At 44.3% G+C, this 120372-nt stretch overlaps 2 protein-coding genes across 6 annotated transcripts; one reads left to right on the top strand and one right to left on the bottom strand.

Annotated features, from left to right (window-relative positions):
• Nucleotides 1–24137: 24137 nt before the first annotated feature.
• On the bottom strand, nt 24138–58681 carry slc71a1-2 (solute carrier family 71 member 1-2). The gene is made up of 12 exons (XM_078423740.1): nt 58416–58681; nt 40894–40989; nt 37729–37791; nt 36440–36567; nt 35719–35833; nt 33724–33942; nt 33120–33233; nt 30499–30570; nt 30181–30293; nt 28027–28124; nt 26594–26760; nt 24138–25331 (listed from the first exon to the last, which is right to left on the bottom strand). The coding sequence occupies exons 1-12, from the start codon at nt 58494–58496 to the stop codon at nt 25119–25121; spliced, it is 1479 nt and encodes a 492-aa protein (XP_078279866.1). The 5' UTR covers nt 58497–58681; the 3' UTR covers nt 24138–25118.
• A 315-nt stretch (nt 58682–58996) lies between these two features.
• On the top strand, nt 58997–114958 carry pgpep1 (pyroglutamyl-peptidase I). Of its 5 annotated transcripts, XM_078423745.1 has the most exons (6): nt 59000–59063; nt 82643–82695; nt 83668–83833; nt 100405–100521; nt 101801–102033; nt 103218–104166. In XM_078423745.1, exons 5-6 carry the CDS (start codon nt 101828–101830, stop codon nt 103408–103410), a joined length of 399 nt encoding a protein of 132 aa, XP_078279871.1. In that variant the 5' UTR covers nt 59000–59063; nt 82643–82695; nt 83668–83833; nt 100405–100521; nt 101801–101827; the 3' UTR covers nt 103411–104166. The 5 variants fall into 5 exon arrangements, with proteins under 5 accessions (XP_078279869.1, XP_078279871.1, XP_078279868.1 ...); XM_078423743.1 differs by lacking the exon at nt 83668–83833 and having other exon boundaries at nt 58997–59063; XM_078423742.1 differs by lacking the exons at nt 59000–59063; nt 83668–83833; nt 103218–104166 and adding exons at nt 69717–69840; nt 114847–114958.
• Nucleotides 114959–120372: the final 5414 nt, after the last annotated feature.

Here is a 120372-nt window from a genome sequence, read left to right as displayed (position 1 = left end):
CCTGGGTTTTCTCCGAGATCCTCGGTTTCCTCCCACACTCTCCACAGACGTACAGGTTTGTAGGTTAATTGGCTTGGTATAGGTTTAAATGGTCCCTAGTGTGTGTAAGATAGTGTTAGTGTGCAGGGATCGCTGGTCGGCGCGGACTCGGTGGGTTGAAGGGGCTGTTTCCGCGCTATATCTCTAAACTAAACTAAACATTCAACAACATAATGCCTATAGCAGAGAGTAACACATGCATACACGCATGCACACATGCATGCACACAAACATAATGCGTATAGCAGAGAGTAACACACACACACACGCATGCACACAAACATAATGCCTATAGCAGAGAGTAACACACACACACACGCGCATGCACACATGCATGCACACAAACATATTGCGTATAGCAGAGAGTAACACACACACGCATGCACACAAACATAATGCGTATAGCAGAGAGTAACACACACACACACACACACACACACAGAGGAACATACTCACACACGCATGCACACATGCATGCACACAAACATAATGGACATAAACAAACACAAACAATAGATCCCAAAACACACAATAGAGGCCTATATATACACACACAACTGACCAGAATATACTTACAACAGTCACAAAACATTTAGGCCTGATAGAAACACTGACATAAGACCCAAATATATTCAGCATACCAAAAGCAGACAGCAGACATTAACATTCATGTACTCAAGCATACATCAGTTGGAAGTAAAGAACAAGCACACACACACACACACACACACAGATCCAGGCAGATGGGTAGGGTGTTCATCGTAGAAGATAGACACTGGGCACTGGAGTAACTCAGCGGGACAGGCAGCATCTCTGCGGAGAAGCAATAGGATGGTGTTTCGGGTCGAGACCCTTTTTCAGACTGAGTCAGGGGAGGGGGAGTCCATCCGGCCTAGGCCCCCTCCACTGTCAGAGCAAGGCCAAACGCAAATTGGAGGAACAGCACCTCCACCACTTTAATGGTTAATAGCAGAACAGGTGATAACAATGAACATAAGTTACACCCTGCGTTAGAAACAGAATAACAAATCAGAAAATATAGAGAGGGACCTTCGTCAAAAAGGGAAAACTGATGGAATGAAAAGATGAACTGTGTTGATGCAATAACGATGAAATTATGAACATTATGAACTATGAGCATCAACTTCTCTAACTTCAAGTAGCCCTTGCTTTCCCTCTCTCTCCATCCCCTCCCCCTTCCCAGTTCTCTGACCAGTCTTGCCGTCTCCGACTACATTTTATCTCTGTTTGCTTTGTTGTGACCTTCTCCCAACTAACAATGATCTATTGTACATATTCCTTGATCTCCATTCCCTTGGCCCTGTTTTTGCACCTTGTGCTTCCTTATCTCCGCACCGCCCACTCCCCTGACATCAGTCTGAAGAAGGGTCTCAACCTGAAACGTCACCCATTCCTTCTCTCCGGAGATGCTGCTGCCTGTCCCACTGAGTTACTCCAGCATTTTGTGCCTAACTATGAAGCAAGCTTTACAAAATCACCACTGTGGAATGTTAATTGTGGGACTGCTTGCCCTGAATGTGAATGCCATTGAGGGGATGGGTATGTGTTTTGGCTCAAGACCAGTGGCCATCTGCCGTGCACATGTGACAAGAGGCATTGACATGCAGGGCACACAGTAGGAGAAACTGTACTAACTGGAGACATCACCTAAAAACATCACCTAAAAACATCACAGAACACAAAGCACAACCCTCTCAGTGAAACCCAGCTGTGTACGTGGGTGTGACTATGCCCAGGAAGGAACTGCAGATGCTGGTTTACCCCGAAGATAGACACAAAATGCTGGAGTAACTCGGCGGGACAGGCAGCATCTCCGGACAGAAGGGATGGGTGAGAGTTGGGGTCGAGACCCTTCTTCAGACAGAAGTCTGCAGAAGGGTCTCAACCTGAAACGTCACCCATTCCTTCCATCCGGAGATGCTGCCTGTCCCGCTGAGTTACTCCAGCATTTTGTGTGTGTGTGTGTGTTTGTATGTGTGTATATGTGTATATATACACACACCAAACTTTTTTTCTCATTTATTATATTGTTTACAGAGTACTATATTTACATATTCTGTTATACTGCTGCAAGTAAGAATGTTATTGATACCTGACACCTTACCCTACCAAATCTCTTGTCTCCCCCTCCCATGACTCTCAGTCTGAAGAAGGGCCTCGACCCAAAACGTCACCCATTCCTTCTATCCGGAGATGCTGCCTGTCCCGCTGAGTTACTCCAGCATTTTGTGTCCATCCGTGAGTATGTCGATATGTACGGTTGTGCATAGCTGTTTGTATCCGTGTTCTTATAGATTTCAGATGTCTAGATCATATTTGATAACCATGTAGAAAGAGGCCATTCGGCCCATCACATCTATCTGCTCTCAGAGCGTTTCCATCATCAGTTCCCCCATTTATCTTTCTGTATCTAACTATCTTCCAGATGGCCAACTACTCCCTGATCCTCCTGCATTAGGAGTCATTTAGTGTATTCTTAGTGTGGGTGGTGAAAGGAATACAATGACATCAGAGGAAACCCGTGCAGTCACAGGAAGCACATGCACACTCCACATAGACAGTATCCAATTGAGACAGAGTTGCTGCAGCTGTCCAGTAGCACTAACTGCTGCATCCCAATGCTGCCCTGTTTCTGCATGTTCAACTATATCTATTAATGGCATACATGTTTATATATACATGCCTCTGTGAGTGTGTATGTGTCTGTCTCTCTCTCTCTCTCTGTCTCTGTCTCTCTCTCTGTCTCTCTATGTCTGCCTATGTCTCTCTCTCTCCATCTCCCCCTCCATGTGTGTGTGTGTGTGTATCTCTGTCTCCCTCTCTCTCTGTGTGTCTCTCTCTGTCTCTCCCTCTGTCTCTCTCTGTCTGCCTCTCTCTGTCTGCCTCTGTCTCTCTCTCTTCTCTCCGTCTCTCCCTCCGTGTGTGTGTGTGTGTGTGTGTCTGTATCTCTCTGTCTCTCTCTCTCTGTCTCTCTCTCTCTGTCTCTCTCCCTCTGTCTGCCTCTCTCTATCTGCCTGTCTCTCTCTCCGTCTCTCCCTCCCTCTGTGTCTTTGTGTGTGTGTGTGTGTCTCTGTAACTCTCTGTCTCCCTCTCTGTGTGTCTCTGTCTGCCTCTCTCTGTCTGCCTCTCTCTGTCTGTCTCTGTCTGTCTGCCTCTGTCTGCCTCTGTCTCTTTCTCTCTCTCTCTGTCTGTCTCTCCCTCCCTCTGTGTCTTCATGTGTGTGTGTGTGTGTGTGTGTGTGTGTGTGTGTCCCTCTCTGTCTGCCTCTCTCTCCCTCTGTGTCTCCGCGCGTGTGTGTGTGTGTCTCTCTCTCTCTCTGTCTCTCCCTCCCTCTGTGTTTCCGTGTGTGTGTGTGTGTGTACGCACATAAGCTTGGGAATAATTATTATTATAATTGTATCTATTCAATGAGCTATTGTGGGAACTTTTATTCAAGGCAAGCAGCACGTTTTTTGTTGTTGCCTCCTTTGAAAGTCTGCTTGCTGATTGACAAAGAGCAGGTCTCGACGTCTCTGATGTTCAACAGGTAAATTCAGGTGCTTGTTCCGCTGCTACTTTGGACGTCAGCCAGTGTTGCCCAAGGTGACATTGGAATATTCACACACCACACATCAGAATGGCTGCAATATGACAAATGATATTCTCCTGCACTCCCTCCGAACCATCAGCGTTCCTCTTATGGAAGCCCACAAGGTCAGCAGAAGGAAGATGCTGCTGTTGTTTCAGACAACAGCCTTGGGATTTCACAGAGATGGCAATCTTAATGTTACTGCACCAGCCTCTCGCGCACTCACCACAATGACTGAAGCCATTTGTCTGTCCGTTAGCTACCTTACTTGCATTTCCCCCTGGAATTTCTTGCCCTTTCATTACGGTTTCCTTCAGTCATCTGATCAGAAGGAATCAGCGGGTCAGTCGGCATCTCTGGAGAAAAGGAATGACCCCTATTCATTCTCGCCAGAGATGCTGCCTGGCCCGCTGAGTTACTCCAGCTTTTTGTGTCTTTCTTTGGTTTAAACCAGCACCTGCAGTTCCTTCTGACACCTCAACGGAACGACTTAGGTTGAAAAAGCTGGAGTAGCTCAGCGGGACAGGCCGCATCCCTGGAGAGAAGGAACGGGTGACGTTTCGGGTGGACACCCTTCTTTGGATTGAAAGTCACGGGAAAGGCAAACGAGAGATAGAGACGACGATGTAGAGAGATAAAGAACAATGAATGAAAGATATGTAACGATGATAAAGGAGACAGGCTGTTGTTAGCTGTGTGTTGGGTCAAAACGAGAAGCTGGTGGGACGTGGGGGGTCAAAGTGAGAAGCTGGTGGGACTTGGGGGGTCAAAACGAGAAGCTGGTGGGACTTGGGTGGGGGAGGGATGGAGAGAGAGGGAATGCCGGGGTTACTTGAAGTTAGAGTAATCAATATTCGACCCACTGGGTTGTAATGTGCAGGAAATAACTGCAGATGCTGGTTTAAATGGAAGGTAGACACAAAATGCTGGAGTAACTCAGCGGGTCAGGCAGCATCTCTGGAGAGAAGGAATGGGTGACGTTTCGGGTCAAGACCTTTCATCAGGTGCTGTTGTACCTGTAACTCAGGTGGCGTTGCTGGGAAGGCAGGAGGGGGGGGGGGGGGGGGGGGGATTGAAGTGGAGATGGAGCGGCTGGTTTCATCTCACAATTTATGCTCCAGGAATCCCAGGAATTTCCACAGTCATGCTGATGAAACCCGGAGAATTTCCAGGAACTGAGTCTCTCTCCAGAGAGCGGATCGTTTCTCACGTTGTGGGCAATAGCAGCAGACAGATTTAGTTTTTAGTTTTAGTTTAGAGATACAGCGTGGAAACAGGTCCTTCGGCCCACCGAGTCCGCGCCGACCAGGGATCCCCGCACACTAACACTGCCCGACACACACCAGGGACGATTTACACTCCAAGTAACCGACAAGCCGTCTTTGGAACGCGGAAGGAACCCGGAGAAAACCCACGCGATCACAGGGAGGACGTACAAACAACGTACGGACAGCACCCGTGGTCAGGATCGAACCCGGGGCTGTGACCTTACCGCTGCGCCACCGTGACACAGATCTGTTAATACCTTGGCAAGCAGACCAGCAATGGTCGGAGTATTCACCACAAGCATTTATACTTCAACAGATGAATGAAAGCACAACATAAGAATGTGTTCATTCAGTTGCGCCTGCTGTCTGTGGGTATTTATTCACAAAATGCTGGGGTAACTCAGCAGGTCAGGCAGCATCTCTGGAGAGAAGGAATGGGCGAAGTTTCGGGTCGAGGCCCTTCTTCAGACTGTCTGTGGAAATCATTTGCAACGTGGTTTGCTTTGCATTGCTTTAATGCAGAGACCAGAGGGCTTCCTGAGTAGAGGCTGCTGCTCTATACGTGTTAATGAGACCACAAGTTTAAACCATTTCCTGCAGATAGACACAAAATGCTGGAGTAACTCAGCGGGACAGGCAGCATCTCTGGAGAGAAGGAATGGGTGACGTTTCGGGTCGAGACCCTTCTTCAGACCCGAAGCGTCACGCTTTCCTTCCACCCAGAGATGCTGCCTGTCCCGCTGCGTTACTCCTGCATTTTTGTGTGTCTGTCTTCGGTGTAAACCAGCGTCTGCAGTGCCTTCCGACACATTTCCTGCAGCTCGCAGCCTCGCTGTATGTAGTCAGTAACACTACGAGTCAAAGTGAAACTCAGGAGACCAAGTCACACTGTTTGATAAAAAAAACGGTTCAAAGTGGAATCTGTCTCTTTACTTTGCTCTCAATAAGAATTGTTGATAATCACACAATTCTGACAAAAGTAGGGCACAGCTGTTGAACATCATTTTAAACAAAGAGTAGTTTGGCATTCAGTTCTCTTTTTACAGTTTAGTTTAGTTTAGTTTAGTTTAGAGGCACTGCGGCCCACTGTGTCCACGCCGACCAGCGAACCCCCATCAGACTGAAGAAGGGTCTCGGCCCGAAACGTCGCCCATTCCTTCTCTCCAGAGATGCTGCCTGTCCCGCTGAGTGTTTTGTGTCTATCTATGTGATGTATTTAGATTTTCCAAGGCATTTGATCTGGTGTCACATGCAATGTTACAAACAGAGGCTCATGGGTTTGGGGAATAGAAGAAAATTGCAGTCTGGGTGGTTTGGTTAACAACAGAAATAGAAATAGTTTAGTTTAGGTCAGAGATACAGCGCGGAAACAGGCCCTTCGGCCCATCGAGTCCGCACCAACCAACGATCCCTATCCTACACACATTAGGGACAGTTTACACTTATATGAAGCAATCAACCGTCAAACCTGCACGTCTTTGGAGTGTGGGAGGAAACCAAAGATCTTGGAGAAAACCCAGAGAGCGTACAAACTCCGTACAGACAGCACCCGCAGTCGGGATCGAACCCGGGTCTCCGGCACTGCATTCGCTGTAAGGCGGCAACTCTACCGCTGGGCCGCTCTTTATGTAATTAAAAATATGATTTTCTGGTTGCAGTTTGTAATAATTAACAGTTTTTTACAATCTCATAACGAGCTCTCAGGATCTCCGCCTGTGTGATAAATACTAAAAGCAGGAAATTGCTGACAATGAGCTAGTTCTGACTATAGTTTCTGAGAAGAGGTAGGTTCTTGAATGACCAAAAGCACTTAGCTTTGCAGAATGGGAGACTAGTCTTGTCATTGTTTGAAAGAAACAATTTCCTTTCCCACATAATTTTAAAGCGCCTGGGAATTCTTTCGATGAGGAAAATACAAGTTGTGTCAATGGAATGACTCTTGTACCGCCTCGGTGAGCTCTGCCGTAGGATTTTACCGGGTTGTACGCAAAACAAAGCATTTCACTGTACCTACCGAGGTGACATGTGACAACAACGTGTCATTGAATCATTGAGAAACAGCGTTAACTTTTCACGCGAAGGACTGAATTGGGAACGGTCCCTGCATTTAAAAAGCTTCTGCAGTTCTTTTTTTTTTCCTGATTTTTAATCTAAATGAGAAGTATCAAAAAGATGTCTGAAGAAGGGTCTCGACCTGAAACGTCGCCCATTCCTTCTCTCCCTGGAGCTCAGACCCTCTAGTCCCGGCAACATCCTCGTTAATCTTCTCGGTATCCGTCCCAGCATGACAAATCTCTGGAGAAATGGGATGACAGCATCTCTGGAGAAATGGGATAGGTGATGTGGGAGTGCATGTCTGCTGAAGGTCACCTATTTCTTTTACATAGAAACATAGAAAATAGGTGCAGGAGTAGGCCATTCGGCCATTCTTCTTTTAGCTAGTCAGTATTAATTTAAACAACCCAATGAAACAAATTGTAACAGTTTTAAAACAGAATAAAGTGCAAGTAGATCTGTGCCGGTTCACTGTGCGATGTGACCATCCGGCTCAGCAGGACCGGTTCATAGCAGCTATGGCCCTGGGGATGCAGCTGTTCCTGAGTCTGGAGGTGCAGGCGTAGAAGGCCTTGTATCGTCTGCCCGATGGAAGGAGTTCGAACAGACTGTTGCAGGGGTGTGAAGAGTCTTTGTGGATGCTGGTGGCTTTTCTGAGGCATCGTGTGTTGTAGATGCCCTCCAAGGCTGGTAGCTGTGTTCCGATGGTCCTCTGAGCTCTATGGACTACCCGCTGCTCCTATCACTTATGACCTTCTGGGTGAAGGCTGAGGGAAGCGTGAGAAGGAAGGGGCAGAGACTGAGACTTTGTCTTCACTGTTGTTCTCTGGTGAAAGCGCATATCTACAGGAGACGGATGATGCCTGTTTATTGACTCTAAACAATGAACCACTTGATTGCATCCCGACTCTTGGGAGAAATGGGCCTCTGTGCAAATAGTGCAGAATTGTTTGGTATAAAGTAAACTCAATTCATAATTTCCCCCCTTCCTTTGCTGTCAAACTTTATCCTGCTCCCAGCTGCTCAAAGGGTCAGAGTACTTGCACACCATTACCAGCCTAAGTCCTGCTGGAACCTTTTGCAGAGAGCTGCTGTGTAAGTATAGCCCACTTTAATCCACACGAGCTGCCTGCTGCAGTTGTTCACTGAAGTAGCCCTGGGCACAGATCTAGCAGCTTGCTGCTACCCAATGACCCCTGCTGGAGGTTGGCAGGAGTGTATGCCTGCTGAAGGCAAGTTCTCTGCAGACGCTGGTTTAAACCGAAGACAGGCACAAAAAGCTGGAGCAACTCAGCGTCTCTGGAGAAAAAGAAATTGAAGAAGGGTCTCGACCCGAAACGTGACCCGTTTCTTTTCTCCAGAGATGCTGTTCGACCCAGCTGAGTTACTCCAGCATTTTGTGTCTATCTTTTGAAGGAATAGTCAATACCGACTATCCAGCCTTATAGATTAATAGAAAGGGAATTCAAGTGGGGTACCACAGCAGGGAGGACGTAGGGGGGCACAGCCCCTGTGGAATATGTTCCCCAGCCAAAACCCACAGCTACAGGAAGAGAAGAAATGCAACAAGCCAAAACACAAAGTGCTGAAGTAACTCAGAGGGTCAGGCAGCATCTCTGGAGAACGTGGATAGATGACGATTCGGGTCAGGAAGCTATTTCAGTCTGCAGAGGAGTCCCGACCTGAAACTTCACCGATCCATGTTCTCCAGAGATGTTGCCTGACCCGTTGAGTTACTCTAGCAATTCGTCTCTTTTTTTTTTGTAAACCAGCATCCATTTCCTTCTTTCACCAATTAAAACATATTTAGATATGTTTTGTTTTGTTTGCAAACCAGCTTCTGCAGTTCCCTTTGTCTCCATTGTTAGATATAATTCAGATCCAGCAGATTGTATGCTGAACATGGTGAACAAACATATCTACCAGCCACGTTGGTTGGTTAAACACAACCCTGAGTGGCTAGAAGCAAACTTTGTGGTAGTAAGTGGTGTATAGAAACATTGAAACACTCCTGGTGCAGGAGTAGGCCATTCTGCCCTTCAAGCCAGCACCGCCTTTCAATATGAGCATGGCTGTTCATCCAAAATCAGTACCCCGTTCCTGCTTTTTCCCCCATATCCCTTGATTCCGTTAGCCCTAAGAGCTAAATCTAACTCTCTCTTGAAAACATCCAGTGAATTGGCCTCCACTGCAGAGAATTCCACAGATTCACAACTCTCTGGGTGAAAAAGCTTTTCCTCATCTCAGTCCTAAATGACCTACCCCTTTTTCTTAAACTGTGACCCCTGGTTCTGGACTCCCCCAACACGGGGAACATTTTTTCTGCATCTAGCCTGTCCAATCCTTTAAGAATTTTATATGTTTCTATAAGATACCCTCTCATCCTTCTAAATTCCAGTGAATATAAGCCCAGTCGTCCCATTCTTTCATCGTATGTCAGTCCCGCCATCCCGGGAATTAACCTGGTATAAAACATTATTTGAATTATCATCCCTGTAGCTTTCACTGAACTTGATTATTATCAGATTCCACAAACACTGTGTAACAGAGTGGGAAACAGGAGAGCATTAGGGTTTTTATTTTCTAAACTCAGCACATATTAAACTTTGTCCTATAAAAACAATTAGGAGAAATCTGAGCTAAATGTCCATTCGGATCGTTCCCAGGGTGTCTTGACAGCCGGGGGCGGGGGTCACTGAAGGTCACTGAGCGTCTGGGGAACAGGGGACCAATATCATCAACTCAGGATGTAGCCTGCCTCAGTCAGCGCACAATACTCTTCTGATTCAATACGCAGTCGCTCGAATGTGCAGGAAGGAACTGCTGGTGCTGGCTTAAACCGAAGATAGGCAGGCACAAAAAGCTGGAGAAGGGTCTCGACCCGAAGCATCACCCGTTCCCTTTCTCCAGAGATTCTGTCTGATCCGCTGTCTTACTTAGTGGGTGCCAACTACCTCACTCCTAAACACGGGACACGATGACGCGTCCCCCTCACCCAGCCAGCGGCCACGTGTTCTCACTCCACCAATGGCGGTCGCCCAGGCCGGGAGGCGGGTTGTCAAGCAACCTCCGTTAGAGGAGAACACACTCCGTTAGCCGACACTGTCCCGGCCGACAGCGGCCCGGGGGCCTAATACGAGACAAGGGCGGTCCCTTACGGGACAAATCAATTTAGCCCGGAATACGGGATGTCCCGGCTAATACGGGACAGTTGGCAACCCTAGACTTACTCCAGCTTTTTGTGTCCGTCTCCAGTGGCTTGAGGTTCAGTGTGACAAACTGCCAGGCTGCAGCTCCAACTCATTGTGACCTTTGGCGGAGTAAAATCTCTGGATAGAATGGAATGCAGGACAAGTAATATTCAGAAGGAAAGAATGTGAGTCGGATCTCCTGGGAACGTGATTGAGGTTTCCAGAGCACAGAAACGGGGATGGGTGTGTGAGTGGGAATAGAGGAGATTGAAAAGACTCGTGACCACTTACATTGTTCACGTTATAGGAGTAGAATTAGGCCATTCGGCCCATCGAGTCTACTCCGCCATTCAATCATGGCTGACCTCTGCCTCCTAATCCCATTCTCCCGCCTTCTCCCCATAAGCCTTGACACCCGTTCTAATCGAATTTGTCTATCTCTGCCTTAAAAATATCCACTGACTTGGCCTCCACAGCCCTCTGTGGCAATGAGTTGCACAGATTAACTACCCTCTGACTAAAGAAGTTCCTCCTCACCTCCTTTCTGAAAGAGTGCCCTTTAATTCTGGTCCTATACTCCCCCACCAGTGGAAGCATCCTTTCCACGTCCACTCTATCTGTGCCTTTCATTATTCTGTAAGTTTCAATGAGGTCTCCAACTTTTTGAGATTTTCTGAATTAATATGTATCAAAAAGACAACCCTGGGATAATGCTGAGAAGCCGTATTTCATAATTGCCTGGATCAAACATCCCTACGGTGGTACTTTGCACTCTCGTGGCACGATTAGTAAGCATACAATATTGTTATAGTGGACAGTGAAGGAGGTTATTGAAGGGTTCAGATCAATTGGGAAGGTAGGTTAAGGAATGAAACTGAGGCAAGTGTGAAGTGATGTATTTTGGCAACACACTGACCTTTCTGTCCTGGGCCTCCTCCATTGTCAGAGTGAGGCCCAACGCAAATCGGAGGAACAGCACCTCATATTTCGCTATTGTACCTTGCACCTAGGGTTGCCAACTGTCCCGTATTAGCCGGGACATCCCGTGTATTGGGCTAAATTGGTTTGTCCCGTACGGGACTGCCCTTGTCCCGTATTAGGCCCGGGGGGGTGCTGTAGGCCCGGACACTGTAGGCCCGGGGCCGCTGTAGGCCCTGAGGCCGCCTAACAGAGGTTGCTTAGTAACCCGCCTCCCGGCCCGGGCAGCCGCCATTGGTGGAGCGGGAGCACATGGCAGCTGGCAGGGTGAGCTCACGTGGGGCGCGGGGCAGTGACATCACCTGTTGTCCCTTATTTGGGAGTGAGGAAGTTGGCAACCCTACTTGCACCCCAGCGATATGAACATTGACTTCTCTAACTTCAAGTAGCTCTTGCTTTCCCTCTCTCTCCAACCCCTCTCCCCTTCCCAGTTCTCACACCAGTCTGACTGTCTCCGACAACATTTTATCTCTGTACCGCCCACTCCCCTGACATCAGTCTGAAGAAGGGCCTCGACCCGAAACATCACCCATTCCTTCTCTCCAGAGATGCTGCTGAGTTACTCCAGCATTTTGTGTCTACCTTCAATTTAAACCAGCATCTGCAGTTCTTTCCTACACCAACCCATGCTGTACCGTTGTTCAAGTGTTCAAAGATGCACTCAGTGCATGGCAGGGCCCAGAGGAGTGTTGCAGAACAGAAAGACCATGGGTTACAGGTATATACTTCCCTGAAAGTGGTGCCATGGCTAGATAGGTCAAAGTGCTACCACCTGGTGGGGAAACACAGTAAGCGCGACAGACTGCGAGCAAGGCTAAAACCACCAGGATTTAAGATCAAAGATAGACCCAAAAAGCTGGAGTAACTCAGCGGGTCAGGCAGCATCTCTGGAGCAACAGAATGGTGACAGTTCGGGTCGAGACCCTTCTTCAGACCGAGAATCACAGAAACAACCTTTCTCACAATGTCAGAAAGAATAAGGAGACAGACGGTGATCGACTTCAGGAAGTGATGTGCCGAAGTAGAGATGGTTGAAAACTTCACATTCCTGAGTCAATATCACCAACAACTTCCCCTGAACCACCCATATTGAAGCAACAACCAAGAAAGCTCACCAACGCCTCTACTTCCGTAGCAGGCTCAGGAAGTTCGGTTGCAGGCTCAGGAAGTTTGAGGTCTTCACAAAAATCTTCAACCTGTCCCTTTTAAAATCCACCATCCCTCCCTGCCTGAAGTCCGCCATAATCATCCCACTGCCGAAAAAGTCTGTCATCAGCGGTCTTAACGACTACCGTCCGGTAGCACTCACACCGGTCATCACAAAGTGCTTCGAGAGACTGGTCCTGCAGCACATCAAAGCCAGCCTCCCACCCACCTTCGACCCACACCAGTTTGCCTACAGAGCAAATAGGTCTACAGGGGATGCCATTGACACTGCTCTTCACACTGCACTGACCCACCTTGAACACCAGGGGAGCTATGTGAGGATGCTCTTCCTCGACTTCAGCTCTGCCTTTAACACGGTCATCCCGAGCAGACTGGTCACCAAACTTTCCGACCTTGGATTTTCCCAAACCATCTGCCAATGGATCAAGGACTTCCTGACCAACCGCCCCCAGACCGTCAAAATAGGCCCTCACCTCTCCTCCACCATTACACTGAGCACCGGCTCACCACAGGGCTGTGTGTTGAGCCCCATCCTTTACTCCCTCTACACTCACGACTGCGCCCCCACCCATCCCACCAACACCATCATCAAGTTCGCGGATGACACGACTGTGGTTGGACTCATCTCAGAAGGAGATGAGACAGCCTATAGGGATGAAATCCAAAGGCTGGCAGCATGGTGTTCAGTGAACAATCTGGTCCTGAACTCCTCCAAAACAAAGGAACTTATAATTGACTTTAGAAAAACCAGTGGAGATTACGACCCACTCTACATCAATGGGGTCTGTGTGGAAAGGGTACCAGCTTTCAGGTTCCTGGGTACGCACATCGCAGATCTTACCTGGTCTACCAACACCATCACCACAGTAAAGAAGGCACAGCAGAGACTCCACTTCCTGAGGATCCTCAGGAAAACCAACCTGCAGGAGAAGCTCATGTTGTCCTTCTATCGCTGCTCCATCGAGAGTGTGCTGGCATACTGTATAACCACATGGTATGCCAGCTGCTCAGAAAAGGACAGGAAGGCCCTTCAGAGGGTCATCACGACGGCCCAGAAGATCATCGGCTGCTCACTGCCCTCCCTGGAGCACCTGTTCAGCCTACGCTGCCTCAGTAGAGCAGGCAAAATAATAAAAGATCCATCCCACCCCGGCCACCGTCTGTTTGTTCATCTGCCCTCTGGTCGACGTTTCAGGTCGATCAAATCCTGAACAAACAGACTTAAGAACAGTTTTTACCCCAGGGCCATACGAGAACTGAACACTACCTTTGCACTAGGCAACATCGTTAAAAAATCTTGTACTTAATATAATTGTATTTAATTGTATTTATGTATTTATTTGTTTTTGCATTTATTGCATATATGTTTGTACGCACCGTCAGGATTGGCTATTTTTAAATTTCGTTGTACTCGTTGCAATGACAATAAATGAATATTATTATTATTATTATTATACTATATGACCCCATCATCCCTCACCAACTTCTACAGATGCAAGACCGCAAGAAATTTCAGCGAATTGTGGACGCAGCCCAGATCATCACACAAAACAACCTACCTTCTATTGCCATAGTGAGGCCCACCGGAAATTGGAGGAACAGCACCTCATATTTCGCTTGGGCAACTTACAGGCCAGCGGTATGAACATTGACTTCTCTAACTTTAGATAGTTTCTCTGTCCCTCACTTCCCCTCCACCTTCCCAGTTCTTCCACTGCCTTCCTGTCTCCACCTATATCCTTTCTTTGTCCCGCCCTCCTGACATCAGTCTGAAGAAGGGTCTCGACCCGAAACGTCACCCATTCCCTCTCACCTAGATGCTGCCTGACCTGCTGAGTTACTCCAGCATTTTGTGATACCTTCTATTGACTCCATTTATGCCTCACGCTGCCTCGGCAAGACCAGCAGCATCATCGAGGACGAGTCGCACCCTGGCCACTCCGTCTTCTCAACTCTATCGGGCAAAAGGTATGGAAGTGTGAAAACGCACACCTCCAGATTCAGGTACAGTTTCTTCGCAGCTGTTATCAGGCAACTGAATCATCCTACCACAACCGGAATAGTATTTATACTCCACCCAAACCAAATATTTTACATTTCTATTCATTCATTCCACAACTTCCCCTTTCCAAAAAAAAAAAACTGCCAAGATATAATTAATAAACAGTCGTAAGCATTCAAACCAGTTTCATGTACATTTTTAATAAATATTTTTCTTTGACAATTCCTATTTACAATTTGTACAGTTTTGGTAGGCACATTTGTAGGAGGCAACAAGCTTTAAACAAAACCTCCAGAGACAAATTAAAATGTTACACCATTTAATCTTTGCAGATGCTGTACTGAGCTCAGTGTCTGAAAAGGTTAGCCAGCACACCTTTTAAGCTGCATTTTAGAACAGGGCTTCCCACTCGGCAAGTTACGCTTCATAAAGTCTCAGGTAACAAAGCTGCAGGTGTGCCGTTATTTGAAAATACCATTGACTATGGCTCACTGTTTGCTGAGTGAAGCTGCTTATTTTAGGTCAATTCAAAATAAAAAAACATTACAGCCATTTTAGAAGTTGAGCCATTGCCGTAGTGTCAGGGACACGTGGCTGATTTGCACGCAGCAAAGGGCAACCAGGCAAGTGAGCAAATAATTTCTCTTGCTAGCTGAGGACACAGAAAGAAAACTTCACTCCCCTCGTGGAACACTTTCCCTCAGCCCGTGGAAGAGGAGGCGGCTTTTGTTCAGTATCTTAGTGCGGTTTGTTGATTAATACAACATCTCACCTGCCCCAATGCCTTGGCACGATGACAAGCATTTCTCATTCATTAACTGGAGGCAAACTTTTAGGGGAAGGAATGTGACAACAAAAGCACCTGAATAATTACTAATCATAACTCTCACCCTGAAGGCAAGCAAATTCAAAACCTGACCAGTTGAATTGCCTTCTCTCAAAATACTTGATATCAGCACCTCCCTCGATCACCTCAAACACCCATTGCTCCCCCTTCCAGGTTTTATTTTCTGGGATATAGTTCTACAGATTCTACCACTTTACACTCCACCCTAGCCCCAGAATCTCAAAGTGGTTATGGATAGCACACAGGTTGAGCCTGTTTCTAGGCAAGCCAGATTCTTACCCACAACCAAGAACACCACTTTTTTTTGTTTAAAGATACAACGCAGAAACAGGCCCTTCAGCCCACCGAGTCCACGCCGACCAGTGATCCCCACGCACTAACACTACTCTACATGCACTGGGATCAATTTACATTTATACAAAGCCAATTAACCTACAAGCCTGTACGTCTTTGGAATGTGGGAGGAGACCGAAGATCTCAGAGAAGACCCACGCAGGGCACAGGGAGAACGTAGAAACTCCGTACAGACAGTATCTGTAGTCAAGATCGAACTGGGTCTCTGGCGCTGTAAAGCAGTAGCTCTACCCCTACGCCGCCATTTTGACAATGGAGTAACCGCAGAGACAGTGGAGAGAATACTTTCTGAGCAAATCCACATCTCTAATTCAAACCAAAAATATGCTATATAATGCAATAATGTTGGTCAGATCAATGTTAAGACAAACCGTTCTTCTGCAACAAGTGTTTAATCTAACTGCAGAGGGTTGCAGGCTGTGATCAAGTGCATCAGGGCTAAGGGGATGAGAAATGCAGACAACTTGCTCACCATTTGGAGAGTAACAAGAGACTTACTGGACTGCATGTGAACTCGGGTCTATCCAGCACTGTATACACGATTCATGGAAAAGGAGGGTCCAAATATCCTGCACATCCTTAGCGGTGGTAGGGGTGGGAAGGTGACATAGAGGACAATTTTGGAATATTATTTGAGGGACAATGTACCCAGGAGAACAAATACAAAACTAATGACTGTGCAGAAAAATGTGATACATTAGAACCAAAGATACTAGAGGAACAAGATAGACCACACGACCCTAAAAACCGTAGTAGTCATGACGCCATTTTAGTAGGCAGAAACTTGCAGATACATTTTAAAGGAAAAATAACAAAAATCTGCGAGTTGATAAGGAGATATTTTCTGCAATTTAATGGTATCATCACATATACTGTTCCCCCAAAACACTGATTACACTGCGAGAGGCACAACGAACGGTGGGGTTTGCCTACTAAAATGGCTCCTTTGCATACTACACTTCAGTACAAGGTATCACAAAATGCTGGAGTAACTCAGCAGGTCAGGCAGCATCTTGGAGAGAAGGAATGGGTGACGTTTCGGGTCGAGACCCTTCTTCAGACTGATGTCGGGGGTGCAGGACAAAGAAAATTTATAGGTAGAGACAGGCAGTGGGACAACTGGGAAGGGGAAGAGAGGGACAGAGGAACTATCTAAAGTTAGAGAAGTCAAACTTCTCTAACTTTAGATAGTTCCTCTGTCCCTCTCTTCCCCTCCCCAGTTCTCCCACTGTCTTCCTGTCTCTTCGATTTGTACCAGCATCTGCAGTTATTTTTCTACACTTCAGTATAGGCGATTTCAATGGAGTGGTCCATCTTGTTCCTCTAGTATCTTTGATTAGAACTGCAGACACCACCATCCAATTTGCTGGATATGGAAACACACTGTGAAAGCAGAAGAATAACCAAACAAGAGAGGTACAGGAAAAAAAAAATGGGACCCGTTACTGTAGTCAGTGATCTGTGAAATCAAACAAGTGCCGAATACTGTAAAAATTAACTAAACCTGGTGCTTACTCCCAGAATTTGCCCATCTGAAAAATAACCAGCATTCACCTCAATCCTCATTCCGCATTTTTACATGGGGACAGAGTAGAAATACTCCATTCAGCCACCTATAACAATACTTTTCACATGCTTTTTTTTTTTTGTAGACTGCTTTTCACCGTCAGTGTTATAGCTGTTTATTCTCCCTGTCCCGAAAAGCAGTCGGTCATTACAACAAAAAAAATTAGTAAAATTAAGTTGACAGAAATGTGAAGTCCAGACATGAAATTCTACTGCTCTACCTGTAGCTCAATCTAAAGAATAATCAGAGCATTAAAACATAGTGGTTAATTATGGCTGCAATTAACCCACTTTGTACATTTGCAAAGCTTACAAGAATTAGACCGTAAATAAGAGAACTCAGACTGATATTGTTAAGCTGATCATTGTGTTCGTCCTTCATCAATGTCAGAAACTGAAGGCTGCCCATTTTTAGAGACTAAACTCAAACTCCCCCTGGTCAATTTCCCCAGAGTTGTTTATTATTAGACACTGTGACCACTTTGTAAAGAACAATTGCCATAATACTTGGCTTGCTTGCCCCAAAGCATACAAAATATCTGCCTCCCCCACCAAGCCAATACCTGGATCTGACTTTTTTTTGTTGTAAAGGCAGGCCACAGATCTCTGCCAAACCAAAATGGTTCCCTCAATACAATATTTCCTGTTGTCCCAAGAGTTAATTAAAAATAAAACTCTGTTCCCAATGCACAATTTAAGTGGAGAATAGACTTCTCAGTGAAGGTCTGAGATCCAGGAAACTTTCAAAAGGGCCTCTGAAGCTTTGTATGAGTTCATGTTTTGATGAAGCCTCACGGCATTCCCCAAGAAGCTGTCTGCAACAAACGGAAATTCATTGGTTCTAATGTGACACAGTGCACATGCATTATATTAGTTATGCCTTGGCTTAGCTCAGGAATTTCAGATGCATTTCTTTTCTTTTTGAGGAATTGTCTGCACTCAACATAGAACTGCAGGATTGTCCTTCTTGTCCCATTGACACCCAACCTCTCCAATTATAGAACACATGCAGCACTTGTGTAGTGTAGTATAATGAGCGTGGATGTTTCTCCAGTATTTAAAAGCTCAGTAACATTTTTTTTTTTAACACTGATCACAAGCTTGCACAAGATGGACTGCATGTAGTATGGATGTGACTGCAAAGAACTAGCGAGGGGCAATGCACTTCACGGAGGTGCATGCAAACTACAACCTGGGGAGATTGAGAAGCCTCGAATTGCAGTCTACCCAAGACTGTCAAATCAATTAAGTCAATTAGTTGTGCTTCTCAGTATGACAAACATGATGGCGGCTGGCTAACGCCCATTATTGGCCCTCATAATGCTGCACTAGGGTCTTACAAGGTACTTGCATGACCAATGCGTGAATGGACTTCACAGCCACATAGATTCCCAATGGTCTGTACCACAGCCTGTCATTCTGGCATCATCAGACAGAAGCACTTAAAAAAGAACAGTACTTGTTCCATTACACTTACTAATTGGGAATATCCTGAAGATTGACGATTTTGGATTCCGAGACAAGTCGACACTGACACTGTTATCATTCTCTTTTGTTAAAGATAGGTCACAAAAGCCAGGGGTACTGTTACAGATAAATGATGCAGATAGATTTAGTTCAGTGTGCAAGGTGACAGACAGGAAGGCTATGGTTTATCACTATTTACCTCGCATGCTCAAGGATAGAAGCAGATCAGCCCGCAGTTAGGTGGCAGATAGATTCATGCAACCACAAACCAGAAAAGATAGGGCAGAGAAAGGAATGAAAATTGGGCCTGGTAAAGGTCACGTGCATCTTCGTGAGGACAACCTTTCAGCATTGTAAGTTTTATTTCTAATGAAAACATTTTGTATCAGTTTTAAGAAGCCAAGACCACAAAAATGAAAGAAGATTAAAATCTGCAGATCCTTTTGAATCCATCTGCATGGCAGCTTGAATCAATGCACTGCGAGAGCAGAGACCCAGAGTTTGGAATCCCTACCCGGCTTCCAACTGATCTGTGCCAACTGGAGCACTGGAGCCTTCACTCAATCTGCATTGGTCGTATGCAGTGGGCGTTACCCATGTGCTGAAAGAGGAAGGAAGCTAGCCTGAGCCAGTTGCCTAGATGGAGCATTGCTGCTGAATGAGCAACACTTTTAATAAGGTAGACACAAAATACTTCTTCAGTCTGAAGGGTCTTCACCCGAAACGTCACCCATTCCTTCTCTCCCGAGATGCTGCCTGACCCGCTGAGTTACTCCAGCATTTTGTGTCTACCTTCGAGTTAAACCAGCATCTGCAGTATTTTTTCCCCAACACTTTTAATAAGACAGATATCACAGAAGTAATGGAATATACAGGAGGACGAGAGGAGTACTATAATTTTACCATAGAGAAATGAAATGAAAAGACTTGCTTTTCTGCAGTGTCTATGGAGGCCTCAAAATGTCCCAAAGAAAAGTACCTACGAAGTGTATTGACTATTTGCATTGTAAAAGCAGCCAAAGCTTTGGATGCTACTGTTCAGTCAGTGAAGTGTCCCTGCCTAGATAATGCATTTTATTTTTTATGCCGAGATAAACATTGGATCACAACAACTGGAACATGTCACAGTCCTTCTTTGGCCTAAGCCAAGGAATCTTTTACACCTACCCACAAGGCAGACAGGGTCTCACTTTAACATCTACTACGACAGGTGACACCTCCAACGGTGCAGGGTCACCTAGGAGGTGTTGGTCACTATTTATATGCTCAGTGATACCAAGCCATGATAAGAGCAGGACAAAAGCTCAAGGCATGAATGCCGCAGCCTAAGGGCTTAAAACATGACATTCACTGTGACTGCGCTAACAACTATGCTTGTTAAAACTTCTAAATCAGCAAAGCTTCAAACAAGAAATATTTCTAATAAATGCATGATTAAATTATTCTACTTAGTGACACTGCTTAAATGCTTCCTCCACATCTGCAGATGGGCAAAAACTGAAACATGAACAATCAAAGTGAGGATTAATTAATCCAATAGATATTCTTCCTTGAAAACAAGATTAACCTCTCCAGAAGCTTCAAGCAAACATAAAACTAGCTTTAATATAACAATTATAAAAAGACAAACTCTAGAGGTAGTTGGGATAGATAAAAGTGGTGATCACCGAGTGCTCTTCACGCATCACGCAAAGTCCATGTACGAACCTTGCTCTCTCAGCTGATGGGGATGGGAATTTCCTTTGATGGGATAGCTTAGTATTGGAGCAGAAGGTAGTCTCTTGTTATGGGTTCGCACTAACGATGAGGTAACTCACTATAGCATGCCCCAGGGACAATGCTGCAAGAGACTGGAAATGATTTAACACTTGTATTATCTCATTACCCTCCGCTCAATGCACTTTACTTGAGAAATAATCCTACGAGAAGTTTCTGTATTCTCAGTCATACGTTTTGTTCCTCTAATTTGTAGACTTTAAGTAGATTTTGAAATAGACTTCTGAAATAGACTGCCTGCAGGTCAGTGAAAAATAGATGGAATAGTTTGCTCAACATTCTATATGCCACAACTCACTGCTTGTCAACATGTGCCCAGCTTAGCCGAGTTACAGGTTACAAAGCTGAAGTGGACTGTTGCATTCTTCTACCACATGAAATATATTCTAACCAAGGGTTCAAATTTCTTATTAACCATTAGCACCAGCTCCCACAATGAAATTCAACTATGTTGTCCATGCAAGTGGGAACCATACTTTCAAACCGAGAGCAAAACAAACATTTGGCAGAGCTACGTTAGAACTTTCCACCAAGCCTTGAATCCAGAGGATCCAAAGGGACGTTCGCTTACAGTCCCACGCGCCTTCTGTTACAGTAATTCATCACATAAAAGTCAACGCAGGTCAGTAAGTGTCTAACCAGAATGATTATGTCCTCATTCAAAAGCCAACACAATGCCATCCAACAGGAGTTAGGGGGTCTGAACAACAGATGATTGTCTATGTCCATGTTCACCCTGTAATCTATTAACTTCAGGCCTATCGTCTTAAGTTGACTGTAGACCGAGTACAGGTGCTGACATTTTCTGGCCTCCATGATCACCTTTCTTTCATCAATTAAAAAGACACCATGATGATGCTGTTCTACTACCATTAAGTACCCACAATTATCTTTCTGCTTCTAATGTAAAGACCAACCACACTCACTTGGCCACTGCCCAAACCGTTACTGGGCAGAGTATGAAGGCCAGCTGGAAACATTTAGACAAATGAGAAAATTACTCAGATTAACCAAAAGGAAAAAAAAAAATGCCACCCCAGACTAGGTCTAAAATAGTACACACATTAAGGCTAACTGGACCGGTGCTCAAGAAAAATCTAGAGAAGGTAATCTGAAATATTGTTTGGCATATGTAGATATAATATATAATTCTATAATTTCACAAATATTTACAGTAAATGTTACACCATCTGTTGAATTTTAGTGTACTCTGTTACAAGTACAACTAGACTATAATAACCTAAATGCCCACATTGGAGCATCAACATAGCTTATTATCCCATCAGATTTGACTCATCATACGGGTAATTGAATACTAATCAAAAGTCATAATTTGTCAATTTAAAGTGGCTTTTTTGTTGAATATGTCAATTTTACATCCTGGTGCTCTGGAACTTTGTGGCAGGCAGCTTTGGACTTTTGTTGGATGTTCTTTCATTGCTTCTTTCTCTTGCCACATGCACCATCCAAAAAAAAAAAACAACTTCCAGCTTGTGGATATTCAACGGGGGACAATTTTTAAGCTTCTCTTGGGTATGGGACGGGTTTATGTCATCAGAAAAATTAGTTGACACCTGTTTAGTCATCAAGGGTTTGGTGTTGTGATCGAGTCATGAGGAGTCACTGGGATATTGCACATCAGACCTCATTTAAAACCAGTGAAGACTAGAGCATTATGGGAGTGCGAGAACAATTGTGCTGCCAAAAGATGCTTCATGACAGGACATTGTTCGGTTTGATAGGGACTCCTCGTAAATTCCCATATCCTACTGATAACTTTTATACAGTATGTCTACAAGGCAAGAGCACATAAACGATGACCAACCATATCATAGAGTCAGTGATTCCTCCCCATTTCCCATAGACATACACCAACTAGCCCTTCACAGAGAAAATACATACATCGCTAGTTTACACAAATGTACTCTCAATGTCCGCAATTCCTTCATCCCTCCAATTCACTTTAAAAAAGCACAAAGAGAAAAAAACCAAGTATAGTTGCCATTTAAAAAAAGGCACATTAATAGAAGAACCAGATGCTGGAGAAGGTGCATGACAAAGAGCATTGGATTGGAAGTGAGAAAATTGCTATTCTGGAAATGGTTAGAGCATTTCCAAAAAGGAAACCTCAATGATTACTGAATCAGCCCAATTCCGTTGCCATGCTGGCAATACCAGGCATCTTGTTTTATTTGCAAGGAGTTCACAAATGCACATGGCATCCCTGGTAATTCTGAATTGTCAGTAATCTGGTTGACCAGTGGATCGAGTAGCTTACATTTTATAAGCCATGCACACCTGCTCACAGCTCACTAAAACGGCAATGTTCATCACGAGAGGCAACATATTTGAGCAACATAAAAATCGAGGTGAATGTTTGTCCTTACCCAACAGCTACCTTGCAGCAGGGTTATGTTGGTAACCAGAAAGACACGCAGGCTGGATTTTCCACTCCACCGAAACTCTAATATGAACAACTTTGATGATTAACCCAACAGTGTGAAACACTCCCAGAGACTTGTGTAACACAGTTCACAGGAGTATGCCAAAGATGGCTCACAAGAAAAAGGTTGAAACTAGACTAAAGCTGACTCACAAAACTATCATCCAACTTTTGTCCTTAGACCAAGATATCTTGGCTGTGAAAACCCAAATCCTATTAGAATGAAGCAAGTATCATGACGGATTGTTCTTAGAATACAATTAGGGACAGCACATGGTTAACCAATTCCAAATCTTCCTCGAAATACTGCCCACTGGGATAATGTTCCTGCCTCACCTATGACCTACAAATGTGATGGGCTGTGAATGAGATCAGGGTAGAGAGTGAGTGAGTGCAGGACTGGGAGAAACCATAACCATGAGATGTTGTTCCATCCATGGTCTGTCAGCCACTTTAATGCCCAAGGGTTGTCATTCAAAAATGGCAAACCGGTGAGCCCGAGTAAACAAATCACCCAGTTCAGAGTCAACTCATACTGACATTCACTGCAGTCTCCTGTTCTTGCCTTTCAGAAATTGATCAGGTTTATCGTCAGGTACTAGACCTCATTTCCATTTCTGCAAATACCTATGAAATAGGCAAATAGTGGTGACCAGCTTCACCTGGCTTCTATCTCATCCTCTCCAGTTCTCAACTCTATGAATGGAAACAGTACATAACCACAAGAGAAAACTCACCAGGCCCAGGCCTGGAAGGATGGTCGAGGTTTTGGGTAGGAATGATGTGTAGTATATATGCATGCTGATACTTAGCTTTATGATCTTGTGCTTAAGCAACACACTAGGTTGGAAAGTGTGTCAAGGTATTGGTCTCAGTTCCAACATTAATTCAAATTGAATGAGTACCAATAACCAAAGAAGTGGCGGAAGAGGAGGAGATGAACACAGGAGTCCATTGAACCATCCAAATAAGAGGTAGTGACTAGAGACAATGGTTCACATAGAAAAGGTATAAAGTGCTGAGTTACTCTTGCACTTTGTACATATTTTTTGTAAACCAGCATCTGCAGTTCCTTGAAACTTAGAATGGTTCACACCAGTTTGTTGCTTTAAAACAATTATTTGTTTAAGCACTAGACCATAAAGCCAAGTATCAACAAACACATCAAAAGCACATCAATCTTCCCTGTCCCGCCTGCAACTGGTCCAAAACGCCGCAGCGAGACTCGACGGGTACCCGTAAAAGGGACCACATCACCCCGATTCTGGCCTCTCTCCACTGGCTCCCTGTACGGTACAGAATCAACTTCAAGCTCCTCCTATTCACGTATAAAGCCCTAAATGGACATTCTCCCCCCCCCCCCCCCCCACACATCAAAAATCTTCTAACCCCCCTCTCTAACTCCAGGTCCCTCAGGTCGGCCGACTTGGGGCTACTCACTATCCCGCGGTCTAGGCTTAAGCTCAGGGGTGACCGCGCTTTTGCGGTTGCAGCTCCTAGCATCCCTCTCCCCATCAGAACTGCCCCCTCCATCGATTCCTTTAAGTCCAGGCTCAAAACCTATTTCTACTCCCTAGCGTTTGAGGCTCATTGAGGAGGCGCTGTGAACTGTTTGCGTGCTACTGTATGTTTCATTTTCTTCCTTAGTACCTAATCAGATGTACAGCACTTTGGTCAACGTGGGTTGTTTTTAAATGTGCTATACAAATAAAATTGACTTGACTTGACACGATTCCCATCCAAAACCTCTCCCCCTCCCACTTCCCCCACCACCCCATTTGTCTGCCTTTACACTGCTCCAAACCTGCAGCACACTGCTACAGATATAGTAGTCATCTAAAATTTGAATTGAGAATCACAATGACTTGCCTAATCTTGTCCAGTTAGAAGACTAAATTTTTAATTGATCCTGTCGCTGATCTCTGTAAATTCCAGTGGCATTACAACCAGCTCGCAGCCACCTACAAGATAATGGTGTTTTCAGGAAGCCCCAACAACAGCACTAATTTAAAAAAAACATTGTGTCGAAGTAACATAGCAATTTTCCAGGCTACTGTAACAGACGTCTGGTGTCTTGCACAAGGTACCAACAAAGGGTGGAGCAAAATCCTGTACCCAAGTGATTTGGAGATCATACCAACTGATGTAAACAACCCGAGAGATTCCATACTCTAATGAGCTAAACAGGTGGAGAACCAGAAAGTGTTATGAAAAGAATTGTTGTTTTAAAAAGAAACATTGAATTAAAAGACAGAACTTTCAACTGGAAAAACTCGTAGGAAGTATTAGGATGTCCAAAACGAAAACCTTGGGTGGGCAGCCACATCTGATCTCCACGTCCATCTTGAGCTGTACTAGCTGGGCAGCTCTTTGCCATTATACACAACTGTCTTGTAATAAAGGCTCTTTTCCATCAGGGCTTGTGCTCTGTGGGCTGTGGGGGTGACCCTGGGACCCATTACTGTGTTTCTTCCAGCTGCCGGAACGCGGAGGGAGGCCACTATGTTCAGGGATGAACAAGGCAACCAGCAGAGAAAGCAATACTGAACATGCTCCAAAGAGAAAAGGAGGTCCTGGGATTATGGCGCTCTGAAAAGAACAAAGAGGGATTATTAGCAATAGAAAATGCTGGCTGATTAAAAATGAACACAAGGACAGGTTATCTTTGAAATATTTTTAGAATTTCACTCAAAGTCAATATTGTTTAAACATTTCATTTCAATGGAGTCAGTGCAGGAATAACTCTGGGTCATGCAGCATCTCTGGAGAACATGGATGTAACGACTGTATATTTTTATTTCAATGCTCTCGTTATTTCACGTGTTTATCAGTGTGGTGCTTAATGAGTAAGCAAATTATAACCTTCCACATTTATAACAACTCATTATAATTAAGAGATCATGGTTTGAACTACTGGAAACTACAGTAACTTTTTTACAATGCAAAATATGCTAGCAACTTAAACAAATGATCTATTTCTCACAGTTACTATGCAAATTATCTGATCTGACAGTGGTGATGGTTGAGCAAGAAATAGAAGACAAAACACTTGAACCTCTTGCGTTCAAACTGTTTAGGCCCCAAGCTTCTCAATTACTCCCACAAACTCCTCTACTTCTTTAGAAGGCTTTTGAAACACTTTTGACATCATTTTCAGTCACTCGTCCCAATTTGGTGATAAAAACTTGATTTATGTGTATATGTGAAAAGATCCTATAAAAATGCAAATAGTTGTTGCACCTCCCCCATTTGTGACCAGTCGAACATCATATCAAAAGATGGCAAGACCAACATTATGCAAGTCTTTGGCTTCCCACGATCAGACAAGGATCTTTCTAAAGCTCTCTACGTGGAACCTTTACATTTCTCCCCTTCTCAACTATTTAACCAATTCTCTTTCAAAGCTCTTGTTGAATCTGCTGCGCAATTTCCGATCATAACAGCCCAATAAATAAAAAAAGTACTGGTTGACAGCACAGTGGTACAGCAGTAGATTATGCTTCAGAGCGCAAAAGACCTGGGTTCGACCCTAACTAGGGGTGCTGTTTGTACAGAGTTCACACGTTCTCCCTGTGACTGCGTGGGTTTTCTCCGGGTGCTCTGGTTTCCTCCCACACTCCAAAGACAGAGGTTTGTAGGTTAATTGACTTCTGTAAATTTTAAATTGTCCCTAATGTGTAGGATATTGCTAGTACATGAGATGGTGATCACTGGTTGGCGTGGACTCGGTGGGCCGAAGGGCCCGTTTCCATGCTGTATCTCTAAAGTCAGCATGATTTATGTGATAAATCAAGTGTGGCTCAGGGTGTTATCTGACACTCATGCATACAACAAAAATTTGCTTTCCTTACCTCATCAGTAGGATTCTGCATGTTTCCTTTTGGAACTTTACCAGGGTTATCAACATCTCCCATTTCATTTAGTTCCACGTGGAAAAGGTAGAATACAAATCCGTACAGTGCTGGACCAAGACCATTGCAGAGCCCACGGATCCCAGTAATCATTCCTTGTACAACTCCTGCAGAAACAGGGAAAGAACAATTCATACTGGTGCGATCGCTTTCTCCTGAAGGAATGAAAATGCACTTAGTTAAATAAAATTAATGTAACCTTGTAGTCTTTGCAATTGATACTGTCCTAACAATTCCCCAAATTTATATTTTTGGTTCTTCTACTCATTCCCCTGGATACATACTAGCACAGGTACAGATAGGGCGGCATAGTGGTGTAGCAGTAGAGTTGCTGCCTTACAACGTACAATCCTTACCATGGGTGCTGTCTGCACGGAGGGGGACCACATGGGTTTACCTTGTGCTCTGGTTTCCTCCCACTTCCAAAGATGTGCGGGTTTGTGGGTTAATTGGGTTTTGTAAATTGTCCCTAGTGTGTAGGATAGAACTAGTATCTGGGTGACTGCTGGTCGGCATGGATTCAGTGAACCGAAGGGCCTGTTTCCAAACACTAAATTAAGGTTATTTAGCCTCTCTAGCCTATTCTCCCGTTCAATATGATTATGAATGCTTAACCTACCTCCTTAATACTAGTGCCCAACAAAATCCACAATCCCATATTCCAAACAAGTACAGGTTTGTAGGTTAATTGGCTTGGTATAAATGTAAATTGTCCCTAGTGTGTGTAGGATAGTGTTAATGTGCAGGGATCACTGGTCGGTGCGGATTTGGTGAGCTGAAGGGCCCATTTCCGCACTGCATCTCTGAACTAAACCAAAGAATGCTGCCTGACACTTAGAGTTCCCCTGGCAGTTTTGTTTTTAAATCCAAAATATCCAGGATACAACTTAGCATTATGTAAAATTCAGGTCACTACGTTACAAACAAAGATGCGACTGCATTAGTGACGGTGCAAAGGATAGTTAAGAGGTTACTTCAATGATTCAATTATAATTTATTGTCACATGTACCTAGGTACATTGGAATTCTGTGTTTTTGCATACAATCTGGTAAAATCATACAGCAGACTTCACCTAGGCAGTACACAAAGGATTCTAGCACCAACAAAGTTTCAAAAGTTAGACTTGTAAATTGTTATGAGAAAAGATTCTAAAAGCTCAGTGTAGGAAGGAATTGCAGATGCTGGTTTATACCAAAGATAGACATAAAATGCTGGAGTAACTCAGTGGCAGCATCTCTGGAGAAATAAAAGATGGGTGACATTTCAGGTCAAGACCCTTCTTCAGACTGATAGTCCTGAGATGCTGCCTGACCCACTGAGTTGCTCCAGCACTTTGTCTATCATGGTTCAGAGGCAATTGGAATATCCCTACCTTGCTGATCTGGGTCAGCGTTCCGAGAAACAAGGGCACTGACTGCTGGGAAGGTGATGCTGGACATGGCAGCCACAGCTCCTGCTGCCCACATCATCCTGCAAGAACAACACACAAGCATTTAGTGTATGAATGGCAAACTCAGGGACAACTAGCCAGTGCAGTTTTAGTCCCCATTGCTCAGAGAGCTGTCGATAACATGACCCAAGCAAGCACTTGTATCAACACTTGACTTATTGCACATTCTTTCAGTCATGTAATAAAACCTACTCGCACTTCAAAAAACATTTCAACCCAGATTATGCCTATAAAACTATCATGCTCCACCAACCACTACCGAAAATATCACACTTATAACACATTAGTCTAGAAATCGTTCAGAAGAAAGTAATCATTAATAAAAGCTCCATTTATTTGGAGGTTTATGTCTTTGGAAAAATTCTCACTGCTGTAATTATAACTTCTAACTTCTCCAATACTCTGCATGTAGTAATGGAGTACGTTAGAATATATTTAAGCAAGCTAATTGTTGTGCTTACACGGTTCAACTAGCAGTAGTTCACCAGACTAAATTTACAACCTGTCAGCTGTGAATTAAACTTAATAACACCTCAAGGTTTTTAGTTGCCATGGAAAATGCGAGTAAGTAGCTTCGCTCGGTTCTTTGACCTTAGGAGAGAGGGTTAGGAACAGGTGGTTCTGGCACCAAGAAGAAATCAGATGTGAAAGGAGAAGGAACAGAGTGGGCAGCCTGAGGAGGAGAGAGCAAGTTGCACATTGAGCAGACTGCAAGAAATCAGCATTATTCTGACATTAAAGTTGTGGTGGAGAAGCGTTTAGTCCATGGGAACATAGAGAATAACAGTTATTTGGCACCGCTCCTTTATTCAATACAATTATAGGTAATCATCTACATCAGACAGTGGCACAGCAGTAGAGTTACTGCCTTACAGCACCAGAGACCTGGGTTCAATCCTGACTACGGGTGCCATCCGTACGTTCTCCTTGTGACCGTGTGGGTTTTCTCTTGGTTCCTTCCACACTCCAAAAAAGCACAGCTTTGTAGGTTAATTGACTTTGGTAAAACTGTAAAACATTCCTAGTGTGTAGGATAGCGCCTATGTACAGGGTGATCACTGGTCGGCACAGACTCAGGGGGCTGAAGGGCCTGTTTACGCGCTGCATCTCTAAAGTCTAAAATCTTTCCCTCTGAAATACTTCAGTCGTGCAACATTCGTAGATCTCAGCACTCCTCGATCGCACATCTTTAATCAACTTTACATTTAATCGATTCGCCACCAGTCGTTCCTTCAGCGACAAATGCACGGACCTTAGAAATAAAATCTCTTCTAAACTTCGCTTTCTGGCTTTGAGATGGCCCATAAAATCTAGTTCTTTGACCAACCTTTCGGCCTTCAACTTTGACATATCCTAAACATTTTGGCATTTTAAAGTCCCTACATTTTAAACATTACAACTGAAAAAAAATAATCAAACATCTCTTCCATTGAGAAGAAATCTCAGCTTTTCCAGTATCTTCACCTAATTGATATCGTGATTTTGATATTGTTCCAGTCAATACATTTTTACAACTCTAAAGTAAATACAATTTTACAATGCAGCTCATTTGTCCTGTCGAAACTGCGAAACTGAAGAGCTATCCCATTAACTTAATTTAGTTTAATGGAGATGTGCTGAGCAAGTTTTATTTAAAAAACACAGAGGGTGGAGGGGAGCCTGGAATGCATTGCCAGGGATGGTGGTCGAGGCACATATGACAGCGATGTGCGCGAAACTTGCGTATAAGCACATGGAAATACAGGGAATAGGGGGATATGGATCATATGCAGGCAAATTAGATCAGTTCAACTAGGCATTGTGTTCTTCGCACACAGTGTGGGCCGCAGGGCCCATTCCCATGCTGTACTGTTTTATGTTCGAATTTTACATCTCTGCTCTTTACTGACCTGTAATCTCCTCTAAGCCATCTCTACAAATTCCAATAATTTTATCTCAAATATATAATATACATTTTAATTATTTCCATTTACTATAGTGATCTTGGAGGTAAAACTGATCATACTTTGCACCCACTGCTTTGTTGTAAAGGAAATGCTGGCTAAGCTTCAGTGAAAACGGAAAAAAACAACTTACCAGGGCTGGGACCCAAAACCATACCAAGCCAGCTGAAGAATTTGGAAACCAAGTCCCAGGAGAATAGTGTTCTTATGACCAATTGACCTCATAAGGACGCCAAGCACCACAGTCTACAATTCCAATGCAAGAATAATGAACATTTTAGCAATAAAAGACAAACATTAGTTTGATAGAAAATTAATCAGTTTCAATGTAATTCCCCACTGCCTTAAGAATAATATTATCTTGTTCACCACTGGATTTAAATATTCAAGTAAATGGATCACGTTAAGCACAATGCATTAAAATATTCTTTTATGAGCAACATATACTTACTTGAGCTAAAATGGAAAGGATTCCCACAACTGCAATAAAAGCAGCTACAGTTTCCGAAGAAAATCCAATTACCTAGCAATAAAAGAAAAACACAATAGAATGTCTGTGTGCTTAAGAAAATAACATAGCTTCACCATACTGGTAGCAATAAAATGACCTTTGCATGCAGCACGGATGCCTTACCATTAATCATCTAGATCCATAAGCAATTTATTCAATTTTCTCTTACATTATAGCTACATTTCCTTAAATGCACACATGATTCAGCTCATCCACTCCATACAATTAAATTCCACATTTTAATCAATTTCCTATACAGGCATTACAGGAAGTCCCACTACAATCAAGACTCCTGTTAGTAAAATTAAACAGGAAATCAGAAGATGCACCAGAAGATGTTTAGAAGCCAAATAATGAAAGTAACACTACTTTTACTACCTTGCTATTAAATACAATCCACATTAGACATTGTTTTCCCCTCAAGCAGCTGCTCCCAAGAGCCCTGCTTTACACTTCTGAAATCTGCATTCCCAGTTTCGAGAAAGCTAACCTCAAGTTTTTGCATAACTACTTGAAGTTTACAGCACTAGGGTCACTTTTCCCAAATGGTTTCTGTGTAGACACTTCTAGCACTTGTCCATGCTTGTTTAGTTTAGCTTAGTTTAGTTATCAGATACAGCACAGAAATAGGCCTTTCGGCCCACTGAAATTGGAGCCAACTAGCGATTCCCAAACACTAACAACTATCGAACACACACTGGAGACAATTTACAATTTTACCAAAGCTAGTCAACCTACAGATCTGTACGTCTTTGGAGCGTGGGAGGAAACTGGAGATCCCGGAGAAAACCCATGCAGGTCACATGGAGAACGTACAAATTCCGTACGGACAGCACCCATAGTCAGGATTGAACCTGGGTCTCTGTGCCATTGTGCGGCCAAAAAGTCTCAAAGGTCTAGTATGTCCCCCTCTACATACTTCGTCATCAAAATAAAACACTTTTGGATGCATTTTACAAATCCCACCCCATCTAAGCACCTTGCACTAAGGCCATCCATGTCAATATTAAGAAAACTAAAATTTCCTATTGCTACAACACAACTACTTTTCACCTTCCTGTAAACCACCTATACATTTTTTCTTCCAATTCCACACAATTACTGGGAAGCCTTTAGTATTAACCTCAATGCGATTGTCCCTTTTCATTCCCAAGCTCTACCCACAAAGCCATCCAGGATATTCTCCGAGTACTACTGCATTGCTCCCTTTAAGTAACTTACAACTTCCTCAAGAAAAGGGTAAATTGTGCAAGACCTTTCATGATTTCAGGACCTGTCAAAACATGTTATTTTCAAAGACAGTTGATCAAATGCTGGTCAGCAAAGGGTTAAAGTTATAGGGATGTTTGATCAGTCGATCGGTTTTTGCTGAGGCAGGAAAATAAGTTGGAGCTGGGAATGTGGGTCGCTAATCTCCTTCAGGGCTATCAGCCATTTTACATTAAAAACTAAACAAACAGACCATGTTTCATTGAAAATTGCCACCTATCATTCCCTCGGCCCTCCAAATTGAAAATTAAGCCTGGATTTGAAGCTGTGAGACTTGGTCCTCAAACCTTTTTTAGTGAAGCTACTAGCTTGTGCTCTGCTAATGCAATTTTAAAAAGACCAGAGTTAAATTGACTGGAAACAGTGCACACACCAGTGATTATTGCAGTACAGGTTCAATACACAGCAAAACTAGCAAGACTAAACACTAATAGAACATTTAACAAAACAATTATTGATTACATAGTTGAGGCCACATTTTGTAAATATTTCTTCAAATTCAATGCGCACAATTCTCTCGTGTCCCCTGAAGGAAAGGTCAACAAGCTGAAATACTACTTCTGTTTCTCTCCATGGTTAAAGTTTGACTTAGTGATTATTTCCAATATGTTCTGATTTTATCTCTAATTTCTTCTACTATATTTTGAAAAAGATCAGTTTCAGTTTAGTTTACTGTCACGTACTGGATATCCAGTCAGCAGTAAGACAATACTTGATTAATATATTGTAAGGCAATACAAGATGGTTTTATTATTCCCAGTGGCAAGTTAACAGATTGACAGCAAATCTGATCAAAAACAGTTATAAAACCATGCGGAGCTACACAAAGAAGAACTTGTGGCTATGAAGTTAGTTTCAACCCAGCTCTAATAATGACACCTTTTCAGTTGGTTAGTGGAGTAATTTCAGTATGTTCGACTCATGTGTATTTTGGTAATGAGTAGACATGCCTAAAGCATGTTTATGATAGGCTTTAATTGATGAAAGACTATTAAAACCCATGGCACATGTGCCACTCAGACCAAGGAGGCAACCTTGTATCTCATTTCTTTGCGTAACCACATTATCTGTGAAATGGATGTGGCAGCAGCATAAGCATATTTCACCCAGAAGGAAAAAGAGGTGGGGATAAAAAGAACACACTGTCCCTTGGCAGTACCCTGGGAAATGGGACATTGGGTTACAGATTCAGTGAGAATAGGAAGGAGAAAATAAAACACACAATTAACCAAGTGCACCGAGTTACTATTAAAGAATCTCAAAACCCTTTTAATTTTATAGCAACACCTTACCTGTCTGAGATAAAGAAAGAAGCTGGAATACTGGCCTGCCTCAGGCAGGTACGATAGAAATACAGTAATACAGATCAGCAAAACTGTTGAATCCTGACCCACTTTCTTCAGAGACTGCAACAAAATGAGAAGGGAAAATACAAATCAATGAAATGAACAACTTAAGACAAAGAACACCTTAACATGAAATCCAAAATCATTGGGAGGTTACAGATATTAAAGGCACTTGATCAGCATCTTGTACACTTCTTCCTTGTTCCCCTCAACCTGACAAGTGTGCATATTTTTCAAAATCACCTTTAATAAAACTCAGAGCGCAACAAATGCACAGGATGCTCCAATGTCATCTGCAGACGCACCTAATGGAATGTCAAGAGGCCAAACAAGCTCCCAATGTCAAATGGATTGACCAGAATATATTTTGGGGGTTGGGGATTAAGACAAGGACACCCAGAATTATTTTAAAGAGGCAACAAGTTGCATGTGTCCTTGTATTCAGTTAGTGAGGATATGAGCTTAGTTTATGCATGCAAAATGGGAAGCAGTATGAATATTTAAGAAACAATGCATTTGGATGGGCCAGTGAATTAATTCAGATACTTACTGCAAAAGGATCTGCTTGTTCCCATGAAATTGGCGCACCCCAAGAAGCAGGTCTCATCTTCTCTGGTAACGATTCTGGCACAGCCACGAGAATGAAGCAGATGTCCAGCAGCGCAATGGCAGTGGCAAGAACTATCACTAAGTTATCGCCATATTCCCTCGACAGGTAGGCCCCAATAGCCGGGCTGGTCACAAGACTAGCTGCAAATGTTGCAGATACCTGCAGTTGGGAGAACAAAGGTTTGTCTGCTTTATACAAGAAATAGAAATAGAAGGAACAAATCCTGGGTGGCACAGTGGTGCATCTAGTAGAGCTTCTGTCTCACAGTGCTAGAGACCCAGGTTCAATGTGACATTGGATGCTGTTTATGGGGAATTTGCACATTTACCCTGTGATCTCAGGGAGAGGGGGGTTCGCCCAGGTACTCCAGTTTCCTCACATCCCAAAGACTTGTGGCATTGTAGCTATTTGGCCTCAATAAATCAAACTGCCCCATGTGTACGGAATGGTTGAGAAGATAGGATATAATAGAACTCGTGTGAACACACGATCAATGGTCAGTGTGGATTTGGTGGGCCAAAGGGCCTGTTTTAATGCTGTATCTCTAAACTATTCATCCCCTCTTGCTTGCTTCACCATTCAGTAAAGCAATGACAATTTTTTCTTCACTAGTTTCAATCTTGATTCCCTTATGTCAACAATGAATGTTTCAGCAAATCAGCCTTTCCAGCTCTCACAGATGAAGAATTCTAAAACTTCACTACCCTCCAGGCAAGAAAAACATAATTATCTACTCCAACTGTGTGAGCCCCTATTTTAAGACTTAACCCTGGTTCTGGACAGCCCCACTAAAGGCATCATCATCCTTGCTTTTACCTTGTCAAGCCTCATAGTTATGCATTTCATACTTTTCATTCAGATCACCTTTCATCCTTCCAAGCTCCTGAGGTACAAGTCCAGTGGCTTAATGTTCTCCCCTACTTCAGCTTCCAAACCAGAAATGAATTTGATGAACCTTTGTTGCACTTCCCCTATTTCAGATACATCTTTCTTTAGATAGGTTTTAATGGGGCCCTACATAATATAAAGACTTTATTATAAACTGAAGCCATCTTCCAATAAAGGACAACATGCAGTATGGTTTCTTAGATACTTGATGTATGCATATTAACAGTGCGATTCAGATTAACACCAATATCCTTCAAATTCTCATCATTTAAAATACTCCAACTTTCTACTTCTCTACAATATAGATGGCCTAATTTTTCAATATTATATTTGACTTCCCACGCCCGTCAACTCACTCAGCCCATCAACAATTTCCCTAAAGCCTTATCGCACCCGCTTATTAATCCTGACAGGCACCCAGTTTTATTTCATAAGCAAACATGCAAAATTTATACTACTCATCCAAATCATTCATGTAGATTGAGAACAGCTGAGCACTATTCTGTGAGGCAAGCCAGTACACCAATTAAAACTGCCCTTCTCCATAAAGTGCAGGAAAATATTCCTGTGTTTTAAAATGTCAGTATAACCATGTAGCATTTAATTGAAATATCTTAAAATATAAATACACCATATCAGCTGGTTCACCCTAACCTAATCTGCTAATTTAACTTGGAACTTAACTTTTTGTTTTTCCATTTTGCTCTTTCCATGTTGATTCTGCACAGTACCATCTTTATTTTCTAAATACCCTGCTGCTACTTTATATTTTCCTGCATTTTCCACACCATTGAGGTCACATTAACTCTCTAAAGTTTACCACTTTCTTTCTTCCTTTAGGATTCCTTATACACAAAATTTTGTAAGTTAGAAGGCCAGTAGCAGAATGTGTCCTTGTATTACAGTACAAGTGATACCATTTGTGAAGAAGAGTTCAATCTACAATAAAATAATTAGTCAAGGACCGCTAGTGGCAAAGAACCCGGTCAAGACCCCACAATGGAGCAAGAGATCATTTTATTTGTAAGCTATTGTTATGTAACTTACAAGTCCATAAGCTGTGCTCCTCTCATGCTCCTGAGTTATATCGGCTACGTAGGCAAATATCACTGAAAACGTGACTGCAAATACTCCAGACATGGATATCACTGCAAAATACCACCTGCAGAGAATAGCACAAATAAAAATCTAATCCACTTAAAACTGGAACTCTAAACAAAAAAAAAGTTATTTCGACAATTAGCTGTACTCAAATCAGTGGTACATTGTATATTTACAACTAAAAAAAAACTTGGAATTACACGAGTTGTACTATGCTAAGTTTAAGGTTACTGCTACATGACATTAGCAGCGATAGACAGTTGAGACCATGATCCACTTTATCTAACGTAATTTGACAATTCAAATCACAGTTAAAACTTCAATTAAGTCAACCTGGAAGTTTTTTTTCTGTGTCCAATACCCAGACAGTACTTTCAATTTAAGCTGCTACTAGACGGAAACATCTTGCAATAAATGGCCAACCAGGAAACCACACCTCTGGTGGGTTAGGGTGGGATAGGAACTTATTCCAAAGACCTCTGTACCTCAACACCCCCTGATACAATAGTTTTGAGCGCAGGGTAAATATTCACATGTTTTGCATGCCTGAATTAAAAGATTTGGAATCCTTATACAATTTATGTCATTATAACTCCAAAATCTGCTAAAATATCAAAAGGACAACGTAACAATAAGAGGTATGATGCAGCAACTTGGAATCACTCACCAGGGGCTTATTCGCATGAGAGGAATTGGGGCACAGGTGAAGAACACAGTTAAGAGAAGAAAGGATTTCCGGCCCCAAACATCTGACAATGCTCCAATGAGAGGAGCGCTGAGAAATGATAATATTCCCTACAGATCAAAACAAGGCATTAAAAATCAAAACACATTTGTACATAGAGAACATATAATCGTGAAATCAAATCAAACAAACACGCACAAAACCACACATAGGCAATGAATTTGCCAAATTAACCAAAACACGCAAGCATACAACAAATGCGCACCGTGCCTTTGCCAGATGAGGCAAGGCATGCAGGTACAGAACACACACTTGCAGCAACTTCATCAAACTATCTGAAACGCATACACAGAATGGTTGTATCTGCAAAAACAAAACACGCATGCAGCAAGTTTGTCAGACAAAAGAAAATGTTCACAAGCACTGAACAAATACATACAAACCAAAATATGCAGGTACAAAATACAGGCATGCAGCAACTTTAACAAACTGCACACACCCAGAAATAGAGCAAAGCAACAGTGGGCCTGTCGGAAATTGAAAAGGTTCTTATCTATTTCACACAATATATTCACATAGCAGCTTTGTCAGGCACATCAAAACTCCATGCTCATTCACAGAAAACATGCACACACGAAATAGTCTTGTCAGACAAAACAACTCAGAAACACACGCAGTGCCAACTTTGGAATAAACTGGTATAAAAAAACCTCAGTATTGAAATTTTAAATTAAAACAATGCTGGAAGTACACAGCTGACCAACAGACAAGTGAAATAAACTTTTTACAGACAGATTACCACCCAAATAAACTAAATCAAATGGCTGAAATGGTACAGTGGGAGACACACCCTCTGAAATAAATATTAAGCTGGCTTTCTTGCCACACATAGAAATTTATAGTGGGCTTCCAATCTTTGTTGTCACAGTCATAGAGTCATACAGCGTGGAAACAGGTCCTTTGGCCCAACTTGTTTGGTCCATATCCCTCTAAACCTATCCTATCCATGTACCTATCTAAATGTTTCTTAAACGTTGCAATAGTACCTGCCTCACCTACTTGCTCCGGCAACTCGTTCCAATACACCCACCGCCCCTTGTATTAAAGTTACCCCTCGGGTTCCTAATAAAGCTGATTTCTCGTATTGCTTCTTTATAGAGTCACTAATAGGAATAGTTTCAGAATTCCAAGGTACAGGCTCAAGAAAAACAGTGTCAATCAGAACAAAGCAGACTTTACTTTTGTCAAACTAAGAGATAGCTTTTTCTTACCTTCACCCCATGAATAAGTCCATTCATTAGAAATGTATGCTGAGGAAATGTCTGATGCAAAACCTAAGGAAAAACTAGATGTTATACATTGTAATTGTAATGTAGGGTTACAAAATTAGCTGTCAATTAAGGACTCCTTGCTCACCGGCAAGATAATTGCATAGAGATAATTGCTAGCGCCAATCCAGCAAAGCAATGACCTCATGTAGCCAGCAGCACTGCTAATAATGACCTCAGATTGACTTGGAGGATAATATACTTTGGTGGATGGAATCTAATACATTATAGAAATAGGAGCTAATTGCCATCACCCAGGCTTCAATTGACTGGTCAATGGTTGAACAGATTCTACAAAGTCTGCACATGGTAATGAGAACAACAAACAAGACAGCGACTGAATGCTGGAAATATTCAGTCAACCAGCATTTGTGGACAGAGAAACAATTCAGAAATGGAAACATTCACAACTATTATTATTTTTTAAACCTAGTGAAAGAAGAGGGGAAAAAAAGGCACAAGGAAGATTGATGATTAGCAAAGGGATGATAAGAAAAACTGCTGCAAAGTGACTTTACAGCTTCTTCCCTTCTCATATCCATTGACAAATATTTGCCCATTTTGTCTTTTTGGAAGCATTGTTAGATACTTTGTCAAAGATTAATGATAGATGGATGGGGGTGGGTGTTAGTGAAAATACAAAACAGACTGCGACTGCACCCTGAACTTATATTTTAAGCAGAGGTGGTAGCTATGGTAAGTGGGAAGATCTTAAATTACAACTTGGTACATAGGGGTGTAACAGTACTGAAAGAATTGGAAAACCTAGCATGCATTGGACCAATTTGGAACACCAAACAGAACAGGACAGCACAGAACAGCCCCTTCAGCCCACAATGTCTCTGCTGAACATGTGCTCAGCAAGAGACCAACATTGTAGGAAGGAACTGCAGATGCTGGTTTACATCGAAGATAGACACAGACCACTGGATTAGTTCAGCAGGTCAAGCGGCATCTCTGGAGAAAAGGAACACCATCTCTTATCTACCTACACATAATTCATATCCTTCCATTCCCTGCAATTTCATGCGCCTATAAAAATGTCAGTTAAATGCCACTATCGTATTTGCCGCCACCACCACCCCCGCAGTGTGTTCCAGGCACTTACGACCCTTTGTGCAAAAAATAAATTGTGCCATTCATCTTTAAGCTATTCCTAGTATTAGATATTTCCGTTCTGGGAAAAAGGTTCCGACTGTCTATCCTACCTATGCCTCCCTTCATTTTAAATACTTCTATCGGGTCTCCCCACAACCTCCAGCATTCCAGAGAAAGCAATCCAAGTCTGTCCAACCTCTCCCTGTAGCTAATACTCCTCAATCCAGGAACCCTTTTGTAAAGCTCCTCCGCACCCTTTCCAAAGCCTCCACATCATTTCCTGTATAGGGGTGACCAGAATGTATGCAATACTCCAAATGTGACATACTAAAGTCCTATAAAGCTGCACCATGACTTCCTGACTCTTATATTCAATGCCCCAGCCAATTAAGGCAAACATACAATATGTCTCCTTTACCACTTTATCTACTTGTGTTGCCACTTAGAGAGTTATGGACATGCCCTGTATACTTTGACAGACTTCCTCATAGTTCATGACCACAGCAACCTTGGTGTCATCCGCAAACTTACTAATCAACTCATCTACATTTTGCCCAAGTCATTTATACATATCAAAAATAACAGAACGCACAGCACAGATCCCTGCAGAACTCAACTGGTCACAGAGCTCCAAACTGAATATTATTCTTCCATCACAACCCTCTGACTTCCATCAGTAAATCAATTATCAATCCATAAGACCAGGTCACAGTTGATCCCATGCATCTAAATCTTCTTAGTTGACCATGGGGAACTTTATCAAATCCTTACTAAAATCCATGCCGACAACATCCATCTCCTTCCCCTCATTAATCACCTTCATCACCACCTCAAAAAACTTGATTGTCAGCAAGACATGACCTGCCATGCACCAAGCCACACTGACTGTCCCTAATGAACTAATTCTCTTCCAAATGGGAGTAAATCATATCCTGAAGAAAACTCTCCAATAGCTTCCCTGCCACCAATACAAAGCTCACCTGCCAATAATTCCTTAGATTCCAAACACTTTCATTCTTAAACAAAGGAACAACATTAGCGAGTCTTCAGTCCTCCGGGTCCTCACCTGTGGGTAGAGAAAACTCAAGGATTTTCAAAGCTGCCATAATCTCCTATTTTCTCTCTATAATCTGGGAGGGATCCCATCAGGACCTGGGGATAAATCCACCTTAATGTTCTTCAAGAGCCCAACACCTCCTCCTCTTTAATTTCAAACAGACCTTGCACATTCATATTCTCCTCACTGATCTTGATGTCTTTCATTTTTTTCCTCTCTGGTGAAATCACATGCAAAGTACTCATTTAGTACCTCGCCTACATTCCCTGCCTCCAAGCATAAATTCCCTCCTTTATCTTGAGCAGTCCTACCTTCTCACTGGTTACCCTCTTATTTTTAATGGTGTAAAAAGCCTTGGGATTTTCTTTAATCAGACAAGATTTGTCTAAACATAGCCAGCAGGACTTCAAGTGTATAAACCAGAGGATTAAAGTTAATTTATATTCCACAAACTAATGTAAATTTATTCTTTGTTGGAATTAAATCACCTCCCCAATAATTCACGTGTAATGATTTCAGACATGCATAATTGACATTAAATGTGTGCTTTGCTGCCGATGTTTCATCTCTGGAGTTTCATGCCATTTGCAGTTCTGTGGAACCAACATTCCCATCAGTACTTGCATACACTTCCTTAGAGGGACGGCGAGCTGGTTGGTGATGAACTTTCCAAGTGTAACAGCACAGCGATCAATGTTACACCAAATGTATAGCTGAGAAACCAATGACAGAGGTAGAGGTTATCTCATGTACAGGTGCTCCTCAGCTTCCGATGAGGATCCGTTCCGGGTCTCTGCCGTTTGCACCATTGCAAAGTCGAACTATTGCAAATCGAAAAAAAATCGGAAGCCGAGGAGCACCTGTACACTACTTTGTTCACGTGATGGATTTACCCACAAAACTGGTTGCTGGGCACCATTTCAATGAAATGCAACAGTGCACATTATACTCACAGTTAACATAGGAGTTGTCAACAATCCCCAAGCAAAGAACTCCAAAAAGATTACAATCACCGCATGGTAGACACTAGGCTCGCCTATCCCCTGCGGCTGTGAACAGAAAAGAAATACACTTAGGTCAAAAATTATTATAAATGTTTCTACGTTTTTGACATCAAACTGAACAACATTATTGCTTGGACATGTAAAAAATGGCATCACATTAGAGCTAGGCACCACTGTAGACTGAAGTTGTGAACACTGCCCAGTCCATCACCGGCTCTGACCTCCCCACCAATCGAAGAGATTTATCGGAAAGGCAGCCAACATCATCAGAGACCCACACCATTCTGGCCACACACTCATTTAACCCCTGCCTTCGGGAAGAAGGTACAGGAGCCTGAAAACTGTAACATCCAGGTTCAGGAACAGCTTTCTCCCCAACAGTCACCAGACTATTAAACACTCCAACCTCAAATAAGCTCTGAACTACAATAGATGATTATTATTATTATTATTGCACAACTATTGTTTGGTTTTTTTTTTAGTGTGTGTGTGTGTGTGTGTGTGTGTGTGTGTACTTGAATATACTGAACTTTTTTTTTTCATTCTTCTCTTTCTTGTTTATCATATCGTTTACAGTGTACTATGTTTACATATTCTGTTGTGCTGCAGCAAGTAAGAATTTCATTGTTCTATCTGGGACATATGACAATAAAACACTCTTGAATGCTGCACTAAAGGCCCTATCTGGCAGCTCAGTGGCTTGGAAAATGTTAAGTATTTTATAAAATAATTTAAAAGTAGGCAATATTCTTGTATCAGTTTCAGTAATTTCCAAGAATCAGTTATCTCTGGTGCTACACAATCGAGTTGTTTAAAGAAGTGAAAAGGGGGAATGTGTCCCTGGTGTAAAATTTTCAAGTCCCAAAGACGCTGATCGAATTATTGAATTGACGAGTATGCCATGTAGCATGGGCAGAATTGGTTGATCATAGATATTCTCATCCTCAAATGGAAATGAATCATCCTTCCTTCATCACCGCTATGAAAATATAAACACATGGCTCTTTACATTTCTTACCATCCAATATTATGCTTCATAATCTACTCTGGTTGCGAAGCATTGAATCATGGAGTTGATCTCTGAGTGACAGTAATGTCTTTGCTCTCCACCTTGCAAGTCCATATCTCAGGTATTCCAACTCTACCCATGGAATAACATCTCATGCATAACCTCCCCACATACAGTGTCTCATGTACAACACATGGTTTAAGTTGTGCATCTATCAATTGTTCTCCAAACCCACTGCATAACTAACCATATTAGTCCATGGCAATGGGTCTAAGGAAATTCTCAATGAAGGTTGGTCACTTTTCTCAAATCTTTCATTCCAGAAAGTTGTACCTTGCCTTCAACTTCCCACAGGGGTGAAGTTAATTTTCAGAAATAAGAGGAAGCTGTTCATTTCACATACATATAACATTTCAGAATCATAGCTCAGCACCTAAGCTGCTGTAAACAATGCATTTGTGCATCCTCAGACTGATCTCCAAGCCATTGTTGCTTTCACTGAAGCAGAGAGTATGGGCATGACAATTAACGCATGGTCAGAGTCATGCAACACAGAAAAAGGCCCTTATGCACACCATATCCATACTGCCCACCAGTTACCAATTTTCATGAATCTCCTTAACAAGCAGTTGGTATGCCATTTCAATTCAAATGTTTGCCTGGATGGTTCTTAAATGTTAGGAGTACCAATTTCTGTTGCCCACTCCAGGAATGAGTCCGACATTCTATCCACCCTCAGGTGAAAATAATTCTTCCTTGGATACCCTCTTCCCACTCCTTGTCAAAAACATAGCAAGACAATGGTCCTCTGCCAACCTGTTCTTGTTATACCAGGTGTCCAAAATTAAATATTCTCAGCAAGACCATGAAAAAAAAGGAACTCCCATATCTAGGGAGTTCTCGTCAATATTGGTGAAGTCAGTCACCCAATACATAAATCCTTCCTGTCTACATATCTGATCCTCTACCTTCCGCTTGTTATTGGGTGGCCTATAATATAATCCATTAAGATACCTCATTTTTTTAGCTCAACCCATAATACGTCAGTAGACACACCTCTCTGGTATGTCCTCTGAGTACTGTTGTGATATTCTCCCTGATTCGTAAAGCAATTCCTCCACCTCTTCTCATGTTTGAAACATTGAAATCCTGGCACATTGAGCTGCCAGTCATTTTCCCCTCGCAACCAAATGTCAGTAATGGCCACAACTTCATAATTGTAAACACTGGTCCAGGCTCTAAATTAATCTGCTTTATCTCCAATACTCCGGGCATTAAATACACTTCAACCCTTCATTATCCCCATACTCATGAACCGCTCCCTTCCTGTCATTCCTTTGCGACTTAGTTGTCTTAATCTCCACTTTTGCCACAACCCTTCCATTTGCTGACTTGCTGCCCTGGTTTCCACTCCCTTGTCAATCTACTTTAAATCCTCCCGAGTAGTACTAGCCATCTCCCTGCAAGGATGTTGATGCCCTATACAGTTATACTGCTGCATTGAAGGCAGTGCTAAATTTTATCACCAATGTCTGCTTTTGATGAGATGCGCCGTGCTACACTGCGGACTGATCCGATGTATACACAAAATCAACACAATGTTGACATTCTATTGTTAATAGGTTGCACAGAACTAAATGAAGCAGATAACACTAGCACACAGCAGCTGACTTGATCATAAGGCAGTTGTCTTCCATTATCTTCAAATCACCACAGCCCAACACAAAAATCGCTTAAAAAAAGTCAAATTGACTCAGCTATATTGCTTAAGCTAAAGTTTTTACTTATCTCAAATTGCTTGTTCAAATTTTGAAACATGTATGTTAGTCCAATGGAGAAGCAAGCTCCCAAGTAATCCCACACTAATCTTCAATGTTTAAAAAGGAAGCGTTAGGCATTCTCAATTCAAGAAATCTTGTTTTCAGCTCTCATGTCAGAATGCTGGAGTACCATGCTAATTGCAGATGCAATGGGGAAAAACCTCATCAGATCTATTCCCACATGTTTTAGATGCAGGAAGTGCAGTAACCAGCACACAGGACAGAGCTTATTCCTTATTCCTGCATGGTTCCTGAGAGTATAACATACTTAACTATGTGTAGGAAAGATGCACAGTCTCTTGGCCAGAATAGGGGAATTGAGGACCAGAGGACATAGGTTCAAGGTGAAGGGGAAAAGATTTAATAGGAATCGGAGGGGTAACTTTTTCACACAAAGGGTGGTGGGTGTATGGAACAAGCTACCAGATGAGGTAGTTGAGGCTAGGACTATCCCACCTTTTAAGAAACAGTTAGACAGGTAGATGGATAGGACAGGTTTGGAGGGATATGGACCAAGCGCAGGCAGGTGAGACTAGTGTGGCTGGGACATGTTGGCCGGTGGGCAAGTTGGGCCGAAGGCCCTGTTTCCACACTGCATCACTCTATGTCTCTATGACTAAAGAACTGCAGATGCTGGTTTAAATCGAAGATAGACACACAATGCTGGAATAACTCGGAGGGACAGGCAGCATTTCTGGAGAGAAGGAATGGGTGATGTTTCAGGTCGAGACCTTTCTTCAAACTTCATACTTAACTATAATTGTTTTGAGATTATGCATCTGGGAAGGCATCCTCTGAAGGTTGTGTTTTCAAATTATGTGAGTATTCATAAAATATTGAGGCCAATATTTGCCCCACAAAGGTAAAATACATCGCTAGATCTGCTTGCAAGAAAGCAAATAGACCATGTATAAGCGTACACATACCTTACAAACATGCTCTGCTGTTCAATTAAACGGTAGCAAATGTAAAAACATAAAACAGAAACATTTAGCAAGTTGGGCAGCATCTGCAGAAGGAAAAATAGAGGTAAGGTTTCAGGTCAAAGATCCTAGTCAGATTTGGGAAAATGAAAATCAAGTTCGTTTTAAGTTGTAAATGAGGGGAAAGGAATGGACAGGCCAAAAAACAAGGTCACATCAAATAGGTTAATAAGAGCAATTAGATTATGTTTCTTCATCTGTGTTGTGTATTGCTAAAAAAGGGCTGTGGGAAACAACCAGGTTAAGCTGTACTAATGGAGAAAATCACAGATGAATGACTTACAGCAGAAATGGCTAATTCTGATGCAAAACAGAAGATTAAAACTGGAGAATTGAGTGGAATCTGCAATGACTGCATCAAATCTGGAAAGATGAGGTATTGTGCCTAGAGCACGTGTTGGGACTTGCTATAATATTGTAGTAGGTCACTGACAGTTACGATAAAATGAGATTGGAATGGAGAATCAAAGTAACAGCTCGGCAACCAAGCCCCTTTTTGTTTGTTCGGCCCCACATGCCAGGTGTGTCTTACAGACCTGCTATTAGCACCACATTACACAGTGTCAAATCACTAACTGAAGAACACAAAGTGCTGCAGTAACATAGCGGGTCAGGCAGCATCTCTGGAGGACATGGTTAGGCGATGTTTCGGGTCAGGACCCTTCTCGGGACTGAAGGGTCCCAACCCGAAACGTCGCCCATCCATGTCCTACCGAGATACTGTCTGATTTGCTGAATTTAGTTTAGAGATACAGTACAGAAACATGTAGGAAAATAACTGCAGATGCTGGTACAAATCGAAGGTATCACAAAATGCTGGAGTAACTCAGCAGGTCAGGCAGCATCTCAGGAGAGAAGGAATGGGTGATGTTTGGGGTCGAAACCCTTCCTCAGACTGTCTGAAGGGTCTCGACCCCAAACGTCACCCATTCCTTCTCTCCTGAGATGCTGCCTGACCTGCTGAGTTACTCCAGCATTTTGTGATACCTTCAGTCTAGAAACATGCTCTTTGGCCAACCAGCAATCAACTGCACACTAGTTCTATAGAAAAATAACTGCAGATGCTGGTACAAATCAACAAATCACCTTCAACAAATCAATGCTGCCTGATCTGCTGAGTTAATGCTGCCTGACCTGCTGAGTCACTCCAGCAATTTGTGATGCACACTAGTTCTATCCTACACACGAGTGACGGTTTATAGAAGCCAATTAACCTACAAACCTGCATGTCTTTGGTAGTTACTCCAGCAGTGGTTTCTATGCAAGATTCCAGCATCTGCATACCTGTGTCTGCACCAACTGGCTCCCTCAACTACTTGATGCAATCACTATAACACACCTTTCCTTTGTGACGACCATTCACCACCCATCCTACAACTTATAACCAACTTGTTTTTCCTCCCTCTTTCACAGTTCTGATGAGGTCTGAGACCCGATATGTTCATTTTGTTTAATTCCATAGATATTGCCCGATATGTTTCTAGTATTTTCTGTTTTTGTTTCAGGTTTCTATCATCTGCATGTTTTAGATTTTCATAAATGACAGCCCATGCATGGGACTGACTAAACAAAATCTTATCCTATAAATACGTTAAATTAATTCTGATTAATTAATTAATTATATTAATTTAAGTTGAAGAGAGAACCAGTGTTGAGGCAAAGTGTTATTGGTGAAGGAACCTCTGGGCTCAGAGTCTAAGCAGCTAAGGGAGCATCACCAACAATGGAACGAAGAAATGGATGAAGGGTCTCAATCCAAAACGTCACCCATTCCTTCTCTCCAGAGATGCTCCAGAGATGTCCCACTGAGTTACTCCAGCTTTTTGTATCTAAAATGCAATTTACTCCCCTGAAGGTTATGAAGTTGTATCAGTGTTGGTTTCTTCACCAGAACTAAGCAAACAAATTACATAAACGATAAACATGGAACAATTCTCCATGACAGTGCTGGACAAACAGGATTTGGTGAGAGTTTTATTGGAAAGAAAGACTTTCAGACAAGCTGTTTATGCAAGCCAAAAATGGTGAAATTATTCAGGTCTGGCAGCCTCATTTGACAGAAAAGGCCTTTCTCAAAGATGGAGATCTTCTTGCAACACTGCAAAAGGATCAAATGGAGGAGAAAATAAATACTGGAGGCAGAAAAGAGCAAACAACAACAGATATTGCTAGTGCAATTCCTCTTCATTTAAAGACCACCAGGATCATACCGTTATCCTTCAATACAGTTAGTGCATGTGAGTAGCATTACCTACAAGTTCTTACACTCTTTTATATGCATTGCTGTTCCTTCATTGTCATAGAATCTCAATCCTGAACTTGCAATGCAACTGGTAACATCTTCAGCAAGACTGCATAGTTTCTGTCTCATCAGCAAAAAAAATGTAATCCTTCTTTCGGCTACCCATGTACACGACGCAATAGTTGCATAGAGAAAAATGCCCCATCAGAAAAGTATGGAAGAATGAAATGTTTCGCCTTGTTAATTACAGTTCAAATAACAAACATAGCAGGCGTGCAAAATATCATTCAACCGCACCCGAGTGAAATTCCACCGACACAAACATCTAATCTTTCTTACTAACACTTCTACAGCAAAACCATAATTTTGTCAAATTTTTTCGCGAATGCAGCGCCAGAGACCCGGGTTCGGTCCCGACTAAGGGTGCTGCCTGTACGGAGTTTGTATGTTCAACCCGCGACCTGCGTGGGTTTCCTCCAAGATCTTCGATTTCCTCCCACACTCTAAAGATGTAGGTTAATTGGCTTGGTAAATGTAAAAATTGCCCCAAGTATGTGTAGGATAGTGTTACTATGCGGGGATCGCTGGTCGGCGCGGACCCGGTGGGACGAAGGGCCTGTTTCCACGCTGTATCTCTAAACTAGTCAGAAAGTGAACTACATCATGATCAATTTTTGCAATTTCCATGCAGAATCAGTCCCCTGTCCATAAAGCTTTCAATGCACAGAAAGTCCAAATTATCTCTGGTTTATCCAGAGCTGGCTGATTTGATTCGGATTATTGCAATTGGCACACACCACTGTATCTCCAGGATGGGATTTATATTTAAAATCTTGTTAGTTCAGGTGTAGCAGATATGCCAGAATAAGTCTATAAAAATTCAGTTGCAAGGTGAGATTTCACAAATTAGGACCCATTTCTTCAATTTTACAAGGTTATCCCTCTAGCTATGAAATGAAACTGATAGAGATTAAGAGAAACTATTTGGAGTCTCGGACTAGGAAGGATAACATAAATATTTGTCATCGTTAAGAGCGAATGCAGTTAAGAAATATGTTTAAAAGGAGGTAAAATTTTGAACACAGCTGCAAACAACTATTGATGCATGGTTAATAATTTATTTTTAATCTGAATGGGATAGGTTATTATTAACCCACGGTATTAAGAAATACGAACGAAAAGGTCGATTTATAGAGTAACACATCAGTCACAGTCCAACAAAATAAATATCATTCAGTTAAGTTTCTCCCATCTTTTCTCATCCATTTCTTCCTCTCAGTGAGCCCCCCAGAAAGCAACCAGATGAATAAAACCTGTTTGCTGCAATTATGCAGTATCATGCTGCACAAAATACACAATTTCCCTATGGGTGTTGGGGAAATAAATGAATGTGGATGATTTCCAGTGACCATAAATTAATTTTGTGATACCTTCGATTTGAACCAGCATCTGCAGTTATTTTCCTACATAAATTAATGAGGGCGGCACGGTAGCGCAGCGGTAGAGTTGCTGCTTTACAGCGAATGCAGCGCCGGAGACTCAGGTTCGATCCTGACTACGGGTGCTGCACTGTAAGGAGTTTGTACGTTCTCCCCGTGACCTGCGTGGGTTTTCTCCGAGATCTTCGGTTTCCTCCCACACTCCAAAGACGTACAGGTATGTAGGTTAATTGGCTGGGTAAATGTAAAAATTGTCCCGAGTGGGTGTAGGATAGTGTTGGTGTGCGGGGATCGCTGGGCGGCGCGGACTTGGAGGGCCGAAAAGGCCTGTTTCCGGCTGTATATATATGATATGATATGATATGATAAGTATCGATTCAATTTGATTGATTTTCAGCTCAATCTGCATGAAGTTTGCATTATTGCACTGATTGTAGGTTCAACATTCAGTCACTCAGGGCAATTAATAGTTAAGTGCCCATTATACTGTACCCTGTATAAGCTGTGGTTTATAACTGAAGGCACGATAAACAAATTTAATGCAATTGCTTGGGAGTAACTGCATGCTTACACACATTAACAGTGCAACATAATAGACAGTGGAATTAATTCTGTTTTGATTTACAGCTCCAACATTCATGCCAAAAAGACCATAAATTTTGTATAGATGAGGTATTGGAGGTTATTTCTACACTTTAATAACTGTGTTTTAACTGCAAAAGATACAGATCAGCTCCTTATTTTGCAGTGCTTGGTACAGGTAGTTCTACTACATTATGATAGTTGTTTTCCTTTGAAACTTTGTGTAATTAAAAAATTGCATTACAAAAAATTGTGCTAATGGAGAAAACGGAGTTGGGATGAGCGAGTTTCAGACTAGCAATTAAGGTCCCCCCTCTTTGCAGGATTGAAAATAAAAGTTTTTTTAATACTTTATTTTGACCACTGCTACATTGCTTAAAGGGGTACCACTGCACAAGTTAATAAAAGCAATTGCTTGTCCAGTTCCTGATTGAAATCGCATTATAAACTATTCAGGCCATGCAATAGAAATAATGTTGCCGAATTCATCAATTGCATTATGTACAATTCGCAACGAGGAAACAGCTTACAGCAGAACTACTTATACAAGATGAATGTAAAAGTTCAAGAAAGAAAACTTTCTCCTGGCACCAAAGCTGTTGGTCAAGAGGCCAGAGTCTATTATACAGAATAGCAACCATGTGTTGTCTTCAGTTAACTTAAATCGTTTGGGACCAATGTTTAAGTTTTTATTTTGAAAGTCCCAGAGAAGTTAGAGCAGAATGACTAAACACTAAATAATCACTAAATAAACAATCCTAAGTGCGAGTGAAAACCACAGTCTGAATCTGGAAGGATGAATTATATATATTTATGGTTGAAGTAAAAACACATTCTGTGGCAGCTTGTGAACAGTGCAAGCTCCCAACCTGAAAGCAATTTCGCAAATTCCCTCCGTGTGCTTCGCTCTCTCCAGAAGCAATGTGGGGCATCTTAACAAAAACCTCTGCAGAATTTATCACCATCTTCTAGATGGCAATTAGTAATGTGCAATTTAAAATTTTACTTTGACAGCCATGCCCAAACCTCCAATAACGAATACATTTTTTTAAAAAAGGTTATGGAGCACTTGTTGTGGTCCAAAGATAATTTGCAAAGAAGAGGGCCATTCAATCTGCAGGCGAAGCTGCAGAGAAATCCATTAGATGGCTTTGGATTAAGATGGCTGATCCGTGGGCAGTTGCTGCTGGGACGCAAGTCGGGGCCTGATCAACCCCAGCTGGGTCGGCCTGGGCGAGGGTGTCTGATGTTTTCCGAAACACCCGATGACCCCAGGTCACATCACTGAGGATGCGTCCCAGTGCATCCAGAAGATGTATCTTGCATACATAATGTTTGACTTTAAAAAAGGCGATCCCTCCTTTTTTGATTTTTTAAAAAAAAACTTTGCAAAACATCTGAATTTGACATGGAATATCAAACATAAAATTGTTCAAAAATTGATCAGTCTGAAGAGGGGTCTCGACCCGAAACGTTCACCTCTCCTAGATGCTGCCTGACCTGCTGAGTTACTCCAGCATTTTGTGATACCTTCCATTTGTACCAACATCTGCAGTTATTTTCCTATATAAAATTGCACAATATCTTTCAGTGGATTGGCAAAGCAACCAAAAAACCGAAAAGCAAATTGTCAATGACATGCAGTCAAACACAACAAGAACTCTCAAACACCAGTTGAGGTGAACAATATCAACATTAACTGAGGGGGATTATGTTGACAGTTGGAGAACTTGCTGTTCTTCAAAATGGATCAAGGGGAACATTAATGCGCAGATAACAAAAATATATTTTGTGTTTCATCAGGAAGAAGCTTCCCTGACAATGTGGCATTCCACAAGCATTTAATTAGCAGTACTTAAGCAATAATTCTCAATCATCAATGTTAATCTTGATAAGCAGAACCTTACAGTATCTCCTATTCACTTTGCATATGCAATACATTTGTGTGGTAAAAGTGAATAATGCACAATAACATGGTCATTTCTTCCATCTATCTGAATGAATTCACATTAACTTTTGTTAAGACTTTCATTGTTAGGTAGGAAAGATAGACTGTCAGAATCTTTATCCCAGGCTGAAAATGTCAAACACTAGATTGTATAGCTTTAAGGTTCGAGTGGGAAAATTTAAAGGAATAGATTGGGTAAACACACAGTGTCCGGAATATATCAGCTAAATGCACAAAGTCTTTTGTCCAGAGTTGGGGAGTCGAGAACCAGAAGATATAGATTTAAGGTGAGGGGGGAAAATTTAATAGAAACCCGAGGAGTAACTTTTTTTTACAAAAAGGGTGGTGGGTATATCGAATGACCTGCTGGTGGGTAGATGAGGCAGGTACTATCGCAATGTTTAAGAAACATTTGGACAGGTATAGTTAGGGACAAGCGCGGGCAGGTGGGACGAGTGAAGATGGGGCATGCTGGTCGGCGAGGGCAAGTTGGACCCGAGATCCTGTTTCCACGCAGTATGACTGAGATCAAGGGGAGTAAGTTCTATTTTTTGCAAATAGAATAGCAGTTAACTGGAAAGCACAAGGTGCTTGGTAAAAGCAGGAATTTAAGGGGCTTTTTAGATAGGTATACAAACATTCAGGGAATGGAGGGATGTGGATTATGTGCGGCATAGGCATCGTGGGCGAAGGGCCGGTTCTTGCACTGTACGGTTCCATGTTCTTTTTACATATCCATGGAGCTTTTGCTGTCTGTTCCAATGTTGTTGCCGAACCAGGCCATGATGCAACCAGTCAATATGTTCTCAATCACAGAAGTTCAAGAGAATATTTGCCAACATACAGAATCTCTTCAATCTTCCAGAGGGCAAGGAAGTAGAGGAGTTGACGTATTTTCTTTATGATTACATCGATGTGCTGGGTCCAAGGTTTAATACCAAGGTTCCACATTTAATTGAATTACGTTACATAAAATTCACTATTTATCAGGACAGGTGACCATACTTGGCTCACGGTGGAGCATGCCAAGTGCAGCATAAGGTATACCTAAATCTGAAGTCCCAATATAGCCAATAGAGATGCACATATGCTAAGCAGTGCAAATTGTGAGCAATCCCATAAACAAATTATTAGATAATAGCTCCATTGTCCTGATACATTCTATTGCATTTGAATTCAACTGCAGTGTACGCAGTACGAAAATCAATCGTTTATCTAGGCTTCTCTGATAGCACCTTTCAAATTTGCAAACTCTGCTGCCAGAGAACAATGACAAAAAGCTTCTAAATTCCCTTCCAAATTACTTATCATCCCGATTTGGAAGTATCACTCTTTCATTGTGGGTAGATCTAAAAGCTGCAGCATCTTATTCAATAGCGCAGATGCACCTTCAACTAAAGGTCTACATCAAATCAAAACATGGCTTACAATTAGTTGAAAGAGCAATTAAAGCTGGGAAATAAATACTCTCCTTGACATTAAGGCCCACGTTTCAGAAAAAAACCCTATATTACACCTAGAATTCATAACCGACATACTAACTGCACAGACAGTAAAGCACTTGGGACTGTCCCGAGTAAAATAGAATAGCGCTAAAGCTTCAAAATAGAAAACACATTCAGAAATAATGAATGGGTATTAATCTAAAAAAGCTAACTCTTTCCCTCTCCACAGCTACTGCTTGACCTGCTGAGTATTGCCCACAATATTATTTCAGATTTCCAGCATGAAGCTTCCTTTTAGTTTACTAGTTATCTAGTAGATAGTCATGACCTCATTTAGCTGTGTTTTTTTTAAAAACAAAATGAACCCGTTGAAAGCTTTGGCCCCAGTAACAAGAGAGATAACGGGAGTGCAAAGTTGAAGTTGTGCAAATATTACTTGAAAATAACTTGTTTTGAGGACTGTGTTCAAGGCTATTTAAGATACCAGACAGCATTCTGAGTTCAAACAAAACATGAGGAAAGATTGAAAAGACTAGGCTTGTAATCACTGGAGTTTAAAAGGATGAGAGGGGATCTTATAGAAACATATAAAATTATAAAAGGACTGGACAAGCTAGATGCAGGAAAACGTTCCCAATGTTGGGCGAGTCCAGAACCAGGGGCCACAGTCTTAGAATAAAGGGGAGGCCATTTAAAACTGAGATGAGCAAAAACTTTTTCACCCAGAGAGTTGTGAATTTGTGGAATTCTCTGCCACAGAAGACAGTGGAAGCCAAATCACTGGATGGATTTAAGAGAGAGTTAGATAGAGCTCTAGGGGCTAGTGGAATCAAGGGATATGGGGAGAAGGCAGGCACGGGGTATTGATTGGGAACGATCAGCCATGATCACAATGAATGGCAGTGCTGGCTCGAAGGGCTGAATGGCTTCCTCCTGCACCTATTTTCTATGTTTCTATACATATTTATATCATTCCTGGTATGAGCTTGACACTCCAGCACAAGCCAGGTGGAGTCATACAAGTTCAGAGCAGCAGTTTGTAAATCAGATAGGGCCCTTTCCAAACACTACCAGAACTTAAGGATTAGCAAAACTTCATTTAATGCATTCATTGGAATCACACTCTCTCTCACAATGGCCCAACCATTCAGAACGTCACTGTCCTACACAACTTTGAGATGAGATTCACATAACTACAGATAACCAAGGTCAACCAGTCCCTCTTCCACTAGTAGTGGAGGAGAAAGTTAAGGTTCTTTCTCTTGCTTTTACCAATTCTTTATTTCCCTTTTTTTCCTCAGCAGTGAATCATGCATCTAACACTTGAATCAAGCTTTTGGCCATTTACACCAACTATTATTTTACTCTTGCTTTTTAGAGTTAAATTATATTTGATAATGCTCTTTGAAACACCTTGGGACATTTTACACTGAACAAATAAATATTGCATTATTTGAAATAAAGACATAATTGCCTGGCAGAAAGAACTGGGAAAATCCTGATATTAAGAATCTACATGGTTGAAGACTTTTCTTGGAAGACGACGTGCATGTTGAGATTTAACATTATGAAAGAAACTGAAAACACAGAGTGTCACTGTCTCATTTGAAGAGAGAGAGCAAAAAAAACCAATCTTCAGAGATAGCAATTTGCTATAATGATTTGCTCTGCTTGCCTCCACACCAATAAAAATAGAATAAAACAAATATTACTTGGGTACATATCCCAATAAGCATGAAGAAAGCACAATATTATTTTAATTTAAGACTCCATTGTTAATGCCCTATATAAAATTGAATTAAGCCTACCAAATTCTTGCATGAATTTCAGTTCAGCTTAGTTTATTTAACATTAGTGTTATGTGATTTGGGAATGACATTAATACTGAATTTATAAATTACAAATCAATGTTATAGTTGAAGCTAGGGTGAAGAGAAGTGAGAAACCGCTGTCCAGACAGTCCTAGTCCGTATCAGTCCTAATTTGTCAGATCAGATCTCCTGGTTGAGTGATTTGAGCAAAACTGTGATATTAGTATAAATGAGAAAGGAATTTAAAAATGAATCTCTTCCATGGAATTACTATTGGTGCAATCGGTTACCTGTTATTTAGTGACACTGATAAGCAAACCAAACCTCTGGTCAATATGTCAGAAACAAGGGGGGGGTATGAGCAACCGATAGTCTGGGGATTTGCACAGAGAATAGAGTAGGAATAGCTGCAGGTGATCCATGTAAGTGAGACAATGATATCAAGTACAAACTATCAGAAAGTGCTGACAAGAGTGAAGCCAAAAGATCAGCTGTAATACTGATAAGCACATACCCAAAGACTGCAAGAGAAAACAGGAAAGAGAAAGAGCAGACCGAAAACCATGAGACCCAAATCCAAGGAACTCCAGAAACCAACTGTGAGCTACTGCCTATCACACACCATTAAGTATGGAACTTTGACAGCAATAATCTTGCACACCAATTATTGACTGTTGTTTAATTTGATCTTCAATCTGCCAAGATCTATTTCAGTCTTATTTTCTATAATAGTATTACATTTATTTCGACACAAGTTGGGAAGTTGTGAAAGTCTTTGGAGAACGACCAGACAGACTGATTCCATTGATGATGCAAAATGATTCCAGGTATGAGAAACTTTCATTATAGGGATAAAATGGAGAAGCTAGGCTGTTTTCCTTTGAAAAGAGGTTTAAAAGAGTTATAAGAAAACAGTTAAGGTCTATAATGCTCTGTCAAGGCTCACAGTGGAGGCAGATTTGTTCATTCAAACAGGTGCTAGATAAGTATTGGAAGGAAAAGATTTGGAGGGCTATGGGGGGAAAAAAAGACCAGCTGGAAACCTCTTGTATAATCTTGACTAGCAAATGGCCTTCTTTACACAAGAACTACTGTGGTTAAATGAAACCTGATTGATTTGTGATGGAAATAGAGTTCTAGACTACTCTTGTAATGGCACGAGAAACATGGAGGATGCAGAGAGTGAAAGACACTACCCGGTCCATCGCAAGTTATGACTTCTGACATCAAAGTGATGTACATGAGATACTGTCTCAAAAAGACAGGTCATAGCATCAAAGATCACACCACCCTGGCCACGTTCTTACCTTACCACCAACAGGAAGATACAAGAGCCCATAAACTGCCCCACACACTCAAGAACAGCATCTTCCCAGCAATCATCGGGCTCAAGAACACTGCTCAACGCTAACCATAGTGTTTTTGTGCACTATGGACTTCGGGTTTGCACTACTGTGGTCTTGATAGTATTCTAGTATTACTGATTATTGATTTATTGTATTATTGATTACTGTATGTTGTACTTACAGTATGTGTTCTATGTTCACGGGGTAGTGAAGGAAGGAGGGAGCTATTGGTAGTTCTAACAATAGACCTAAGAATGCCACAGACATTGCAGTCTTTACAATCACTCATATGCAGTGGACACAAAATGCTGGAGTAACTCAATGGGACAGGCAGCATCTCTGGAGAGAAGGAATGGGTGATGTTTCGGGCCGAGTCCCTTCTTCAGTCTGAAGAAGGGTCTCGACCCGAAACGTAGATCAGTCTGAAGAAGGGTCTCGACCCAAAACGTCATCCATTCCTTCTCTCCAGAGATGCTGCCTGTCCCGCTGAGTTACACCCGCATTTTGTGTCTACCTTCGATTTAAACCAGCATCTGCAGTTCTTTCCTACACTTATATGCAGTATTGGACAAATCTTTGCATTTCTCAATGTTGCGCGTTGAATGATATGACAAACAGAATGAGGTTGTTTGCCCAACAGGCCAGCAGCAGCTTTGTTAAATCCTTGTGATTAGCCCCATGCTTTCAACCTCATGAATTTCACCAACCCTTCTGTAATTATGATTATGGGCGGCACGGTAGCGCAACGGTAGAGTTGCTGCTTTACAGCGAATGCAGCGCCGGAGACTCAGGTTCGATCCTGACTACGGGTGCTGCACTGTAAGGAGTTTGTACGTTCTCCCTGTGACCTGCGTGGGTTTTCTCCGAGATCTTCGGTTTCCTCCCACACTCCAAAGACGTACAGGTATGTAGGTTAATTGGCTGGGTAAATGTAAAAATTGTCCCTAGTGTGTAGGATAGTGTTAATGTGCGGGGATCACTGGGCGGCAAGGACTTGGAGGGCCGAAAAGGCCTGTTTCCGGCTGCATATATATGATATGATATGATAGAAATTGTGTTTACTACTTTTTCAGGCATTTCATTTCAGAACACAGCAAGAGTCAAACGCACCTGACTTTAAAAAAAAGTATTTGCATAGGCCATCCCTTCAAGCCATTATTTGTAAATGGCTTGCATAAATTCAGCGATCCACAGCCAAGAAATTTGTTAAGTTACAAAATTAACAATGTAAAACTGCATAATTTTACAAGAGATAAAAGGAAAGTTGAAGATGTAGAATAGCAAGCCTTCCATAGTACTCTAAAGACAGTGGTACAGTCAAAGAACTGAATGAATTAGCCAGTTTAATTTAGCGTAAGAAAATAACTGCAGATGCTGGTGCAAATCGAAGGTATTTATTCACAAAAAGCTGGAGTAACTCAGCAGGTCAGGCAGCATCTCAGGAGAGAAGGAATGGGTGACGTTTCAGGTCGAGACTGAAGAAGGGTCTCGACCCGAAACGTCACCCATTCCTTCTCTCCTGAGATGCTGCCTGACCTGCTGAGTTACTCCAGCTTTTTGTGAATAAATAGTTTAATTTAGCTATCGTTACACCAATGGATTCACAAAACAAGACTTTTATTTCCATGAGATCTTTAGCATTGGGATAAATAATTTATGACTCTGAGCCCCATAAAGGAGATAGTAGAGAAGGTGACAAGAAGCTTGGGAAAACTAGTCTGTTTAAAGGAGTATTCAAGCAGAGGAGTTTAGGAAGGATATTCCAGGGCCTAGCAACTTTAGCGACAAAAGCTGCCAATAGACATCCAATAAATTAGAGCACAATCAAAATACCAGTTGGACAAGGTTTGTGGGATGGCAGCATACTGGAAAGAGGCCATGAAGAAGCATGGAAACAATGTGTTTACAAATTAGTTCATAGAAAAAAGTTAAACTCCCTGTCATAGCCATCTGTGTGCTCAGTTTCAGGTGCTTCTAATATACCCACTCTTCTCCATTTATCCTATCCGTGCACCTACAGCATTCAACTTCACATGGATCACTACCATTGAACTGATCATTCCAATTTAGTCTGTTGTTGCTGTTCGTCCTTCTCCCCCACTCCACCTGATCACTAATAGGCCGACACAACTTAATTCGTTATACCATTTCCAACTCTTCATTCTTTGGAAGAGATCATACACCCACATATTTTATAAACTGCCCATGGTAACTCAGTACCAAACATATCCCACTCCTCCTTTGCTCCCCCTATTTCAACAATTCAGATCTCCTTCACTTAACACTAAAATTACTCATGCACCCAATATGTGCACCCTGATATATTTACACGTCAGGCTGTTCCACATTGCACTTCCCAATTGACTCTAAACAACCACCTCAAATGTCACATAATAGGAGCAAAACAACTATTTTATAAATCTTCCTTCAACCAGATCAATACTGATCTGAGACTTCACTTACATGCCCACTCCCCAGAAGTACCCCATGCCTTTCTTGGCACGCCCACCCATTTCCCATCTGAATATCGCAATCCTCCAAAAAAATAAATCAACACAGACAGCCTGCCACCCTTTGGAGATGGCATTCACCCCCTCCCTCCAAATCAATGTGCTCTTCTCAATGAAATTCCTTCCTTTTGATTAGTCCCACTCCTCCAAATCACGTCCCAATACACACCATCCCCGACATGTCCACTGTTCATTGCCCACCACATAACCCACCCCTGTCATCCCGACCCCGCCCAGGCCCAGCTCTCTCTCCCCCCCCCCCCCCCCCCGGGCCCACACATCCAACGCCGGTCTCTCCCAGCCAGGGCAGGGGCCGACCCCCACCTACTACCTCACCGTGCCTCCGTCCTTGATGATGATTTTCTTGGCCAGCAGGACGCTGCGGTTCAGCCGCTTCTTTTTCTTTCCCTGTGTCATTTTAGCTCACTGGGCGCCGAGGCGTCTCGACCCGCCTCATCGCCATAGAAACGGCCGCAACCGACAGGGGCCCCGATTCCTAGCCGCCATTTTCCGCAAGACGACGACAGCCGCCGCCGTCGCTCGTTCGCTCGCAACGGTCGCCCGCCTGCCGTCTCCACCGAACTTCGCTGGCTGTCCAATCACCGGTGGGTAACCCCTCCCTACGTGCCTGGCGCAACCCAACCTGCTGGCACGTTGCCCCCTCCCCCACACATTCAACTACAATCAAAGCCGCCTGATGTTAAAACCGCGCCCATTGTGCCCAAACCACGCCCGCCCGTCCTAAAGCCCGCCCTAAAGCCCGCCCACCCTTCGCTCTCACTGGTCAACGCTGATCACGCAGTCCGACGAATCTAAGAGGCTGCTGGCCACGTCAATCACCGGGTCCGACGTGTGATTGGCTCGGAACCAGGGCTGACGTCGCGACGCCGCCATTTTGGTAAAGGATTCATCTGGCGAAGCGAGCAGTGGATCAAGGGGGGTAATGTTCTTCAGGCCTTCATTGGAAACCATTTGTCTGTGAAGGTACGCCTCAATCACTACGTTCACAATCGCCTTAATGTATTCGTGCAGGTTTTAAAAAATAATTGAAGGAAAAATATATTTGAAGAGCATGAATTTGTAGAATCTTCAGTCAAGGAAGGCAGTGGAGGTCGATTCACAAGATACATTCAAAAGAGCTCTTGACTTAGGGCTAACGAATCAAGGGGTATGGGGAGAAAGCAGGAACGGGGTACCGATTGTGGATGAGCAGCCCATGATCACAATGAATGGTGGTGCTGGCTCCAAGTGCCGTATGGCCTACTCCTTTCCCTATTGTCTATGTACCTGTGAGGAGAAGGCAAGAGCTGACAGCACACACAATAAAAACCAAGGGTATGTGATCCAGAAAGAGGGGTCTAAGTTGGTGCAGGATCTTGGGAGAGGGGATTGTGGTAACCAAGAGTGCAAGATACATGGGTATCAGATCAAGGCAATAGGATCCAAGGGTGAAGACACAAGAAATTTGATGAGTAAGGGTGTCAGTGGTTATGAGGAGACGGAGAATGGGGCTGAGAGGAGATTGAATGGCAGAGTAGATTCGATGGGCCAAATGGTGTACTTCTGCTCTTGCGTCTTACGAACTTGAGCAAGTTCTGGGTTTTGATCTGGAGACTGGAGTGACTAGGCTTGTATACACTGGAATTTAGAAGGATGAGAGGAGATCTTATCGAAACGTATAAGATTATTAAGTGGTTAGACACATTAGAGGCAGGAAACATGTTCCCAATGTTGGGGGAGTCCAGAACAAGGGGCCACAGTTTAAGAATAAGGGGTAGGCCATTTAGAACTGAGATGAGGAAAAACTTTTTCAGTCAGAGAGTTGTGAATCTGTGGAATTCTCTGCCTCAGAAGGCAGTGGAGGCCAATTACTGAATGCATTCAAGAGAGAGCTAGACAGAGCTCTTAAGGATAGCGGAGTCAGGGGGTATGGGGAGAAGGCAGGAACGGGGTACTGATTGAGAATGATCAGCCATGATCACATTGAATGGCGGTGCTGGCTCGAAGGGCCGAATGACCTCCTCCTGCACCTATTGTCTATTGTCTGTCTATTGTCTATTGATAAAGGTCATGGTCTAACAAGCAGCACTGATTCCTGTCCCCTATATGTTTATGAGATCATGTCTACCTAAACCAGATTTCTCAGAGCAATAGAAAGATTGTAATTAATTCATTAGCCAAGTATGTAAAAACATACAAGGAATATAATTTGTCATACAGTCAGACCACAAAAGTGACAAGACACGCACCTACATAAAAGTTAACATAAATATCCAACACAGTGGCTCCCCACATTCCTCACTGCGATGGAAGGAAATGAAGTCTTATCTTCTTTCCTTATTCTCCCGTGGACGGGGCAGTCGAACCATCCACATTCAGGGCGATCGAAGTTCCAAGCTCCTGCGTCGGGGCAATCGAAGCACCCGTGAACAGGGTAGTCAAAGCTCCTGCGGTTGGAGCTCCTGAAGTTGGTCCCTGATAAAGGGACCGCCAGCTCCACGATGGTAAGTTGGCTGGCTCCCGCGGTTGGAGCTCCTGAAGTCGATCCCCAGCAAGAGGCTGCCGGCTCCACGATGTTAGGCCGCAGCACGGACGGAGATACGATACGGAAAAAGCCGCATCTCCGTTGAGGAAAGAGAAGGGCGGCACGGTAGCGCAGCGGTAGAGTTGCTGCTTTACAGCGAATGCAGCGCTGGAGACTCAGGTTCGATCCTGACTACGGGTGCTGCATTGTAAGGAGTTTGTACGTTCTCCCCGTGACCTGCGTGGGTTTTCTCCGAGATCTTCGGTTTCCTCCCACACTCCAAAGACGTACAGGTATGTAGGTTAATTGGCTGGGTAAATGTAAAAATTGTCCCTAGTGGGTGTAGGATAGTGTTAATGTACGGGGATCGCTGGGCGGCACGGACTTGGAGGGCCGAAAAGGCCTGTTTCCGGCTGTATATATATGATATGATATGATATGATATGATTAAAAAAGTTTCCCCCACCCCCCACATCATACAAAACTAAAGATACACTAAAACATACATTTAACAATAGACTAAAAACAACAAAAGAAGAAAATGAAAGAGACAGACTGTTGGCGAGGCTGCCTTCGTATGGCACCACCCAGTGGAAGATGCCACCAATGCGGCCTTTGCAATATACTAGATATTCCTGTCATCTCCCAAGCCAACAGCACCCAGTAATGAGGTTCTAGTTAAATTTAGTTTGCTTCATAGGGCTAACCCTAACCCACGTTACTTGCATAATGAAGCACTACAACCTCAAATAAGCTCTGAACTGCAATAGACATTATTATTATTATTATTGGACTACTATTGTTTGTTTTTTGTGTATGTGTATATATATATATATATATATATATATATATATGTGTGTGTGTACTTGTGAGTATGTGTATATATACACTCTGAAGATATCACAAAATGCTGGAGTAACTCAGCGGGTCAGGCAGCATCTCAGGAGAGAAGGAATGGGTGACGTTTCGGGTCCTTCTCTCCTGAGATGCTGCCTGACCCGCTGAGTTACTCCAGCATTTTGTGATACCTTCAGTGTTTATATATACACTGAAGAAGGGTCTCCACCCGAAACGTGACCCATTCCTTCTCTCCTGAGATGCTGCCTGACCCGCTGAGTTACTCCAGCATTTTGTGATACCTTCGATTTGTACCAGCATCTGCAGTTATTTTCCTATATACACACGGAACTTTTTTCTCTCTCGTTTATCATATTGTTTTCAGTGTACTATGTTTATCGATAAAGTCCAATCTCTCTCTGGTCATCATTCCCACTGATTCCTATCGGATGTGGCCTAGTTCAAAAATTTTGTTAAATTGAGTTCCTATCTACTTCTCAGATAAACATAATAGATCCTGTTCACTATTTTCAAGAAGAAAAGAATTCCCGATGTCCTGACCAACAATTATCTCTTGATTAACGTTACTAGAACATGGCACTGGTCATCCACACGTCAACTCCAGACTCCCAGACAACCTTGATTAGACCACTGCCTTCCCAATTCATGGGAAGCTTCTTCCTGGTTGTTATAGACTCTTGAACAGATCGTCTATAAGTTGAGGATAGACACAAAAAGCTGGAGTAACACAGCATCTCTGGAGAGAAGTAATAGGTGACGTTTCGGGTCGAGACCCTTCTTCAGACTGGTTAGGGATAAGGAAAACGAGAGATATGGACAGACGGTGATGTGGAGAGATAAAGAACAATGAATGAAGAATATGCAAAAAAGTAACAATGATAAAGGAAACAGGCCATTGTAAACTGTTTGTAGGGTGAAAATAAGAAGCTAGTGTGACTGAGGTGGGGGAGAGATAGAGAGAGAGGGAATGCCGGGGCTACCTGAAGTGAGAGAAATCAATATTCATACCACTGGGCTGTAAGCTGCCTAAACGAAATATGAGATGCTGTTCCTCCAAGTTGCATTTAGCCTCACTCTGACAATGGAGGAGACCGAGGACAGAAAGGTCTGTGCGGGAATGGGAAGGAGAATTAAAGTGTCCAGCAACCGGGAGATCAGGTTGGTTCATGCGGGCTGAGCGAAAATGTATTTCAGATCCCCTAATTTACTTGTTGCAGACTTTGCACCTTTTTATCTACACTTTCTCCACGTTGCAGCTCTCTATTATGTATGGTTTCATTGTAATCATGTATGGATGTTTACTCGATAGCACACAAAGCTTTTCACTGTATCTAGGTACATGTGGCAACAATAATAAACTGATGAAACTTAAAAGAGCATATAAACCCATCATCACATTACCTATCCCGTGTCTTGCCGTGCATAAATTGACTGATGCATTCCCTTCCTTTTAGTTATAGTCCCTTGAATCAAAGACGATTTGGTTCTGTTCCACTTCTGTGGGATTGAAGTAGGCATCAAGACCAATGTGTCATCGACAGACTCTGCCACAAGTGAAGCAGGAGATGCTTGAGGGCCAATGGGTGGGTAGTAGTTTCTTCCATCATTTCTGCAGGGTTTTTGCTTCCAATGAAAGGATTTGATATTCACATTGCCATCTCAGATGCTCCTTAATTTTCAGTGGTCATGGCTCAGGAATATCCCCCTGGTTGTGATGTTATACTTTTTCAATAAGGCTTTGAGAGCTTCACTAAATAATTTCCTGTCTTCCAGTATATCTCTTGCTAAATGTATAACCAAATAACTGCAGGTGCTGGTTTGTACACTAAAGGACACAGTGCTGGAGTAATTCAGCAGGACAGATAGCATCTCTGGAGAACATGAATAGGTGATGTTTTGGATCGAGACCCTTCTTTAGACTGAAGAGTCTGAAGAGGTCTGAAGAGACTTCCTGAGTCTGAAAAAGGGTCTAAATCTGAAAAGTCACCGATCCATGTTCTCCGAAGATGTTGCCTGACCTGCTAAGTTACCCCATCACTTTCTGTCCTTTGATCTCTTGCTCTGATGTAGCTCAAATGCCCAATTAGGAAATCTAAATTCAGGCATGCAACCTTTGGAGCTAAAAAGGACAAGGTGCTGAAGTAACTCAGTGGGTCAGGCAGCATCTCTGAAGAACACAGATTAATGATATTTGGGGTCGGGACTCTTTGGTCTGAACAAGGGTCCCGACACAAAACATCACTTATCCATCCTGCCAGAATGCTGAGTTACTCCAGCACTTTGCATCTTTTTTTAAGAATAAAAAAAGCTTGACTCTACTGCCATCTACTGAGTTTATTTTGGCACTTTCTTTGAGGGTTTGGGGGAGGGGGGGAGGTAGATGGTGGGAGACAACCACTCTCTGGAAGGCTGTGAATGCTCATTACCCAAGTGTAAGACAATCCAAAGCTTCTTATAACTGTGGAATCAAAGAAAATGTGACCTGTCAGAGAAGTGTTGAGGTAGAGGACCAGCCATAGTTTTATTGAATGGTGAAGCAAACTTGAGGGAACAAGTAGGATAATCCTCTCCTTCCTATTATGTTCTTATGACCAAAAATGAAATCCCTTTCCCACATAAAAACAATATAATTTTCTTCCAGTAAAATGCAGTTCGCAAGTGGAAAGTTACATAAGGTAAATGAAGCACTTAAAATTGACCCTCGTCTCTGTCAGAGGTGGGAGAGAACTACCCAACCATCTCCATTCTTTCTGAGAATTGTGGAGTGGTAACGTGCAGCTCCTAAATACACCGTGCTGCGATGAAGGCTTGTGCCATCTGTTTATTTAGTCCATTGTGCATTGTGTGAACGTTGGCAGCTTGTGTTGGCACCACTATCCCATCTATGCTGGTTCCTTTGTTTCAGGCAGCATGACGCTTAACCAGTTATCCTTTCCCCTTGTGGGTAAAGGAAGTGTGCAGGCTGGCTGTTAGCACTCACGCATGGCCTGTTGGGACTCTGGCAACACGAGTTCCTCAGATCACGTGAACTGCGAGGCTGCAGTATCTGAATCAATCATGCATGACGGAACCACTAAGCTGTTTCCTGTCAGCTTCAAACTTGCATCGAAATTTCAGCATTAAATATACAAATGTACCTTGCTGGTATTTATGCTTTGCCTTATCTCATTGCGCTTTCCATTCTTCACTCTTAATAATCTACGTAAACCTCTATTATTTAATACCCTCCGTGGTTTCCCCTATAAATTAATTTATAGTACTTTTGTTTAAGTTTATTGTCACGTGTCTGGAGGTGAAGTGAAACGCTTTTGTTGCGTGCTAACCAGTCGCCGGAAAGACAATACATGATTACAATCGAGCCATCCACAGAGTACAGATACACAATAAAGGGAATAACGTGAATAATGTTTAGTGCAATTTAGAGCACTTGTCTCGACTACTTCATGTGATAGCGAGTTCATTCACTGAACTGTGCAGCAAGCAGCAGAGATAAGTGGCTTTGATAGATTAGGAAGGGGGAATGGCGAAGTGCAAGGTCATCTACATTACACTGGTGAAAAATCAATAGAGCATTTTCTAAATGGTGAGAAGGAAGGAACAATAGACCGGCATTGTAGGGATCTGTGTAAAAATAATTGTGAAAACAGGCACAGAAAAAACAATAATGAAGACTAGAGGATGAGCAACATACAATTGGAGGGAGTTTATCATCAGTTGTGCAGAGCCTGGATCAGACTACATTTATCCAGTCTCAACCTAAAAAGGGTAAAGCGGTTATTGAGGGGATGCAGTGCAGCTATATCGAAATGACACTGATGGGATTGAATGAGTTACATTGAGAGGGTAGGTGGTGTAGATTGGCTTGTAGTCTCTTGCTGTGTACTTTGTGGACTGGCTGTGTCTCCCACTCTCAGTTCTGTTTTATTTCTTGTCACATGTACCGAGGTACAGTGAAAAGCTTTTGTTGCGTGCTAACCAGTCAGCAGGAAGACAATCATGATTACAATCGATCCATTTACAGTGTATCGATACATGATAAAGGGAATAACATTTAGTGCAAAGTAAAGCCAACAAAGTCCGATCAAGGATAGTCCGAGGCCCACCACAGAGGTAGATAGTAGTTCAGCACTGCTCTCTGGTTGTAGTAGAATGGTTCAGTTGTCTAATAACAGCTGGGAAGAAACTGCCCTAATCTGGTGGTGTGCGTTTTCCTATTTCTATACCTTTTGCTTGATGGGAGAGGGGAGAAGAGGGAGAGGCCAGGGTGCAACTCGTCCTTGATTATGCTGCTGGCCATGCTGAGGCAGCGTGAGGTGTAAATAGTGTCAATAGAAGGGAGGTTGGTTTGTGTGATGGTCTGGGCTGCATCCCCAATTCCCTGCAATTTCTTGCGGTCTTGGATTTGGTGACATGCCAAATCTCCTTAAACTTCAAAAAAGTTAAGATACTGGAGGGCTTTCTTCATGATTACATGTATGTGCAGAACCAAGGACAGGTCATCCGAGATGTTAAGGTTCAGAAATTTTAAGTTGCTAACTTTTCTTCATTGCCGAACCACCAATGAGAACTGGTGTGTAGTTTCTCAACATCCCCTTTCAGAAGTCCATGATTAGTTCTTTAGTTTTGCTGCTATTGAAGAAGAAGTTGTGGTTGATGTGTTCCTCTTGTTCTTGCACACTGACTCATCACCACCCATGATTTGGCCTTCAAACAGTGACGTTATCGGTGAATTTGTAGATGACAGGAGTGTGCTCAGTCACACAGTCATGAATGCAAAGAGTGTTGAGCAAGGGGCTAAGCAGGCAACTCTGAGATGTATGCGTTGATGGTCAGTGAGATGTTGTTACCGACCTGCACTCGTTGAGCTCTGCCGATGGAAAAAGTCAAAGGCTCAACGGCAAAGCGAGGTAGAGACCTGGTTCTTGGAGTTGGTGATGGGTTTGGAGGGGATGATTGTGTTGAACTCTGAGCTGTAGTCGATGAACAGCAGCCTGGCATATGCATTTCTGTTATCTAGAATGACCAGAGCAGAGGGGAGAGTCAGTGAGATGACATCTGCTGTTGACCTGTTGTGCAAACTGAAGCAGATCCTGGTCATTTCTGAGGCGAGAATTGATTCACACAAGAACCAATCTCTCGAAGCACTTTATTACTGTGGCTCATCAATCTTTCTCTCCCAAACCCATTCTCCTGCCTTCTCCCCATAAGCATGTGGGAAATATTCTCCTAGTGAGAGTTGTGCCCTCAGAACCAGACTGTGGATGAGTGGGATCAAGTGGAGGAAATGATGGAAAAAGTTTGTTTAAAAAGTTCATGCGAATTTGATAGTTCATTGCAGTAATTAATTTGCTGCATGAATCCAATCTGTTACACTGGTTGACTAACAGTTATAATTGGCCCCTGCAATGAAGACATAGCTGCCACCGAGAACCATTAATATTCCTGGCACTGAATTCAACTGTGTAATTGAGATTAAAAAGGAAGCACTGAATAATGGAAAAGAATATTAACTTGGTGTAAGGAAATCTGTGAAACCGGCTGTCAGTTTCAAACACTGCAGTTCAGCACGAGTTGTGTACCTGCCCATCCCTTGGGAAATAATTCACAAAATGCCTAATTCCAAAAGGATTTGAGTGCATTCCCAGTTTGCTAGGTTAATGCGGTGATTGGTAGACGTCCAATATACTTGCATATCGCAAGAACTAGACACACAGAACTAAAATGAAATAACATCTCACGGTGGCGCAGCGGTAGAGTTGCTGCTTTACATCGCTTGCAGGCCAGCGACTCGGGTTCGATCCCGACTATAGGTGCTGTCTGTACGGAGTTTGCACGTTCTCCCCGTGACCGCGTGGGTTTTCTCCGAGATCTTCGGTTTCCTCCCACACTCCAAAGACGTACAGGTATGCAGGTTAATTGACTTAGTATAAATGTAAATTGTCCCTAGTGTGTATAGGATGGTGTTAATGTGCGGGGATCGCTGGTCGGTGCAGACTCAGTGGGCCGAAGGGCCTGTTGCCGCGCTATATCTCTAAACTTTTTTTTAAAATCATTTTCTCAGAACTTGGATCCCTCTGCTCTAAAACACTCTCCTAGAGTGTAAAGTATTTATGCAGTTTTGTAATGAATGGCATCATACGAATATGTAATTGGTGGTTTAGGGTGTACAGTCCTTGTTCCAGGCATACAGTAGTCATATCTCCCAACTCTTTCTGTGCTACATCGACGACTGAATCAGGGCTACCTCCTACACCAGAGCAGAACTCATAGACTTTATTAACCACCACTAACTTCCACTCTGCCTTCAAATTCACCTGGATTATCAATGACACCTCTCCCCACTTTCTTAATCCCTTTGCCTCCATCACAGGAGACAGACTATCGACTGGCATCTACTACAAACCTACTGACTTGCAGTTATCTGGACTAAACTTCTTCCCACCCTGCCTCTTGCAAAGATGCTATCTCCCCCCATGCTTAATTCCTCCATCTCCACCGAATCTGCTCCCAAGATGTGGTTTTCCATACTAATGATATCCGAGATGTCCTCATTTTTTAGTGAATGTGCTTTCCCCTATTCTGTCATAGCTGGGTCCCTCACATGTGTCTCCCATGGGTCTCGTAGTTCTTCTCTCAATCCCCCTTCGCCCCAGATGCAACAAGGACAGAGTTCCCCTTGTCCTCGCCTTTCACCCCACTACATCCGCATCCAACACATCATCCTCCAATACTTCATCACCTTTATGAGACTACGATTCACTGTTGGAGTGGTAACAATAGGGTGCTGGGGATAGTAATCTGGGAACATTGCTCTGTAATGCTGAGTGAGCTTTGCAATAATCAGAACATAATCCTTCGTAATTCTGGAGTGATAGAATCTATATCCATTGTCTCTCTCATTTTGATGCTGCCAATGTTATCCAGTAATTATCCACAAGAGGGAGTGCAGTAAATCTGCAAGGATTTCCCTATCCAAAGTTAGACACAAAAAGCTGGAGAAAAGAAATAGGTGACGTTTCGGGTAGGGAGAAAGGTCCTTTTTTCTCCAGAGATGCTGAAGGGTAACTTTTTCACGCAAAGGGTGGTGGATGTATGGAACAAGCTGCCAGGGGAGGTAGTTGAGGCTGGGACTATCCCAACGTTTAAGAAACAGTTAAACAGGTACATGGATAGGACAGGTTTGGGGGGGATATGGACCAAGCGCAGGCAGGTGGGACTCGTGTAGCTGGGACATGTTGGCCGGTGTGGGCGAGTTGGGCCGAAGGGCCTGTTTCCATACTGTTTCACTCTATGACTCATTAACTCTATGCTGTCTGACCCGCTGAGTTACACCAGCTTTGTGTGTATATCTTCGGTTTAAACCAGCATCTGCAGTTTATTAGCGGGTCAGGCAGCATCTCTGGAGAGAAGGAATGGGTGACGTTTCGGGTCGAGACCCTTCTTCAGACTGATGGCGGGGTCGGGACAAAGATAGAATGTGGTCGAAGACAGTAAGACTAGTGGGAGAAGTGGGAAGGGGATGGAGAGAGAAAGCAAGGGCCATCTGAAGTTAGAGGAGTCAATGTTCATACCGCTGGGGTGTAAGCTACCCAAGCGAAATATGAGGTGCTGTTCCTCCAATTTGCGCTGGTGTCGACCCGAAACGCCACCCATTCCTTCTCTCCAGAGATGCTGCCGGACCCGCTTTTTGTGCCTATTTTAGGAATGTAGAGGTTTCGGTTGGCAAAGTCCACCTTTTTTTCACAAACTTGGGTTCCTTGTGTTTGTTTTTTGCCATGTGCTGGTTTTACAGTAAAGACACAAAGTATTGGAGTAACTCAGCGGGCCTGGCAGCATCTCTGGAGGACATGGATCGGCGACGCTCCCATAAACAGGCGCTAGGTAGCTAGACAGTCAGTCCACAAGGGCGGAACGTCGCCTATCCATGTGTCCCCGGGGATGCTGGCTGGCCCACTGAGTTACCCCATGGCTTTAGACACGGAAATGCTGGAGTAATTAAGCGGGCCAGGCATCATGTTGGTTTTTGCAATGTATTATTTGATTTGGTATCTCGAAGTTGTGCTAAGAGTGCCGGTGTGGGGGTAGACAACAAACAACCCCAATGAAACGCTGGATATCTCGGGCTGAGCCAAAGAAAGATGACTTAATCAGTGGTGGGGGCGCGGCTGGGTGATGTATGTACGCTCGGCGCTTGTGCGCCGTGGTCCGGACGTGCGTGAAATGTTGACGCAAAGGTGGGTCTGTTCAGTTGGAGACTGACTGAGTGTGAGAAAGAGAGAGGGGGAAGGAGAAAAAGAAGTGGAGGAGAGGAGAGGAAAGGGAGGAGGCTGCACTGAGTTGGGGAGATGGAGAGAAGCAGGAGCACCGTGGTGGTGACAGGTAACTGGGTTGGACGAGCTGCCACAATGTTTCATCTACACTTTTTGTTACTGTGATCGGTAGCCCTCGGCTGCCGGGAACCCCGGGGTTGGGGCGTCTAGCAACTTGACTGAGAGTTGAGGAAGGGTTGTGATCCGAATCCCTCCCCTGCAGCCTAACACACTTCTTTGTGTGCCTGCCGCAAATTTGGAATTACATTTCATTCCTTCAATTTCCAGGGGTGCATGCTTCTGAAATCCAGTGTTACTTTAAATTATTCCTGATTGGGTTAAAAAAAAAGTTCTCCTTCAGTCGGACGCCGGTTGTTTTAAAAGTTGAAATATAATACACCTGTTGCAATCAATGTTAAATGAAAATCAGTGCAAGTTGCAAAACATGTTGAGCAACTTGCCATTAACAGGAACAAACTTTGGGATGATTACATTGTTGTGAATGGTTCTTAGTGTTTACCTCCATGCATACGGCCATAATAAAAGGAAGTTGGGGCAATCGGGAAAAGAACGCCTTTTAGAGTCAGAGAGGAAAATAAATTGCAAAACAATTGGTGAGGGTTGTAGTTTATTTTGCCGTGTCGGGGAGCCATTGTGTGTAACTGCTGCTGTACTGCATGCGATGCCGAGCTGTGGAAGACAAAGGGACAAGGGAGTTGGTCAGACAGGGGCCGAGACTGGAGCCAGACAGTAACATTAGGGAAATGAGACCATGCATGAAAGGCTTGGGATTGTTGAGTGTCTGCGAACTCGGACTGTTGTGACGCCTGACTGCAAATAGTTCGGACACAGAACCTTTAACTAGTTAGGGAAGGTAAAACTGTCTGGTTGAGGGGACATGACAAGAGAGAAAGGCTCAGACAGAATTAAACAAAGCAGAGATTAGTGCTCATTTAATTTTAAACAGTTAAATAAAATTAAATAAATGATTTAAATATTTTTCTTTATAAAGTTCATCTTTGCAATCTGGCAGGGTTTTCCCAGTGCAATTTAATGGAAAGTTTTTCAGGATGTTGATATTTGCAATACATAACTTTTTTTCTTATGTGATTTTTTTTTTGTATTGTCCAGTATCTTTAGCCAGGAGAGGGGAGATTAATAGAGTAGGCAATGCAGGAATCCAGGGATTGGAAAGTGAAGGGAGCTTACAATTACATGTATTTGTAATGGCTTTCTATTCTCAAAGATCAATCAGAAATTTTGAGACACAGGATATTAAGACGTTTTTAGTCTTGGTTTTGTAACTTTTCATAGCTCCTTTCCTGACCTTTAGGTGGCCCCATGCATTTTACAGCCATTGAAGTTCTTTCTCCAAATGCAGTCAATGTTATAATGTAGCAAGCTGGAGAGGGTGGGGGAAAAAAACCTCCCAAAACACTGAGATGTTAATAACCAGATCATCTGTTTTTATGTGTACGAAGGAACTGCAGATGCTGGTTAAACCAAAGATAGACACAAAATGCTGGAGTAACGCAACGGGTCAGGCAGCGTCTCTGCAGAAAAGGGATAGATTATGTTTCGGGCCAAGACCCATCTTCAGACTGAGAGTCAGAGAAATATAGACGGTGATTATAGAGAGATATAATTAATGAGATATATGCAAAAAGTAACGATGATCAAGGAAAGGTGGAGCCCACAATGGTCAATTGTTGACAACGAGTTAAACAGTGAAACAGCAGGAGGACAGTGAAACTGGTAAGATGACTAGGGTCAGGAAGGGACAGAGAGAGAGGGTATGCAAGGGTTACTTGAAAGTTAGAGAAATCAAGATTCGTGACTCTGGGTTGTAAGCTGCCCAAGTGAAATAAGATTTTTGTGTCTATCATTTGTTTTAAGCTTTCTCCTCATCCTGAAACATCTCATGTACTTGTTCTGTAAAATACCAATATAAGGTTTTGTTTTTTTAAAGCACACATTAGGAGGAAGAAAGAGTGTGGTACAGTAAAGTAGTAATAAAATAAGTTATAAAAGGTACATGCTCTGTGTACTTCGACAGGTGGTTGGTTAATAAGTTAACTTTGATTATAAAGTTCTTCTCTTTCTTTAATGTGCATTGAAGTGTTAATAATAGCATCCTCTTGCATTATGTAAACTGCACAAGTATTCGAGTCATTTAGAATCGGCCACATATGGAATGGTGTTGTCACAATGTCACCAGCCTGTTGCGATCACGGAATGAATCGACGGCCATTCAGCCCGTCATGCTTGTACTGGCTCTTCAAAAGAGTTCTCTGATTTGTCTTGACTCATCTGCCTTTTCTGCGTGGCCATGCTAATAAGTGAGTCTTAGGTAGGAAAATAACTGCAGATGCTGGTACAAATCGAAGGTATTTATTCACAAAATGCTGGAGTAACTCAGCAGGTAAGGCAGCATCTCGGAGAGGGAATGGGTGACGTTTCGGGTCAAGACCATTCTTCAGACCAGTGTGATACCAGTGAGTCTTAGGTGATCAGTCTGAAGAAGGATCTTCGCTTCAGAGATGCTGCCTGTCCCGCTGAGTTACTCCAGCCTTTTGTGTCTATCTTAGGTGAATTATTCATTGATGTTGAAAACTAAATGAAAGTCCTTTGTTTGGTCAGTTGTTGTTGTTCCTCTCCTATTTCAGCTGGGAAAGAGGACGGTTCGGGATTTGAATGTCGCCCCAGCCCCTCTTCAGGCTTCTCGGTGCGGGGGACAGAAGCCCTGCCGCACGCGAGGCACAACGTCCGCCCTTGCTGCCTCCTGGCGGGCACCTCACAGTGCCATTGACAGTAGTTGTGGGTAACAGATCGGGACCAGGACTGTCCCCGCTCTCGTGAGTACAGGAACAGCTGTGTCAAGGCAGGAAGGAGTCAAAGAATGACAGAGGGAGCGGAGCGCTCATACTAGGTTAATTCCCGGAATGGCGGGACTATCATATGTTGAAAGACTGGAGCGACTAGGCTTGTATATACTGGAATTTAGAAGGATGAGAGGAGATCTTATCGAAACGTATAAGATTATTAAGGGGTTGGACACGTTAGAGGCAGGAAACATGTTCCCAATGTTGGGGGAGTCCAGAACAAGGGGCCACAGTTTAAGAATAAGGGGTAGGCCATTTAGAACTGAGATGAGGAAAAACTTTTTCAGTCAGAGAGTTGTGAATCTGTGGAATTCTCTGCCTCAGAAGGCAGTGGAGGCCAATTACTGAATGCATTCAAGAGAGAGCTAGATAGAGCTCTTAAGGATAGCGGAGTCAGGGGGTATGGGGAGAAGGCAGGAACGGGGTACTGATTGAGAATGATCAGCCATGATCACATTGAATGGCGGTGCTGGCTCGAAGGGCCGAATGGCCTCCTGCACCTATTGTCTATTGTCTAAAGCACTTTTTGCATCATCAAAGAGTTTCACGCCCAATTGAAGTGCTTTTTCTGAAGGGCAGTCACCCTTGTGATGCAGGAAATGTGGCAGTCAATTTATGCTAGTCATTTTGAGTGGGCGTCAGTAACCTTCCAAAAACATTATAGCCTCAGAATTAAAGGGCGTTCCTTTAGGAAGGTGAGGAGGAGGAATGTCCTTAGTCTGAGGGTGATGAATCTGTGGAATTCATTGCCACAGAAGGCTGTGGAGGCCGTCAATGGATAATTTTAAGGCAGAGATAGATAATTCTTGATTAGTACGGGTGTCAGGGGTTATAGGGAGAAGGCAGGAGAATGGGGTTAGGAGGGAGAGATAGATCAGCCATGATTGAATGGCGGAGTAGACTTGATGGGCCAAATGGCCAATTCTGCTCCTATCATTTAGGAATTTATGAACTTATCATCACGACAATGATCAGATAGTGCTTGACGTAAACTCACCTGGATACTGGGCAATTGCTGAGCTTCACTTCTAAATATTGGCCACAGGATGTTTTAAGAGGGAAAGGAGGTGAGGCTGGTTAATTGTTCATCCCTTGCTTTATCACCTTTTCCTTAATAAGGCATATAAGGTAATAATACCCAGATTATGCATTAGAGTGGATCTTGAACTTTATGATCAGTTTTTGAGCTGTGATTGGGAGAAGGCCTGTGGGACTATGGAACGGTTGTATAATATGTAACCGTATTACATGACCCCTAACATTGACTGTTTGTTCAACCCTACCTGTGCCATAAGTCACTATTGTCCTGAGGGGAGGTAACGTCTCAACCTTCTCCGTTGGTCTATATGTGACTCCCGACCCAAAGTTGTGGTTGACCTTGAAATATTTACTTTATTCAGAAACAATTTGGGGATAGACAATAAATGCTGGTGTGTTTCCTCAACCTGTGAAAACAATGAACGTTTTCTCACCTCCATGGTTTACTTATCTTTTGCACTGATCTGTCATAAGAATTTGTTTTTACACTTACAGAATAGGGGCATGCCTGGTTAGGCCTGTATTTCATGTCCATTTGTAATTGTCCCAGAAAGGTTGCTCTGAAACAATGCAACGCAATGTTTCAAATACAATGTGGTAATACTGTTGATAATATGATTATTGTGGTGAAAGGCCTAAACAGAATGGAAGTGGAGAGGATGTTTCCACTAGTGGGAGAGTCTAGGACCAGAGGCCACAGCCTCAGAATAAAAGGATGTTCCTTTAGAAAGGAGATGAGGAGGATTTTTTTTAGTGAGAGGATGGTGAATCTGTGGAATTCATTGCCACAGATGGCTGTGGCGGCCGTCAATGAATATTTTTAAGGCAGGGATTGACAGATTCTTGATTTGTAAGGGTGTTGGGCGTTATGGGGAGAAGGCAGGAGAATGGGGTTGAGAGGAAAAGATAAATCAGCCATGTTTGGATGGTGGAGTAGACTTAATGGGCCGTGTGGCCTCATTCTGCTCCAATAACTTATGAACAGTGACCAGTTTATAAGCAACCCAAACATTGCCTCTTGGCGAGTGTTAGTGGGGGTTTCCTTTGCCTCTGCTGCTCAGTCAAGTTACTGCATTATTGACTGGTGATAACAATTCTCATATAGAATTAAGCAGTTCCACAATTGGCTCAATTGATTCCTGCTACAATCAGTAAATATGATTGTGGATTTTTTTTCCTCATGGGCTCAAACAATTTGTTTCTAAATATAGCTCAGAAATCTGCCTTGAACTTCAGATCATTAGGAGTATTACCAGTTCTCCCTCTATCTTCCTGTCTCCACCTATATCTTTCCTTTGTCCCGCCCCCCCCCTGACATCAGTCGGGTCACGACCCGAAACGTCACCCATTCCTTCTCTCCTGAGATGTTGCCTGACCTGCTGAGTTACTCCAGCATTTTGTGAATAAATACCTTCGATTTGTACCAGCATCTACAGTTATTTTCTTACACAGGAGTATTGCCATGATGTATTGCACAGACCTGACTTTTATTGCATTCCTCTGACTATGAAGTCATCCCTGCTGCTCAATTGTTTGTGGAAATTGGCTGCCGAGTTCCTGTCCGACAAGTAAGGAGGAAACATAAAAAATAGGTGCAGGAATAGGCCATTTGGCCCTTCGAGCCAGCACCGCCATTCAGTATAATCATGGCTGATCATCCAAAATCAGTACTGTACCCCGTTCCTGCTTTTTCCCCCACATCCCTTGATTCCTTTTGCCCTAAGAGCTAAATCTAACTCTCTCTTGAAAACATCCAGTGAATTGGCCTCCACTGCCATCTGTGGCAGAGAATTCCACAGATTCACAACTCTCTGGGTGAATAAGTTTTTGAAGGGTCAAAAGAGGGAAATAAGGTGGGAAGGGGGGACGTTACGTATTCAACCAGTATGTCCCTTGCTCTGTTAGCTTGAACAAGTGATCGAGTGGTTTGTGCCATATTTCTCACACACATAGACTCGATGAACCATGCCTTTGGAAGAAAACACTTTCCCCAACACCAGGGCCTGCTCGATGATCTGATGCAGTTATTATTATTATTTTTTTCATATTTCAAATACAGTGCGGAAACAGGCCTTTTCGGCCCACCAAGTCCGCACCGCCCAGTGATCCCCGCACACTAACACTATCCTACACACACTAGGGACAATTTTTACATTTACCCAGTCAATTAACCTACATACCTATACGTCTTTGGACGTACATTATCATTAATGCTACTGTATCATTAGCAAACATATGTTCTCGTCCCTTGCGTTCACAAACTGGAGGGTTCATTTTATTCAGGACCTTTAAAATTATCTTTGAGCATGAAAATGCTCTGTTCTGGCTTTTTCTTACCTCCAGTTCCCTCCCCTCTACTTTCAGTCTGAAGAAAGATCCCATCTCAAAGAGGGACCAAAAAAAAGACCCAAAAGAAGGAACTGTAGATGCTGGTTTAAACTGAAGAAAGGCACAAAAAGCTAGAGTAACTCAGCGGGACAGGCAGCATCTCTGGAGAGAAGGAATGGGTGACGTTTTGGGTCGAGACCCCTCTTCAGACATCTTCAGACCCATTCCTTCTCTCCAGAGATGCTGCCTGTCCTGCTGAGTTATTCCAGCTTTTTGTGTCTAATTTAAAATGATCAACTTGCCCGCATGGGGAACCTGTTAATTGCACACCATCCTGACATGGGAATGTTTTTACCATTCCCTCATTGCTGGGCTGGGTCTGAACCTGGGAACTCTCATCACTCAGAAAGCGCCTCTATTACACAGTCTACAGAGGAGGTTGCTCACCACTGTCACCTCAAGGAAAGCTAAGGAATGTGTAATAAAATGCCGCCATCGCCAGCAATGACTACACTCACTAAAAATAAAAGAACCAAAACAGTTCAAGTCTGCCTGATCCCCCTGCATAACACCTGCAGTGACGGATAAAAATAAATACCTGGAATTGTTGGCAACCTGATACTTGCTGTAAAATCAGCACAAGCCTGGAAGTGTCCTGGGTGATGGAGGTGACAAGGCAGATATACACTGCTAATCCTATTTGTCCCATTGTCTGTCTGTTCAGTCTAGACTGCACACCCTTGAGACCAGTATGTACAAGGTTTCATGTCTAGAAAGTAGTTCATGGTCTGACTAAAGCCTTGTCCAGCAGGACCATCTCTGACACCCTTTTGCAGCCTCAGCTACCATGTTTTGATTTGTAAATCAATGAAATAATGTAGAATCGAGGGATATTTGGCCCATTAAGTCCAAGTTGGTGTTTTGGTTCTGCCAGACACTCGATGGGACTGCACGGTTTATGAGCTGGGTTAATTGGCGTTAAAGCAAAGAGAAAAGGAAAAAAAGTTGTTGTCAACTCGGACTTGCTTAACTCAAGATCAGAGACCAAAGCACCCTAAACTCTGTTTTCCATCCCTACAAAATCTACCGCGTCTGTAGTGCAAGCTAGGATTGAATTTCTGTTGGCTTTATTGTTTATGGATTTCTAATTGATGATAGATGGTGCTGTGGGTAAATGCACCCTAGTCCGACTACGGTAAAAGTTTAGTTTACCAAAGTCTAGTTTAAGGGGAAGCTGGGTTAAGGGGAAGAGTTTGGGACGGACTGTTTTGTGGTAGTGTTGTCCCAGTGGCTGATTGCAGACAACCATAGTGGCTCAGATATGAGGGCAATCGGAGGGAAATGTACAGAAAGGTTCGATCATAACATTTAAGTGACATGTGAACAGGTACATGGAAGGTAGACACAAAAAGCTGGAGTAACTCAGCGCGTCAGGCAGCATCTCTGGAGAGAAGGAATGGGTGACGTTTCGGGTCGAGACCCTTCTTCAGTCTGAAACGTCACCCATTCCTGCTCTCCAGAGATGCTGCCTGACGCGCTGAGTTACTCCAGCTTTTTGTGTCTACCTTCGATTTAAACCAGCATCTGCAGTTTTTTTCCTACACAGATGGATAGGGTAAGTTTAGAGGGCTATGGACCAAGCGCGGGCAGGTGGGATTAGTGTGGATGGAGCATGTTGGTCGGCATAGACAAGTTGGGCCGAAGGCCCTGTTTCTAGGATGTATGACTATGAAAGCAGGAGTGTAAATATTTTTGTGACCAAGGATAAGTGCCAATAATGGAAGTAAATCAAAGAATGTGCAATGGAGGTCCAATGTTACGACAGTATTTAAATATAACCTTCTCAGACTAGTTTTTCGAAAGAAGAAACTGGAGGTGGTGGAAAAGTAGAGGCTCAATTTGAAAAGCAGCATCACAAGTGGAGGGGGATAAAAGCAATTCTGTTAATAGTGGTAGATTTTGTTTTATGATGCTTTGTGTAAGAGAAATAAGAGAATGATCAGCCATGATCACATTGAATGGCGGTGCTGGTTCGAAGGGCCGAATGACCTACTCCTGTACCTGTACCTGAAGCTATCAACTTCAGATAGCTCCTCTGTCCCTCCCTTCCCCTCCTCCTTCCCAGAGCTCCCTCTATCTTCCTGTCTCCACCTATATCCTTCCTTTGTCCCACCCCCGACATCAGTCTGAAGAAGGGTCTCGACCCGAAACGTCACCCATTCCTTCTCTCCCGAGATGCTGCCTGACCTGCTGAGTTACTCCAGCATTTTGTGAATAAATCTACTCCTGTACCTATTGTCTATAGAAATGACCCTTTGGCCCAAATGATTCATGCTGGCATTTATGTTCTATCATATCCACATGATATCCCTCCCACCCGTCCCTCTTAATTTCACCAAACAGCATCATCCGAAATACATCTTTGTTCTTTGTTCCAATCATTCGTGGTAACAGTGAATTTCGAATTCACCAAAATCTTTGGCCAAAGAAGTTTATTCTGAATTTCCAACTGGAGTCAAGGGTGTTTAATTGTCCTGTGTACCGGCAATGAAGCAATGACATTCTTGCTGCAATTTAACAGGCCCATTTGCCCAATAACCCACAAACAAATATACAATAATCAATAATACAATAGATTAATAATCATTACTACAGGTCCACCACCAATGTTCCAGCACCCTTGGTTCCAAAGCCTTGCCAAAGACCATATAATAATGATGTAACAATACACCTCTGACCCACGAATTATATCTCTCCCACATCTCTAAAGCACCATGGACTGTTAGAAACTTAAATGAAACAAATACTAAATGTAAATTAAATATGCAAATGCTTGACACCATGACTGCCACTTGGAACTTGCTTAAGAAGCCATAAGCTATGGTTAAATGTAAGCAAAATAAGCAGAATTGCACAAAACCGAGGGATCACCACCAACAGCTGCAGATGTAGACAATAGACAATAGGTGCAGGAGGAGGCCATTCGGCCCTTCGAACCAGCACCGCCATTCAATGTGATCATGGCAGATCATTCTCAATCAGTACACCCGTTCCTGCCTTCTCCCCATACCCCCTGACTCCGCTATCCTTAAGAGCTTTATCTAGCTCTCTCTTGAATGCATTCAGAGAATTGGCCTCCACTGCCTTCTGAGGCAGAGAATTCCACAGATTTACAACTCTGACTGAAAACGTTTTTCCTCATGTAAACAAATAACCGTTTTGGGACAGAGCGCATGCCACACTCAATGCCATCTGCGGCGCCCAGTGTATTTCGAGTGCACTCATCATTTTGTCCAGATTAAAGGAGGTGCCAGACCATCGGTTGCCGGAAAATAGGTGGTGGACCTGTTCTAGGTATTCAGACCATAATAGTGCAAAGTATGTAGTACACCAAAATAAAGTCCATAGTGGATCTTCGTAACCAAAGTAATGGTTAGTGTTGCGCAGTGTGCAAGAACTTGATGGCAGCTGAGAAGAACCTGTTCTTGAATCCAGAGGTCGTGGTTTTAAGGCGGTTCAACCATCTCCCTTATGGTAGTACCAAGATGAGAGTGTGGCTTGGTCACGATGATCTTTGATATTGACTGCCTTATTGAGGTAGCACCTCCTGTAGATCCCTTTGATGGTGGGTAGGTCAGCAGCTGTGGTGGACTGGAAAATGTCTGCGTTATAATTAACATTCATAATCTCCAGTCCTATTTTCTTCAAATCGTCACTCAATGTGGAAACCTTCCTTGACACTTTTTTCTATCAAACCACTTCACACTCTATGAATCCTCCACTAGGTTGTCGTTTGGTCTTCTCAGAAGAAAGGAATTAGGCAATTTGGCCTTCCCTGTTACAGATGTTTATCCATTTCTGGTGTTGCTGTAAGAAATGAGAGTAATTGAATTGATTTAACTCCTTGGACCTCAATTTGAAGTTGGAGTTCTCCTATAAATGAATGTTAACACAATTTTGTGTTTTCTTACACCATAAAAAGAAGCCATTTGGCCCATCTGTGCCAGATCTCGGATCAATCGCATCCCCCCCCCATTTCCTCTCACATTTCCATCAAGAGCCCACTGATTTTCCTGTCGTATGCTTAGATGGGTGTAATTTAGAGTAACCAAGCAGACGTGTTCAGCGAAAAGATCGCCGAGCCGGAGCTTGGTCTCGCCGATGTACGGGAGTTGACACCTGGAACAGCGGATACAGTAGATGAGGTTGGAGGAGGTGTAAGTGAACCTCTGCCTCACCTGAAAAGACTGTCGGGTCCTTGGATGGAGTCGAGGGGGGAGGTGAAGGGACAGGTGTTGCATCTCCTGCGGTTGCAGGGGAAAGTACCTGGGGAGGGGGTGGTTTGGGTGGGAAGGGACGAGTTGAGCAGGGACTTGTGGAGAGAACGGTCTCTGCGGAAAGCAGGAAGGGGTGGAGATTGGAAGATGTGGCTAGTAGTGGGATCCCGTTGGACGTGGTGAAAATGTTGGAGGATTATATGCTGTATGTTTAATCTGCTAAGAGCATAAAAGGGCTTGGATATATTGGGATTATGTTAATTAGAAAAGAGATTAGTTTAGTTTATTGTCACACTTTTGTTCCATCAAACCACTTCACACTAAAAATCATCCACTAGGTTGTCCTTTGGTCTTCTCAGAAGAAAGGAATTAGGCAATTCAGCCTTCCCTGTTACATATGTCTATCCATTTCTGGTATCGCTGTAAGAAATTAGAGTAACGTATACCGAGGTACGGTGAAAAGCTTTTTGTTGCGTGCTTCATTTCTTTAAATTTGCTGGGGATTGGCTAGAATCTTAACTGTACCAAGTCTTTGAGGATAAGGATAGAGATTTATTAAGGTTAATGGAAATTGCAGGATTGTAAACAAGAGAACTTTGTGAAGCTGTGTGATGCAGTTGGATAACGAGCAAAGACTAGGTAGATGGTTGGTTGATGGGAATATATAACGTAACTGGATGAGGAAGATTTTTTTAAATTGGAACCTGTTTCTGTTTTTCATCTACATAATTGTCTTCATATTTGGTGTTCTTCAAATATTTTGATCGATCCATGTACAGTGTAGATACACAGATGTGTAGGAAGGAACAGCAGATGCTAGTTTACACTGAAGATAGACACAAAATGCCGGAGTAACTTAGTGGGACAGGCAGCATCTCTGGTTAGAAGGAATGGGTGAAATTTCGGGTCGAGATCCTTCTTCAGACTGAAGGGTCTTGACTCGAAACGTCACCCATTCCTTTTGTCCAGAGATGCTGCCTGTCCTGCTGAGTTACTCCAGCATTTAATGTTTATCTTGCATGATACATAGATACAATGCTCAACCTTGATGCATCAATTTCTTTTCCCTGATATTTAAAAATGAGGGATTGAATATACAGTTGTGTATTGGCCAATACTAATTAAGTGTTTCTATTGTAGCATAACAGGTTCTAAATTGAATAAAACAAGCTCAGATAAGCAAATATGTAATAAATGGGTAGGTGATTGTTTTAGTGATGTTGATCAATGGAAATTCATGGGCCCATGCATTGTATTCCTTTTTTTCATCATTTGGATAAATATCATGGAACCTTTTGGGCCCATGTAAGGAACTGGTCAGGCCACATTTGGAGAATTGTGAGCAGTTTTGGGCCCCATATCTGAGGAGGATGTGCCGGCGATGGAGATGCCAGGGATGATCGGGTTCACGTATGATGAGCGTTTGATGGCTCTGGGCCTGTCCTCGCTAAAGTTTAAATGGATGAAGAGGGATCTCATTGAAAGTTACAGAATAATGAAAGGCCTGGATAGAGTGAGTGTGGAGAGGATGTTTCCACTAGTGGAATTCTCTGCCTCAGAAGGCAGTGGAGGCCAATTCTCTGAATGCATTCAAGAGGGAGCTAGATAGAGCTCTTGAGGATAGCGGAGTCAGGGGGTATGGGGAGAAGGCAGGAACGGGGCACTGATTGAGAATGATCAGCCAGGATCACATTGAATGGCGGTGTTGGCTCGAAGGGCCGAATGGCCTCCTCCTGCACCTATTGTCTATTGTCTAGTGGGAGAGTCTCGGAGCATGGAGCACAACCTCAGAATAAAAGGACGTACCTTTAGAAAGAAGATGAGGAGGACTTTCTTTAGCCAAAGGGTGGTGAATCTGTGGAAGATGCAGGAGGTCGTGCAAGCCAAGTCATTGGGTATTTTAAAGTGGAGAATAACAGGTTCTTGATTAGTAAGGGTGTCAAAGGTTACGGGGAGAAGGCAGGAGAATGGGGTTGAGAGTGAAAGATAGATCACCCATAATTAACTAGCGGAGTAGACGCGATGGAATGAATGGCCTAATTCTATTCCTATGAATTATGACCATCAAAGGCCCTGCTTTCTTTAGCATCTTAGGTTCAAAACCTCTGGCAGCTTAGCGCTCCCTAAAGTAACAGCACTATATGTTGCCCTGAATGGGTTCAAGCTATTGGGGACTTTGAACTGTGAGCTCTTTAACTCATGGATGATAATGCAAGTCAGGACATTGCTCAAAATAGTGAGCAGTTTGTACAACTGTGTTGTATCAGTAATGATGAGAGACTGTTTTTAAGGCAATGTGCTATCTCTGGCTGTTCTTTGTAACGTTGAAACTCCTCTGTCATTTCAGGTTTTGGTCCCTTTGGGGAGCACACTACCAATGCGAGTTGGGTTGCTGTGCAGGTAGGAGGACTTTTACTTGCTTACTTTAGACCATTTTATTTGCCTTGCCAACTGCTTGTCATTTCATTGATACCGAAGAATGTTGCGTGTTTTACTATTAATCTCTGCAGATGTCCATAAAAATATCATGGTGTGCCAGTGAGGTGCATAGGTAAAACTCCCTCTACACATTCGTGCCACGCAGTTCCAGTACAGGGACATCAGTGGTTCAGGAGAGTGATGTTCCTTCTTCACGGTGTGGCCTGTGTGTTCCCAGGGTATCAGTAACCTGTGGTTGCACTTGACTCTGTCTATCGCCTTTACTCACATCTAGACCAACAGTCTATTTTAAGTAATAGGAGCAAAATTAGGCCTTTCGGACCATCAAGTCTACTCCGCCTTTCAATCATGGCTGATCTATCTCTCCCTCCTAACCCTATTCTCCTGCCTACTCCCCATAACCCCTGACACCCGTACTAATCCAGAATCTATCTAACTCTGCCTTAAAAATATCCACTGACTTGGCCTTCCGCGACAAAGAAATTCCACAGATTCACCACCCTCTGACTAAAGAAATTCCTTCTCATCTCCTTCCGAAAGGAATGCCCTTTAATACTGAGGTTATGACCTCTGGCCCTAGACTCTCCCACTAGTGGAAACATCCTCTCCACATCCATTCTATCCAGGCCTTTCACTATTCAGTAAGTTTCAGTAAGCTTCTAAACTCCAGCGAGTGCAGGCCCAGTGCCGTCAAACGCTCATCATAAGTTAACCCACTCATTCCTGGGATCATTCGTGTAAACCTCCTCTGGACCCTCTCCAGGGCCAACATATCCTTCCTCAGATATGGTACCTAAAATTGTTCACAATATTCCAAATGTGGCCTGACCAGCACATTATAGAGCCTCAGCATTACATCCCTGTTTTTGTGTACAAGCCCTCTTGAAATAAATGCTAGCATTGCGTTTGCCTTCTTTTTCTTCCCGTTTAAAGATGCTCCTTGTTCGGCAAAATATCCCCGGTATCGTCTACGATCTACACATGAAGAGATGGCAGTGTTTGTTGTTAACTAGAACAGCCTCATCAGAAGACCTAAGATAGACACAAAAAGCTGGAGTAACTCAGCGAGTCAGGCTGCATCTCTGGAAAAAAGGAATAGGTGAGGTTTTGGGTTGAGACCCTTCTTCAGACTGAGAAGAAGTATCTAAAAATCATCATGAGTTTAAACCAGCATCTGAGTTCCTTCATGAGAAGACCTTGCAGCTTTGGTGAATTCCTGCCTTTGCTCAAGGTCTTGCAGGTCTTTTTGATAGAAAGTACTGTGCAGGAATAGCCTATCCTACCCAACAGCGTGAAGCTTATGTTTCTGCCCCTTTCTCTCTGGTGGGTTATCTTAACTTTCTCTTCAATGCTTCTATTCAATTCATGTCATTGCTGAGCCCCGATTATGAAATTCTACAATTAGTAATCCATCCCATTGAATCATTCATTTAAAAAGAACGTTGCATTTCTGTAGCGTCTTTTATATCCATAACATCCTAGTACTTTCGCAGTCAAGCGTGTGTAAGAGCAAGGGTCAACTTCATCAGGAAACTTGCAGGCAACAGCTGGGGATCCAATGCACACACCCTCCGTACCGCAAGCTTAGCCCTAGTCTACTCAACAGCCGAGTTTTGCTCAACAGCTTGGGCTAATAGCTGCCACACCAAACGAGTTGACACTGTCCTTAACTCTGCAATGCGGGTCATCACAGGGACGCTTAAGTCAACACCTTTGCAGTGGCTCCCTGTCCTCTCTCCCAGCATATGCAGAAGGGGGAGGATGTTGAAAGATTGGTGCACCATCGAGGCTAACCCTGACCTTCCCATCCATGCTGACTTGAATAATCTGCCCAACATGCGCCTGAAGTCCCGCAAACCCTTCTGGTCTTCAGCCAAATCCCTGGAAGACTTTGACCCCAAGACTGAGTGGCGCAGAGCCTGGAAAGATGCCAACACCAACAACGGAGAGGTCATCACAGACCCCCACAGTGAAACCACTGGGATTTGACTCCATCGCAAGCAATGGCTAACCCTGAACAGGATCCACACCCTCCATGCAAGAACAGCCCATCACCTGCACAAGTGGGGGATGACAGACAGACAGCCCTGCTTGTGACTGCGGATATCCAGACCAGACCGTCCCACACATGGTGAATGACTGCTCACTGAGGCTTCTCCCTGGTGGCATCAAGGCCATCCACCCAGCAACTGCTGCTGCCCTGGCCTAGATCATAAATACTCTTATGTATTTATTCACAAAATGCTGGAGTAACTCAGCAGGTCAGCCAGCATCTCAGGAGAGAAGGAACGGGTGACGTTTCAGGTCGAGACCCTTCAGACTGATGTCAGGGGGGCGGGACAAAGGAAGGATATAGGTGGAGACAGGAAGATAGAGGGTGAACTGGGAAGGTGGAGGGGAAGAGAGGGACAGAGGAACTATCTAAAGTTGGAGAAGTCAATGTTCATACCGCTGGGCTGCAAGCTGCCCAAGCGAAATATGAGGTGCTGTTCCTCCAATTTCCGGTGGGCCTCATTATGGCACTGGAGGAGGCCCATGACGGAAAGGTCAGACTGGTAATGGGAGGGGGAGTTGAAGTGCTCAGCCACCGGGAAATCAGGCTGGTTAAGGCGGACTGAGCGAAGGTGTTGAGCGAAACGATCGCCGAGCCTGCGTTTGGTTTCGCCGATGTAACAAAGTTGTCTAAAAGGTCACCAGGATAACTTGTCTACTTTAAAGCCATGAGGTTATTTTTGCCCATCACTGATGGCAGACAGGGCTGCACTTTAGTGCTTCAGGAAAAAGATAGCAATTTCAACATCTGTGGGACACCCTCAACACTTTTGCCTCTCTCACCTTAAAGCTATGCCATCTTATATTTGTTTTTTTCCCCATCCTGAAGGAAAAAGCCTACCCTATTTATGCCTCATAATTTTATATACTGCAATCAGTAGATTTAAATGTATTATTATAGACCCAAAATGCTGGAGTAACTCAGCGGGACAGGCAGCATCTCTGGAGAGAAGGAAAGGGTGATGTTTCGGGGGGATCTTATAGAAACTTACAAAATTCTTAAGGGGTTGGACAGGCTAGATGCGGGAAGATTGTTCCCGATGTTGGGGAAGTCCAGAACAAGGGGTCACAGTTTAAGGATAAGGGGGAAGTCTTTTAGGACCGAGATGAGAAAGTTTTTTTTCACACAGAGTGGTGAATCTGGAATTCTCTGCCACAGAAGGTAGTTGAGGCCAGTTCATTGGCTATATTTAAGAGGGAGTTGGATGTGGCCCTTGTGGCTAAAGGGATCAGGGGGTATGGAGAGAAGGCAGGTACGGGATACTGAGTTGGATGATCAGCCATGATCATATTGAATGGCGGTGCAGGCTCGAAAGGCCGAATGGCCTACTCCTGCACCTATTTTCTATGTTTACTCCAGCATTTTGGGTCTATTTTCCATTTAAACCAGCATCTGCAGTTCCCCCCTACATATTTAAATTTGTTAAATTGCTACCGAATGTTTTCTAAAATTGTAACCATAACAAGTATCTATCAGAGTCACGGGACTGGAGTAGATTGCTTGCCACTAGTTGTACAGAACTTTTGTCTTTAAAAAAATATATATTTTTACTGCAAAGAGATTTTTCTGACCTTTGCCATAAAACTCTATAAACTTGTTGGAACAGTGCTTCTGCTGAAAGGTCATGGTTCTAAACCTGCATGATCAGACCAGGTGGGTTGGGATGGTGTCGGTAGGACAATGCTGATCTCCATCAGAGCCTTTCCTTGCTTCCTATGTGTAAGGTTGCTCGATGCATGGATTTCATATTTTAATCCCACACCTTTGTTCAAATCAGCAATAGGCTACGTAAACAGCTCCTCTTGGCCTTGGCACTTGCAGAATCAACCACATGGGGTTTTGCGTCCAACAAAATGTATTTCATACAAAACAAGCTGACTGTGTTGCATTGATTTATGAAAGTGTTCTCTTAACTCAATGTCACTAACTGGCGGGATTGATTTGTGATGTCATGTTTATTTAATTTTTTTTTGCACTTGTCCCTTGACTGTCTGCGGCCTCAAGTTTCTCTCTCTCCCTCCCTCTCCCTCTCTCTCCCTCTCTCTCCCTCCCTCTCCCTCCCTCTCCCTCCCCCTCCCTCCCCCTCCCTCTCCCTCCCTCTCCCTCTGACACACAGAGACGCGCGCAAACACACAGACATACACCCGCACACACACAGACACAGACAACACGCACACACGACACAGAGACGGACATACAGACACACCCACACACACACACACCCACACACACACACACACACACACAGCTTTGTGCTGATAACACAGTTCCAGACAGCAGGCAGCGGGAATGAGGCAACACACAAAGGCAAGTCACCAGACGTCTGTTCCCCGCGGCAACAGCATCTGCATTTTAATCACGGGAGCATCAATCAGAAAGTTGCAGTTTAAAATCAGTTGGTTCTGGAATGGCTAATTTCTGTTTCAATGCGTTTTTGTGCCAGAGCAGGCTAAGCTTTACTTGGTCCAAATCTCCTGCATTACTTACTGCGTTAAATCCTTATTTAAAAAGGGTATTCAATTGGTTTGGTGACTGCATGATTTTTTAATTAAGGTTACGTCTCCAAAGACGTACAGGTATGTAGGTTAATTGGCTGGGTATATGTAAAAATTGTCCCTAGTGGGTGTAGGATAGTGTTAATGTTACGGGGATCGCTGGGCGGCACGGACTTGGTGGGCCGAAAAGGCCTGTTTCCGGCTGTATATATATATGATATGATATGTATGAGTTACTGTTGCTCAGGAATGGCCTGGAGGTGACAATAATTGTAGGATTATACATGCTGGATGGTTACTGCTGTTCCGTCTCTGTTCTCTTTGCTGCATTTTGTCAGATGCTCACAGAAACAGTGGCCTTATGATTGCCATACATCCACCTCTTCAGGAGGTGATTCAATGATACTTTATTGTCACATGTACTTAGATACCGTGAAATGCTTTGGTTTTGCGTACAACCCGGTAAAATCATACAGCAGACCTCACCGTAGCAGTGCACAAGAGTCGCCACGTTTCTGGGGCGACACGGTGGTGCAGCGACAGAGCTACTGCCTTGCAGCGGCAGAGACCCGGGTTCGATCCTGACTACGGGTGCTGTCTATACGCAGTTTGTACGTTCTCCCTTGACCGGCATCGGTTTTCTTCGAGATCTTCTGTTTCCTCCCACACTCCAAAGACCTACAGTTTTGTAGGTTAAATATAAGAAAATAACTGCAGATGCTGGTACAACTCGAAGGGATTTATTCACAAAATGCTGGAGTAACTCAGCAGGTCAGGCAGCATCTCAGGAGAGAAGGAATGGGTGACGTTTCGGGTCGAGACCCTTCTTCAGACTGATGTCTGGGGGGGGGCGGGACAAAGGAAGGATATAGGTGGAGACAGGAAGATAGAGGGAGATCTGGGAAGGGGAGGGGAAGAGTTAGTTGGCTTAGTATAAATGGTTTTTTTTAAATGGTCCCAAGTGTGTGTAGGGTGGTGTGAATGTGCGGGGACCGCTGGTCGGTGCGGACGCAGTGGGCCGAAGGACCTGTTTCCTCGCTGTATCTCTAAACTAAAGAGTTACAAAAGTTCACCAAAGGGTCCTATCCTCTGCCAGTCACCGCCCGTGGCAGCAAATGGCCCCCACGCCGGGGTCCCCTACGTTCCCGGCGGCCCCCATTCCGTGTCCCCCCTTCGTTCACCGAACAGTCTGAAGTGCTAGTTTTGTCATTTAAGCAGCAGGTATGTGCGCTCAGCTGCTCCTTTGGCTCCATGCCAGAAATTAATAGATTTAACTGTGGGTATTTATTCACATAATGCTGGAATAACTCAGCAGGTCAGGCAGCATCTCAGGAGAGAAGGAATGGGCGACGTTTCGGGTCGAGGAAGAAGGGTCTCGACCCGAAACGTCACCCATTCCTTCTCTCCTGAGATGCTGCCTGACCTGCTGAGTTACTCCAGCATTTTGTGAATATATACCTTCGATTTGTACCAGCATCTGCAGTTATTTTCTTACACTAACTGTTTGTGGGGATCAATCTAGGCCAATGCTGGCAGTGCCACTTTACTGGGACTGCTTGCTGCCTTTTACCAGACGGTGGTATCTATGGATGAGATTTTCAACCAGGGTTCCCTCCTGTGTTCTCAGGTTGCTGTGAAAGATCCCATGCCTTTATGTTGAAGAAGTGCAGGGTGTTACAGCATCGAAAAGTTCAGCACAGGAACAGGCCATCAGCGTAGACCTTGTTAGTCAGCGTAGACCTTGTGGGCTGAGGGCCTGTGTCTGCGCTCCATCTCTAAACTAAACTAAATAAACATAGCACAAAAAGTAAGGAAATTTGTGTTTGGTAGATTATTTCTTTGTTGTAACAATGCTTCTTGGCAATAAATCTTATACCGTTGGAAAGCCTGTTTATTTCCCTTTTAAATGGTGCCACATTTGTAAGGAACATGCATTTGTGGGATGAGCAGCAGAGCTGAGTATATGGGTTGCGCCCATGAAAAATTTGCCAAATCTTCTCTGCCAATGCCAAACAGCTTATTCTGCTGTTGCTATTGACTCTTGTTTTGAGCTTCTGGTACCCCCAGGTGCTGACAATCAGGTGCCTGATTGGCACCTGACTGGCAGCATCTGAGCATGGGCCCTGCTACAGTGGTCAGTAGGTGTCTGCTCCAAGAATCGGCATGCCACGTTTGACTGATCTGGATAGGGCCCGTGCGATAGGGCAACTTCAAGCTGGTGTTCCGCAAAACCAAGTTGCGGCATTATTTGGAGTGAGCCCTAGTACCATCTCCAAAGTGAAGGCCAAGTTCCATATAACGGGGGATGTCAGAGACAGGCCGCGAAGTGGGCGTCCCAAGAAGACGACACCCGAAGAAGACCGTTTCCTCACCCTGTCAGCACTTAGGAACCGTAGGCTGTCTTCTACAGATTGGCAGTCAAGGTTTGCAGGACGATATGGCCGACGGCTCTCTGCCCAGACAATTCGGAACAGACTGCACGCAGCCGATCTCCGGTCTCATAGGGCTGCCAGGAGGCCTGCCATGACTGCCCTTCACCGTCAAGCCCGTTTGCGCTGGTGTCGGCAACACGTGCACTGGAACCTGAACATGTGGAGGAACGTTATGTTCAGCGATGAGTCCAGATTCTGCATACGGCAGTTGGATCATAGGGTCAAAGTGTGGAGAAGACGCGGAGAACGCTATGCTGATTGCTGCACCGATAGAGTAACATCGTTTGGTGGAGGCAGTGTGATGGTGTGGGGCGGCATCTCCCTCACTGGAAAAACGAGGCTTGTCATCATTGGAGGCAATCTCAATGCAGAGAGATATCGAGATGAGATTCTGCAACCAGTGGCAATCCCATATCTCCACAGTCTGGGACCGAACTCTATCCTCCAAGATGACAATGCTCGCCCCCACAGAGCAGGGTTTCTCAGAGACTACCTCCAGAATTTGGGAGTGGAGAGGATGGAATGACCTGCCAGCAGTCCTGACCTCAACCCCATTGAACACTTGTGGAATCAGCTTGGGCGTGCTGTTCGTGCCAGAGTGACCAACACAACCACGTTGGCTGACTTGCGACAAATGCTGGTTGAAGAATGGGATGCCATCCCACAACAGTGTGTGACCAGGCTGGTGACCAGCATGCGGAGGAGGTGCCAGGCTGTTGTGGCTGTGTATGGTTCTTCCACACGCTACTGAGGCTCCTGTTTATTAAATGAATAAATTGTTAAATTGCCAATATGTTTTGTTTCTTCAGACTTCAATCATCCAATCCACCAAACAACACCGAACAAGATTCAATGGCAGAATAAGCTGTTTGGCATTGGCAGAGAAGATTTGGCAGATTTTTCATGGGCGCAACCCACATACTCAGCTCTGCTGTTCATCCCACAAATGCATGTTCCTTACAAATGTGGCACCATTTAAAAGGGAAATAAACAGGCTTTCCAACGGTATAAGATTTATTGCCAAGAAGCATTGTTACAACAAAGAAATAATCTACCAAACACAAATTTCCTTACTTTTTGTGCTATGTTGAACTTGCTGTGCATGAGTTGGTTTGTTGTACTTTTCCTGCATCATACCCGGCGGCACGGTGGCGCAGCGGTAGAGTTGCTGCCTTACAGCGAATGCAGCGCTGGAGACTCGGGTTCGATCCTGATTACGGGCGCCGCCTGTACGGAGTTTGTACGTTCTCCCCGTGACCTGCGTGGGTTTTCTCCGAGATCTTCGGTTTCCTCCCACACTCCAAAGACGTACAGGTTTGTAGGTTAATTGGCTGGGCAAATGTAAAAATTGTCCCTAGTGGGTGTAGGACAGTGTTATTGTGCGGGGATCGCTGGGCGGCGCGGACCCGGTGGGCCGAAGGGCCTGTTTCTGCGCTGTATCTCTAAAAAAATAAAATAAAAAAATAAAAAAAATAACAGTGGCAGTATTTCAAATGTACTTCATTTGAAAAGTATGATTTTTTTTAAAATCTATTTTCTCTTTCATTTGACCAATCGTACATAACAAAGGCCTTAGAAACCATTTTAGGACATAAATGGCTGGGAATTCACTTGAATAATAGGGTGATGAAATAATGAATCGATTGTTTGCATAAACAGATGCTTGCTTGGCCTGTGGTAAATTGGACATGTGTAGCTCTTCACAATCATCATCGGCGGTCACTCGAAGCGAGTATGACTGTCCTCTCTTGGAGGACGCCTGTGTGTGACTTTGTTTAACGTGGGGAGACTGGTGCACAGACAGCCACCACACGGTCCTTGACAGATCAGTGGCATGGAGTCCAAGACGACCGGGGACCCTTTTCTGCTGCAGCCTTCATCCATCCGCCTTCCCAGCCGTCGTGATGCTCCACAAAAGTCAGCCATCGTCCTCCGCCTGTTCCACCGTTGAGGTCTTGGTTGGATTGCTCTTTGTCAGGTACCTCCCCCTCGACTGTAGCGCCATGGGTGACCCTACCAGGAGCGTAGCTCCAGACGGCATCGCTCTCAGGATCTCAGGACCACACGAGCTTCTCCACCACGACAAGGTGACAATCCACGGAGAAGAAATAACACATTAAGTACAAAAGGAGGGAAGTCTTTCTACAACTGTGCAGAACATACTTCAAATGCTGCATGTAACTTTGATCCTACTGGAGGCAGTGCAGAAAAAACATTCACCAGACTGATCCATAAGTTACAGAAGGACAATGAAGCCTTTTAACACATTAAGTATACTCTACCAACCCCATTCTCCTGCCTTCTCCCCATAATACTTGATACCCTTAGAAATCATGAACCTGTCAATCTTCGATTTTAAAATACCCAAGGGCTTGGCCTCCACAGCCATCTATAGCAATGAGTTCCACAGATTCACTGCCCTCTGACTACAGAAATCCCTCCTCATCTCCTTTCTAAAGGTATGTTGTTTTATTCTGAAGCTGTGTCCTCTGGTCCTGGGTTCTCCCACTAGTGGAAACATCCTCTCCACATCCACCCTCTCCAGGCCTTTCACTATTCAGTAAGTCTCAATGAGGCCCCCCTCTCATCTTTCTAAACTCCAGCGAGTACAGGCCCAGTGCCGTCAAACGCTCATCATAGGATTCCCAGGATGACGTCCTTGTGGTGAGGTCAATTGAATAAATTGGTCTTGCACACTCTGATATTGGAGGAAAGGGGCATGAATTTTCAGTAAATACAGGAGGTTTTGAGGAGGCTGGAGAAGGTTAATGCTGTCTTTACTTTACCCCATGAGGGGGAATTGAGAAGAAGGAAGCCTTGTATCAGACTGAGGTGTAGAGAAACTTCTTCACCCGGGTTATGAGCCTTTGGGATTCTGTGGGGACCGGGCTCAGATGCTTTTTTCTTTAGTTATTCTCAGAGGCTCAGATGCTTTATTCTTCAGTTATTCTTTACATTCCCAGTTGAAATAGATCATGGAATTAGGGCAGCACGGTGGTGCAGCGGTAGAGTTACTGCCTGACAGCGCCAGAGACCCGGGCTCCATCCTGACTACGGGTGCCGCTGTCTGTACGGAGTTTGGACGTTCATCCCGTGACCTGCGTGGGTTTTCTCCGGGAAGCTCCGGTTTCGTCCCACACTCCCAAGACGTACGGGTTTGTAAGCTAATTGGCTTGGTAAAATGATAAATTGTTGCTCGTGTGTGTGTGTGTGTAGGATAGCGTAAGAGCACGGGGATCGCTGGTCGGTGCGGACTCGATGGGCCGAAGGGCCTGTTCTGAGTTGCACCTCTATACTAAACTAAAAGGATTTTGTGGATTGAGCAAGAAAGTGGATCCCATTGCCTCTGGCAATGTAACTCTCATCAGCAGCTGTTCAGTGATCCTGTTCCTTTGGCCCTGCAATCCAGAATCTTGCTGCAAAATATTTTTCATGATTATGTCACAGTTGAGCAGTGACTGTATTGCAAGACTGGTTTTGCAGTTACCGCTGTCATTTACTACAGAATTTGAAATATTTGTTAAGCTGCTGCACCTTCAGATGGTCAGACTGTGGCATTCATTGCCACAGACAGATATGCAGGCAAGTCACTGGGTATCTTTAAAGCAGAGCGGACTGGTTCTTGATTAGCAAGGCTGTTAAAGGTTATGGGGAGAAGGCAGGAGAATGGGGTTGAGAGGGGAAGATAGATCTGCCACGATTGGATGGTGGCGTACACTCGATGGGCCAAATGGCTTCATTCTAGTCCTTTGACTTATGAATTTATGACTGGGGTTAAACAACGCACGGGACGTCCCACTAATAATTCGGCTAACATGGTCCATATCTTTAGAAAGAATAAAATGTCATGTTGTGTAGGAAGGAACTACAGAAGCTGGTTTACAATGAACACAGAGGGTCAGGCAACATTTCAGGGCAAAAGGATATGTCACCTGTTCTTTTTCTCCAGAGATGCTGTCTTACTCCAGCACTTTGTGTCAAACTTTAATTTCTGCTGTGTCAGCCACCACTTCAGGATATTCCAAAACACCTGACTTTTAAAGTGTTGTCTCTTTTGTCAAGTAGGACATCTTGCTGCCAAATTGCACACAGCAAGCTCCCACCTGCAGCATTTTGATTGTGATGAGATAACCTATTGAACGGTATTACTTGGGAGACAAATGTTTGATCAGATGGTGAGGAAACCCTGTATCCATTGAGATATTGGCAATACTGGAGTGAACAAGTGGGGCCTCGGTTTTGTGTTTCATTCAGGTTGCTGGAGAGCTTAATTAGTGTGTTTTGGCAAATATTGATCCTTTTTAAAAAAAGATTCTCCTCAAACGTCAGCTGACAGATTAATCTAGTGGCCTTCAGATTACAATTAAAACACAAAGTACTTGTGCTATAACTCCAAGATAAGTACTCAACTAAGAAAACCAAAATATTATCTAACTAAATACACCAACTTGCAATAAATGGCTCCATATGCAAAAAAATCTAACTACCTACATCTTAATTCTCTTTAAAAAAAAAAACTAATCCTCCCTCTCCCCCTCCCTCTCCCCCTCCCCCTCCCTCTCCCCCTTCCCCTCCCTCTCCCCCTCCCTCTCCCCCTCCCCCCCTCCCTCCCCCCCTCCCTCTACCCCTCCCTCCTGCCCTCCCTCCCTCTCGCCCCTCCCTCTCGCCCCTCCCCTCCCCCCCATTCTCTCCCCCCATTTCTCTCGCCCCCCTCCCCCTTTCTCTCGCTCCCCCTCCCCCCCTTTCTCTCCCCTCCCTCCTCCCCCCCCTTTCTCTCCTCCCCCCTCTCTCCCTCCTTTCAAGGCAATCCTTATGACCTACCTTTTTTTAATGTTTTTGGTCGCCTATCTTTATTATCTCACCAGGTGCCTCTAGGTACACTCCTACAGGCTCCTGGGACACTTTGCTCTGATCAGTGCTCTCTGCATACACCCGTTGTTTCCTAAATGATCCTTAGGATTATCTCCTTTGATTCCATTTAATCTTTTGTAACTCCACTTGGTCTATTCTTGCCACTTTAAATGGATATCAGATTCCCTTCCTGAGACTTTGCCCTCCTGCTCCGGCAGCAGAGTAGAACACTGCACACAGGCTGCTGTGCTGAGCCCTGGTATCATCTCTGGAGCCAGCGGTAGAGTTGCTGCCTCACAGCGCCGGAGACCCGGGTTGGATCCTGATCTCGGGTGCTGTCTGTGGAGAGTTTGCACGGTCTCCCTGCGACCGGTGGGTTTTCTCCGAGTGCTCTGGTTTCCCACCACATTACAAAGACAAGGTTAATTGGCTTCTGTGCATTGCCTCTGGTGTGCAGAATAGAACTGGTGTATGGATGCTCATTAGTCAGCATGGACTCGGTGGGCCGAAGGGCCTGTTTCCATGCTGTATCTCTAAACTCGGCACGGTGGCACAGCGGTAGAGTTGCTGCCTTACAGCGAATGCAGCGCCTGAGACTCGGGTTCGATCCTGACTAAGGGCGCCGTCTGTACGGAGTTTGTACGTTCTTCCCGTGACCTACGTGGGTTTTCTCCGAGATCTTCGGTTTCCTCCCACACTCCAAAGACGTACAGGTATGTAGGTTAATTGACTGGGTAAAATGTTTTTAAAAATTGTCCCTAGTGTGTGTAGGATAGTGTTAATGTGCGGGGATCGCTGGGCGGCGCAGACTCAGTGGGCCGAAGGGCCTGTTTCTGCGCTGTATCTCTAAATCTAAAAAATCTAAACTAAATTAGAAGTCATTTTGTTCCATTGAGTCTGTGCTGGCTCTCTGAGTCATGGAGTCATACAGTCTGGAAACAGGCCCTTCGGCCCAACTTGCTCATGCCGACCACATCCCCCATCTACACTAGTCCCACCTGCCTGTGTTTGGCCCATATCATCTAAACCTATCCTATCCAGGTACCTGTCCAAATGTTTTTTGATCATTGTGATAGTACCTGCTTCAACTACCTCCCCCGGCAGCTCGTTCCATATACCTACTACTCTTGTCCTCCAGTTCTTGCTTCCCCTGCTCTGGACAAAAGACTGTGCATCTACCCTACCTATTCCTCTCATGATCTTATGCACCTCTATAAGATCACCTCTCAACCTCCTGCGCTGTAGGGAATAAAATCCTAGCCTGCTCAATTTCTCCCTGTAGCCCAGGCCCTCGAGTCCTGGCAACATCCTCGTAAATCTTGTCTGCACCCATTCCAGCTTAACAACATCTCTGCTATAACAGGGTGACCAAAACTGAACACAATACTCTAAATGTGGCCTCACAATGTTTTGTATAACTGTTGACATGTCCTCCCAAATTCTATAATCAATACGCTGACTGATGCAGGCCAATATGCCGAAAGCCTTCTTGACCACCTTATCCACCCATGATGCCACTTTCAAGGAACAATGTGCCCATTAGTGGGGGTGATCTCATTCTCACACTAAATGTTTCTGTAACCTGTTCTGCCCACGTTTGCATCAACTCTCTAGATGCTATGACTTGCCCACACATTAGGATCAATTACAATGGCTAATTAATCTACAAATCTGTAAACGGTCAATGTACAAACCTGACATCGTTTAGTTTATTGTCACGTGTACCGAGGGTACAGTGAATAGCTTTTTTATTGCCTGCCAACCCGTCAACGGATACACCATACGTACATGATTACAATCAAGGCATCCACCATGTACCAATACAGGATAAAGGGTATAACATTTAGTGCAAGATAAAGTCCAGTAAAGTCTGATTAAATATATGTAAGAAAGAACTGCAGATGTTGGTTAAAATCGAAGGTAGGCACAAAATGTTGGAGTAACTCAGCAGGCCAGGCAGCATCTCTGGAGAGAAGGGATGGGTGACGTTTCAGGTCGAGACCCTTCTACAGACTGGCATCTGATTAAATATAGTTCTACAGTCTCCAATGAAGTAGGTGGGGGGGCTCAGGAAAAAGCTTTTCACTGTACCTCGGTACATGTGACAATAAACTAAACTCAAGTTGGTGAGAGGGCAGTTCAGATGGGAAGAAACTATTCCTGAATCTGGAGGTATGTGTGTTCATAATTGTGTGCCTCTTGCCTTGATGGGGGGGGGGTGGGGTGGGGGAAGAGAGGGAGTGACCAGGTGAGTCCAGTTGTTTTAGACTCGTGTCGGATTTGGTTCCTTTAAATTTATTGATGACCTTGTCCCGGACACACGGTTAAACATTTCCTCGGCTGAGTTGGAGGCACGCACGGGATTGGCAGATGAGCCGAGTGAGGGAGTGGGTGCGAGGCATGGGTTGGTCAAGGCTTGGATGCAGCGGGGAGCTTGCTTTGGCCTCGAGGAGGGAGGGTGGGTCAGACGGAGTGGGAAAAAAAAAACTCTACGACAGAGAAGGTCACAATTCATGTCGATCACGGCCCGTCTGAGTGGTCGTTATTCAGAAACCACAAAGACTCCCATTGTGAGACATTCCGCCGTGCCACTGTTGTGACGTTTTACGGACTGGCCTGGTGCAGACAGACTGTTCTGTTTCAGGGTCACGATGCAGGCTGACCTCTGCTGTACAGTCTGAGGTGGGGTGTTGATGGATATGTACACCATTCAAGCCAGTGTGTAGGTAATGGTGGCAGCTGTCTCTGAAAAATTAAACATCAGCTCCTGAACAATTGAAGCATTCATCAAGCATAGATAGATAGACTCAACTTTCCAGCCTTTCATTCTGAAGCGTGTAATAATGAAATCACCAAAATAATGAAACCGTCAAGATGTGACAACTCACATTTATAATCTGCAGATACTTAAAATAGTCAAATCTTGTTCTGGTCAATCATTCTTTGCATGCAAAATGCTGTGCATTTCTTCAGACTTGGCTGTTGTAGTGCAGGAGTGCCTGACCTTTAGTTTTGTTTATTATTGTCAGGTGTACCGAGGTACAGTGAAAAGCTTTTTATTGCGCGCTGTCCTGTCAGCGAGACGACTATACACAATTACAATCATGCTGTCCACAGTGTACAGATCCAGGATAAAAAGGGTATAATGTTTAGTGCAAGATACAGTCCAGTGAAGTTTGTTTATAATTAGAAGGTCTCCAATGAGGTTGGTGGAAGTTCAGGACTGTTTTCTAGCAGGCGAGAGGTTGCCTGATAACAGTTGGATAGAAGCTGTGTCTGAATCTAGAGGTGTGTGTTGTCACACTTTTGTACCTCTTGCCTGACGGGAGAGAGGAGAAGAGGGAGTGACCGGGGTGAGACTGGTCCTTGATTATGCTGCTGGCCTTGCCGAGGCAGCGTGAGGTGTAGATGGAGTCAATGGAAGGGAGGTTGGTTTGTGTGTTGGTCTGGGCTGCATCCACAACTCTGCAATTGCTTGCGGTCTTGGATGGAGTTGTTCCCAAACCAAGCTGTGATGCATCCAGATAAAATGGTTTCTACAGCTGGGGAGGGCTGTTGGGGACACGTCAAACATCCTAAGCTGTCTAAGGAAGGAGAGGCGTTGGTGTGCTTTCTTGGCCATTGCTTTGACGTGGCTAGTCTAGGACAAATTTGTGATGATATATATTTATGCCTGCGATCCCTGGCACGTCCTCTTCTCCCCTTCCCCTCCCCTCTCCATATAACTATTGGATATAGTCATCTTATACTTGCTGTCACATGTAAACTTCCAGCTAAGCACACTTTTAATTTTTTAATTCTCAGCCGCCTTTTTGGATTTCTGCCTGATCTCACCCTTACCTACCTCTGAATTTGCTCCCAGTCTTACAAGCCTCCGGTTTCTCCGCTGTCTCTATTTCAGCCTTGTGTTTGTGGACATTCTGCCTCTTTGCATTACAGGTGGCTGTGCTTTCACTTGTTTGGGCTCCTCTCCCTAATCCTCTCCCTTTTCCGAGGCACCTTCTAAAATCACACCAATGATTAATATTAACACGTGGTTCAGTGGTTTGAAATTTAATTTGATAACAACCGCTGAGACGGGACTTGGGAGTTCATGTAAACTTCCAGATGTCACAAGCTCCACAATTAAAATCTTGAAGTTATCATTTATAATGCCCAATAAAGTTTGCAATTTTTGTCACACCGTTTACGTAGTTTTAAAAAGTCCCGAAACGTCACCCATTCCTTCTCTCCTGAGATGCTGCCTGACCTGCTGAGTTACTCCAGCTTTTTGTGAAATAAATACCTTCAATTTTGTACCAGTATCTGCAGTTATTTTCTTACACTAGAGGTCTGACCAGGTACGATCTCCAAACAGGCTCTGAATTCTGTATCTCTGTGTAATATGAGAGAGAGAGAGAGAGAGAGGAGAGAGAGAGAGAGAGAGAGAGAGAGAGAGAGAGAGAGAGAGAGAGAGAGAGAGAGAGAGAGAGAGAGAGAGAGAGAGAGAGAGAGAGAGAGAGAGAGAGAGAGAGAGAGAGAGAGAGAGAGAGAGAGAGAGAGAGAGAGAGAGAGAGAGAGAGAGAGAGAGAGAGAGAGTAAGAGTATATGAGAGAGAATGAGAGTATATGAGAGAGAATGAGAGTATATGAGAGAGAATGAGAGTATATGAGAGAGAATGAGAGTATATGAGAGAGAATGAGAGTATATGAGAGAGAATGAGAGTATATGAGAGAGAATGAGAGTATATGAGAGAGAATGAGAGTATATGAGAGAGAATGAGAGTATATGAGAGTATTCTTGGCATCGCAGATTAGTTTTATCTAATTCCACATTTTACTTGATTTCTAGAATTTTTAAATAAATTCTGCCACAGCCTTAGTGTGATTTGGACTTGTATATCTAGACGAGATGGCTCAGAATTCCCGAAATGGCCCCAGTAACTTGACCATTATGCTCCTGTAACTGCAAATGGCCAGTAATCTGCACACAACACCGTCAGTTCTTAAGATGCTTTTACCTCCTCACTGTTTCCAAGGGCAAATCATAGGCCAAGGGCATTTGCACCTCACGCTGCCTCGGCAGCATAATCAAGGACGAGTCGCACCCTGGCCACTCCCTCTTCTCCCCTCTCCCATCGGACAATAGGTGCAGAAGTGTGAAAACGCACACATCCAGATTCAGGGTCAGTTTCTTCCCAGCTGCTATCAGGCAATTGAATCATCCTACCACAACCAGAGAGCAGTGCTGAACTACTATCTACCTTATTGGAGACTCTTGGACTATCTTTGATAGGACTTTATCGGCTTAATCTTGCACTAAATGGGCGGCACGGTGGCGCAGCGGTAGAGCTGCTGCCTTACAGCGAATGCAGCGCCGGAGACTCGGGTTTGATCCTGACTACGGGCGCCGTCTGTACGGAGTTTGTACTTTCTCCCCGTGACCTGTGTGGGTTTTCTCCGAGATCTTCGGTTTCCTCCCACACTCCAAAGGCGTACAGGTATGTAGGTTAATTGACTGGGTAAATGTAAAAATTGTCCCTAGTGTGTGTAGGATAGTGTTAATGTGCGGGGATCGCTGGGCGGCGCGGACTCGGTGGGCCGAAGGGCCTGTTTCCGCGCTGTATCTCTAAATCTAAAAAAAAATCTAAACGTTATTCATGTGATTCCCTTTATCGTGTGACTGTGCACTGTGGACGGCTTGATTGTAATCGTGTATTGTCTGCGCTGAGTGGTTTGCACGCAACAAAACCTTTTCACTGTACCTCGGTACACGTGACAAAGTAAACTCCAACGCAACTCAAATAGCTTCTGTTGGGCAGTGGTCTGTCTTTGCCATTTACCTTCTGTCTGCATTGCAGGAGTTACAAAAGCTGGGGTTGGGCGATGAAGTTAATCTATACGTGTACGAGGTTCCAGTGGAGTACCAGAAGGTCCTGGATCTGATCCCTTCTCTGTGGAGACGCCATAATCCCGAGGTTAGACACATTCTTCCTGGAAAATATTGCTGCCCTTGAGTCATTTTACCTGCGACATTCAAGCCTGCAAGGAAAAGATTGGGTACTTCCATTGGTAGTCAGGCTTGGCCGTCGTGTTGATGTAAGTGAATGAATCCAGGCTACTCTAGTTCTGGCAGGAGACTGAAATTGAAACGGATTGACCTGATTGTATTGAATAATGCAGCAGATTCCTGGCTGACCCTACCCCGATTTCTTGAGTTCCTGTTGGAGTTGCTCACTTTGTTGCTCAAAGTTTGGACCTGATTTGAACAGTTAGTCATTGAGTGTGGAAACAGACCCATTCGGCCCGCCTTGCCCACACCGACCAACATATACCAGTCCCACCTGCCTGCATTTGCCCCATATCCCTCGAAACTGGTCCTATCCATGCACCTGTCCAAATGTTTCTTAAACGTTGCGATACAACCTGCATCAACTACCTCCTCTGGCAGCTCGTTCCATACACCCAATGCCCTCTGTGTGGAAAAATTTACCCCTCGGGTTCCGATTAAATCTTTCCCCCCTTACCTTAACCCTATGTACTCTGGTTCTTGATTCCCCTACTCTGGGCAAGAGACTCTGTGTCTACCAGATCTATTCCTCTCATGGATTTTTGTGCACAGTTCTATCGTATGAGTGGAACTCTACCTCAAACAATTTGTTTATGCCCATAATTATTACATTTCCAGCCTATGAAATAGGAATATGAATCCACAATTCCACTTGACTTTTCTGCTTCTTCCACGGTGGCGAAGAATGACGCGACAATCTCCATGAGAGCCCCTGGAGTTTCCAAGCCTTCACTATATCTGATGATTCACTTGGTGGCACGGTGGCGCAGAGGCAGAGTTGCTGTCTTACAGCGCCAGAGACCCGGGTTCCATCCTGACCTCGGGTGCTGTCTGTATGGAGCTCGTACGTTCCCCCCGTGACCTGCGTTGGTTTTCACCGGGAGCTCCGGTTTCCTCCCACACTCCAAAGACGTGCAGGTTTGTAGGCAGGTTTATGGACACCCTGAAGAAATTCCATCCTGTCCAAGTCTGTTGGCAGTAGTGCGGACTCTGAAAGGGTCAAGAGAGGTATGGAGGACATGGGAAAAGAAAATATGATGCGTGGAGACAGGGAAAGAGAGGCTGGGCCTTTGTAGAACTACATCTGCCCAACACTTCCCAGTATGCGCCTGCTGTTTTGTGTCTATCTTCGATCGAAAGCCGCATCTGCAGTTCCTTCCTACACATTCTGTCTGCTATTCTTCCAGTTGTTCATCCACGTCGGAGTTTCGGGAATGGCCACCACTGTGACGCTGGAGAAATGTGGGCACAACCAGGGCTACAAGGGGCTGGACAACCGCTGCTACTGCCCAGACAGCCACTGCTGTGTCCAGGGAGGCCCCGACTGCCTGGAGTCCATCGTCGACATGGACGTCGTGTGCAACACCATCGCAGATCCGCAGCTAGACGTGGTCATCTCCGTTTCAAAGGACGCGGGAAGGTAGGCAACTCTCACGGGGGCATTTGACAGGAGTGGAATTAGGCCATTCGGCCCGTCAAATCTACTCCACCATTCAATCATGACTGGTCTCTCTCTCTCTCTCTCCCTCTTAAAACCCCATTCTCCTGCCTTCACCCCATAACCCCTCACGCCCGTGCTGACCAAGAATCTATCTATCTACCTCTGCCTTAAAAATATCCACGAACTTGGCCTCCACAGCCTTCTGTGGCATTGAACTCCACAGATTTACCGCCCTCTGACCAGAGATGCTGCCTGTCCCGCTGAGTTACTGCCGCATTTTGTGTCTATCTCAGCGGGGCAATACTGAAATGCTTACAGGCAGGGGTGCAGTGTTGCTGGAGCTCACCGGAGCGCTGCTCCGCCACCTCAGTTTAAAAAACAAGCCAAAATAAACAGCGGGGCATTTAACAGCCACCATTCCGGCAACAATGACCGCTCCAGCACCTAAACAATTAGCACGGCAACACTGCTTACAGGATTATAGATTCATGCTGTATCTCTAAACTAAAACTAAAAAAAAAACAACAAGCACCAACGCAGGTTGAATGATCTGAGTGGTTGTTTCCTGCACCACACTGGTTAAATTATTGATTGTATTTATTCACAAAATGCTGGAGTAACTCAGCAGGTCAGGCAGCATCTCAGGAGAGAAGGAATGGGTGACGTTTCGGGTCGAGACCCGAAACGTCACCCATTCCTTCTCTCCTGAGATGCTGCCTGACCTGCTGAGTTACTCCAGCATTTTGTGAATAAACACCTTCGATTTGTACCAGCATCTACAGTTATTTTCTTACACAGGAGTATTGCCATGATGTATTGCACAGACCTGACTTTTATTGCATTCCTCTGACTGAAGTCATCCCTGCTGCTCATTTGTTTGTGGAAATTGGCTGCCGAGTTCCTGTCCGACAAGTAAGGAGGAAACATAGAAAATAGGTGCAGGAGTAGGCCATTCGGCCCTTCGAGCCAGCACCGCCATTCAGTATAATCACGGCTGATCATCCAAAATCAGCACTGTACCCCGTTCCTTCTCTCCTGAGATGCTGCCTGACTTGCTGAGTTACTCCAGCATTTTGTGAATAAACACCTTCGATTTGTACCAGCGTGTGCAGTTATTTTCCTACACTGAACGGTTGATTATAGCTTTGTCTCTGCCCACACAGGTACCTGTGCGATTTTACCTACTACACCTCTCTGCATCTGAGCCACGGGCGGTCGGCCTTTATTCATGTCCCGCCGTTGGGGAAGCCTTACACAGCGGAGCAGTTGGGGCGGTCACTCCAGACCATCATCGGTGTGATGCTGGGCATGCTGCAGCACACCAACGCCAAGATGGACTGCCTGCTGCAGCACTGAACTCCCCCCGCTGTGGGCAAAGGCACCAGAGGACCCAAACTCCACACCCTAACCTTTCTTTCCAAACCGTCGCGGGGAATGACCCTGCTGGTCCTGGCTGCCATTGTACAGAGTTCACTTGTTTAGGAGTGGAGATGGGGGCGATTGAGTGGGATTGGAGCCTGTATCTTGGTGACTATTGTACTCCCTGCAGACAAAAAAACGTCACTTATAGTTTGCAGCTCCAAGAAGCCAAGTCAGGACTAAAATGTAGAGACACCACCTCTTGGGCTTCTGCAAACAATAAGATTCACCAGAAATGAACATAGCATTAAGTGTATGTTTCAAAATAACTATTTCCAGTTAGGAATCTTTAGACTGAGCCTGGCATCTATATGTTTGATCTTTTATTACTCATTGATAACCTTGTCTTTTTTTAAATTATGTATTTATAAGAGACTCAGCATCAGTTCTGTGTTTCTCCTCTTTGTGTCTGTCTCTGATTGTGGTGTTTGTTGATCCACTTTTTATAATTTACATGTTTGCTTTCTCGTATTTGCATTCTCTCTCTCTCTCTGTCTTTTTCTCTCTTTTTATCGCTTTCCCCTTCTGCCTTTTTCCTTTCCATCTTTCCCGTTCACTCTCGCTCCCGTTCCTCCGGCGCTCTCACCTGACCCTCTGGTGCACGCTCTCCCCCCCAACACCCATCACCCCCCTCCCTCTCGCCTCACGTCCCCCCTTCCACTCGCCTCCCGTCCCTCCTTCTCGCCTCACGTCCCCGCTCCCTCTCGCCCCCTCCCCCTCTCGCCCCCTCCCCCTCTCGCCCCCTCCCCCTCTCGCCCCCCGCCCCCTCTCCCCCCGCCCCCTCTCCCCCCGCCCCCTCTCCCCCCGCCCCCTCTCCCCCCGCCCCCTCTCCCCCCGCCCCCTCTCCCCCCGCCCCCTCTCCCCCCGCCCCCTCTCCCCCCGCCCCCTCTCCCCCCGCCCCCTCTCCCCCCGCCCCCTCTCCCCCCGCCCCCTCTCCCCCCGCCCCCTCTCCCCCCCGCCCCCTCGCCCTCCCTCTCCCCCTCGCCCTCCCTCTCGCCCTCCCTTTCCCCCTCGCCCTCCCTTTCCCCCTCGCCCTCCCTCTCCCCCTCGCCCTCCCTCTCCCCCTCGCCCTCCCTCTCCCCCCCGCCCCCTCTCCCCCCCGCCCCCTCTCCCCCCGCCCCCTCTCCCCCGCCCCCTCTCCCCCCGCCCCCTCTCCCCCCGCCCCCTCTCCCCCCGCCCCCTCTCCCCCCGCCCCCTCTCCCCCCCGCCCCCTCTCCCCCCCGCCCCCTCTCCCCCCCGCCCCCTCTCCCCCCCGCCCCCTCTCCCCCCCGCCCCCTCTCCCCCCCGCCCCCTCTCCCCCCCGCCCCCTCTCCCCCCCGCCCCCTCTCCCCCCCGCCCCCTCTCCCCCCCGCCCCCTCTCCCCCCCGCCCCCTCGCCCCCTCTCCCCCCGCCCCCTCTCCCCCCCCTCCCTCGCCCCCTCTCCCTCCCGCCCCCGTCCCTCTGTCCCACACGCTCCTGAAATGTTCTTTTGTCGTGTGGACTCGCTCGTGTGATGAGACAGGTGATCACAAAACTAAACCTACAACACTCTGCTGAACTTCACCCCAGAGTCTAAAATATCACAGCACCCAAGGATGGATGCACTTAGGCACTTAGATATTATAATTACTTAAAGATGTGCTCTCAGCCTTTGTATGCAATGTTTGCTTTGAATTTCAGTCAGTCTTGACTAGACTTTTTTTTTTCATTAAATAAGCTGTCAGTCAAACTAACCATAGTTTAGGTATTTTGAACTAGTTTAACGTTAATCCAAGAGATTGTTAGTTTAATGTAGCTCCTTTAAAACCTTAGCTGTTTTTGTGGGTTTTGGATTTCGAGTGTCCGAGTGAGACTCGCTGTGAAACGTTAGCTTGCTTCCCGTGCGAGTGTTACCTCCTCATTCTACGCTGCCTCCCAGCTTCTAATGGCCACATTAGCAGAGAACATTACTGGAGGTCAGCACTATCGCTAAAAGCTGCCCATCTGCCACTTGCTAAGGAATGACTTCTCCCCTCGGGGTGGTGGTGTTTCCCTGGGGAGGGTTACCAATGTTCGGCTGAAAATCCTTTTGCCGTCTGTCATTTACAAACTCCCAATGCTGCTTCACTCCATGGGGTGCGTTCCTCTGTGTTCATAATTTCATAAGTGATAGGAGTAGAATTAGGCCATTCGGCCCATCAGGCCTACTCCGCCATTCAATCATGGCTGATCTATCTCTCCCTCCTGACCCCATTCTCCTGCCTTCTCCCCACATCCCTGGCCACCCGTACTAGTCAAGAATCTATCTATCTCTGCCGTTAAAATATCCGCTGACTTGGCCTCCACAGCCTTCTGTGGGTTGCATGTGTTTGGGGAGGATAAAGCTGCTGGAGCCAATCCTTCAGGTAGGACTTTCGCAGCCGTGGAACGAGCCTTCCTCTGATTTCTCCTCCCTATCCTTCCTTTCAGAAAAAGCTCCTGATCCCCCCCCCCCCATCTGTGTTCTCCATCAGTGTAACCAAGAGTCGGGGCAATGGTTGTCCCCCAAGACCACTGCCACTTTGGAGATTGGGCTGACGCGCATTCTAAACTGGCTCTGCATCGGAGACTTGTAAAGGAGGTGTAAACACTCTCGGCCGGTGTGTGGCTCGTGGAGAGCCATGGTGAAGCTCAGTGAGTGTGAGGAGCGAGATACTGACCATGTCACTGGGAGTGAGTGAGGCTAGATACAAGTAGTCCACCCAAAGGGTGGTTGAACTGTAACGTGAGAGCAGTGGGAGTAGTAGACAACTTTCAAAAAGTTGCGATAGACGTAGGCCGGATAGTTGTCCAAAACAACGATTCAATTTAGCATCGTAATTGGAGTAGGAAAATAATCCCGATGTGGTTCCTGAGAGGAACGAACTGAGAAGATGTGGTGAGTCGACATCTCATTGAGTTCATCTGTGACACAGGTCAGGGCTAATAAATGGGGCATCTGTCCTTCACATTCTCATGGACCTGCCCATGGATTCGCTTTGATATTCAGGGTCGAGACTTCAGTCTAATTTAGTAAGTGCGGCTCTGATTTCCCAAGATGGTGTGCAGTGAAGTGAGCACATGCCTGATCGGTTCAGGAGCAAATTAGTCCTGCAAGGATTTTGATTATAATTAACTGATTGAAAGGATAGGATTGGTATACTGGATTTCTAATACTAGGTGCAGATAGAGCAATGTACATACTGTAGGAATGCATATATTGTTTAAGGAGTTGCCGTTTAATTTTAGAAGTGACTTGCATTTATATAGTGATATTATAATAAATATTGAGGTGCTTTATAGGTGTATTATCAGACAATGGTCCAATCGTGCTTTTATTCTTGCGTGCAAACACACAGTGAAATTATTTTCTTACAAACAGTCCAGTCGAGTATTACCATACCCTCAAACATTCCCGATTAGCAAGCTGTACAGAAGCGGTCCGCTGATTCCGCATGCAAGAGGCGCCATGTTTTGCTGCCATGCTGCCATTTTCCAAGTCCGGTCTGTGCTCTAGTTGTTACGAGCGGTGCCCGATCCAGGTGAGCCCCAGGCAGCTGCAGGGCCTCCAGTCGCAGAGCGATACAGCGCGGAAACAGGCCCTTTGGCCCAACTTGCCCACACCGGCCAACGTGTCCCAGCTACACTCGTCCCACCTGCCCGCATTTGGGTTCTGGTTTCAACTCGGCCTAAACTCCTGAGGTGGAAAATTGCCTTAGGATTCTCAGAACAAATATCATTCCTTTCAGTGAGGTCAAGTTTTATTGAGTCATAGAGTGGTACAGTGTGGAAACAGGACCTTCGGTGGTTACTTGGTTGTAGGTTACTTGGCTTCGGTACGAATTGTAAATTGTCCTGAGTGTGCAGGATAGTGCTAGTGATCGCCGACCGATGCGGACTAGGTGGGCCAAAGCTGGGCCTGTTTCCACGCTGTACCTCTGCTGCGATGAGGAAAAACCTTTTCACCCAGAGAGTTGTGAATCTGCGACATTCTCTGCAACAGAAGGCAGTGGAGGCCAATTCACTGGATGTTTTCAAGAGAGAGTTGGATAGAGCTCTTGGGGCTAACGGAATCAAGGGATATGGGGAGAAAGCAGGAACGGGGTACTGATTTTGAATGATCAGCCATGATCATATTGAATGGTGGTGCTGGCTCGAAGGGCCGAATGGCCTCCTGCCATTATTTTCTATGTTTCTAACCAGCATCTGCAGTTCCTCCCTGCACAACAGACAATAGGTGCAGGAGGAGGCCATTCGGCCCTTCGAGCCAGCACCGCCATTCAATGTGATCATGGCTGATCATTCTCAATCAGTACCCCGTTCCTGCCTTCTCCCCATACCCCCTGACTCCGCTATCCTTAAGAGCTCTATCTAGCTCTCTCTTGACTTTACGTTAGTACAACAGGTAAAGCAAAGAGAAAGATACCACAGTGTGGAATACATCACTATATTCGGCACTCTGTTATTTTTGGGGTACTGATTTTTGATGATCAGCCATGATCATATTGAATGGCGGTGCTGGCTCAAAGGGCCACTTGGCCTAGTCCTGCACCTATTTCTTACGTTTCTAAAATCTGAAGTAAAAAAAAAAAACGCCTGGTCCACATGTACCATCGCAGTAGTCACATGGTGAACTAATTGCATAAGTCATAATTGCACTATTGATTTGGCTCAGTGATTAATGCCGGATTCAAATATGTCATAGATAGGGTCGTGGAAGCAATTCCAAAGGGGAATTTGTTATATGCCTGTGAAAGGCGTTTTTGCAGGGCACTGTATGAACAGAGCCGGGTGTGGTGTGGAATTACACTGCAGCTCATTTGTGAATCTCTACAAATGGCAGCTCAAGTTACTCCCTAATGTTGTTTTCTGAACGTGCTTGAAGCAATCAACATTTCAGTGCTTCCATCATCCCCCGTGGGAGACTCGTGCAAAGATAGTTGCTGGCGTTGTTTCTGGTTGGTAGGCAGTGTGTCTTCATTGATCTACATTTGTGGTCACACATTCAGAGCTGCAATGGAAATAAGGTGGGAACACTTCCTTAGTACAAGCGATTGTCCTAGAGGACCATGGAGCAGAATAAGGCCATTAGGCCCATCGAGTCTCCTTCGGCCCAGCAAAGAGTAGGAATAAACGGGTCCTTTTCAGAATGGCAGGCAGTGACTAGTGGGGTACCGCAAGGCTCAGTGCTGGGATCCCAGCTATTTACAATATATATTAATGATTTGGACGAGGGAATTGAATGCAACATCTCCAAGTTTGCGGATGACACGAAGCTGGGGGGCAGTGTTAGCTGTGAGGAGGATGCTAGGAGGGTGCAAGGTGACTTGGATAGGTTAGGTGAGTGGGCAAATGCATGGCAGATGCAGTATAATGTGGATAAATGTGAGGTTATCCACTTTGGTGGCAAGAACAGGAAAGCAGACTATTTATTATCTGAATGATGGACGATTAGGAGAAGGGGAGATGCAACGAGACCTGGGTGTCGTGGTACACCAGTCATTGAAAGTAGGCATGCAGGTGCAGCAGGCAGTGAAGAAAGCGAATGGTATGTTGGCATTCATAGCGAGAGGATTTGAGTATAGGAGCAGGGAGGTTCTGCTGCAGTTGTACAGGGCATTGGTGAGACCACACCTGGAGTATTGCGTACAGTTTTGGTCTAATCTGAGGAAAGACATTCTTGCCATAGAGGGAGTACAGAGAAGGTTCACCAGATTGATTCCTGGGATGGTAGGACTTTCATATGAAGAAAGACTGGATAGACTCGGCTTGTACTCGCTGGAATTTAGAAGATTGAGGGGGGATCTTATAGAAACGTACAAAATTCTTAAGGGGTTGGACAGGCTAGATGCAGGAAGATTGTTCCCGATGTTGGGGAAGTCCAGAACAAGGGGTCACAGTTTAAGGATAAGGGGGAGGTCTTTTAGGACCGAGATGAGAACGTTTTTTTTCACACAGAGAGTGGTGAATCTGTGGAATTCTCTGCCACAGAGGGTAGTTGAGGCCAGTTCATTGGCTATATTTAAGAGGGAGTTAGATGTGGCCCTTGTGGCTAAAGGGATCAGGGGGTATGGAGAGAAGGCAGGTACAGGATACTGGGTTGGATGATCAGCCATGATCATATTGAATGGCGGTGCAGGCTCGAAGGGCCGAATGGCCTACTCCTGCACCTATTTTCTATGTTTTTCTATGTTTCTACTCAATCAGTATATTCAAGGCTGCAAAGAATAGTTGTTTGGCCACCAAGGGATTGCTCATAGGGATTTGGGCAGAATGGTGAGTTGGTGATGAAGTGGGCAAGGAGTTGTAAATGCTGCTATTTATGGTTGTCCTTGGATTATAATTGCAGGCGGATTGTAAGTGCAAGCAGATGGGACATGTTGGCCGGCGTGGGCAAGTTGGGCCGAGCGGCCTGTTTCCATGCTGTAAGACTATTCATGTCTCAGAATTTGAACCTGTCGACCATCACTCCTTCAGCACCATCAATGAAGACTGGAGGGTGTATACAACCTCCTTTATTGAAGTCAATAGCCAGCTCTCTCTTCTTGCTGACGTTGAGGGAAGGGTTGCTGTGTTGACACCATGTTACGTAGCTCTCCATCTCTCTCCTGCACTCTCGACAGTTTTTGAAATCCATCCTCCTATGGTGATATCTGCAAACTTGTAAATGGAGTAAACTTGAAAATGATCACTTTTAATAATTGATCGCTAATATAATTACATGTTGTGCAAACTAGTATTAGTGACTTTCCTCATGATGTTGCACTCAGCTGGCTTAAATATAGAAACATAGACATAGAAAATAGGTGCAGGAGTAGGCCATTTGGCCCTTCGAGCCAGCACCGCCATTCAATATGATCATGGCTGATCATCCAAAATCAGTAGCCTATTCCTGCTTTCTCCCCATATCCCTTGATTCCGTTAGCCCTCAGAGCTCGATCTAACTCTCTTGAATACATCCAGTGATTTGGCCTCCACTGCCTTCTGTGGCAGAGAATTCCACAGATTCACAACTCTCTGGGTGAAAAAGTTTTTCCTCATCTCAGTCCTAAATGGCCTACCCCTTATTCTTAAACTGTAACCCCTGGTTCTGGACTCCCCCAACATCGGGAATATTTTTCCTGGATCTAGCCTGTCCAATCCCTTAAGAATTTTACATGTCATAAGAATATTCAATATCATAAATTCATAGGTGAAGAATGAGGCCTTTCAGCCCATCACGTCTACTTCACCATTCAATCACGGCTGATCTATCATTCCCTTTCAATCCCATTCACCTGCCTTCTCCCCGTAACCCTTGACATCCTTACCAATCAAGAATCTTTCAAAATGCACCTTAATATCCATTGACTTGACCTCCACAGCCTTCTGTAGCAATGAATTCCACAGATCCACCACCCTCTGACTAAACAAATTCCTCCTCATCTCCTCTCTAAAGGTATGTCCTTCAGAGGGACGAGAGGTCTTTCCATTTAGTACCTTTTTTTTAAATGCATCATGCTCCTTCTACACTCCAAAGACGTACATGTTTGTAGGTTAATTAGCTTTGGTAAAATTGTAAAATGGCCATAGTGTGTAGGATAGTATGAGTGTGTGGGTGATTGCTGGTCGGCACGGACTCGATGGGCCAAAGGGCCTGTTCCCACACTGTATCCCTAAAGTCTACCGTTGAAGCTGGAGAGGGGACCAAGGTTTGGTGGCGGCATTGTTTGGAGGAGTTAGAATGAAGAAGACATCAGCCCATGAGAGGAGATCTTATCGAAACGTATAAGATTATTAAGGGGTTGGACATGTTAGAGGCAGGAAACATGTTCCCAATGTTGGGGGAGTCCAGAACAAGGGGCCACAGTTTAAGAATAAGGGGTAGGCCATTTAGAACTGAGATGAGGAAAAACTTTTTCAGTCAGAGAGTTGTGAATCTGTGGAATTCTCTGCCTCAGAAGGCAGTGGAGGCCAATTCTCTGAATGCATTCAAGAGAGAGCTGGATAGAGCTCTTAAGGATAACGGAGTCAGGGGGTATGGGGAGAAGGCAGGAATGGGGTACTGATTGAGAATGATCTGCCATGATCACATTGAATGGCGGTGCTGGCTCGAAGGGCCAAATGGCCTCCTCCTGCACCTATTGTCTATTGTCTATTCAACTATAAAAGCAAAAAAGGCCCATAACAAGATTGTTCAACTCAAAAGGGACAACGGTAGCCAAAAGCAGTTGGAACTGAAACAAAGGTCTGGTGTTGTGACAATATTGGTATCCCACATGAGCTGTTGGAGTTTCCAAGAACACCATCCAAACCTTAGTGGATGACTGAGACGGTGTGGAGTCCTGGCATTGCTTTGAGAAAGATGTCGGTGAGGTTGCTCGCCAATGTTTGTGGTTATGGGTTGGAAAAGGAAGTAGAGCACACTTGAAAATTGTGCTTGGAAATATGATCACAGAGTCAGTGTGGAAACGCCCTTTGGCCCAACTTGCCCACGCCACACAACATGCCCCATCTACTCGTCCCACTTGCCTGCGTTTGGCCCATATCCCTCTAAACCTGCTCCATCCATGTACCTGTCCAAATGTTTTTTTTAAATGTTGTGATCGTACCTGCCTCAACTACCTCCTCCGGCAGACACAAAATGCTGGAGTGACTCAGTGGGACGGGCAGCATCTCTGGAGAGAAGGAATGGGTGACGTTTTGGGTCAAGACTCTTCTTCAGACTGAGTCTGAGTTACTCCAGCATTTTGTGTCTACCTTCGATTTAAACCAGCATCTGTAGTTTTCTTTCAGCCATGATCGCATTGAATGGCGGTGCTGGCTCGAAGGGCTGAATGGCCTACTCCTGCACCTATTGTCTATTGTCTATTGTTCCATACACCTACCACCCTTTGTGTGTGTGTGTGTGTAAAAAAAAAAAGTTGACCCTCAGGTTCCTAGTAATGTGTGTCTCCCCCCCCCTTCCAAAACCTATGGCATCAGCTTTATTTAACCAGCACAGCAGCTCAGCAGTAGAGTTGCTGCCTTACAGCGCCAGAGACCCAGGTTCGGGTGCTGTCTATATGGAGCTTATGTAACCATGAGGGTTTTCTCCGGGTGCTCTGGTTTCCTCCAACACTCCAAAGGCATACAGGTTTGTAGGTTAATTGGCTTTGGTAAAAAAATTATAAATTGTGCCTCGAGTGTAGGATGGTGATGGTGCTACCGATCGCTGGTCGGCATGGACCTAGTGGGCCAAAGGGCCTGTTTCCGCACTGTATCTCTAGAGTTTAAAGTAACATAAATTCCAGGCAAATTAATCTTCACAAACAGAAAAACAAACTGCTGGAGGAGCTCAGCAGGTGGGGCTGGTCCAGGTATTGGATTGTCACCTGTTCGTCTCCAGCTCCTTTGCCCTGTGTCACGCAGGATGACCTGAAATGCTTCCTGTCTCAACAAGTTGGAAAAAACAATTAACCATTCATAAAACTCTCAAGTAGTTTTATCTGTGTCTGACCTTTGCTGTCCCTTCATGTGGTTGTTTAATGGGACATTGGTACGAGGTTTCACTCTGTATCAATAACCTGTGCTATTCCATGCTGGGAATACATAAGTCCTGTTTTGTACCTAACCCATTTTCCCCCTCCCACTGTGGAAAGCAGGAATTACCCCACAAATTTGACTTGAGTTCTTGTTGATTGGAATCTCACTAAAGCAGAATGATAATTGAGAGAATCCATCTTATCTGTTCCGTTTTGTACCTGAACGTTTAAATGTTCGACAGAGCAAAGTGCAGGAACTTTGTCTAACCAGTGCTGCCCCTTTACATGCGACAGGTACATAGGAAGAAAACTCCTCTGTATCTAATCCCTGCTCTTCCTGTTGTGAGCTTGTTTAGTTTAGAGATACAGCGCGGTAACAGGCCCTTCGGCCCACCGAGTCCACTCCGACCAGCGATCCCGGTACACGAGCACTATCCTACACACTGGGGACAATGTACAAGTCAAGTTTATTTGTCACATACACATACACGATGTGCAGTGAAATGAAAGTGGCAACGCCTGCGGATTGTGCAAAAAAGTTACAATTACAGCATTAAAATTAATACAGATTTTTTTTTTTAAATTAATACAAAAAATTAGTCCCTGGAGATATAATAATTAACAGTCCTGATGGCCTTTGGGAAGAAACTCCGTCTCATCCTCTCCGTTTTCACAGCGTGACAGCGGAGGCGTTTGCCTGACTGTAGCAGCTGGAACAGTCCGTTGCACCTTTGAAGTGTGAGTGGAAACCGGAGTACCCGGGCAAAACCCCACGCAGTCACAGGGAGAATGCAAACTCTGTACAGACAGCACCCGTTGTTAGGATTGAACCTGGGACTCTGGCACTGTAAGGTAGCAACTCTACCACTGCGCCACCTTGCTGTCCAATCTGATCTGGTATTTGAGATATAGTGAAGAGGTTTTGTCTAATTAGTGCTGATTCTTCATCAAGATTACTGAATAGTGTAAATCTCATCAGAAGTTTCTTGTGTTCTTGTGAACCACATGTAGTTCTGTGAAGAAATACTATGCATTGCAAAAATACCGATGGAAAGATTAATCTATTCATGTGGACCAGATCCCAATAGGAACAGAAAACTAACAACGTTTTCCCCGTCTCTCCCAAATCACCAACTTGAAACTTCTGTGACGCATCTGTATTTTCCCTGAAAATGTACTGTGATTTCCTTTTATTAATCCTGTGAGTTTACTTAGGTTTCCTGTCCATTGACAAAAATGTTGGAAGTGAAAGAGATTTTTTTTTTAATTTAGATTTGAGGAAAACATTTATAAAAGAAATACTAACCTAGCTTGAAAGAAATGTGATGATTTTGTTCTGAAAATAAAAATGCATTGTTTGAATACAATTTATCAAACCGTTCTCAAGTCAAGTCAAGTTTATTTATCACATACACATACACGATGTGCAGTGAAATGAAAGTGGCAATGCCTGCGGATTGTGCAACAAAAAAAAAATTACAATTACTGCACATAAATTAAAATTAATACAGAAAAGAAAATTTAGTCCCTGGAGTTATAATAGTTAACAGTCCTTATGGCCTGTGGGAAGAAACTCTGTCTCATCCTCTCTGTTTTCACAGCGTGACAGTGGAGGCGTTTGCCTGACCGTGGCAGCTGGAACAGTCCGTTGCTGGGGTGGTAGGGGTCCCCCATAATGTTGCTGGCTCTGGATCTGCACCTCCTGATGTATAGGTCCTGCAGGGGGGCGTGTGTAGTTCGCATGGTGCGTTCAGCCGAACGCACTACTCTCTGCAGGGCCTTCCTCTCCTGGGCCTCCCCCATGCAATTACCCACCACAGTCGCGAGACCCGGGAGTGTTTTTGTCATATGTCCCGAAACGGAACAATGAAACTTATTATTTTTTTCGTTTTAGAGATACAGTACAGAAGCAGGACCTTCGGCCCACCGAGTCCACGCCGAACAGCGATCCCCGCACACTAGTTCTATCCTACACACTGTGAACAACTTACAGAAGCCAATTAACCGACAACTCAGCTCATGTTTGGAGTGTGGGAGGAAACTGGAGCACATGGAGAAAACCCATATGGTCACAGGGAGAACATAGACTCCATGCAGATAGCACCTGTGGTCAGGATCGAACCTGTGTCTCTGGTGCTGTGAGGCAGCAACTCTACTGCCACGCCACTGTGCCTCCCCTAACGTTTCACCTGCAATCTTACTTGTTTGAGTGGTACAGGGTCCCATGGCTATATTACCGACTGTATTTGGTCTAATGAAGAGGACAGAGTGCTGGAGTAACTCGGCAGGTTAGACAGTATCTCAGAAGAACGTGGATTAGGTGACGTTTCGGGTGGGGACCCTTCTTCAGGCTCGCGGCTAATGATCTGGAGCAGTGACTTCACAGCACCCACTTCAGCTTTGCAATTTGAATCAATTTAAAATCAATTAGCATTGCTTACGACTGAAACCAAACCCTTCAGCCCAAGGTCCTTTGCCTCATCTTCTGAATTCCCAATCTTCTGACCTCTTGTCCTCCAAATCCATTCACCACCAGCTGTTCACAAGGTAATCAATATCACAACTTTCCTAGTACTTGTACTTGAATCCTAGAACTTGGAAGAACTAAGAACCAGTCTGTTATTTGGACACCGCAGAGGTTGAATCCAGCTCTCCATGACACCTCAGACCGACCGACCGACCTGTAGATTATAACCCTATTAGTTTAGTTTAGTGTCACGTGTACCGAGGTACAGTAAAAAGCTTTGGTTGCGTGCAGTGGCAGGCAGCATAGAAACATAGAAAATAGGTGCAGGAGTAGGCCATTCGGCCCTTCGAGCCTGCACCGCCATTCAATATGATCATGGCTGATCATCCAGCTCAGTAACCTGTACCTGCCTTCTCTCCATACCCCCTGATCCCTTTAGCAAAAAGGGCCACATCTAACTCCCTCTTAAATATAGCCAATGAACTGGCCTCAACTACCTTCTGTGGCAGAGAATTCCACAGACTCACCACTCTCTGTGTGAAGAAATGTTTTCTCATCTCGGTCCTAAAAGACTTCCCCCTTATCCTTAAGCTGTGACCCCTGGTTCTGGACTCCCCCAACATCGGGAATAATCTTCCCGCATCTAGCCTCTCCAACCCCTTAAGAATTTTATATGTTTCTATAAGATCCCCCCTCAGTCTTCTAAATTCCAGCGAGTACAAGCCTAGTCTATCCAGTCTTTCTTCATATGAAAGTCCCGCCATCCCAGGGATCAATCTAGTTAACCTTCTCTGTACTCCCTCTAAGGCAAGAACGTCTTTCCTCAGATTAGGAGACCAAAACTGCACACAATACTCCAGGTGCGGTCTCACCAAGGCCCTGTACAACTGCAGTAGAACCTCCCTGCTCCTAAACTCAAATCCTCTTGCTATGAATGCCAACATACCATTCGCTTTCTTCACTGCCTGCTGCACCTGCACGCTTGCTTTCAATGACTGGTCCACCATGACACCCAGGTCACGTTGCATCTCCCCTTCTCCTAATCGTTCACCATTCAGGTAATACTCTGCTTTCCTGTTCTTGCCGCCAAAGTGGATAACCTCACATTTATCCACATTATATTGCATCTGCCATGCATTTGCCCACTCGCCTAATCTATCCAAGTCACTCTGCAGCCTCCTAGCATCCTCCTCGCAGCTAACACTGCCACCCAGCTTTGTGTCATCCGCAAACTTAGAGATGTTGCATTCAATTCCCTCGTCCAAATCATTAATATACACTGTAAATAACTGGGGTCCCAGCACTGAGCCTTGCGGTACCCCACTAGTCACTGCCTGCCATTCCGAAAAGGACCCGTTTATTCCTACTCTTTGCTTCCTGTCCGCCAACCAATTTTCTATCCACCTCAACACTGAACCCTCAATACCGTGTGCTTTAAGTTTGTACACCAATCTCCTATGTGGGACCTTGTCGAAGGCCTTCTGAAAGTCCAGATATAACACATCGACTGGTTCTCCCTTATCCACTCTACTAGTTACATCCTCGAAAAATTCTATAAGATTCGTCAGACATGATTTGCCTTTTGTAAATCCATGCTGACTTTGTCCGATGATTTCACCACTTTCCAAATGTGATGCTATCACATCTTTAATAACTGACTCTAGCATTTCCCCCACTACCGATGTTAGGCTAACTGGTCTATAATTCCCCGTTTTCTCTCTCCCTCCCTTTTTTAAAAATGGGGTTACATTAGCTACCCTCCAGTCCTCAGGAACTACTCCAGAATCTAAGGAGTTTTGAAAAATTATCACTAATGCATCCACTATTTCTGAGGCTACTTCCTTAAGCACTCTGGGATGCAGCCTATCTGGCCCTGGGGATTTATCCATTTAATTCATTTAATTCACCTAACACCACTTCCCGACTAACCTGGATTTCCCTCAGTTCCTCCATCTCATTAGACCCCTGTTCCCCCGCTATTTCCGGCAGACAGTTTATGTCTTCCTTAGTGAAGACAGAACCAAAGTAGTTGTTCAATTGGTCTGCCATCTCCTTGTTCCCTATGATCAATTCACCTGTTTCCGACTGCAAGGGACCTACATTTGTCTTAACTAATCTTTTTCTCTTCACATATCTATAAAAGCTTTCGCAGTCAGTTTTTATGTTCCTTTGCCAGTTTTTATGTTCCTTGCCAGTTTTCCCTCATAATCTATTTTCCCTTTCCTAATTAAGCCCTTTGTCCTCCTCTGCTGGACTCTGAATTTCTCCCAGTCCTCTGGTATGCTACTTTTTCTGGCTAATCTGTATGCTTCATCTTTTTTTTTAATACTATCCTTGATTTCCCTTGTTAGCCACGGATGCACTACCTTTCCTGGTTTGTTCTTTTGCCAAACTGGGATGAACACTTGTTGTAGTTCATCCATGCGACCTTCAAATGCCTTCCATTGCATGTCCACCGTCAACCCTTTCAGCATCAATTGCCAGTCTATCTTGGACAATTCACGCCTCATACCCTCAAAGTTACCTTTCTTTAAGTTCAGAACACTTGTTTCTGTAGGACTGTTGGCACTTTGTTGCTGCTAAAACGTGGAGACACTTGTGTACTGCCGAGGTGACTGTGCAACATGATTTTACTGGGTTGCATGCAAAACTAAGCATTTCACTGTGCCTCGGTGCATGACAATAAAGTATCATCGAATCAGCCTGATGCTGACAGCTCTTTGAAAGGACTGGCTCGCTTTACCTTGTTGCGGGAGCCGGCGTTGTACAGGTGCTCCTCCACTTGCGATGGGGCTATGTTCCGATGAACCCATTGTAAACCAAAAATATCATAAGTCAAAATGCATTTGATGCGCCTGATCACGTGGCTCGCTGCCGTTGCCCATCGTAAAGCCGAAGCATCGTAAGTCGGGAGGCATCTACATCATGGATTTGAAATGCAGTGACTGAGAGGAAAGCTATTACAAAACTAGGCAGCAGGGGGCACTCAGAACCAATGGTTCAATGGCAGTGAAATTCCTCTTTGTTTTTGCATACAGTTCAGTAACAATCTTACTGTGCAGATGCACAAGCATATTTAAGCACATTAGACTGAGGCAGGACACGAGACCACCAAGATAATGCATTCAACAGAGAGCTAGATAGAGCTCTTAAGGATAGTGGAGTCAGGGGGTATGGGGAGAAGGCAGGAATGGGGTACTGATTGAGAATGATCAGCCATGATCACATTGAATGGTGGTGCTGGCTCAAAGGGCCGAATGACCTCCTCCTGCACCTATTGACTATTGTCTAAGACCAAGGGTGAAACTGTGGCACAGCGGTAGAGTTGCTGCCTTACAGCACCAGACACGGGTTCAATCCTGCCTTCGAGGTGTACTGAGTGTGTACGTTCTCCCTGTGACCATGTGGGTTTCTCTAGGTGCTCCGGTTTCCTCCCACATTTCAAAGACATGCAGGTTTGTAGGTTGATTGGCTTCTGTAAATTGCCCCGAGTGTGTAGGATAGAATTTGTGTATTGGTCAGTGTGGACTCAGTGGGCCAAAGGGCCTGTTTACACACTATCGCTAAACTAAAAGGAGCAGTGCTCCAGAAAGTCCATGAAAGGCACTATATTCCTTTACTCTTTTTTGAATGTTCCTCGGAAGGTACAATCAGGGTTCCGGAGATTTAGCATGTCAATGAATACTCTCTCTACAATTGTACAGTAGAGAGTTTATTGACAGGTTGCATCACAGACTGGTTCAGCAACTCGAATGCCCAGGAACGAAGACGATTGCAAAAAGTGACCGGCCCATCACGGGTATTGACCTCCCTCCCCACCATCAAAGGGATCTACAAAGTCGCTGCCTCATTAAGGCAGCCAGCATCATCAGAGACCCACACCACCCCTGGCCACGCTTGCCTTTCACTCCTGCCATCGGGAAGAAGATACAGGAGTCTGAAAACTATAACGTTCAGGAGCAGCCGACAACTACAACCATCCAGCTATTATACACTACAACCCCCACATAGGTCCCAAACTATATAGACTTGGGGGCATTATTGTTCTCTGCATTACTATTGTTTGTTTAATGTGTGTGTGTGTGTATGTATATATATATATAGAGACCGAGTGGACACCTTGGGCCCAAAGCTCTCCTGCATTGGAGTAGTACCCTCCCCCCTCCACAGCCCCTCCCCCTCACTCACCCCCTCCACAGCCCCTCTCCTCCTCCCCCCCCCCCCCATTTCAGGGCACTTGTCTCCCCAGTTTTACCAGTGTATTCACCTGTGCAGGAGCGTGCAATGGGCACCAATGCCTCACCCCCATCCAACTCCAACGTTCTGCCAGCTTTTTCCTGCTTTAAAAGGATGAAGGAGTGGTTTCCCACTTTTGGTCACTACTTTGGTCACTATTGCTGTGCCATTTGAGTCCGAAGAAGGGTCTCGACCCAAAACGTCACCCATTCCTTCTCTCCTGAGATGCTGCCTGACCTGCTGAGTTACTCCAGCATTTTGTGAATAAATACCTTCGATTTGTACCAGCATCTGCAGTTATATTCTTATACTATTGCTGTACAATCATCTAATCTCTCCTGGAGCAACAGTCCTGGAATTGACCCCGGCACTTTTCCCACCTCCACCGTGACCACTGATGAAAATAAAGAACAATCGGGTGCAAGGAATACTTGTAATATAATAAATTTATTTAAGCATGAACATGCAACGGTTCCTACATTCTGTAAGAAAATGCATTCTACTGGAGATTTAAAAAAAATTCCCAACGTCTATAAGAGATGGGCAAAATGGTCGAGACCTCACCTGCTAGATAGTGGAACTCAGTGAAACCGTCTTGCTGTTGCTCTTCAAGTGTTTAAACTGACACAGCAAAAGAAAATCACTTTGATCAGCTGGGTCAGGATGCAGGAGGTGAGAATGTGTACTGCAGTCTCCTCTTTCAGTTGGTTGACCACA

Source organism: Rhinoraja longicauda, chromosome 28 (assembly GCF_053455715.1).
Source record: "Rhinoraja longicauda isolate Sanriku21f chromosome 28, sRhiLon1.1, whole genome shotgun sequence".
NCBI classification, from domain to species: domain Eukaryota; kingdom Metazoa; phylum Chordata; class Chondrichthyes; order Rajiformes; family Arhynchobatidae; genus Rhinoraja; species Rhinoraja longicauda.
The sequence above is the reverse complement of the archived record's forward strand: the minus strand, read 5'-3'. Positions and strand labels throughout refer to the sequence as shown.

Excerpts from the sequence above, each read along its gene's own strand:
- slc71a1-2 (XM_078423740.1), bottom strand. The coding sequence starts at position 58,496 with ATGACACAGGGAAAGAAAAAGAAGCGGCTGAACCGCAGCGTCCTGCTG. Across the intron at positions 36,568-37,728 it reads GACTTATTCATGGGGTGAAG|GGAATATTATCATTTCTCAG; the intron begins GTAAGAAAAAGC and ends TTTGATCTGTAG. Across the intron at positions 28,125-30,180 it reads GGTTTTGGGTCCCAGCCCTG|GATGATGTGGGCAGCAGGAG; the intron begins GTAAGTTGTTTT and ends TTGTTCTTGCAG.
- pgpep1 (XM_078423741.1), top strand. The coding sequence starts at position 69,807 with ATGGAGAGAAGCAGGAGCACCGTGGTGGTGACAG. Across the intron at positions 69,841-82,642 it reads GAGCACCGTGGTGGTGACAG|GTTTTGGTCCCTTTGGGGAG; the intron begins GTAACTGGGTTG and ends CTGTCATTTCAG. Across the intron at positions 102,034-103,217 it reads GTTTCAAAGGACGCGGGAAG|GTACCTGTGCGATTTTACCT; the intron begins GTAGGCAACTCT and ends CTGCCCACACAG.